The sequence below is a fragment of the Harpia harpyja genome, chromosome 3, assembly GCF_026419915.1.
Source record: "Harpia harpyja isolate bHarHar1 chromosome 3, bHarHar1 primary haplotype, whole genome shotgun sequence".
Classification (NCBI taxonomy): domain Eukaryota; kingdom Metazoa; phylum Chordata; class Aves; order Accipitriformes; family Accipitridae; genus Harpia; species Harpia harpyja.
Window position 1 is genome coordinate 5,739,333 of NC_068942.1, and position 144,179 is coordinate 5,883,511.

A 144,179-nucleotide genomic window follows, 5' to 3' on the forward strand; every position below is an offset into this window, starting at 1 on the left:
GCTTGGTTTTACTGTTCCAGCCTACTGGGAGTGCCTGCTCAGGAAAGAAGTTTGGTACAGAAACGCTATTGGAAGTCTCCATCGACCAGAGGGTCAGACTCTGCTCTCACAAAATCTCTAGAGATGTTGGAGAGAGACCCAGCGCTAATGCAGCCCTTCCAAGTGTGCAAATGTCTCAAAATGGTGCATGCTCTAACGTTCACTGTGGAAGGAAGATTTTCAAATGTGTGATGTTTGATAAGGCTGCCTGTCTTATACCTGTGACTGGTTTTGATGGTGAGAACAAGCTGGAGTTTGATGTACCAGCATGTGAGAAGCCATTCAGAGGATGAGCATGAGGATGAGCCACTACCACTGGGAAGATTCAGGCAGTCCCCTTTCCTTCCTATACCAGGATTTAGTATCTCCACCACCATCAGGATAGAGAGACTACACAGGTAGGAAGTTCCCTTGCATATCTGCTGCTGGGGTCACTAGAAACTTCCTATTTCCCAGGCCAAGGTGGAGAAACTCAAGGCTTTTGATGTTAACCGCCCTCAGCAGTCACTCAGATGTGAACTGCGAAGCACCATAGCAGTGACCAGGAGCTGTGAGCGACTAGAGCTGCTGCGCTGCCTCCGTCCCCATCAGCACTGGGCCACTGTGACACAGGGAGGATGGAGATGTTCGGGGATTTATTTTAAGCCATCTTTCTGCAGCTTTGCAGGGTCTTCTTGGGGAGGGGAGGCACAGGATGGAGGCAAGGTGCAAACTGAGACCCAACTTTTCATTAGGCTAAACCAGCTGTGTTAAGATGGGTTTGAACGGCGGCAGAAATGGGTGCATGCTACCAAGAACCCTTTGACACTTGCAGCATGCTGCAGATGCGCAAAGCACGTGGTAGTGGCATGCAAAAAGATTATTATAATAGAAGCAGCGTCATCTGCTGCCTGGTCCGGTTGTGCTGCAGCATTTCCTAGGTGCCTCGTTAGGTGGGGAGTAGCCCTGATTACTGAACACTGCTTGTTTGTAAAGTGACAAGTCGGGCTAATTAGCTGTGTGGGTGGAGTATTGGTTTCAGGCTCATCAGGAGGGCATCCTCATCCCTTCCTCAATTATACGCATCCAGCAGCGTGTTGGTGGGTGCTTCTTCTCTAGAGCTTATGGACAGAAAAGCCAGGCTAAATGGGGCACTGAGAGAATCTTTTTTTAGCCCGTCACACTGGGACTGTGAATTGCAGCAGCGCAACTGGCACTTTTGCAGGGCGTAAGGAACGCTTCTTTCTCACCCTGCGGGATATGTGATGAGAGTGGGCGTGCAGCAGTGATCAAGTCACCGAGTTAAGTAGCAGGCCTGTCTGACTGATTTACAAATACCAGTGTTCTTTATTTACACAGACATGTAAACAACGGAAGGTAAACAACACCGCCCAGCTCGGTCTAACAAACAGGCTGCTGCTGTTTCACTTCAGGACCTGAGGTGTTTTAGACATTTCACAGAAACTGTATTGACAGCAAACACAGGAAGGCTACGAGGTTACCTTGACTCTTTCTTCTTTGCACGGGAATCAAATGCACGGTGTGGCAGCGTGAGGGAACGGTACCACTGAGGCCACAAAACAAGCGTTTGCAAAGAACCCACCAAGAGCTTGCCTTGAGGTCGGATATGGCTGGAGTTAGCAATAGTTTTGAGTAGTATCGCTGCAACTAGTCTGTACTCTGACAGCGCTTTCCACCCAAGGATCTGAAAGCACTTTGCAAACAGACCACAAATCTTTGCTGCATCCTTTGCAAATTATTGCCAGTTTACACGCAAGGAAACGGAGGGCCTTCAGATAGCAACTTTCCCAGAGCTCAGGTTTTACTAGTCTCGTTTCCCAACCTTGTGCTTTAAATATAGCACCATTCTTCCTTCCCAGAAGTATATTGCTTCTTGACGATTTAGGACAAGCTTTCGAATTCAAAGTGACGCTCGAAGCACCGCAGGTAGAACAGCAGCGGACGGTCCCAGTCGCTACCAGAAGCTGTTTCGCTTCAACAACGCCTCTGCTGAAAGAGGAGCCAGCTACTGTGCGATACATTGCACCTATCCCCACGCTTTTTCAAGTTTGTCCAAAAACAGAATTAAGGGTAACGTTAGCTGCAAAAGAAAAACTATTTGAAAACAACTGTGCTGATCTGCTGTCTTGCAAATTTAACTGCAACAGTAAGCCATACACACACTGTGTTTTACTCAGTCAAAATATTTCAAATAGAAATGTTACGCTAAACTTGTAAGACAGAAAAATACCTAGTGGAGCAACGAAGAATTCAGGAAGTTTGCTGCTTTGTGCCAAGGAACAAATTTCCTTATAGGTTAGCAGCAAAAGCATCAGCTAGGGCTTGAACGGGATTTGATTCTCAGCTGTAAATTCACATTTTGGTTCCACACACATTTCCTGGAAAAAAAACCAGCCTGACAGGTGTTGGGTTTGTTGTTTGTTGTTTTTTCTATTGCAGAGTGATCACCATGACTTGAACCCAAAACTGGTTTCAGCCTTTCTATCTGTTTCTAATGTGAATAGCAAGTTAGACAGGCTCAGCTCATATGCTAGGTCAAACTCAAGCATGTAAGAATTGCTGCTAAAAAAGCAGCCGGGAAGGTGGATTTGAGCACAGTATTTAAATGCTCAGCTGCCTTCTCTTGTGTACATTATGCTTCAAGTAGTTTTACTTCTTCTACCCTCCCAGTAAGAACTACAGTGATGCACTATCTTCAGTTATCATAGGAAAGGAGATTAATGACCACAACCGTAAAATACACCATTTACAGCTGCCAGTACAACAGCAGGTAAAATAAAGACGGAGAAGGAGGCCCGTTTTTCTTAAATAGGCTTTTCTGCAATCCTTTCAATCCCCCAGGTGAAAAGGAAACTTAAGAAATTCTCCTTAAATAAAAGCTATGTACAAATTGCACACATTACAAATGGAGCACTGAGATCAGTTACAGAAAATAAGATGTACAGTCTTCACTGATAACATCTCTCTTGCTATAAACAGCGATAAACAGCATATGCTTTCTTCAGATGTCAGAACCCAGCAAGACTGCAATATTATGTACACAGGGCTTGTTTGCCTTCTGCCTCCCACAGCAGAGTCCCTCCAAACTCTGTTTTCGCTTCAGAAAGCTGTGCAGCGACGTTCCTGCGCACCGCGTCTCTCCTGCTCGGCAGATCACAAGAGAGCTGTCATTGCTGTCTGGCTTATTGGTTTTAGGCAGTCTCTGGGCGTTGAGTAACCCTCGCTCCCGAGGGCGGTGGGCTGAGGTTTCTGGTAGTCCGTGCTGTAGCTCACGGAGGTCAGAACACCGTTAACTTTGGGTTTGTCGTAGTTTATGACACTCTGGGGCGTCTGATAGTCTCCGTTCCTGTTATCGGTCTTACATGAACTAGAGAAGCTGCCGGCAGAAAGGGAGTGTTTCTGAGATGAGACAACAGGTACGTTGTAGCCGTTTTCAGAGGGGTAATTATTTTCTCTTGTTACGTGCCGCTCTATGATGGGGGTGGCATATTCGGGCTCTTGGCTGGTCAGGGGCAGAGCGTATTCGTGCCGGTTAGCTCTGTGCGGACAGTGGTAGTGATTTTCGAACTCTGAACTCCCCCTTCTTCCCTCGTCTTTGGTGTCCATGGGTCGAAAAGTAGATCCTTTCCGTGTTACCGTCCCAGTCCCGATCATGAGAGGCTGCTGATAATCTAAAAGGAAGCATGAACTGCTCAATAAGGCATAGATTGGTTATTTTATGTATGTAATACTTATGCATAGATAGGTATTTCATGTTGAAAAATGGCTCGGTTATTGTATCAAACGCGTGGTTATCAGGGGTGTGAGGAAACCTTTCCCCAATGCTGGTCCTGTAACCTCCTTCAGTGAGCAAGCGTTGCAGAAGGTTGCTCTTCCACGGAGGAACTCCAACCTGCCACCTCTTTTCCTACTGCCTCCCTCCCTTTCCCCACCTACCCACCCAAATGAATTAACATCATTTCTGGAGTACACTCAAAAGCCCTAAAAAAAGAGAGAAGTCGACAAAATATTAGCAACAAACTGGACAAAGGACATTGCACGAAGATCCACAAAGGAGAAGTTCTCTAAAACAAGTGTTCCACTTTTGGAATAATTAAAATGCCTGGAGGATTCTTAACGAGCCTGACCAAGCGCTGGCTTTATTTAAAAGGCATCTCGCAGTAGCTGAGTGACAGGAAGGATGAAGTTAGGCGGAACAGCAGCCAAGAGAGTCAAGGGAAGTGTGAAACGCGCTAAGCCAGCTCAGCACTGCTGCGGGCGCGCGAGGGGGGACGAGCCGTGGGAGGAGAAGCGGGACCGGCGCTGCCGGGGGAACCGGGCGGTCCTCCCGGTCAAGGGGGACAGAGCTGGGGATGGGCAAACGGCCCGAGCAGGAGCAAGGAGCCAGATGGAGGAAACGCGGCCTCAAGAAGCGTGGTGGTTGCACCTCTAGTCGAGGCAGATGCCAGGCTGCCGTGTAAGAAGGAGATCTGGACTAAAAGGGTTTTCAAAGAAATCCAGTAAAACTATTATGAGAAAATTCAGCGTTCTAGCTTTCTCACTTTGGTGCTAGTGACAATCTCTTACGGATGCATACGGTGGCCTGAACAGCTCTAGTAAATGACACTGCTAAAGTATCATGTTTTGATGCAGGCGCGAAGAAGTTAGCTCAGTTTCTGTTCTGGCATCGTGGTTCATCTGACATGAGCGTCGAATTCGATCCCATATGTCCTGTGAATCTTTTTGGCAGTTCCTGGCTACGTCCCAAACTTCAGCATGTAGGGTGAAGGTGTTATGATATTTCACTAAGTAAGTGGTGCAGCTCTCCCCAGCGTCGCTGCCGCCATCCCCAACAATCTCCCTCGCCCAGGATGAAGCATCTCGACTTGCTCCTGGTTGCCTTTGGGAACCAGCAGGCAGCTGGGGATTCGAGGGGAGGGAATTTCATGTAGCATGTTAAGCTATATGCAAGTTGCGTGCTCTCTGCGATTAAATTCTTAAATGGCACATTTCTGGGCTGCGTTAAGATTTTTATTTTGTGTTTCTTATTTTTAAGGAGACTGTAGGTGAAATGCTAAGGCTGGGGAGCTGCCTGGCCGGGCTGAGAGTTAAGACTTCCCACAAACATGGCAGGAGTGGAGGACAGAGAGAGCAGAGGCTCCCCAGACATGGCCAGGGGGGCCAGATAACTGTGATTTGTGAGCAACCTTTATTCACTCCCTTTCCTTCATGAAATAAAACTGCTTTATAGGTCTCTGCATATTTATATTGAAAGTTTCTGAAAAGGATTGAAACCATCTTTGAAAGATATCCAGGGTAGCACCATATGGAATTACAGTAACCATCCATTTGTTTTTTAAATGTGTTTGCCAAATGCACTGGAGAAATTCTAAGGAATTTCCAAGGTCTGGAGGCTGGAAACGGCAAATTAATCTTTCTGGAAGATTGCTGATCACTGATCCCATGAAATGGCTGGTCTCACTAGCCTCTCCAGACAGACTAAACTAGGCAGGGATAAGATGTGCTAAGAGGATGAATTAAAAAACCATCCCTTTGGGATGCAAATAGTACTGATGCGGGGATTTGCTCTATCCAAACAGTGACCTGGAGCCAAGGTAGCACAGGAGAGAAGCACTGTGGTTGTTTTTTTCCTTCTATCTCATCTACCTGCTTCCACTTCAGGGGGCCTCGTCTCCAAAATAGTTCGGGCACCAGGAAAGCTGCACAGCGATCTCAGCACAACTTCCAGCTGGGCGTGAAATCCCACCACAAACCAACTAAGCAATTTTTCTATTTGCTCAGCAGCAGGGGGCATTATGTTTTGTTCCATTTCCAGAGACATTTGTGTTTAAATCAAAACACGAAAATTAGTCAGCAAAGCCAAACTGTCCTATCCTAGGCACATTCTTGCAGTGCATCCATGCCTGAGTGCCTTCCACAGTTACCTTCAGCTCGTAACTATTGCGGAGTCAGGAAATCCTTCCCAACAACTCCAAGAAAAAATTTCCAATATAGCAGTCTTTTTTCCCCTAATAGATTTAGCTGCTTCACTGTACGTCTGGGATGAACACAGATAAATCTGTTCCTGGGCTTCAGCTTGCATGAGAGCTGGAGCTTGTAGCATTGCCGGCCCATCCCTCTCCCTGTTACCTGCTCTGCGTGCAGAGCAAAATGAATCCATCGCATGTTACCTGCCATGTCACTGGTGACCAGATCTAGTTTTTGAGGTGTCTCCTTCTCATTATTATAGCTGATGGTAAATTCAGTTGACTGATGTCTGGTGAAGGGCTGCTTGATTTGTTTCCAACAACCTATGATAAAGATATAAAAATAGAAGGCTTAGCAGCAAGTTAAATACTCACAATCAGAAGACTTACCAGAAAGTTTAACTTTTGGTGTACTCATTGCTGTCAATATATTAACAGCAGCTTGTTAACAAGCTTTTCTTGTTAAAAAACAAGACTAAAATGGGCTGTTTGTAAAAAAAAAGCCCCCTAAATTTGGAGGGTGAAAGGGAAAAAGTGAATCATCAACTGGGATTTCCAAGTGAAAACAAAACTTTATAGAGGATTTTCTTGGCAAGAAGGGCTCAAACACTGTAGGTGTCTGCAGTGATGCCTTAAAGTGTATCAGAAAAATACCAGCTTTAAATCAGTTACATGTTTTGCCATTGCGTATGTGGCAAAAATAATGTTTAAAATTTCTTTTTTTCAGTAGACTAGTATGGCTTCCATTTCCTTGATATCTGAGCACCTGCACTCGTCAATTAGTTTGTTCTCACAACATCCTTGTCAGACAGAAAAGAAAAAATCCACAGTGTCAGGCACTTGCCTGGAGCCTGCGACAGGAGGTCTGTGGAGAGTTGGGTTCAGCTCCCAGCTTTCTAAGTCCCAAGCCTGGGTCACGAGGGCTTAGGAGCTTGATTTATGAAGCACGCACGCAATGATGAACTGACTGGGTAAGAGGCTATCTCCCATTTCTTGGGATTTGTCCTCATTAGCAAGTGAGAAAGGATTATGATGTGACCTTGAAAAATCATATTAGCAAATATGATGTTAAGTACAAATTAATTTTCTAATGAGGGCAAGCTGCAGTGGGTAACAGCATTCCTTTCACTGACGTCAGCATCTGCTGAGGGATGAAATTTCGGAGCTGAGCTATTGCAAGGCACTTGTCAAGAGACATGTGAATTGCTTAGTGGTTTCTTTTTTTATGGAAAGCCGCAATTCAGAAGGATATTCCTCTATAGAGTTGGTTGGCCAGGAAAAACAGCTAAACCCCAACTTCCAATCTGACGGGAGACCGCACTCTAGAAAGCATTCTTGAGTAAGACAAAGAATACACTTCACCGGGGTTTTGCAGGCATCTCCTAAAGCAGAGTCCTCAAGCCAATCCCCTATATTCAGATTTTACACACAAAGTACAATTCAGTATTGTTAGGCTTTACAAATACAGTCCCAACCAGGCAGGGCAGCGAGATGGAAATATTAAAGCCATAAAAAATTATTAGCCCTTGCTCTCTTAGAGAAAGGCAATCCCCTCTGCTGTGGGGAAGAGAAAAGGAAAGCAGCCGTTTTCTGCAAAATAGGTATTTTGGAGGAGGGAAGGAAAGGGAGGGCACCTGGGAGCACTCTTACATGCTAATTTATGCACTCTGTATAACAGATCTTTTGCTAATTGCCTTTCTGTCATAGAAACCAAATTATATTGTTTCTTTGGGCACTGTGCTAGGATGACACGAGTGGAACTATCGTTTGCCGTTTCCCTTGTATGAAGAGGTGAATTTGAAAGAGGAAACGTGGATGCTATTTCATAAACATTTCATGCTTAGTTGCATAAACCCCTTCCTGTCGGCTCAATGGACAGGACAGGACAAGGTGCATGATTCTCCACTAACCTGATTTCTGAGCACCGGATAATCCGTAAGAAAGTCCTTTGGCTTCTCGCCTGCAGGGAGAAGAAAGCATTTATAAACATCTGCACTCACAGCATTTCAGCTTCATGCCTTAGCTCCAGCAGAGAGAGCCTTTGTCTTTAGCAGCTGAGGACGACGCTTCACTTTGAGTTCTTAGAGGCTGGTGTTTACTAGAACGTAAGGTATGCAAACCAGCGTTTTGCCGTTTCGTTTTTCCCCATCTATATGCAAGTTGTGAGTGCTGGTGTTCAAATTTCTTGTGTCTGGCGCTCATCGATTTGATGTGTCCATGTCTATATGTGTCACCCTAGGTTATGTTTTGTGTCTGCTCTTCTGAATTCTTTGGCTAGTTTATACGTTTACTGGGAGTCTGGGGCAGAGCTGGGTACCGCTAGCGATGGAGCAACATCACCAGAGCATTGCTTATACTTCCAAATACCCATGGGCTGACAGAAGCATTTCCAGGCTCTGGAAGTGCAGGTTCATACCAATGGACATCTAGCAAGAATCAGTTAGCAGTGCTGCTTCCATTGTGAAATGAAGTGTCTTGGGTTTAGCTGCTTACCAGTGTATGTGTGCAACTCCTTACACCTGGGCTCTGCTTTCAGCCTGCTAGGTTAAGTGCTCTGACTTACAGGACTGGGAAGCAGAAACACAACAGGAGGGAAATAAAAGCGAATGATCCAGATAGATAGCTCAAATCCTCCCTTCACCGAATCTTTACTTGGTTTGGTGTGGAAACTATTCTGTCTTCGATTGCTTTACACCTTAGTATTTGTGGGTATATGTAGGCTGAAGAGAACAGCTAGTTATATTGGACTGTAAATTGGGGTGTGCAGTTCTGACCTGCTCTACCTTCATTTTTGTCCGGCTAGGGGAGACGTACAGTAAGAAATACAATTTACAGAGACACGACTTGAGGTCTACTTAAAAGGAAGACTGCCGACCAGGATCAATTTCTAGCTCCCTGGTAAAGAGGCTCTGAAAGAGGCCACGTAGTTGGACGTGCTAGCTAGGTAGCCACAAATGCCTCCTATGACAAAAGCCAGTATCTTACTTGCGTAGGGCTGCACAGATACAAATTCCAGAGAACAGGAACAGACACAGCACGATGAGGACAGGGACAATTATAGCTGTAAGCTTTAAGCCTGCATGAGAAAAAAAAAAAGGATAAAAGTTTAAAAGGCAAATTACTCTGAAGCTGGTAATTTTTACTACAGAGAATACAGCAAAAGGCAGATAATCTTGCAGGAATGCTCCTTGTAAGAGAGCATGAAAATGTAGGACTATAAAACTGCAAGACCATTCCTCAGCCATACTTGGTTGCCATGTACCTATGTGGAACAGTGTTGAGATGAAAGAGTTACATATACTTTCTCAAGGCTGACACTTGACTTAACTGCTATATGCTTACTTACAAAGAGCACTTCCTTCTTATTGCCTTATTTTTAGGTAACTTTTAAAAAGCCACTTACTCACTCTGTTTTCAGTTGCTTATAAAACTGCCAAATGAGGCTGCAATTTTACATGCCAAGTATCTGGCTCACACTGAACCGGTTGAAACATTTCAGTCAAAATAGTTCAAAGGTTTCCAGGAGTGGAGCTAGGGAAAAACCTGCTTAGCCCCTGGTAAATTCTAACACAACATGGTTTAGTGCAGGGATTTGAAAATTAGCAGTGGGGTGGCTCTTGTGTCAGGAGTGCACCATTTGCTATTCCTACAGACACTTACCAGGCTGTGAGAATAAGGTAGTACACGTGTCCACAGGGTATTTACAATTTAGCAGATGAAATCTCAGTAGATTTCATTTTCAGTGAACATGGATACAATTTACCCATACCGCTGCACAGATGAACTGAGCTTGCTCTTGGCAAGAGCAATGCAGTTTTAGAGGAGCTTTTTTTCTTACAGTGATTGCTTCTTATAACCAGGTTTTTTTTTTACAGAGACATTCCTACAACTATCAGCTACCTAATGGGTAGCAGCATTTGGTGTAGTGGGTCTGGTAATTCCTGCCTGGCTATGCGTCCACTAAACATTCGGTATAAGCAACAAATTTTGTTTGTTTGCTTTTTAAGATCTAAGAAGTTGGCTCCACAACATTGAAGGATGAAGACTGCAAATTCAGGGAGAAGTATGCAAACGAAGGTTGTCTGAGCCCCCATGAACACAGGCATTATGGAGAAGTGTTTAGTTACGCAACCGTGCACTACTGTATGCTGCTTAGAGCTGGGGACCTGCTCTGGGAGGAGTCATGGTTGTGTAGAGAGAAGGTAATTTTTGTGAGACCACTGCCTCACGTATTACAAAAATTATAAAATATAGGAAGAGGGTGAGGAAGAGCTCCTCCAAAATATGCTGATGAGTGCTCAGTATAGTCCCTTGAGCCACCTACCAAGCATGGCAAATAAAGCAATATGACAGGGAAACCAAAGCCTGATGTTTCTCACATCAAGGAAAACTAAGGCTTTCCATCTCTTTCTGTGCCTTAAGACAGAAAGAACCTATGCTCCTCCCTCTTCTCTCCATCGTTAACCTTTAATCAAGTCTGAAGGGAAAATAAAAGTTTTGGTTTGTGAGAGAGCTTAAAGTTCCCTCAGGCTGGGCTGAAGACATGATGCATCCTAGAGAAAGTGCAGTGCTAGGTAGCATTACCCAAGTTAGTTTCTTCCGATGGGATGGGCTCCGTAACAGTCCTGTCTTCCTTTCCAAGGGAGGTTTCCGTGCTCTGACTCGGTTTCTGCCACATTGAATGCGTAAATGAACTATTAGCTGCAAAAGAGAAGGGAGCATCAGTGGCACTGTGGTAGCACAGGGGCTTTGGAAGCACCGTGCCCGGGGAGTGCTGCTTACCCCATACCTTGCATTATTCGACAACCCATCAGCTCAAGCTTCAGTGCTATTCTTTGGTTCCAAGTTTGAGGGATAATTCGCACGTAGCGGGCCACTATCGGAGGGATGAAGTTATTGCGTACTATGTCACCGGAGTTGGAGTTGCCTTGGAATACCTGCAATGAAACGTAAGCACGTTGTTTGCTCCGTTTTAAAAGTCTCTTTCTTCAAAGTACTCCTGATATCCAACTTCAAACTTTGTCATTATCCTAAAACTAAAATATATTGATAATCTGGGATGCAGCCACAAGATTTCTGGAATTGAGACCTCCAGAAAGAAATAATCTTTTTAGTTCTGACAGATATCACATTTTGCTGTTAGCTCAGAGAAGAAAGATTATCACTCTGTTTCAATGCTGTGTAATTTCTAGTTAATGTATGCTGGTATAATGATATCATTTTTGATTTAATAGCACTGCAGCACCCTTACTTGGGCAACAGGGGATAAAAACGTAAAAAGAAAAAATTGAAGTGAAATATTTCTAGATATTTTAGTAAAATGGTCAGTTTTCTGTATCAAGCTTGAGGAGTGATTATTAACTACATGGTTGTGTCTCCTTTTCTGTATTTCCCAGAATCAGTTCAGCCCGTGTGCAGAACAGTAGTCCTTGCAAAATTAGTTCTCGGAGATGCTTCAGCATGATCTAGGAGAACTTAAAAGCCCGATGAGGTAGGGAAGTGAGCTCAGTATATCTTAGATAAAATGCTAGGCCACATGGGGTTTTGATGGGACAGGTTTTGTCATGCACCTTAGCTGAAACTAAGATCATATATAATAATTTAGTAAGATTATTTGTATATAACAAGTCATTGTGGAAAACTGCAAACCCACAGATTTTAAACAGCCTTCACAGCTCAGCCACTACTAGGTTGATTTGTCACTTGTTGGGCCAACACCCCCCCAGTTTAACATTTGAAAAATATTAAACCAGTTAACGTTGCGCAGTGAAATTCCTTGCCATACAAGATAAGAAAATCGGAGCTAGTAGGAAATCTCTCTACAGCTCTACCAAGTTTTTAAAAACTGCCGTCAGGACTGAGGACCGGGTAGAGCCTTATCCTGGGCCAAGCTGAGCTCCCTCAGAAATGATGAGTGAAGGTCTGACTTTGAACGCTGGGGGAGCAGGGAGGGGGGCTTTGGGGTTTCTTTTTTCTGTTTGAAAGGAAACATGAGGTTTTCAGGGGAAAATGTTGTCAGACAAACCTGTGCAGCACATCCTTTGTCTGCAGGAACTAGCTGCACTGCTTTCATCTGTTACTTGTTAAAGTCACTCAGAGTCTGTGAAAGCTGTTGTGCGGACAGGTATTTTGGTGTAAGAGCATTTATTTTACGTTCAGTTAAAATCCTAACAGACGTAGGCTGTGCCCACTTGTGTCAGCAAGGGGCAGGGAGCGGTGCAGTCCCTGGTGACCGTAAGAGAGCCCGAGCAGAAGCTGGGTCCACAGGCACAGCTCCACCAGCAGCACTGTGCTTTTACCCGAGTCGGTTGTTTCGCTTGTTGGGGGGGTGGGTTGACCATCCCGCTGCATCTGAAGCCGAATCTCAGCTTTGCTGGTGCCGTACCGACCAACGCTTCTGCACTGGTACAGCGTTCCTAGCACGGGCAAGCGCTGAGCTGAGCTAAGGCTTGCCCAAACAGCCTGTTGTACAGCTTTAATTACACCCTGTTTTTTTTTAAAAGAAGGATACAGACATACACATGCCTCCCTGTGTGTGTCTCACAACTTCAGCAAGCCCTGGATAACTTCCTTGTTTCTACAAGCTCGCTATCTACTCCATGGCCGTAAATTACCCTGGTGAAGACAACCCAAGTCTAGACAAGTCTGAAACTCCTAATCTTTCCTGACAGTGAAAGCCTGCCCTTCAATGTCAAGGCAGTGAACGCATTTTTGCTCTGTGTTTTCCTACCCCTCCCACTTTCCCTTACCTTTTCTTCATTGCTCAGAATCCCTTTGTAAGTTCTCCATTTCGAGTTGTTATTTTTGTAGTTCATTGTAAATGTCTTCACGTAAAAGTTGAAATTCATCACCGTGGATCCAGAACCAGTGGTCTTAATCCCTTTTAACAAAATGCAAAATACGTTTTCATTTGTTAGGTGTCTGTTTTAAAGGAACATTTTCAAATGCAAACACAGAAGCCAAAACAATTTGGAGAACTTTGCCTTCAAGGTCTTAATTTATTTTTCAAACTATGTTGGAATTGAGTTTAAAAGTTGGGTGAAGAATGGAAATCAGTTTTAAATTGTGAATTTAGAGCAATGGAATTTTTAACAGAGCCCAAATTAATGACTCCAAAAACGGTAATTGCTTTTTGATATTATGGTCCATATCAGCAGTCTTTACATCTTTAGCAACAACTGTAATTTACGTTTTTACAACTAAACCAGGAGTTGGAAACAGGCGTTTCTTTCACCTGGGCCATTGTTTCAAAGGCTATGACTTTAATGTTTCTTATTGATTCCAGAACTGCATCATGAATAGATCCTAAGCAATCGTTTATCATCCATCCAGACTCTACTGGTCCCTGTGTAAATATTTTGTTCTGAGCCTAACAGCATGTTTACAGACCAGGCATGCATGACAGTTGAGTTCAATCCTGTATCCCTATAGGAAGACCAGTCTTGTGAATAGCCATGATTTTTTAAATAGGAAAATAATATTCCTCAATGCAGAACATTTCATTACATTTAATGAAAGGAACATTGCATTAGTGCGTTATTAGCTTTTCAGCTGCATTCAGTTTCTTCTCCAGCTGAAACCCCAGCTTCTAATAACCAAAGTGACATACCTGTTATTCTCTTCTTCTCTCCCAGGTCTATCTCCAACCATTCACGATTGCTGCTGTGGTTAGAGGCCCAAGCCAATCCTGGGACTTGAAGCCAAGCCTTGTCGGGAGACCACTGGAATACTTGCCCAAATTCGTTGGTCTCCTCCCAGTAGGAAGATGCAGTAACCTGGCTCTTGGAGAGGAATCCCTCTTCCAGACTGAGAGATTTGTTGCAGCCTAGGAGTCCCCACACAGACAGGCAGAAGGAGTTATTTTGTGTTTTCACAGCATATTTTTATATTAGGCTAGCAACATATGAAGACCACCCACAGCAGCAAAGTCAGATGTTGTTTAATCTAGTGCTAGCCTGACGCTATCCATTAGCTGTGGTGTTTGCCAGTCAATTTGTAGTGGATGATCCAGTACCAGAGTGCTGCGGTCCCTCTCCTTTACCAATTTAACTCCTACATACATGACACCTTCTGACTACATCTGCTATTTTTGCCATTTTGTTTTTTAATCCCTGCAGTTTTGTCTCATTCCTGTGAAGACTTCTTATATTTTTAAATTTTCCTTCTGAAACATAATATTTATGGTTTGAGATTGGCATTAACTAATTTTGCTGTACAAAACATTTCTCGGATGAAGGCACTGTACTGAAAGGAACACTTTACTGTAAATATTTCATGATTCTCACCTGCAATTGGGGCTAGGAAAGTTACTCATTACAGAAGCTCCTTGATACTGCTGCCAAGAGGTGATATCACGAAGATAATAGCTGCAGGTAAGTATTACAAACTCCACCAAAGAACCCGCAAAATTTCTGCACATCAAGGTTCTTCAGAGAAAACAGGCCGGCGGAATAAGGTTTCAATGAAGTTAAAAATAATTCCCTGGCAGTTTCAAAGGCCTATACATGCCTTACAATTTTCAGTGGAATAGTAAATGATTTTATCTCAGATGACTGAAATATAATTCAAATGAACGAGCACGAACTTTTCCCCCCTCTTTGCTATGTTTTATGCAAATGAACAGCTTGACAGATTAAAGAAGCTTTTGCGTCTTGGAAAGTCATAAACAAAAACTCGTTCTGTATCAGTGCAATGTAAATATATTTTCATTCCTCCTATGTTTTCGTTCTCTTCTTGTATAACGAAGATGGAATTTATAAATGTCTGCAGAAAAACTGCTTTCATTTTCTGCCGCCTAAAGTACATAAAAATGGGATTATCTGATTGCCATTTTTCACATGCTGGCACCAGAAATGTAACAGCAGAATACTATTTCTGTTTCTCGTCTATGTGCATATGACCTATTCCTATTCTGTGATTTTTTTCTAGCTCACTTCACATTCCTTCAATTTTTTTATTCACTTGCCAATTTTAAAAAATTGCTGTCCTAAAATATCCTTCCTAGACACAGCCTGACATTCTCCTGATTACTTTTCAAAACTTATACAGAAAATACTTAAATAAAAAGGTAAAATTTGAATAGCTAAAAATAAAGCCATTATTCTTACCATTTGACGTAAATATAAACCGCTTATCTGACAGCGAACCACTGCAAGAAAAGAAAAAGGTAATTCAGCCTTTCAGGCGGCGGTCAGGGCAATGCCGAGGTACAGTTTCAGAATCACTCTTTATCTGCCAAAGTATCTCTGGCCAGATAGCCACTTACTTTGCTGGCTGGTTACTGACCCGAGTAAAAGCACTCCTGCACATCTCTCACCGTGACTGAATTCAGGTCAGTTTTTAATGGTTTTGAGCATTTTTTATGCTTTAAAATGACTCCCCGTCCCATCAGCCTGTTACTCCTGCTGCATGCTTCTGCTTTTCTCCTCTGCACAGGCTCTGTACCTCTGCGGGAAAGCTTTCCCCTTCTGCTCCTCCTCAGACCAGCAACATAAGAGCATTCCAAAGAGCCAGGATCGGGAAAGCTAACCGGGGCTGGCTCTACCGGCGGTGCACTGCTCCGGCACCGGGCCCAGGTCTCTTCTCACCTACAGTAGCTTAAATTAGACCAAGGGCACTGAAACCCATGACTTCCTATTAGTCTAAGTCCGCATCTAGTTTGAAGAAAATCCAGCCTTACGCATCGTGACAGAGTTACGCGTGATGGTGACTAAACCATGCCAACTCTCGCCGTTCCTACTTGGGCTGCAGGTGTATCATAGCCAGACTGAATGAAAACTACTCCTTGTTTTAACCTGGGTGGGAACCAGTTCTGTTAGAACCACCACCAACACCTCCCATCAGGAATGGTTCTTTTTGCTCCATTAACATCTATGGCTCCCCTTTTCTTCCTCCTTCTGACACGGGCTGCTTTGCTTCAGGAGAAAAACCTTTTCTTGGGCCACTCCATACAACCCTGCACAATGCAGGACAAGATAAAATCACCACTGTAAGGGAAAGCTGAGCTTTCCTTGGCCTCCCATGGAGCCGCTTTCTGAGATGATTGCCCCTGAGGTTTCATTCCAGAAGTGATGACTCTGCCTAATGAAAATAAAAGCCTGGGTTTTAACGTGAAATTAGTTTGGATTTCTTGAAAATCTGACCCTTTCAACGCCGCTGCTGCGATTAGCTGCACGCATCACTTGCCCCTTTTCAAAAGCCTTGGCCGGCGTGACTGAGTGGTAAAACAGCTTCTGCACTTAAGCGTCAAGACAGCTCCCCTCCAGGCTGCCCTTTGTTGTTGGCCAGGAAAATTTCCCCCGTGGGCTAACAGCGGTGCGCATGGCTGTATGTTTCGAGAGCACCGAAAACGGGGAATAGGAAAGTGGTCCCACGTCAAGGGCAATAAAAACACTGCTTCTTTTTGTCACTGAGGGAAAACTAATAACTACAGGCAAACGAAGCCCTTCAGAGATGACGGAGAGCACTGGGAGGGAGCTGATTTATTTGGGCATGTAGGCGGTAGAGTAGCTGGAAGGAGAAACTCAAGCCCGCCTTCCCTCCCACACCTTCCCCCCCTGGGCAATCCTCAGGGGCGATCAGATGTGCTCTGCTTGCTTCAAACCAGTTCGACATTGCAGCCAAAACAATTTTTTGCTTTCTTAGTGAATACAAAGCAATCCGTTTCAAGAGAAAAGAAGAAAATAAAAACCCATGGTGATCAGTAAAACCTACCCTAAACAGAAATCACAGCGTTCCTCGAATACTTATTTATGAGATAACGCTTTGTAATAAAAAAGCCACCCAGATCCCTTTCAAACAGAGGGCTGCAATTTTAGCAAAGAAAGGGAGGAGGTTAGCATTTCTAAGGTCTATAAAGCTATGAAATCAAGCTGAAATATTTCTGCTATAATTCTGCAAGTCACTGAAGAGGACAAACTAATTCAGTAAGTGGTAATTCATCAGTTTCCTAATGTGACAGGTGGCATTCATCACACAAATTTCACTTTGTCCTTTAAGGGATGGCATCGCCCTGTGCTCCTCATTTTCCTGACAACCTTCAGGATCCTGTCTAGCCAACAGTACTGGTGGCGGGACTGCAGGGGAGACCTGTGCCGGTAGCTCTGCCAAAAAAGGATGCTGCTTCCCGTAATAAATTTCTGTTAGCATCAAATACTTCTTTTTTTTCAGAGTTGGTCTCAAGCAAGCTTTTTATAAGCGGTGCAGGTTAACCCCAAATCTCATCTTTCACAATTCACAAGCGTGCGGTCTCTTGCATTTTCAAAAAGACAAATGATTTCACATGCACAGACATACAGTCACAGGCCAGGTCACATTACAAAGTTAAACCCCCATATATTTGTACTGGGGTATCAGAACTGCCCAATAAATCCAGCCACTTGATCTCCATTACAGCATTTGCGGGTGCAGGTCCACGCATGGATCATGAGAACTGAAAAACTCACAGATGCTGGAGCGTAACAAGCGCACTGAAAAATGGAGTCAGGCGGGCCAAGGTCAGCTCTTGCGGGCTGGTGAGCGAGCAAGCCGTAACTCCACCGTCACGTTACAACGCAAATATTTAACAGCTCAATGCACTCCAGCAGCAGCTTTTGATGAGGTCAGTTTTGGCTCAAGTCACTAAATAATTTAAACCTTTAATACTGAAATCCACTGTAAATGAGAATTTAAAAACTTGAGTAAGCTTTTATGTAAGGGCGTCTAAAAAGCTCTTAAAGCACTGCTGTCCAAGCACCAATTTTTTCTCACCAGCACTGGCTGCTCCACAGGAATTTCTTGCAGCACGTAGGTACCCCGAGGACAGGGAAGCCATACAGCTTTGGAAATACCTCTCATAAAAGCCTTTATAAAGCATGAAATGCATTGGTTCATCTTCTTAGTAAATAGGCCCACTGTTTCTAGGAACGCTTTTTCATGTTTTGAAATAAAAGGATTTCCCTGCATCCTCCAATTTCCCTCTCCTGGGATAATGGGCTCACACCAGCAGTTCATCTGCGCCCGGGATTGTCCCAGCTGCCAGGAGCAGCAGAAGCATCGCGGGAAGCGCTGTGCTCACACTCCCGTTTTTCTCAAAATCTGTGCCATCTAGTTTGCAGGCGTCCCACCCAGAATGAGCCCGCTTACCTATGGCTCCCTGTATAATCTGTAGAAAGCGACGGTTGTCTCCTCGGAGCAATTCAGTCCCTTTGAGATGTGCATCATGCTGGAGGAGTGCCTCCGTCTGTCCCAGTATGCAGGAGAGCTAAGGGGGCTGCACTCCTCTCTCAGGGGCCTCACATTAAATGGGCTAAATTCGAGCCCTGGAGTCTGGCTTCAGCCTGGAAGTGCACGTTTCGGCTCTCCTTCAAGTAAATGGGAGCTCCCCCACTTGATGTAATAGAGACAAGTTTGCATCTCTGGGTATTTCCATTACTCACGTGAAAGGTATAGGATATTTTGTGAATGGCAACATTAAAAGGACGCTCAGCAGTTAAGATGATGCATTAATTATGCAAACAGTGTTTTCCCCCAGCACATGTACGTACATTTGCTGTCTTATACACTTCATTCGTTGCCCACTAGCTCTTGTACTGTGAAAAAAATACAAATGGGAATCCCAGCTGCCTTTCATTATAACATTTCATGCGCTACTGTCTGAGTTACTCCTTCTGGGATTCTCAAGGATCGCGAACATACAAATGCATGTAAATGGTTCTGTAACATCTTTCAATAAGGCACAAAATATTTAATTTAGGGTTTCACTAAGCTGGCATGTGTGATGGAAAGAATTTGTATTATTTGTTTTATGGAGGGGCTTTGTGCCTGAGCTGAGCTCTCAGTCCTGCTTTGCTTGCAACAAGTTTATATTAATTTTCTTTGGCAATTACCTTTCAAGAAAAATAGAAAATATTTAGGCTTTACGGGCCTTCGGCTGGTGGTCTACATGCTACACAGCTTTGTATACTCCAGTGCCATTATATATAAAGCATTTCAATCTCTGCTGAAATTTAAGCACAGCAACAGACCAAATGGATGTTGGGTTTTTTTTTTCATGAATGAAACCATGACTGTAAAATTGTCAGGAGGGTGTGAGAAATCATGGGACAAACAGGAAAAGAGTATAAAAAAGACATATTCCCTTAGCTCTCATAGGCTATGGGACTGAGGAGATTTCCCTTCCTACAAAAAAAAAAGCCTCATGTAAAATCCAGATAACATTTGAAAATTAAAAAATATAAACCAGCAGGAATGACAGAGGCAGTTGCTGGAAGGGCTTACTGTGCTGGATAGAGATTAGAGGATTTATTTCTACTTCAACAACAGTACAATTAAAAGTCAGAAGATAAGTGGTAAATATAACACCCTTGCTATAAATATCCTAAAAAGAGAAAAACTCTGAACATGTCAAAAGCACAGTGTTTGAGAAGTTGTTCATGAAATCCCCTATGGCTTAATGGCACTTTTTATTTATTCATTCTTCCTAGCTTTTTTTTTAAACTTTAACATGAATTTATCATGATTTATTAGCACATCGATTAAAGGTGTTTGTTGCAGAACATCGTACTTTCATGTATCTTCTAACAAAGGAATTTGCAAATATGTTTTGGAAGGAATAGAAGGAGAAAAAAAAAAAAAGAAAATACCGTCCTACATGGTATAGCCACTGAAAACCTGGAACATTTTCCTATATCCAATGCCAACACCATTTTAATAAAGCCGTAGAAACAAAGCCCCTAGACTCACACCTAACACCTTTTCCTCCCCCAAAAAGCATCCCCACCTGCTTCTGCTGATCTGGGCAGCGCACTGTGCCCGGGGCTTTGCTCCCGGAGCCAGCCCCGCCAGCGGTACTCGCTGCAGCCGTACTCACTCGTGCGAGGGGGTACTCACTGGTGCGAGGGGGGTACTCACTGGTGCGAGGGGGTACTCACTCGTGCGAGGGGACGCCGTTGGCCATGACGCCTTCGTAGCGGCTGATGCCCTTCTGCTGGGTGACGCTGATCTGACCGCCCAGCTCGTCCGCGATTACGCCTGCATGTATCGCCGACTTGCACAGCAGCGAGGTCTGAAAGGCAGAAAGCCGTCAGAAGCCAAAGCTCAGAGGATCAATCTGACAAACTGCTAATGCTTTCGCTTCCAAGCCACTAGTATACAGGTGTTACAGCTCATAAAATCCGGCAAAGGCTCAAGAGGAATAAGAGGCAGGGGAGAGAGAAAGAGCAGTGATCTTTGAAAAAAAATGCATTTCCGAAAGTCACTTTTTTTTCAAATGACAAAGCAAATAATCTGCTTCTGAGAAGGTGCTGTAAGATTTTAACCTAATAAGTATTGTGTCACTCCTCAGGAAAACAAAGTCAAAGGCAAGGCGACTCTTCTTTGCAAAGAGAAAACAATAATTACTTGATAGACTTGCCTGAAGGCAGACCTGTCTATTACTGTGCCTTAGGATTTGAGTCATGGCATACATTAGGAGATTTGGCTATGTGTTGACTAGCTGCTGCTGGGTTTTAAGTAGAACCCCTTTGCCAGTATTGGATAACGCTGAAAAATACAGGCAGGACAACTTGGGTGCCAAATAAGTGGCAATAACGTACCACTGGGCTAGGGCAGAGCCGAGAAAGGCCGGCGGAAGGGTGCAAAGGAGACATTCCCAGGGGCTGCTGGCAGAGATTGGTCTCCTTCACACCGACCCAGTTTGGGCTACTGCCACCCGGCAAGCTGGGGTGCCGGGCTGTCCCCTCCGGGGAGGGCTGGGGACACAAAGGCAGCAGGTCTCCAGGGGACCCCCGCGGGTTCTTCCCATCAGAAAAGCTGAATCCCCCTTTAAGGTGGAGGGAAAATTTCTTTCAAAAATTCCTCAGCGCAGATAAGATCTGCATGAGGTCATGCCATGTGATGCTTTTCTTTCCTAACCACCCGAAGGAAGGGGAGGAATAACTCCAGCTAATGAGAATGTACTATGGCATTTCTTTGTTTCTTCAGCTCTGCCACTTTCCAGGCTGGAGCGGTGTGCTCAAATAACTGGATGAACAGGTTAAACTTGAACACTGACTTTTTGGAAACTCAGCAACTGCTATATTTGTGATAGGGTGGGATTTTACTTCAGTGGTATGATTAAACTTACTCCACTGTGAGAGGTGTAAAGATTTCACAGGCATGATGGGAGGAGAGCACTGTGTGATGTGAACTGTGGATAAATGCAACCACTCAGGGAACTTCTTCGCTTTAGAGAACGAGCAGTTAAGACAACCCAAGAGGTTGGTGGTTATCAGTGGGATGTCATTAGGCAGTGTATAATATTTATTTCGTCTCAGAGCAGATTGCTGGGATACTGCAGGCATAATCTTAAAGAAAACCTGCATGTTACTGAAATGTGTCTTTTTTCCTACAAGAGATAACTGTAGAAAAGAAACACGCATGGACTCCAAACAAGTAAAAGCTGAAGTAGTAGGAATATTTAGTACATCCGTGAGCGCTGCCTCAAGAGGGACAAACCCTATGCAGGGTTTTTCCATAAAGCTAGAAACCACAAGTCAGTAGGTGTATTTGACAATTGGTGGACTTTATTCTCACCTAATTGATTGGTCTGTTTGAAAAGTGTCTCCATGTGCTTATATACTGATAACATACTCATCTACTGATAAAAAAAGGTATTATCTAACACAGCTGGGTAGAATTACTGACAAAAGTCAAACAGCAAAAGTTGAAACCAAGTTGTGCTACGCTTCTCTCTTCTGTCTTTATAAATTTCCCCTCATTATCCTGTGTACTTACATCTCTGTATCCTTCTCCGACATTCCCAGAGATGTCACCTGCTATATCTCTGCAGCCAGCAGGACAGTATCTGCTGTAGTGAGAGAAGAGAAGCTTGTTTAAAATATGAACTGTAGTGATGATACACAAACTCGTACAAAAGAAATGCTCTCAAACCAAGAAACGTTTTAGCAGTAAGTTCTGGCTGATGGTCTGCTAGTGAGTCGAGGAGGTAAATAAACAGGCCCTTGAGTTTGTGAGTGGACTGCACACAGCAGCACACAAAGAACCAGAAAAGCAGTTTTGCAAGGGCATTTCTGTTTAATTCTCTTGTTCTAGAAATGCTACCACACAAGTTTTCAGCACAGCCCAGATAAGCCTACATGCACATCCAGACAGCAGCCAGAAGAGCACGATTTATTACCATTTCAAATCCTATCACAAAGTTCAAGGAACCAAGAAATTATATCTTGTCCTCCGATAATCTTGTATCAGCTAGGACGTGATCTGCTCTCAGGAGAAGCACTGGAATTTGAGGCTACTTTGAATTTCAAAGTGGAATCTCTTTTTACATATACCATGTATAGGTATGCCCTAACGAGAATTGTTGAGAGCTCTATAACTCCATTCCCGCACTTTTCCGGGCCACAGACTTCCATCCCTTAGACTATTACAGCATTGGAGCTCAAACAAATTCACTTCTCCAGAAAACCAAGACTGTACCTGCCTTATATGACATTTTCTAACATGGGACCAGAAGACAGTTACAGCAAAGCAAGCCAGAGCGCAGAGAGCTGCAAACCCTCTTTACCTGTATTCAGCCTTTGTGTAGTGGTTTGCTCGTTCCAAACATGTGATTAGATCTGTGAAAAGTTTACAAATGTCAATCCCCATTGCAGGTTGTAGAAATACAGACAAATATTTGGCTGAACATGAAATTACATTTAAAGACCTCTCCGTATAATACTTGAACAATTTTATTAGATAGAAAGGAACAGCTATGGTTTTCCCTCATTCTTTTCATCTCCCTCTTCTACTCTTCTTATGTCTTACACCTTCAACAAAGTTGCACAGACCCCCAGAATATTAAATGTAGGAATCAAATCTTAATCTCTCCTATCCCTTCATCCTATCACTGTGTGGTAGATGCTGGAGCCCAGAATACAGTGGAGCTTCAAGGAAAAGGTACTAATTTTCTTGTTCACTGGGTCTGTATTGCAAATTGTCTCGGTAAGATTTCAGCAGCTATTATATCTGGTTAATATTACAACTGCTTCTTGCACACATGCTATTAAAAATATCATGGTTCATGCTAATCTGGAAATATTTAGGACCAAACATTTGGGCTAAAGTCTGAGTGTGTAAAGAAGGTAATGAAATAGGGGGGACCACACCACTAATCCTTTAGTACTTTTGGATTTCACTTTACCTGGATGATCACTGCTGGCGTAGGACAACAGAAAACCTCGTCCTGACACGTGGGATCCACTCTCAAAGTGAATAGTCGCTTCATTGCTATCCAGAATGATTTCTTTGGGGACGGGCATCACGTTACCACAGTATGGCCCTACAGACAGAACAAAGATGATTTCAAAAGTTTAGATGACATAGTTAGGCTGGAATATTCTCATGATTAGCGAATAGTTTCATAACACGCTCATTCTCCTTCAGTACCAATCCAAATGTTGACAAAAGGGTTTTGGCTTCAGTCCTTTACGGGTACGAGCTCCAAAGTTACCCTGACAAGGAGTGGCCAGGATCCAATTGTCTCTCCATGGCAGCAAGTCTAGCATCCACGTCTCTCATCACATAATCCTTAAGAGAATGATTAATGTCCTTCAGCCTTTGAAGTACAGCATGCTTACAACCAGCAGTAACTCATTAGAGAAAAAAACAGAACATTCAAAGGCAATCCAAGGGATCTACACAGGGCCCCCCAGATAAACTCTCCAGACACGTACAGCTCATGCTGCTGTAGCACAGCAGCCGTTTCAAGACAGATTAAGATCACAAACAGGGTACCTGGTTTTCAAGGAGCCGTGTGCCACAAGCCAAATTGTACTACAGGGCAGTACCACTTTAGTCAGAAAATTTCTTAATTTATTTTCCTTTTAAAAACATCATCAGACCATTAAAGTATACGGTTCAAGTCTCTAGAGTTTTAAACAAAAAAGAGAGGGAGGGAAAGGGGAAGATGAAGGGGGTGGGACAGGGAGACAAGAGCCTTGCACTTACATTGAATTAGATAAGAGTTTTATAGCTACCAACTGCAGTGTCTTGGAACAGTCTTTGGGACACTCCTTTCTTGTGACAGCAGGCCTGCCCAGAACTCTTAATAATTACATTTGCCTCTTCAGAAGTCAGTTCCCCAGGGGAGCTTTCTTCTGAGATTGCCACAGTCTTTGCTCTTGCCTTCTGTCACCACACCTGGGTGCAAACACTTACCCATGGCTGCCCTCAGGCACAGATGCCACAGAAAATCCAAAGCAGTTTGGGCACACTTTTTTGAATTTATGAGGACGTTTACAATATAAACTGCTAAGAAGACATTTTTGTAAAATGGCAAACAGATTTTTTTCCCAAGAGAAAAAACAAGCAAGACCCTTTATAAGCCCCCAGCCCATCTGTTCTGTTGAGGAGAATGACAGCTTTTGTGTCCTAAAGCAAGTCCTTGGGATGAAAAATGGTCACTTTGATTTTTCCTAGACAACCTCATTTTATTGGAGGTGGCTACTTTAGGGCAACTTGGAACTGACATCTGAGATAGATACAAGAAATTACAGTCACAGCACGACACAAATTTGATGAGTTGTACCCTTCCTAGCAGGCTCCTAAGAGCTTCTTCATTCTGCTTGACACTCTTGGGGTGGTCTTTCCCAAATGCTTCATTGGTCTTATAACATCTATAAGATCAGCCTATAGAGTAGCCCAATTGGAACCCAAACCAGCCAGTTGTCAGCAGAATGGGACAAAGCAAAGGAGAAACTCTGTCTTTTGGCTTATAAAAATCATACGGCAAAGCCAGGCAGGCAGAGAAACAAGCGACGAGTGTGACATTTCCCTGGAGTATTCGTGTGTTGAAAATGACTCATGACTTAGTCAGAGAAAACAATGTCTATAAAAAGGGTTAAACAAATTGCTTAGGAAATGAACTTATCAAAAAGACAGCATCTGACACTGTGTCATACCAGACAACTGCACGAGTGATTTATTTGAGAAGGTCTTTTGTGTCAGATTGCAGTGGGAGAAGTAAAGTGCTAACTTAGATATTTTTCTTTCAAGAGAGAGAAGGGGGAAGAAGACAGGGAGGCATTGCATTTCTTCAAAATAAAACACCTGAGAAAGCTTTAGTCCTTTTCTTCTCTCAGGGACTGTCTCTACATATTTTCTCACAAGCGCTCTTTGGCTTTCTCCCTCGCAGCGATTGGCAGTGACCTATCTACACTGTAGGTATAATTTAGATGGCTGATTCACTCAACCACACACTGGCTGGATCTGGGCTATGTGTCTCCTCCAGTAGCAAGTCTACATACGTTCCAGATAATTATACAAACAAATCACACATGTCATAAGCAAAAAAACAATAAAATAAAATAAAAAAGTCTAGACACAGAGAGTTGTATAATGCAAACGAAAGCCAAAAATTCAGAAACAATCAGCTTAAGACATCAGCATGTAACGCCTAAAGACAAGTGCCTACTGTTAAGTAATAAATCCAAGAAGGGTTACCAGGCTATGGTTATCTTCTGCCAAGAACAGTTCTGGTGTACCGGGAGACTCCCACGGGTAGCTCAAAACTAAGGGGGCTTAGGATTAATTCCTTAAAGGATATAGAAGCAAGAAAGAGTATACACTGAAGGAAGGAAAATTTTCCAAAAGTTTGTCAGTTTTCTGCATAGATTTGGGGGGCAGGGAGGGAAACCCACATATATTAATATTACAGAACATTCACTTGTTCTTCTGTTGCAAACTGAGAAAGCCTTGCAAAATATTTCAACAAGTTTCTTCTCAATAATTCAGGTAATACCATATCAGCACTATACTGCCAGGTCTTCGGACTTGCCTGAGATCCAGCAGAGTTTATTTCTGTGCTATCAAATACAGAAATGAGTGCTAAGAGTTAGGGTTTAGAAAAAAGTATAAGCATTATCTCACCCCTCTATTGCTGTTATTAGAGAAACCGATCAGATACCGGTTTGGCTTAAAGGTCCTTTACTCCCTGAAAGAACTAGAGCCATGTGCAGCCTGGCTTTAGGAAAAGCTCTTATTCCACTCTTTTCAGTGCTTATTGTGTTTGAAATGACCCGTGCAAGCACCTTTCTGATTTAATTTACCCAATAATATTGTTTTAGGTTTAACAGCACCTCTCTCTATTTTGCCAAGTTTTTGCAGAGTGGCCTTTTTAACATCGAATTCTCATTTTCCCCCTAATCAATTTATTTTACATTGGCGGTCTTCCAAGAAATTCCCCAGGGGGACAACTAGCGATGCTTAGAAAACAAAACCGATTAAGGGTCAAGACAATTCTTTGGGTTCAGTTTTGACTGATCAGAGAACTTTATGCTTTCATCTGTTTTCTAATTTTCTTGAGAAGAATAATGTCTTTGTTTTTAACCACATGTACTCTTTCCTATGCACTTCCATACAGCAGTCCTCCATTTCCTTTAATGTTGTAAAGCCAGAGAAAGGATAGTCTCCCTGGCTCCCTGTATTTCATCTTGTGACGTGTCTGAATTAGATGCACTTTCTATATAACACAGTAACACCTAGTAGATTTGCTCTCCATTGACTTACCTATTACCTTGAATACAGATACTGTGAGATTTTATAGACATTAGAAGATTAAACCAATCAGCATCTGTAGACATTAGACTTCATCTGAAAACTGTATTTACTAGTCCGTATTTTCCACTTGCAATTGAGGTGACAAAAATACTACTTTATCATCTACTTTTAAAACTCATATGTGCTCCCAGTCTTCTCTGTCCATTCCACCTAGGATTTATTGATTTCCCCAGGCTATCTATATGAATACTGTACAACCATAGCAGAGAGGAGGGATGATGGAGAAAGCCTTGGTTTGTGTCTGGCATGAAAACAAGAAACTTGCTTACAGGGCCCTGTTAACTTTTACTGCAGCATTTGGACTTGACTCTGGACAAATACTTAATTCCTAAACCTGGGACTAAGCCAAAAGTTTTTTAAGATCCCTTTTGAGAACTGCCAGATCACGATATCAGTTTTTCATCTTCTAATGTTAGTTGTGAGGTGGGTTGTTTTGCATATTCGGCTTGAAAAATGAGTCATGAATGCTGATCTCCTTGTTTCCTGTTAAAGAGACTCGGCTGGAGCTCTGCTGGGGTAGGTAGGCAGGATTATTTGGTTTGTTTACTAAGAACAAAGAAAAGAGTTTGATTTAATAAACAGATGTCTTACATGTCATGAAACTGAGTAGGTGTTCTCCATATTTCAGTATTATTACATCTAGATGCCAAGGCCTTTTCTTCTTTCAGTGTCTCATTAATGAGTTGACCCAACTGTGGTTCCGTCTGTTCGCTCCAGATTCTTTAATATATATATATATTTTTTTAATTCTGCAGGAGAGCTATTAGGGGCCTAGGAATTTCAAATGTACCTAATTTAATATTCTCTATTATTAAACTAACATTTAATGCCTTTCATCCAGAACTTCTGATCTGTTGGTATGGTTTAGGTGGCTTAAATCAAATACTTTTAGTTTGGAATCACTGTCTCCAAGCAGTATTAACATCCTGTAAGATACATGGTAAATTGTCTTGTGGATATCCTTTGGCTGGCTCCTCTGGAGACTGAAGAGACTATTTTATGTGTTGTTTATTTTTTAAATGTTAGCAATAGTCTACTGCTTTTGTCTTTTTCATAATAGTGTTGTTTTGCAAATCTGATGATCTTTACAGCATTGTCTGGTTTTATGAGGTCTAGTTTACTTCTACTGTCAACCAGGCTCTGGCATATTTCCTGAGACTGCTTTGTTGAATTATGTTCCTTTATTTTTTCTACTTCCCTTAAGAAGCGCTGTGCCTAGAGGACTCTCTTCTCTCACACCAGCTGGCAATGCCTACATGCCATTTGTTTCTGTAGTTCTTAATACTTTCTGCCTCTTCTGTAAGGCTTTACTTCCTTTTAAAAGCAATTATTTCCCTCTTTAGCTATCGCATGTCTGGTTCACTATGCTCATTCTGCTTTCAAATTCCTCAAATTCATTTGAAACTTGCAGTTTGACATTCGCAGAGGTCTTTAAGAAACTTGGTTCGTTTAGATATCAACTTATGATGTCCTCTGTTCAACAGGGAATCTTCTCCCTTTCTTTCTGTCTTTACTTGCAGACTAAGGCATGGCTGATGAGCAAGGTGTAGCAACGATCCCAGGGATCTGCCTCTCCAAGATTATAATTTCCTAACGCATTTGTTTGGGAAAACAATGTTTTAAATTGTGATCCTTATAGTCAGTAGCCTTTTCTCAAATAAAGCAATTTGGAAGTACCTCAGCAGCTGGGGAAGAACAGGAGATGTGATGAACATGGATTACACTTGTTTCACTTCAGAGCTAAAAACTCAGCCAGAGTGCAAGTCTTTCACAAACAGCTCACAAAACCAGCAAGGATCTGTTGTATGAAAACATCTGCATTCTTGAAATTCATCTCCATCCCACATTCACACAAATGCTTCAACTTTCATAAGCAGTAACTCTTCCTCTCTGGAGAGGAGAGGGGAGAGAGGGGAGAGAGGGGAGAGAGGGGAGATCTTCGCTCCAACCCTGCCATGCACATGCACAGGGATAACCAGCGTCACCCTGCAAGGATGTGCCAGGAGATGAAAAGTGCTGCTCTATGTCCTTCTTTGCAGGACGTGGGGAAGGTGGTGTTTAATACTCAGTAGATGTGAGTTGACAGAGCAGTCAGGATGAGACAGGCCGGTTATTCAACATTTAACTCTGTGCAACACAGTCTGACCTCAGGCTGAGTGGTAAGCATTTCTCGTTTTAGGAAAAAAGCAAACATAACTTTCAGTTAACGTTTCCAAAGGGTTGCCAAAGACTGCGATAAAGGAAATAAAAAGGCATCCAAGTAGAGTCAGGCTGGAGAAGTAATTACAATTTTAAAAGGGAGGGTCTGGGCCACCTGCACAGGCTGTAGGTCTGCTTGCTTGACCTTAGGTGAGATCTCCCACTTCTAACGTGGCTGTGGTTTTTAGCCAAACCCAAAGGCAGAAGCACAGCAACAGTTAGGAATCATTAGTAAAGAACTGTAGCTGTTTAACAAAAACCACAGAAAAATACACAGTACACTGTGCAGCTAAGAGGAAAAAAGAGTTCATTTGATAAAACAAATGCAGACGTTCTCTGTCGCATACATCTTTCCAAAGCTGAAACCTCAGGATATTGCAACCACTCAGGCGAAACCCAACTGTTAGAAGAGTTTTGACTGTTAAGAAACTGCTCAACTTGATCTTCAGCGAGAACTTGTCTGGGCATTTCCCTGGATTTCCTGAAATACCAGAAACAATACTGTAATAACAAGTTTCCTTTGAGGGGCGAAAAAGAAGCCTGGACACACCCTTTATTCAAGCAAGGCATCTATTACAATACATAATAAGGCAAGACTGGTTTGATGAATCCCCTCAAGTCATAATGACAGGTAGGAGGCATCCGAAGGCACTTGGTTCTCCTGCACACCCGCACACACACACGTGTGCACACACACACACGTGCGCACACTCTCTCAGCAGCCATCAGACACTCACACATCAGTAAATGCTCAATTTGTCTAACAACCCTTAGTGACTGGGTGCAGGGAGAAGAAAGCGTTTTCAGTAATTTCTCTCTTTCACACTAGTTACCGGCTGTAAATTATGCAAGAACAAGATAACTGCAGTAACTCTCCAAATTATTACTAGTCACTCAGCAGATCTGACATCCACCCCAGAGGAACACGTCAACCTCCTACTGACTACAAGTGAATGGAGAAGTAAGTAGGCACTTATGTCTTCTTTATTCTATCTCTCCAGTCAAGACTGGTGATCATCTCACAAAAATAAGGGAAAAAAATACTAAGCCATTAGTTGGGGAAAGAGAGGGAAAAAAGCAAGAAAAAAGGGTCAAAAGAGGTATAGAATTCTGATAAAGACATGAAAAGAAGCTACCTAAAAGCAGTTCCTGTCTAACTTCTAAAACATTTGTTACACCTTCACAAGTAGTGCAAGTTTTGTTCTTGAGAACTACAGGGCCCACATGGTTAATCTTGTTTTCACATATCCCTTTAACTAATTAAAAAAGCAGAAGATCTTACTCAGAGCTCAGTATTTTTAATATGCTCAGATAATGTAATTAAGAAGAAAAGCATTTCAGTAAAGGTTGCACCTTGTCTATATTGCGAGATCATACTTCATACTAATTTTTATTCTAGATTCCTTTTGTGGGACAAACCCCCCCCATATTTTCATCCAGTGCAAAACTATGCCTTTGAAATAGAACATGATCATCTATTTATTTCTCCTAGAGACAACACATGCAAAGCTGTGCTAATATTTAAAGGTTTGTCAGACAAAGGTGACTCAGTTTCACCAAAACTGGTGCTAGACTACCTTTGCTGACTTATGATTAAAATTTTCACATCTAAGTCTGGATACAAAGGTAACAGTTTGAAAGAAAAGGCTTGCTACAGGTTCTTTCCTCCAGTGAACACTGATGAAAAAAGTCTGCAGAGTAATAACCCAGAGATACAGTGTTCAGCCACTTTGTCTCCAGTTTTAGAGCTTCATTAAAATAATTTAGTTATGATCTTTCGATTGCAATCTTGGAGAAATATAAATGCAATGGCTGCCTTCACAGGTCCATCAAAGCTGAGAAGTATCAAAGGTGAGAAGAACTGTACTGTCACGTTTGTGTCCCAGTTAAGCGGGAAGGCTTCAGTAGATTGGCATACACGACACCACTACGTGCTTTCTAGGAAGGAATTAGATTCATAGTACTCTTCTGTCAGTCTACAAAATTTGAGGAATGCCCTGAACTTAAATAAAACTTGCATTTAAGTGGTCTAATCTGTAGTCACTGACTTGCAAAAGTGAAGAAACCAATGTTATGGCTAACATAAATCAATTAATCCATTCATTTGTATATAACAGCTTCCCCTTACTGCATGGAACATAAATACCCCAAACATGAATTGAGTTACTCCTTGCTATCTTGCATGAATCCCAGCAGAAGGTTGTAACGATGAATGAATCACAGTTAAATGTAAAGACAACACGTGGGAGAAATCTGAAAGGAAAACAATACTTTGTCATCTGAAGATTTGTTTACACTGATTTTATATTTACGCACATAATCTAGTGTTTTGCCTCTGACCAATTTTCTAAGCTTCGCATACACTCCTCAACAGAAGTTTGTACGCATACCGACATTCACTCTGTTGTATTCTGTAGAGTTGAGGAGATCAGCATGGTATTTAAAACATATTTCTCTTTGGACCTTATTGTCTTATAATTGCAAACTTCTTAAATAAAAAGCAAAGGCTGCTCGACTAATTTGAAACATGAGTAACATTCATACTGTCAACTTTCATACTTAGCTTTTTAGGTTTTCCTTTTTAAACCCAGGTCAAATACAGAAAACATGTGAAGGTTAGTTTTTAATTGCTCAGATGTTTTCAATGCCTGCAAAATCTTTTGAACGCCTGCAAAATCTTTTCAACTCTCCATCATTCTGTGAAAGAATTTCAGTGCCAAAGGTCAGTATCTTCTTGGCCAAAGGGAAGATGTTGACCTGCCTGTAGATGTTCACGAAGAGGGGAGGGTTGCGAAGGGGAGATCTGGGCTCAGAAACAGCTACTTAAAAAGACGCTTAACAGACTGAATGGACTTAGCAACGCTTACTCACAGAGCTTCTTTTGCTTACATAAATGTGTATTAAAACCCAGAACTATAGTAAAACTATTGAACAGCAATGGCTGCCTTCACAGGTCCATCAAAGCTGAGAAGTATCAAAGGTGAGAAGAATGGTGTTGTCACGTTTGTGTCCCAGTTGAGCAGAGAGGCTCAACTGACTCAGAGAAGCTCTAATCTCATCTGTGAGTTCCTGTGTCTTTTAAAACACAAGTGATATCGAGAATTTATGCATGTAGCACTATTTCCACACTGTGGTTCTGCACGGATTTACCTGAACGTAGAGCAGAGACTCTGTAGGTATGCTAGTGGGAAAGTCTGCAGTGAGCTGCAGACCACAAAAACCATTACAGATGGTATGTCTGCCTAAGCTATAAAACTTGTTTAATCAGATATGAGCAAAATCTGCTAACTGTGCAGTTCGTTACTGAGAATGCAAATTATAGTCCACATGTATCAGACATTACCAATCAGGTTTGAAAATGGGTGTGGGAATACTTTAAAGAAATTCATTATATGGATTTGATTGCATAATACACAGGTATTCTGTGTTTACAGGCTGAATAACTGCAGGACTGAACTATGTTAAGATGTCTTCATGCTGACATGTAAGGAGCCAGAATTCCAATCAACATCCAAGCTTCATTTTTCACTTCAGAAAACAATGTATTGATTTATCCTTGTTTCCTAGAAAAGCCTTTGATTAGAAATGTCAAGATAGCATCAATAAAAATTATTCAAAGATATGACAATGCAATACTAAACACCTATCTCTTACTGCCAAGTACAGACAGACTGCTTCAGGTAAACACAACTCATTACTTACAGTTCTGCAATGAAGTAAACAGCATAAAAAATCCCAGCACACACGAACAGAGATGTTCCTTATGCCTCAAATCAAGCTCTGTGCAAGGCTTAGATATCAACATGTCACTGCCCACTCTTAGTGAAGGCTGTTTTAGAATGTAATACCTCCCCCGTGAGAACAATAATTACCTTTACCTTCGTTTGTGAGCAAGGCTTTAATACCGTGTTTGATCTTGTCTTACCAGATGAGTGATAGGCCTATCATGCTCATGAATGAAAGGCAATCATCCCTCCTTACTACTAAGATATCTTATGAGTCCTCATCTTAGGAGAACCACACGTTTTACTGAGCGAAGCAATGAGCTCGGTGAGGTGGAGAACCTGCAGAGGCTCTGTGTAGGTCATCTCTTTATCGTCTTTTCCCATTGAATCCATTCTGCTTGTTAAGTCCAGTACAGCACATTCAGCCTCAGCTGACTGAAGGGCTACAGCCCACTCCCAGCAGGCAAAATTTTATGAACTGTTGATTCCTGAGTTTATTATTCCTGCATTGTGGAACTCCTTGCAGCTCTGAATTTAAATTGGAGTTCTGAAAAAGGGCGCACTGACTTGAAAATCAGTTTGACTCTTCTAGAAAGAGCAGATCAAAAGTTTCAGCGACAACTGGTTGGGAAAACCGATTTGAGCAAGGCCTCAGGTTCTCCCTGGGGAGGATCCTGTTGTCATTACGATTGTTTTAAGTGCACGGCTATAGCAGATTACTCACTTATCTTCCCGTGCAAATCTCTTACAGGAGCGCAGACCGGCTGCATGCATTTAATATCTGCAAGTATTAAAGCCTGTACATTAGCAAAGGTTATCAGTGACTAACAGCCAGCGATAATAAAGGTTATCTCCTCTCTGAGCCCTGAACTGCCTAGGAAATAGAGACATGCAGGATCACCGACTCCAACTTCCCATCTTGCCTCTGTCCAGTTCGTGAGCCAGCTCTTCCCCTACCCGAGAAGCGTACAGGGCTGATGCAGACCCCCGCGCTTGCTGTACCAAAGCCGTGATAGTACAGCTCCGCAGGGCTGAGGGCAGAGCCCTCGGGGTGGACGTGCCAGCGCCGGGCACAAGCCCCCGTGGCCCCGGCGGCCCCTCCGCGGCGCGGCGCGGCGTGGCACGGCACGGCAGCACCCCCAGCCTCGGCAGAACAGCACACGGGGTGAGGGGCGACGGCCTCCCTGCCCACAACGACACGCTCGGACGTGGAAAGGACGAAGGCCGGCATTTCTTGCATTTTGCTGCGCCGGCTTTTACTCACACTTTTACCAGTTCGTGCATCGACCACGGCCTTATCTTTTACGTACCATGCAACGTTGAAGAGCTCTGGATGGTAAGGTAGCTGGATTCGCATTTCTGTGATTCGATATCCAGGTCTCCAATCTTTAAGATCAGGCGTTTTCCCGGAGGCACTTGGATTTTCTTTTCACAAAGAGTGTAGTTTGGGTATGTCCCAGGATAGTTCTTGGATGCCAGGGTCCCGCTGTCTTGATACATCACCGTGTGCCCACATCCATCCCCTGCAGCAGGAGAAGAAACAAGGAAGAGAAACAGAATGTAATCCTCACTAAAAAACGTGTAAGAAAATACTGACCACATAATCATGTCTCACGTGCACTTCCACCTTTATAAAAAAGTATTTTGTAATACTCCACCTCAGTTATGCTGTTGTTGGAACATAGGCAACTAAAATAAATACAGTCATATTTCTTTTGTAAAGCAATAGAAAGGAGGGTTGGAAAGACTCATGAACGAAGTTGTATTTGACAGTCCTGTACGGAGCCTCTCCGGCTTTCTGCTTTACAGCCAAACCCTACCGAAACCCTGAAGATGCAATTCCACATGTACTAGATAGGATCCTTCCTTAAATAGTTTTCTCCCGATCATCATTCCACATTTTATTTCCATAGAAACAGCCGTCAGAGAGAGGGTAACTGAACCATACGTGAAAGCACAGACATGATTTAACTACATACTATCACAGACCTGACTCATCTTACTTTCCTGTTGGTTTTCTTGCGCCGCTTGCACAATACAAAAAGCACAGGGGATAAGGCAAAGACACAAGAGGGGCTTCAGAAGCGGGATGCGCATCGTTCACGGTACGCAGGCTACTTCACGGTAGCACGCCCGGAGATGTAAGTGCTGCTGCCTCCTTGCTCGAGGGGTGAGGGTAGGCGCCCACAAAGCGCGTTTTCGTGGCACTGGGTAGGAGCTCAGCTCAGCTCCGGAGCCTTTCCTTGGTGGAGAGGCATCTGAGGAGCAGCTGCAGCAGAACAGATGACAACAGGAAAAGGCGCATGGAAATACATGGGGGGATGTGGGGACTGACATGGAAAACAGGAAGCATCCACAGAGGGGAAGGAAGCAGGTATCAGATAAGAGACCTTGACTACTAAAGGAAGCAATTTTTACTGAACTATTTAAAAGTGTCCCAGTAACTTAAAATTTATATATTAAAGCTTAAGCCATTTCATTCTGCTGAATCTTCCAAATAATGGAATCCATTCCAACAGTGGAACCAGTGCCATATGTATGTGCATATAACAGGCAGTCCTCAGTTTTTGGTCAGTTAAGGCACAGGCACTCTTTACATAGGAGTCTTGTGTACTGTTATCCGTTATCACTGCAAAACCGAAGCTAGTCCTAGAAGTGTTAATAAAACAAAGAATCCCGCAGAGCTGGGAATTCACAATGTTCACTTTAACTACCCCAAATTTTACTTTTGGGGATGTTTTGGTTAAACTGTTTTGGTCTGTGCATTTTAATTACTCTCTGAATTTCCTTCCACAATCACTAGGAGAAACACACTTAAGGTTTGATAAGATTATTTAAAAATGAACAACTAGAAATGAAGTGTTGATAAAGAAACGTGCCATACCGGGGATTGGGGGGAAAGTGGCATGCTGTGCAAAGATAAGCTCCAAGCTATCAAACTTTGACTTGTTACTATATAATTACACCGCCATTTCATCCAACTCACTCAACCGCTTTTTCACAAGCAACAGCATTTATTTTGAAGCTTTATCATTATTACTAGCTTTGTTGCCTACTATTTAATTTTGTCGCAAGTTCATGCTTGGAATAGAGGTGAATAGGAGACATAGATCCAAAATCATATCACCGTAAAACATATTAAATATGTTTTTTCAGATCTCCTTGTTCACATGCTTTAAAAAACATCTGTTGTTCAAGTTTTCTATCCAAGCACTATTGATTTCAGAATGCATAGGAAAATACTCAAGATGAAAGGCAAACTGGCCTCTTGGGCAAATTGTCTTTTAATGGAAACTTTCTGCAGCAGGAATAAAAATATAAGAAGCAATACAGTACGTGAGCTATCAACTTTCTGAAACCAGAGAGGGGTCTGCAGAGGTCCAGGCAGTGTAAAACCAGATCACTTCCAGCAGGACACAGGACAGCCTTGCTGCCTGTGTAGCTGACTGCTGTGTAGTAAAAAAGAACTGCCTGTGGCCTTTAATTTAAACTACATGTTTTTAACTGTAAGCATTTACTTTAGCTGGACTGATGAAAATAAAGTAACTACAATCTGGAGCTTGGTTTGCAACTTATCCTAATTGGGAAAGAAAAGGGAAAACAAAGGGAAAAGTTACATAACCACAACAAAATGTCATGGGGATGGACTCCTTGAAATGAAAAGTCTAGTGTTCACATAGCCTTCATCTCGCTGGGCTATGTTCTGGCTTGTGTCACCTCGGTACAATGCCAAGGATCCTTTGTGGTACCAAACTCTCCTCAAAAAAATGAAAAGACATTGCTATCATGGCAAGACCCTGACAACTGTCCAGGTCAGAGAGTATTGTATTTCTGCAGAAAGTGTACGGGCAAAACTGTGCACCAGAGACGACAGCCTGCCATCCTCCTCTGTCAAGGTTATACGAGGTCTTGTTCCCAGGGAAACTCCTTTTTTTAAAATCTGCCTTTGAGTCAGCGTTGAAACGTATTAACACCAGAACATCTTTTGAGCTAAGAAAGCATAAATGCTATTTTCCCACTTTTCACTGGTGGAGCATCGTCATTCAAACACTCCTAATGAGAGGCAAGCACAGCATTATCCTGGACCTGCAACGTCCCTTGCTGCGTCTGTTCTGCCTGCCTGCCTCAGAGGAAAAGGTCATGACAAAAGCTTGTTTGCTGCAAGAACCAAAGCTATGTCCAAAAAGTCAGACCAAGTCCTAGTAACTATTGCTTCTTACAGGGAATCCTGACTGGAGCTCTAAATTTTTAGTTTCTCAGCAAGATTACCAGAGCAAAGAAAAATCTTACACTGAGATTTGCCGGAAAATGCATCCTAGGGAAGGAGTCTGAATGTATAGAGGGAAGGTAGAATAAAACTCAGGATCTGATAGTTCATTCAAAGAGAGATTTAATGACTAAATGTAGTAAAAAACTTATAACCCGACTGTATACCAAGGGCTCAGAAATGGAGGCAAATTGCAAGGAATTCAGAACATATCCCTGTTCACATTTTCAAATGAACAATGGGAACAATACTACCATCACTTCTGTTCTTATCATTATTTTCCACGTGAAATTTTGATTTTCAGTAGAAATGTATTGGCCAAACCTCAAATACATTGACTTTAAAACACAACTGCTTGTCCTTATGAAAACTATGGTTTAAATACCTGACGTCGCACTCTTTTCTATAGGCACAGCTCTTCTGGCTGGAAATATGTGTATTCAACCGGTCAGTTCGACACAGGATTTCTTGCTAACACTAAATTTTCACTTAGCGTTACTTCTGAGAACTGTTTTCTATCTTCCCATTCGGCAAGAAGCCAGCAGCCTTGCCTCAGACATCCAGGTTTCATCACTTCTCACTGGACGAGAGCAAAGCAAAATATTTAAGCACGAGGTATTCAGCAGCCAGAAAGTCTAAACATGCTTAGATTTAATGATCTTTCTCCTCAGCACCAGGAGTTACTAAAAGCACATCAAACATGCTTTGTAAACCGAGTTCCCATGGGCATTTGAATCAAGATCAAGATCGTGGTCTCTGGATGGCGGGCGCCCGCCTGTTGGCCTACACACAGGTTGTACCAAAGATCACACAGCGTTGGAATTAAGGCTGTTTACCACAGATAAAAATAGTCTCCTACGGCAGACAATGGAAATAACTCCCCAAGAAGCGAGAACCACGACCAACACCTTCTGCCGCAGCAGCGGGCACACCGCTTGCACCTTGCCCTCTCTCACAGGGCGCTGGCCGAGAGCAGTGCTGGCACGTAAAACCAAACCCGGGACCCCGCCAGAAGACACCGGTGCGTGTCCCTGCGGAGAGGGCGAGAGGAGGTGCCAGGTGGCTGGCAGGTAGCACCATTTCCCATCCTCAGACACGTGCACGATGGATGTGCGTGGGAAAAGGTGAAGGAGTATCTCCAAGCAGCTGCATCTGGGCTGGGTCTGACCACGGCTGCTGGCTCCTGGGCAGGAGGGCCTCCTCCAGGATCTAACCTGCCCAGGAAGGATGTAGGTGATGAAATCGATGCCCACGAACAAGCTGCAGCCCCACACCGTGAGCTGCCCTGAACACAACCCCTGACAGATACTGTGGCTTTAGCAAAACGGTCGTGGTCCCAGAAGCAGCAGAGTTAGAGATCTCCAAAAACGATGCTGGTTCTTTCAGGTACCCTCCTGCTACCCAAAATCACCTGGCTAGGCTGACCCTCTCCTCCCGTCTCTTCCCAAGCCCAGTGTATGAGCCGAGCCCTGGCCTCTCTCTCCTCTGCAACCTGGGCTTTTCCACCCCCTGCTGACGTGCACGAGTGGATGTGCACAGCACCTTCATCCAAGCACTCGGCACATCGCCCTCTGAGTTAGGGAAGAGGCTACGGTTTTTTCAAATAACTGCTATAAGAAATTTCCATGTGCTGCACCTTTCACGAAACATGTTTATACCACCAACTACAAAACGGTTACATAGCATGATATCAAAGTGCATTTTCAAACGCATTGCTACAATATCCTGGCAGCAAACAGCTGCCTTTTTGATCCTTCTGATTCACCCTCACTAAGCAATTAATAATGGACTTGGACTTACTCCAGTGCTAAATACGTGTTATACCTAGGCATGCTCATGCACACAGCCAGCGGCTCCCTGCCCTCTTCCACCCTGCTGCACGAGCCCCGTCAGGCACCAGCATCTCTCTCTTGGCCTCTCTGGCTACAGACTCCCGCTATCTGCTGCCCCTAGGCTGCCAATCTCTTCCCACCAGGACAAAGACCGCCAAAACAACTTTATTTCCCTCTCCGCCTCATCTCTCCCAGTTTGACATCCTTTTGCATGCCCGTCTTCACGGGGGTGCTTGGGACAAGGTGTGCTCCCCCGCTATCCCGCGTGGAGGCCAGGGTGCAGGGCCGGTGGGGGACTGCCGGCCTGTCCGCCTTCCTTCCCACTCCTTCCCTTGAGAGGCGAGAGCAGAAAACTGATTTTGTATACTTAAAGCTTGGATTCAGCCAAAAATCAGCATTTTCTGAAGAGCCACAGCTGCAAATGGACACAGCCAAAGCAAAGAAAACGCCTCCGAGTCAAGGGTAAGGCTTTGCGAGCTCTGACGAGAAGCCCCATGAGGAGAAATGAGATTCGTCTCATCTTCCACGTTGCTTTCCCTGAAGTAATAACTCCAGCTTATTAAAAGATACCATAATAACTGAGTCAAGAAGGAGTTCTGTGCCCATGTTTGAAAGAGGATTCAAGTTATGCATAAGAACAGATAAGTATCTAAAAAAGAAATCAACTCTTTCCAGTTAAACCTGTGCCCTCCCTGCTCATGTGGGATAGGAGAAAAGATCAGGGAAAATGCAAGTTTTTTTGCCAGATGCCATCCAAATCTACTGGTGTGGTCCAAAAATACATTAGGTTTACATACAGCTACTCTGACCTCCATCACTAACAGTCATGCACGCTGCAAACACAAATGGGTTTGTACCTTTGCTGCTTTGTGAGGTGATGGAGTAAAATCCAGAGTTAAGCTCTTCATCTCTAACCTCTCGGCTGCCAAACGTGGGTCAAGAGCATCAGCTCTTTACTGCGCCATTATAACGGAAGAGAAAGACCACCACGCGACCGGGACCTAAACCCCTCACTTCTCCAGCGAGTGATGGAAGATGTCAGACCTCTGTGCTTTTCCTGGCAGTGGGCTCAGGCAGGTAACAAAAACGAAGGGCAACATCACGGGCCTGAGGCATTGCTAGGCAGGCAAATACCCCCAGTCCTCCTCCCCAGTGGTGCGAGGACCCAGAGCTGCAGGCATCGTGGGGGGTGGCAGGGTGGGGGGGTAACCACACATTTGGGGATTTCACAAACCACCAATTTCAGGGCAGATGCCATTTGCACCAGTGGAGCAGCTGGCTGAGCCCTGCATCTAACGAAATATATAAATCCCCAGCAGTTTTTTCGGAAGTCCAGCTTTACATTCTTCACAATATTTTGTGGATACAGCAAAACCAATTTTCAAATAATGAAAGAAACCACTGAGAATTAAGTCAAGTCTATAATCATCTGAAAAAAACAGTGACTGCAATATTCCATGGCCTTTAAATTAGTATTAACATCTTTTCAAGGGAAGAAGTCCCCCACTTCGCAGTACGCCCTACTGCAAAAGGAAAAACAAATAGCGTGTAAACTTTTCTTTGAATTGCGTTTTAATTTGTTTGACTCCATTAGGTTCCCAGGAAACATTTTAACCCCTGTGCTGCTGCAGTCCCACAGGACACCCATTCTGCTGCCCAAGCTAACCAAGCAGTAGCTGGGAGGAGGGCCGAGAGCAGGAAGGGAAGGTAGAGCAGCAGAAGAAACAAAGGAACATTGTGAAGTGCTGATTTCGTTGCCCAAATTATTTACTTACCGACTTCAAAGGGATGCAAAAGGAGAAGGAGGTCAAACAAACCACAGCGTGTTTTTCCCTCCCCTTCACAGACATTACTTACTGTAATGTCCCTCTTAAAGCAGGAATGAGAAAGCAGCAAATGATCTCAAATTGGTTCCGCAGTGGTTCCATAAATCACAAATTCCCACCACGCGCCCAGCTGCGATCTCATCCCCAGCCATTTGGGCTGTGACTGGGGGCTGGCTTTCCTCAGGGTTTTCCCTGCAGTCAGCCTCAGGAGGTGCTCTGCCTCAAGCATATAGGAAGTTATTTTGGTAACCAGTTGGATCGCCATCATCAAGTATAGAAAAAAATCCCTGACAACCATTCTAAGTGCCTTATCTAGCAAAGTAGCTTACAACCGTACTGCCATTTTTCAAAGTTAAAGAGTTTTTTAGCAATTGCAGGCACAGCCATATGCCAGTAGCTGGGGAACTCTTTCCAGCTGTGCTGACCTACACGGCAGTGACTTTGCTGGATTGCCACAACCACCCCGGGCAGCCTTTACTACCCCAAAAACCTCTCGCCTTTGCAGAAGTTTCCAAAGACAAAAACCTAGCGAGATCTGAGATTTTATTTATTTAGCTGCTAAAATGTCAAAAGAAAGCAGAAATCTGCTTATAAGCAACTTCTTCCATCAATAGGAAGCCATGTTCCACTGAAGAGAGAACTTTACACTCAGCATTCAGGTTTGCAACCTTGACAAGTAGTAGAGTAGGTCTTACTTAAGCTAATACAAATGTGAACCAGAAACTCACACACTGAAACTCTTCCAGTTTCACTGTATCCATAAAGCCTTGATTAATTTTGCTGCTTAATCAAATAACATTCTGGAGAGCAACCATGTCATCTGCATATACATCTTAGGGACTCGTGTCAGGATGAAACCTAACGCTACCTGGCTACATTTACGCATGAGACCTCAGTGACAAGACAATTCAAATTACCGTAGAAATCACAGTGCCAAAAGGAGAGAACAGCAGCTACAGCCGGTAGTCCCTATGAATTATTTATGAGGAAACAGGATTAGAAATTGCTGCATTCTGTAAAGAAGAAGGTTCTGCAACACGTAAGGGATAAGGTTTACACAAAAAAGCTATGCATCATTCTTTTCTTGCTTTGTTTCTATTCAATACGTAAATAGTAGAAAACTAGGTTTGCCTTTGCTTTTCAGGATCACTATCTGGTTCCATCACAATCTGTGAAATACAGACAGTACCAGAGTACATGTCAAAAATAAGTATGTTTTAGTCATTGCTTCCAGGACTTAGGCAGTATACCCAAATGTACTCCTCCAGAGAAGCGAGTTTTAGCACTGGAATTTGCTTTTCAGCACTCTAAATACAGCACTCTCGAGCTTGTGGGTGTGAGAAAACTTCTATGCCTTTTTAACTGCTGCAACAAAAGGGATTTGTAATTTAAAATTTATTTATTTATTTCCTGCATAGCTGCATTTCATATTTGTCAATGCTTTTCTTTTATGGATGTGGTGTATTGCTGCGATCGACCACCTCAACGTTTTATTGGTCTGTGTGTTTTTCAAAATAGGTATGAGAACGGAGCTACACGTGTATGGAAATTTCAAAGGAATCTTAAGTGCAGGGTCCCATTTTTGCAAAAGGGAAGTTGATTTTTTGTTTTCTGACAAATACCTGCCTACTTTAAGATACACGTCCACATTACGCACCTCAAATGCAGAGAAGGCGCCGAGAAATTCATTCCCAAGCACTTGTTGTAACTGCATGCTCAGAAGGAACCTTGAAGGACTGTAAATAAATGGGAAGATGGTCATGCTCCTCCACCAGCCCCCCACGCAGAGTAACTCAGGACCCTGGTGAAGCTTCAGTGCTATAAAGTTTACGGGGAACAAATATCCTACAGACAGAGGTTTCTTCCCTGTCCCACTGCCCACAGCATCCCAGCGATGTGGCAGGGACGTGGGACCACAGCGGGAGACGGACCCCCCTCCCACGCTGGCCTGGGCTCCCCCCGGGCTGGGGGGACAATGTGCCATTAGGGCATCTCCTCGGATTCTGCTGATTCGGGGCAAACACACAGTTGGATTTTTATTAAGGGTTTTTCAAGCGAAGTAGGAAATGCTAATCTTAACTGAGAGACATATCATATATATGCAAATTGTTTGCTCTACTTTCTCCATCTGTTTTTTTCCCCAGGTTTTTCTCTTTGCTATGCTTTACTGGAGATTAACTTCCAGTATATTGCACCGAATTTGGACTGTGTGGGAAACATATGCTGCAAGCTCAGGGCCAGACTCGAATATTGGGTTGCACAGGAATAGGAATATTCACAGCAGTGCTAAGGACTGACAAACCCACAGGGACAAGAAATTCAGAGACACCAGGGTAAGGAGAGGCTGAAGCAGAGCTGTTCCAGTTACAGTAGCAGGTGGGAAGGCAAGATTTCAAAACAGCTTTAATTTGGGTAAGAGGAAATGGCTGAACATGATGGAATGAAACCACCACCACCCCTTTTTTTAACATGTAATTCCCTTGTTAGTGTGATACAAGTCAAGCAAGACTGACGGTTATCAGTGTTGAAGGGTGGTCTTTTTTCTTTAAAACAAACCTGTCCCGGCTTACTTGAAAAATCACATGGTCACCTTTTTTGCCTGTATGCCTAGGTGGAATATGTGATTTGTTAGTAAGAAAGGACAACAGAAAGCACGCCACTTTTCTCAAAGCAAATTTTACAACACCCCTCTGCCCCCCCATTACCCCAAGGTATAAAATAACAAATATTTCAAGAGAAAATTAATTGGTTTGTGATGGAAACAATAATTGCCATTTATTAGCAAGACGCAATTGTCTGTTTTGCCTTTTGACTCAGTCAACTCAAATTCTAGGAAACCAGCTATTTTCTTCATGGTTATTGCGCTCTAACAACAAGTGGTTCCTTACAATTCCAGTAGAAATGGAAGTAAAAATTAACTGAACTAAGATGAAGATACAGCTGAAGACCTACATCAGGCTTCCGACCTGGAGCACTGAAAGCAAGAAATGCCTTTTTTCAGTATTCTCACGTGACCAGCCTGCCTGATACTCGTCATCAAGGTATTAAGCAGAGCGGTATGCTCAGAGGCTCTGTGAACCAGGAAATCTTGTGATCTCTCTGGTTCATTGTGGTTACATATAGTTGCTGTGAAAGATATTTTAAATTTAAAAAATAGAAAGGAAATCAGCCACAACGTTACTTAAGTACTATAGCGTTGGTTGTGGTGCTCTATATGATCCACAGCATCATTTCTGTGTCTTCCGTGAACACATTAATATGAAACTGCATAAAAGTTATTTGCAAATGAATGTGAAAAATAGTGCAAAAGAAAATGTTTTATGCCACCCTGTGTACACCACTTATACTGAAACTCCATAATTTCATTTTGTTTGACTGGATCTTTTGATTAGCAGTAGTACCAAACAATCATGCTCTCAAGTTTTGAAACAGGGTACAGCAGAAAGGTCTGAACAGTTTTTCACTCATCTCAAGAGTGAATAAGTCAGTGTAACTGCTCAATTTATTTTGATAGAATATTATTTTGCTTTCCACCTAGAGAACACAGGGACTGACTTCCATCTAAAAAAATAGCAGATTCATTTTCGAAACACAAGCATTAGCGCTTGTTGAAAATCAGTATGTTCTCAGATACCTGTTCTAACGGCTACGAGTTTAACTACATCTCTTCTGTCTGTGACAAAATACTAATAGATCAGCAAGCACCAAGTCCTTCTTGGGTTTGAAAATGCTGTCACTTACAACTACCCGAGTACTCATCACACATGGCACAACACTTCATATTACAGCTTATGTATTGAAATTCTGGTTTAAAGCCTTCAGCTCCCCGGCATTTCAACTTCAATGCTCCCATACCGTGCTGACACGAGAAACGTGGGATGATACAAACCCCTGGCCTTGGGAACAAGCAGAGACAACAGGGACGGCAACAGCTCCAGTGTTAGCCACGGACGTTGCTGTCAAAGCCTCCCAGCCAAGGGGGCTCCACAGGATCCTTGAATTTATTTTACAGGTTAAAATTTTTTTTTTTTTTCATACCCAGAGGACAAAATGGACTTTTTTATGGTACAAGCCCATTTTACAAAGGAGGCGTAGCTGACTATCAAGTCAAAGCAACCCACCAACACAGAACTGGTGTGGCACCAGAGCAAAATACAAGTAGTTTCGGGCAGATGCCGCACATCTCCTTTCTGCGCAGTTACCACAGCTGCAAAAACAAGGCTCAGGCACGTAACAAAGCCATTCTGTTCAGACGGGTGAAGAAATCCACCTATGTTTCCAGTGTTTTGAGGTCTCTCCTACCACACCATGAAGAAAAGTTTTGTTTGATTTCCAACAGGACACACAGGCCTTTGTATAGCATGAGGGATCGCATCCAGAATTCCCCATGTGTTTTTGTAATTTGAAATAAAACAAATAAACACAATTTTTATTCAGTAGACATGAACATCTGGAAGATGACATCAACATGACTTCAACTTTAATGTCAAAGTGTTAGACTGAAATCCAATATCATTGAACAATTTGTGGTGGAGGTGCCAGAAACGAACATCACAGATTAAAACTGTGATGGAAACAAGGTTTCTGCAGCAGCTGAGGGAAGAAACAACGTTTTAGAGCTTTACTGAATGCCTGATGAACATTGTTGTCATTACAGTAGCAGTTTGAGCCTAAATTTGTGATACTAAATATCAAAATGAAGATCCCGGTCTCTGGGGCGGCCTTGGGTCTGGGTTTCCAGCCTTGCCCTGCTCTGCTTTCTCCATTTATTCTCCTGTCCCTCTTCCTGGCGCTCAAAACCACCTTTGCTGAAGCTCTTTGGAGGTGGGCGAAGAGAGGACGGCCTGGGCACGCTCGTCCTTCCCTCTGCCCGCGTGGAGCTGCCGCAGAGGCAGCTGCTGCCACCAGACAGCAACCCATCCCATCGAGGGAATGGGAATAATGAGTAAGGTCACACTGGGACTGCAAATCCCGCACAGGGAGAACGGGAAAGTGCCACCACCACCAAACTAAGCCTCCACATCTCGGAAGGAAACTCCTGAGAGGCAAGTGCTGGCTACGTCGGAAGAAGAGACGGGGAGAGAGGGATTGAAAGACCAAAACGTTTCCTCCTCATAACACTCTCAGCTCCCAGGCTTAATTATACAGGATCAACAATCCTAACCATAACTACTGGCAGCCTCTCTACGTGCAAGCATCCAGCCAACCTCAAAAATGTGGCTTTAGCACTCACATGATTTTCACAGGCAAGAATCTGTTTAATTAGATAGTTTGTAATTTATTCTGAAAGCAAAAATGAAGATATCTGTATACTCTTAAAACAAGTCAAACCACTACCCTTTTTTATTTAAACATCACTACTAGATTGTCCCAGTTTGAAGTTTCCTACTCCCAGTTGTAATACTAATTAAACCTTTTGGGGAAGTTGTGTGCTCATTCTTATGCGCTGCTATTAACTTTTTTTTATTGCAGATAGTTGGGATCCAACACCATTCCACTAAATCCGGTCAGAAGGATTTTATTTTGATTTTGTCTGGCTTGTTTTATTCTTAGCAGATGGTGCAAACCCATGTGTTGATGAGTACATGCCACAGGAGAGCATCTGATATGATACAGCCGGCCCCAAACTACAGCGGTGTCTCTGCTGAGGACTTCAGTGCCTGCCACCACTCAGGACCACACTTCTCAGCATGGTGTGTTAGCTCAGATGGGCTTTCAAAACTATACTACTTCTGGTACCCAAAATGGCTTTGAGAAGATACTTTAGGCATCTCTACAGCAGCGTAAGCATCCTCAAAGTTGGTGTTTTTCAAACTAATTATTACTGTGCTACACATGTAGCTGAAGTGGACTAAAGGTGACATGGTTTTGATAAATACAAATGATTGTATTTTTGCATATGCAAATCAACAAATAATTTGCATGAAATATGATTCAACAGCCACGCATGTTACGTGCGTGTGCAGGTAACAACTTTCCCAGGGCATCTTTTTCTCCCTCCTTTTCTCCTTTTTCTCCCTCCTTTGTCAGTGAGACTCTCTGTGGCCTCCCTGTCTCTGATTCTGCTTGAAATGTGTCCCCTGATAACCTAAAGAGAAGTACATATAAAGGGCTTAGAGCTATTTATAGCAAAGCCTGTGTGCCTGAAAACATTGCAGTTTTCATGTGGTGGGTACACGCATTGCTTATGAACTGCAGCCGGAAAACCGTTGCCTCCCTCTTTAGCGATTCCAGTCAGCATTCACAAGGCAAGATAGAGCCAAGGAAGGAAGCAGACATAAGGACAAAACGCAAACAAACTGAAAATTTACCAATCACTTATATTCAGAAACCAGGGAGGGGGTGGTGGTGGTTTACAAGATAGATTCATCTCTATCTGCACTTCAAACTGCTGGAAATGGGCATGCAAAGTGGATTAGCACGATCACACCAATATTCTTCAGTACGGGTTTTGTACAAGCCCCTGAGAACAAGCATAATCTCTCATAATTACTGCATATGCCGTTGTCACATTAAATAACAGCCTTGCCTCAAAATGTTTAAAAGTCTACTAACCTTCAATTCTTCCAACTGGGTATTGGGCACAACTCAACAGACCCAGGAATACTGCAAGCAAAGTTCACGTTCGGATGCTGATCTGCAAATCCCACATGAACTTGTTTCATTGCTGCGCTTCATTTGAAGTGATTCACATTTCATTTACCTTACAGCAAGAGCAATGGCTTAAATTTTGTTCTTAATAGGGCAAAATCCCCATTCCTCTTATGCCTTCCTACAAGCAACCAACACTCAGGTCAGTTTTAAGTCCTACTGGCCAGAAACATAATAGAAGATGACTCAAAACTCTGAGAAGACAGACTCAGATTCAACTCTGATTTCTGCTGCCCACAATTACATGGTTCAAGGTCTTGCTCAATGAGACCAGAAGAAAAAACAGGGAACGGTGAAAGGCAAAGATAATGTGTTCTGGTTTGCCTCCCTTCTGCCTTGGGTTTGAGCCACTGGATGGAGATTTTGAGAAGAAATACCAGGTCAGGCACAGCTGTGTGAGGTTGGCAGGCAGGGAACAAGGTATGTTTTGCAGTTGTCGGCAAAGAACTGGCAACCAAAACCACAAAAGAAGTTAAGATCAGCATACACCAGAATAAAAAGGGAAAAGAAGAACCTTTTATTATAAATCCCAAAGCTATTTATTACTCATAGACAGTCATAGATGTGATATTTGTCCCCAGGTGAGACTCACTAAGCTTATAAATATGTTTTAATTAAAATCAGTTCCCTAAACTCTCAGCCTTTCCTATCATCATTCTATGAACAACAACATTCCATGCTTCATAGAGGTCCTCGGACAACACACACACTTAACACTTTTAAGAGCAGAAAAAGAGCTGACACCTGGGCTTTGCAGTCACACTCAGATACAAGCCATGCTATGAAGTAACCAAGCCACAGTAAACAAAGGAGCCTTTCCTGAACTTAAAACTTAAATAGGAGAACAGAAGCTACAAGAGCAACTTCACCCTTGTTCTGTAGTATCCCTCAGGAAAAAATGAAGAGGAAGATGAGCTGGTCATGAAAAAAGCAGGTTGCACAGCCAGCTCATAAGAAGCCAGAAAAATGTACTACTTTATTTTTAAAAACGAGTATTTTTAAATCAATATATTTAAACCAGCACATCTTTCTTTGAACCAGCTGGTGGGAGACACCAGTGGTGACAAGACACGGAATTAGCTGAAACTCAAGCCTGATTCACTCTGGCACTTCTCGTGCTCCATTACAACTTTTAAATCAAGTCAAGAAGCTTGTGTAACAGGAAGTTGGTATCCACTTATCCGTATCTCCTTTCTCCACTGGTTCGCCTTCAGAACACTTCGCCCCTAATTTATGGGGTAGTATCAATAAACAAACAAATAGAATAACTGCCCCCTGAGGAGAAAGGAAAGACAGGGGTCAAAACCTCTCCTGCTTTCTAGACACTGGACAGACTATCTTGTAAATTTGAGTTTGGTCCAAAGGGAACCAGGCAAAACATTACTTGTGTTTCCATGCTGCTGGTTTGATAGTAGAAACATTTTTGACATGAATACAACGTAAGTGGGTTTACCAATTAATTTGGGAATACAGACAAGGGGTAGGATTCATACTTAGTGCATAGCATCACTATATGCACTAAAACCTCCAGAAATCCCAGCAAACTTATATTTCTAACTGACCCTCCAAATGACTTTCTCCTCGATATCATCATGTGCGAGACGAACATCGGCGAAAGAGGAAAGAAATAAAAAATGCCGCCAAAACATTGATGAAAAGAGGGGATTGAGGGAATATTTTTTTCTTTGCTACATACATGTTCCCTGGAGCATATCAAGTTGGAGTCTCAAAACAGGGAAACATGCTGAGGACAGAATAGCAAAGCTGGCATGAAGCTGGCAAGTGGAAAGGCGACACAAGTCATACCAAATCCTCCCTTCTGTGGAGATCCGTATCAGATATCTCCATTAATAGGAAGTTATGGGAAAACCAGGTATAAATCAGCCAAAGTTCTTCATACCACAGCCTGGATGCAACGCTAATGCACAGCACCGGGTTCTGGAATTTGCAGCCAAGCTGGAACATTAATACGGGGACTATTAATTTAGCTGAATGTGTTGCAAGGCTCATTACGACGCTTAATTTCCAGCATTAACTATTTTACCAGTAGCTGTCAGTGAACTCTTCTAAGATGGATGCATCAGGCCATGCAACGCCACAGCCAAAAGGTTGCAACTCCTCGGTAGGAGAGGTCAGCTGTACTTGTAATTTACACAGGAAGCCCAACCGTGTGGCGTAAAGAGAATAGTAGCTGGACCCGCATTTTAGCAAACTGCCGTCATCACAAAAGGACTTGCAAGGTCCCCTCGAGATCCCTACGAAACTTTGTCCCGGCAGAAGTAAAGGCATTTCTCTTTTTCAGCCAGGCAGTAAGGCGAGCAGACCTGCCTGTATCCGGCTGTGGGACGAGGGGCTGCCGGCCCCGGCCCCGGCCGGAGCAGAGGAGGTGCTGCCGGGGGCCGAGCGCCGGCCGCCGCGCCCGGGGCTCCCGCCGGGGCTGATGAACCGGGCGGCAGCGGGAGCCGGGCGGAGCCGTTCCCTGCCTCCCTCCCGCGACCCGCCGGAGACTCCTCTCTCCGCTTATTTGTTTAAAGTCCTAATTAACGACAAGATCGAGAAAGCCGTAGTATACATTTACCGTAAGGCCGGTTACCACTTTAATCTCGCAGCTACTCAGACACGGGGATAAACCCGGCGAGGATTAACCAGGTCAACTATATACAGCCCGGAGAGCAGCTCAGGCTACGCTCCCGCAGAGCAACAAGGCGAGGGCGGCGGGGATCGCCCAGCGCCCCACCGCTCGCCCCCAGCGTGGGCTGGACCCCCACCCCACCCGCGGAGGGGCCGCGCATGCCGGACCCCCTCCCCCGGACTCACCCAGCTTCTCCGCCCGCAGCCAGAGCGGGGCCGAGGCTCCCAGCAGCAGCGAGAGCAGCAACGAGGGGGCGGCCCGCGCCCCCCCGGCGGGGCCCACGGCTCCGGCTCTCGGCGGGGCGGGCATGGCACAACTTCCCCACTTCCCTCCTGCTCCTTTCTCTTTCTCTTCCTCTCCTCCTCCTCCTCCTCCTCCTCCTCGCCGGGGCGGCTCCGGGACCAGCTCTCGCTCCGGCGGAGGGGGGCGGCCACCCCCCGGCATCCCTCTCCCCCCGCAGGTGTTTGACGGAGGCGGAGAAGGGGCCGTGCGGGGCTGCCCCTGGCCCCCGCCGGCGGCCGGGCTGCAGCTCTGCCGCCTCCCCGGCCCGGGGCTGGGGGTGGAGAAAGGAAACGGGAGAAAGGGAAGCGCCACTATTCCCATTGGGCTGCAGCGCGGGGTGTCTCCTCCTCCTCCTCCTCCTCCTCCTCCTCCTCCTGCCGTGGGCCGAGGGGCCGGCTCGGCCCCGCCGCCCCCTCCCCTCCGCTCCCCGGGTGCTGCTTCTCCCACCCACCGCTGCTCTGGGGATGCTGGACCGGGGGAACGGGGGGCTCCCCCCAAACCCGCGCAGCCCCGAGCATCGCCTGCGAGCCCCCGAAGTCGGCAGGCCGTATCTATGTACATATGTTGACACGCACGCGTGCGTACATAGGTATTTTGAAGCAAACGGGATTATTTTGCCGTTTGCAGGCTAATTCCCAGGCGGCGCTCTCGCTGCCACGGATGGGGGGGGCTGCGCGGGGGGACGGGGGACACGAGTGGGGACGGGGCAAAGGGGAGCTTCCAGCCCCTGCAGCACAGCTGGGGTCGTGCGGGGGTTTCGCGCTCCCGTAACCTGCTCCCGCGGTGGTATCTCCACGCAGGGGTGCATTACGGCCGCAGTGCCAGCAGCCGCAGGAGACTCGCAGATTAAACGGGCCCCAGCGGCTGGCCTTTTAAAAGTGTGCCGGAGAACTCAAAGTCTGGCTCTGTCCTGGCTTTTCGGGGATGGGTTGCTGCGAAGCGGGTAGATTCACACTGCCGGCAGGTCAGAAATGCTGTGCCGCTGTGCTAAACTGAAGCACGCAATTAACCTGCGTGTCCTAGAGGCAACTGATAATTGTTATATTTTATAGTATTTTAGAAAAAGTCAAGTTTAGTAAACCTTTATTCTAATCGAGCTCTTGTTTGTAAGTGTTAATGCCTGGGTTTTAACTTTTCAGACACCGTATGTGATCAGGCATATTTTTTTACCATGTACCCAGTACATTATACTCGTGGTATATGTATTTAACACAGGTTTTTAGTATTTGAGACTCACCCCTTCTTTGCAAAGGAGAGTTTGAAATCTAGACTACAACATTAGACCTGGCGTAAGGCAGAACATTCGTTACTGCAGCAGTTTAGCAGTCAGACTAATCCTCGCCGGACCTTGTCAGCATCCTTCTGGCTGAAGGAGGTTGTGGTGGGTCACTCGCTTCAGGACTCTGAAGGCTGAGAGACTTTTAAAGAGGACTATGTCCATGGGAATAAAAGTGGCCTGTTCCTGTATTTGTCTCACAGATCGTCAGGAACAAATCCATACGAATGAGGGTGATTATGGAGGGGAAGGGGCGAGAAACTCAAACTCTGCAACGGCCTCAAGACTGGACTTAAAAAGAACATAGAATTGGTGAAAACATTGCGGTCATAGAAAATAGCTTCTCCAATACCAAATACTGGTTCAAAACCTACAAATGAGACCCAAAGTAAACAAAAACATGACGGAGCAAAATAAATAGGACAATATACATATTGCAAAACATGTATCACCTTTGAAAGAGCTGCAGTTCTTGAAAAGCAACATAACAGCATAAGAGCATGCATTGTTTTGTACCAGTCTCGGTGGGCAATTAAAACCAGCCAGTCATACATGGGTTGGTACTGGGAATTGTACTGATTTGCATTCCATCAACTGAGATCTAGAATATATTTTTAATAATAGGGCCAGGTTTTAGCTGTATTTGTTAAGGGTCATCACAAATATCGGCAGAAAAGTCCTGCAAGTCAATCCCAAGTAATCTTACGGAGGCAGTGTTGCAATAAACTGGGTCTGGCGATCTTGGGCAATTTAATGTTCAAAAACCTCTGCCGTGGTGCTTGCAGATAGTGGTGTTAGTGCTGAGCTCTCCAGAGAACTTGGGTGCTGGTAATTGGTACAGGCAAGTTAGCAGCCTTGGAAGGCCAAAATGGTTTTTGCCTGTCACATACCTTTTGGAGGCTCATGAAGATGAGGAAGGTGGGTTGGCAGACACTGGGAAAGGAAGCTTTCTCCTTTTCCTGGGCGTTGGAGGCTTAGCAATGCCCTCTGGGACAGATAGCTAGAGAATAATTCCCTTCACAGTTATTTTTATTCCCATGATTTGTAGTAAAATGATAAGTCATGCCCTTGAGACTGGGGCTGTAAAATATCTGGGAGTGGTACTTGTTTTCCTTTCATGATTGATGAAGGTGTTTACTGTACAGGAGAGCACTGGTGGAAGGAAGGGCAGGCAGACTGCCTTTTCAAAATTCTCACCACCCTGGGCTCAGCAGGAGCTGGTTGCTTGTCCGAGGCCACGCGTTTCCCTTTGCAAACGTGTATAATGTTCGGGTGGAAACTCGGCACCTCTTCCAGAAGATGTTGGAAGCACAGCTTTCCTATTGACTTCAGTAGGATAATGAATAACGCAATCAGTGCAGTAGCTTCTGTATTATTTATTTTGCTATTAAATTCACATTACTTTATCATGCCCTCTCCCTGCCAGTTTTCAACAGGCTGTAGGCAAGGAACTTACTGTCAGCTTCCAAGATTAAATAATCATTACGATGAATGAAGTAGTCTATAGCTCTCAAAGCTGTTATTCAAGGACTTGTGTAACCCCTGTCACATTGCTACATTGGTTCCTGTGTACTTTTCCAAATTTCCCTTTGTAAGGAGGAGAATTAAAACCAGCTTTTAAATAAATACAGTTTTAAAGGCAAGGCTTTGAGTCAAGGCAAAAGATTAATTCAGAAAGAAGGCGTACATAGAGCCTGACTAATAACTTGTGGGGATGTCACACAATGGGAGCTTCACAACATGAAAACTCCATGGCAGACCACTTCTGACAGCTTAATGTGGATGATTTTGGCCACTAGCACTGACTTAATTTGGAAGAGACAGGATTCACCCAGGGACACAGACAGACTACTTTTCAGCATGAGCACGTGCTCTTCCTTTACAGTCAGATTTCCAAGCATACGAGTTAGGAGTATTTTGTGTGTTTAATGCAAATGGTACTAACTGAGTCACCTACAACTAGATAATGTATCTCATCTAGTATTCATTATATGGATAACTTTACTGTGCAGCCACCTGCAAATGAGAAATTATGGTTTTACTCTACGGATGTCTGGCCTCAGGATGAACAGCAAGATAGGACTTCAGGACAAAATCCGCTCAAAACACTTTAGAAGGCGGTTGGTCAGTATGGCAGGGACATACCCAGGTTTCATTTATAGACTTGTACAGTCTATAGCTTCATGGATTTACCTTCTTACCTATACTTGTTATATACTGTTACATACTTGTATACAACATACACTGAAAGAGCGTCTTCTAAGCAGACCTAAAGCATCTAATGAGTCCTTGCATGCCTTGTGTGATGTTAAGCGGGTAGTTTGTCTGGGGCAAGGGGCAGAGGAGGAAGGAAAAACACGTTGTAGAGTTTACCTAAGCTTATCTTGCAAGCTTGACACTGTATACATACTTTCTTTCAAAAGATCTTTGTTTTGTACATGTTCTAGGGGAAAAAAAAAAAGCCAAAAACCTGATTTATACAAAGAGATTTAAGTTTCATCTTATTGGAGTAGCCTTGCTTTTGCGCAACTAACAGGAAAGTTCCTGCTCTTCCTAAGTTGTAAGCACTTTCTTTGCTGACTGTATAGAAGAAGGGGGAGGAATCAGAAGGCACAGTGAGGTGGAGAGGACCTGAGGTCACGAATTACAAAGCGCAAGAACAATTCTAGACATTGAGAGGTATGTTAATCTCATCATTTACCAGAAGGGTAGCTTGCAGATTGAGAGGCCTTTTAACGGTCTTTATACATGGGCCAGGTTTTGCATTTTCATTCGTGCAAAGCAAATAGTATAATGGATTTACAGGGTAAAGCTGAGAACGAAATGGTCCAGTTGCTGATCTCTGTGTATTCAGGTACTGCATTCTGCCAGAAGTGTACGTGGTGGTTGTATAAAAAATCAGAAAATAAAACATATAAAGTAAAAGCCTGAGACGCATCTAGATTCAACATTCTGTATATGTAGAGTATTTAATGGACCTAGTATACCATGCTGTGTTTGTATCATTGGAAGGCTAAGGCCGTGCCCACAGAGCAGCAAAGACGTTTCAGGCTGTGTAACACCACCCTCTATTAAGGTCTGCATATCATTAAACCAGCTGGAGATGGGCTGACCTCCAGGACTCCTCTGGGCTTCTGGATATTCACCTAACTACTGCTGAAAAAAGGTCGTCTCCATTTATAGCAGACTGCGGGACTGGGCTCTCCTCATCAGAGCCAGCCTTGGTTCTAGTGAGGCTCACGTTAGCAACCTCCATCCTTGCTTACTGTAAGCATCCCTCTCCAGGTGTGAAAATACGCAGGAGTGAAGGAGTTAGTAAAAATAACGTTTCCACTTTTCAAGGAGTTCTGAGCAAGTAGCTAAGGGGATATCATGACTGCTTCATTACTTTAAGGGAAACATGAGGCAAAAAATCAGACAGAAAAAAAAATTCAGACAGAAGAAACAGTTTAACTTGCACTGGCACAGGTCGCTGCCCACACCCATGCAGATGAGCTGGAACCATATTACGGGCATTATGCAATTACACTGGTAGCAAAAATCACCAGGGGGGAGAGACCATAAATATTCTTAGACCTTAGGAACATGAAGGAAGAAATTGCAGGCAATAAATTTGGGTAATAATCTCTGGGAGCGAAAGCCAAACTGTAGCATGCTTCAAGACTTTTGTCTTTTATTTTCAGCAGCAGCGAACGATAGGTCTTGCCTGGGTGGAAGTGGTAGCAGGGCCCTTACCAGCACTGGTAGGGGTATGCCTGTGGGATAATTGGATGCTAAGAGGATACGCAGACTCATTCACTACAACAGCAGCAGTTGGGTGTAACTCTAATGAGAACCATATAGGGGATGAATGTGCACTTTTCATCACTTTAATTACTGCAACCTATCCAATCATGTCACCTATTATGATGTAATTATGAGATCAAGCTGAAGACTAATCATTTGTCCCACTGCCACATATTGTGCAGTTTCTCACAGCTGCTTGGTAGTCTTAGGTCATAATTTTTCTTACTTCCAAGTGAAATGAAATAAAGTTGCTAATCATCCTGATTTTGAAGACAATCAACCAACCAGACGTGCCACGCTGCCGTCTTAAATTCTGTCAAGAAATATGGGGCAGAATGTTCCTTTTCATTTAAACATATTGTTTTAGGGCTGCCTTGAAAAATATTATGATCTAGAGATTCACGACACTCTTTGTCAACACAGAGCCTACTATTTTATAACTTACTAGTTGGCAGCATCGTTGATCAATTTGTCAGTGACAAAGCTCTCATTGTTTTTTATAGGTGTTCTAAAGAGTTGTCCTGTTTCTGTAAGGTATTAACCCTCATGCATTTAGAAAATAACAACTTTTTCCCCTTAATACATAAGTAGTAGGTAATTCTTAACTGTAAATTTTTTTTTTTTTTGAGGGGCAGTTCACAGCTGAATTTGTGTGGTCTGCTTTTTTTCCATAAGAAACAAGTAGTCTTAATCATTTACTCATGTTTATGAGGCTGCATCCAAGTAGGAGCTAAGAAATTACTTGTGCAAAATATGAAGCAATCCTGTGGTCACTTCCAGGAATAACCAATTATGTTTGAATCACATGCCTTTTCAATAAAGACAGCAATCAGTCTAGTTATGTTCTTCCAAAAAAAGTGTGGAGTAATGGAAGGTGAATGTGAGTAAGCAGAGTTTACCTATTTCTAATATAGCGAGTGTGGCACTTATTCTCATGTATACTAGAGATAGCCGTTTACGTACTGTTTTGTTAATCACTATACCCCTGGCTATATGAGTAAGAGCTTAGAGAGCTGAAAGCAAATACAAGTATGAGCTGATGACTGCCTGATTTAACAGAAATCATCCAATTTACACCAGATCTAGCCCTTCTTCCTAATTTCAAGTGTTTATGCCACATTGCAGTTTTCTTGCAGGATGCAAGACGAACTCAGGCAGAAAGCCTCAGGGCTTGAAAAGTAAGTCCAGAGATGGCCTTCTTTCCCTTCATTTGATTTCTTTGGAGAGAGAGGGATGGCAATCATGCTTATTAATTTAGTAATTAGTGATGTGGGGGACTGTGCTCCCTCCGCCCTCCCCGTGCTCACTTCGGGCCCTATGGAAGTCTGCACTCCTCAGGGCTTCACAGAAGTAAGCCAGTTATGCATAGTGGAAGCATGGCTCATAAATCTGCAATAATCATTACGTATGGAGAAAAAGCTTCTTGTGCAACTTTTCCACATAGCATTGGGGCATTACACCAATGAATTACAAGGTCAAATTCTTGTAATTCATAACTGTCACAGCTGTGGCTTACAACTGTATATATAGTTTAAGGGTTCACTGTTAATTGCTTTTAAGGCCAGGCATTTGATCAGTAAAAAACTGATCAAATGTCATCTGTGTTTGTAAAGACCCTTGTGCCTTTTTAAAAATAGTTTCAAAAAAATATGGGCTTGAGTTTGAATATTTTCTCATATTTTAATTACAGTATTCGTTGTATTATTGTGCCTGTTTATGAAATAAAATATTTAGAGCCTACCTTAGGTTCCTTGTCAAAGATAATTGGATAACAAAAAGTAAACGTAGCAGGTTGGTGAATATTCGAATCAGTTTTATTCATCACTCATGCTTGGAGATTGTGTGGCTGGGTTTTGGTAGCAGGGTAGGGGCTGCAGGGATGACTCCTGTGAGAAGCTTCTAGAAGCTTCCCCAGCTCCAAGTTGGACCCGCCGCTGGCCATGGCTGAGCCAATCAGCGGCGGGGGTAACGCCTCTGGGATGACATATTTAAGAGGGGAAACCTGCAGCAGGGGAGGAGATTGGAATGTGAGAGAAGCCCCTGTGCAGACAGCAAGGTCAGTGAGGAACGAGGGGGACGAGGGGATGCCCCCGCAGCCCGTGGTGAGGCGGCAGGCTGTCCCCCCCAGCCCGTGGAGGGGAGCAGATGCCCACCTGCAGCCCGGGGAGAGAGGAGCCCACGCCGGAGCAGGGGGATGGATGCCCCCCAGGATGGCTGCCACTCCATGGGAAAGCCCGTGCTGGAGCAGCCTGTGGGAAGGACTCACGTTGGAGAAGTTTGTGAAGGACTGTCTCCCGTGGGAGGGACCCCACGACGGAGCAGAGGAAGAGTGAGGAGTCCTGCCCCTGAGGAGGAAGGAGCGGCAGAGACAACGTGTGAGGAACTGACCCCAACCCACATTCCCCATCCCCCTGCAAATTGGGAGTGGAGTTGAGTCTGGGAAGGAAGGAGGGGTTGGGGGAAGGTGTTCTAAAGTTTGGTTTTACTTCTCATTATCCTTGTTTCGATTTGATTTGTAGTAAATTGAATTGATTTTGTTTCTCCCCCAAGTTGAGCCTGTCTTTTGCCCGTGACCAAAGGTGGTGAGTGATCCCTCCCTGTCCTCTTCTCAACCCATGAGCTTTTCTTCATATTTTCCCCTCATCCCACCAGGGCTGGGGGGGAGGAGTGAGCAAGCGGCTTTGTGGTGCTTTGTTACCATCTGGGCTTAAACCACGACACCTCATAACATAACAAATGATAAATAATTGAGAATTTTTACCACTTAAGGTTAGGTTTGTGTGGACAGTATGATTTCTCAAATATTCCTTCCCAAAGTAAGAAACTTTGGCATCCTTCTGTCTGCTTCTTTTCATTAAAGATACTGTATTCTTAGCTATGGTTGTTCTTGGCCCCAGGGTTCACACACAGTCCTAAAGGCCTTTTTCAAAATGTGATATATGTAGTTGAGACCTAGTTAGGTCTGCCTCCTCTACTTAAATTCAGCCTGCATTTTAATTGTTTGCCTTCTATCCAGTACAGCATTTGTCCACCAAAATCGGATGTGATTTACCCTCCTTCCCTTGAGCATGATGGTGTTTTAGGTGCAGGGTGGCAGAGTTGGGCTGACTGCCTATGTGGATTCAGCCCAGGAATTCGCCTCCCACGGGCTGCTCACCTGCTGATAGCAGACTCTGGGGCCACGGCCAGGCTTTCACTGGGTGAGCGGCTCTGCTGCCTAATCTTCATTTCTAGCTCTTGCTGTCTGGGCATGCTGAGTTCCCACTCTAAAGGCTCTGCAGTAGATGTGTTTTCTTACCTGTTTTGTACACATTTGTCCACAGCGGCTTAAAAGTTTTGAGTGAACCCTTCGTGGCTTCATCTGAAGACATTCCTCCAGTGGATGAACAGTGCTGAGCATCTAGGAACAAGAAAACCTTCAGCTGGCATGACCAACCCTGGCAGAGAGTATCTGTGTGTGGCTAAAACCTCTGCAACAATCCCCGCTACCCAGCCACAGTTCCTCATGTGCCCAGAGAAACAGGCAGCTTCACAGAGGAGATGCCATGGGGCGGCTCAGCTTAGTGCGGCACAAAAGGATGCAGGATGCACACCCAGAATCCCAGATGGTGAGCACGGTGCTAGTATGGTCACCCACAGCTAAGGCTGTGCTGGTGGCTGCTCAAACCAGGGCAAAACTAACCCTGGTAATAATTACCTGGTATAATTCTGCAGTGGAAACGTATAGTCCTTGTCTCTAGAGAGGACCTGAGTCCCTGCAGCTTCTGACTTTCTCACGCAGCACCCTGCTCATCCAGGAATTATGAGGACTCAGCACTTTTTCAGGGGTTGCCATAATCTTTTAGGCTCAGACTTCTGCTGTCTACGTTTGAATACTGTATCATTTATGTATTTTTAGGTATTTGACCCACTCTTTCAAAAAAGATGAGCATGCTATATTAATCAATCATCAGGATTCATGTTAGCACTGTTGAACTGTTTTCTGACTGACTTTGTAGTTTTACTTGGAAAAGAGAGAGATCAAATGGATTTTTATTCATTCTCATGGCATTATCTAATCCCTCTCCCACACTCCCGCCAATATGCCCTCCTTACTAGAGATCTAGAGAGGCAGAACCTATTCTCTAAATGAGCAGAGGCAGGAAGCCCAGCTTCCTCTTAGTTACAAACCACTGTTCGAGCATGTGTAGGTCATCCCACATTGCTTTCCACTGGTTGCAGAGGCTGGCTTTGGTGGACCATGAACCTTCACTTACTTCCTCTCATCTTAAACCCAGTAATTTTTCTTGATGTTCCTTGCCGTACGTTAGTGTCCCAGGGATTTCATTGTTGTTGTTTTGATCTGTGGAATTACATTAATGCAATAAACTAGCAAACACTGAAGCAAAAGAAACCAAACCAGCATGACAGAGATACCACAGTCAGAAAATAGTGATAACATTTGCAGACAGGCATTCTGCCAAGTGAAGGCTAACTTGTTGCTACAAAAAAGAGATATTTATAGCTAATTTGTTTTACTGGTCTTACAGAAATACACATATAGACAATTTCTCATATGTATTATCTTTATCTGAAAAACATGCAAAAAAGCAGTAAACTGTTTTGATTGGCATAGACATTGAAGTGTATGTGTCTAGGCACTCTTTCTGGACCTGGAAACTCTACCGAAGGAAGCATTACTACTTAGTAGTCCTGCTTGGGCAGAATCTCTGCCTTCAGCTTAGTTCTTGGGCCTAATCTAAAGCCCCTTGAAGTTACTGGGGGAGCCTGTGTTGACAGCAGCACCAAGTGCTCCTTTGGGCCTGTACTTTCCAAATTCTGATGCTGTAATATTTCAAGATACTGGTGTACCCATAGCTCTCCTTTCTGCTCAACTTCTGCAGCTTGCGGAGCAATGGAAGAAAGCATGTGCCTGCATCTCAGCTGTTCAACCTTCACTTAGATTGCTGTTAAGATGGGTATCCACCAGTAACTGGACTGCGAACACAAATGCCTGGGGAGGTTGAAGAATATGGTCTCTTCTGCACTCTCTGCTGTGGATTACTGCAAAAGGGGCACATTAGCCTTTTTCACAGAATACTCTTTCTCTGTTTTGTAATTTAGTCCATATCCCAAACATTGCTGGAAAAGAAAAAAAATACAGAAGGATCTTCTCGGAAATAGTTATTGCAGTTATTGTTTTAAAATAAGAAATACTATTATATCTGTTGTGATGTAGAGATTTTTCTCTTTCTAGTGCATTCCTTTCTTCTTTGAGCTCCACTGAGTCCTTTCAGCATTAGAAGAGGGGTGTGTGCACTTGTGTTTGTGCATGTAAGTAATACTGGAAAAATCATATACTTTTCATAAGCCGATTTATATCTTTAATCTTGGGAGCATAAACATATGAACCAGTATGACATCCCTTGTTTAATGCTTCTCCTGTTTTAGCATGCTTTACCTTGAGGTAGTGTGTGTCATTACAGCTTAAGCATGTCATTGTTTTGCAAATCTTTTGGGACTCCAGATGTGCTCGCAATTAAAGGCCAACTCTTATTATTTGTATGATCATAATGCAGAGAGAGGTCACTGCTCCGTTGTGCAAGATCACATTCAAACACACCGGGAGCAGCAGACCCTGCTCCCCAGGCTTCTCTCTGTTAAGGGACAATGATGTATCCTCAGACCTAAATTTAGTTAACAATAGCAGCTGTTAGAGCGAAGGTTCAAACCAGCCCGGTCAAAGGGTCCCTTTCTTGGCCTTACTTCCCCTCTTCCTGGTGCTCACCTGATGTTGCGTTGAGCCAATTCAACTTGCTGAGCTAGCAGAACATTTTCTGGTGAACAAGGTGAAAGGCTTTCCGCTGTGTTGGGGACCTGAATTAGCTCAGTAGAGAATCAGAAAAGCACCCGAGCTGGTGCAAGGGGGAATGACCACACTGCTAGGGCAGGGCAGGGGAAACTGAGGTCTGGGAACATGGCAGGGAAGGGGCAGGGAAAGGGAGGAGGGAAATGTCAGGGCTGCTGGTTTTCACAGAGTGATAAATCCTCTCAGCCTTGGTGTGCACCCTCACTGTTAGTGTTCAGGTGTAGCTCCGTGTGCCCCCCCCGACTTGCTCTGGCATCTGCCTGACTTCTCGGTGAAGAAAACTTCCTCAGGAAGGAAACTCCCTTCAGCTCAAGGAAATTTCCTCAGCAAAAGAAAAGGAAAAGCTGGCTCAATACCCAAACAACTGCTCTGCTGTGGGTCTGACAGCACGTCAGTGCCAGCACGAGGGGCAGCACACGCGGCTGGGGGCAGATAATACGTAGGCTGTTTTAAAGCATTGTAATAAATTTAAAATCAGTACATCCAAATTCAAGTGACTGCTGTTGCAGTCAACGGAGATGTCAGGCTCGGTTCGGTGGCCTAAACAGAGGCACCTCCTGCCTTTTGAGATGCTCGGACAATCCCTCTGGCTCTCAGCTGCTGGTCCGGCTGCTTGGCCTCCCCGGGCTCCCCCCACCTGCCCACAGCCCAGGACCCCACGGCAGCTGTTGGTATTCCAGAGGGGTTTGAAACCTTTAGGGGATAAAATCTGAAGAGTTGACGGGGCTGCCTGTGGTGTTGGCACGCCTTCGTGAGTCGAGACGAAATGTCAGCTTTCCCACAGCATATACCTTTTCACATGTTAACATAGGTGAAAATGACGTGCTGGGTTACCATCCCCAGGATTTCTCATGTCAGTAGTCCCAGCTAACTGTGGTCTTCCCAGGAGATGTTTCCCTGTCCCTCAAACAAGAATGGACCAGACATATCTCCAGCTGTTTGCAACAACCCTGTGTTCGTCTGTTGAAGGATCAAAAACATTTTAGAGAACTTGTTTGAAATTATTTTTCTTTTTTTTTTTTTTTTTCCTACTGTGAGCATCTTTGCTCTTCCTTCCGTGAAGAAAAGGAACTAACTACTTGTTCCTGTGGAGCTGCAGCAGTGCCTATACCCAGGGGCATTGCTCAGCCGAGGAAAGGATGACAGGAACTTTTGAGGAAGAGGGACTGAAAGTCTAGATATTTACCAAAAGCTTAGCAGACAGTGCATCCAAACAGCACTCCAGCAACACACTTTCAGAAGCAGGTGATTGAAATGGTCAAATCCAGCCCCTGCTAACTCTTGTATCCATGGTGGGCCCTGTTGCTTCTCCAGCTGTCAGAAACTGCATGCAGATGGGCTCTTCTGGATTACTGGATGAGCAATTTCTTTTTACAAAACTACTGGGAGATGAAATGTTCAGGTATTTTGGAATACCATGGAAACCAGGAGGTGTTAGAGGTAAAGCCTTTTATGGGAGATGTTTGCGCAGGCTGAGCATCTGACTGTTCTGAAGATCTCTACAAAGATCATGTAATTTATACTACTGCTTCTGCTCCTTTTGTCTTTTTCTCCTAATCTTGGCTTTATATCTTATACACTGATCTACATGCTCAGAGCAATAAGTCACTCCCTCTGCAGTATGCAATCTTCTTTCCTTCTCTAAAAACCCTTGCACATCTTTTCCGTGCAGTCTTCTTCAGACATGCAGCATCAGACCATTTTACACTTACACTGTTGACCTGTCTGCTACTTGTGTATGTTGAAATCTAGTTTTCCTCAAATTTCAGACTGCATATTTGATAAGTAACAATCAGAAGATACCTAATAGATAATACAGTTGAACAAATCACTAGAGCTTTGCAAATACCTTGCCAATCTATCCTCTTTAAAGCAATACAAAAAGCAGTGCAAGCTTTATCTACTTAACAGCAGGTTTTTATTGTCACTTTGTGCTAGCTCTCTTTCTCCCCTGATGTCATATAGGATGATTACACAAACATAGCTTAGTAAGCCCTGATTTTTTTTTTTCAAATTTGAATTTTTTTAGCAGCATATTTGTAGATCCATGTTACCCTTTAGCATTCCTTATATTTTCTCTCCTGGCCTAGCTTTCACATCTCTTGCTATTGTTAATCTCCACAGCTCAAATTTGCCTAGTCTGAAATCCATCATTGTACATCATTTAATGTGACATTTCTCCAGTCATCATTGCTGCAGATCAATAGAAACAAATCCCTGTCTCCTGACTACTTTAGCTAAGTATCTCATGCATGACTGTCTTTCCAATTTGATCCAGTTTAACAGTCTGCTTCTCCGCCCTCCCCAGCCCCACTTCTCTAATCTTCAGAGATAGATATAAATCTTGAGCCAGACTCCAGGGGGTTTTTCTTGTACGGTCTTCCCTCTGTTTGTGCAAAGCGCTCCCTGACCGACTGGCTGCTATTGCCAGACAAACAGCTGCCTTAGCAGTTGCACTAACAAATAAAAGAGGAGGGAGGCAGGGGCGGTGGAGGGAAGCTTTTTGCCCTTAAGGTCCTTTTTCACTTACTTTACTGAGAAATTCAAAAGCTAATGAGGGCCCAATGCTGGAGGGAAAACAGGAATAATCTGCGATCTTTGGAAAAGAGTGAAAATCCGTCACCACCAGTGAGTGCTTCACATCAGCATATCTTTTCAAGGCTACCCCCACAAGACAAAGGGGTTAGAAACTGATAAGTAAAAGCTGAGATTTTCCTTTTCATTGCTCTGCCCTGTAGGCTGGCTGCAGGATTGACAGTCTCTCCTTTCTCACCTCTCCCAACTTTCCATCCATCAAGACAGGACTCATGAATGTGGTCTAACTTCAAGGAATTCTTAGTGCTATGTAACTGGACACAAACAGTCCAGATTAGACAGAGGCATCTGGGAGCTTTGGCTGTCCCCCTCCTTGCCTCCTCAGCCATCCTCTTTTCTGTTTTTGCTGTCCTTCCAATTGCTGCTGTGTGCTGTGGTTTTGTGAAACTACGTTCAGATGAGTTTAAATGGCAACTGATGGTCAAGTGTTCGATTTGATGAGATTTTAGGTGCCTGACTCGCACATGGGAGCAGATTAAAATTAAATTGCTGGAGTGGCTATTACCTTGAGCTGCTTGGCCTACCTTTTTGATGGAGGTTGCTGCCACTGGGGCAGGGATGATGGCATGGCTCCTGGACTGGGTCAGCCAGGAGCTGCCCTGTAATTTGAGAGCTTTTGCTCTGGAGTAGTAAAAGAACCTGAAGCTGGCATCAGTTTATGTTAATGTGTCGGGCTGTAATCTTTGGCAGCCCAGGAGATGCTTCCTAACTGTTCTCTCTGGCTGCAGGGGTAACCCCTTGTGTCTGTGCACTGGGGTGTATGGTGGAGGAAGCTGCCAACCTGACTTTGAGCCAACCCATTTTAGCCTTCTGCTGCTATAAGTTCAGCAGAGCCCTAAAGCTCTGTGTCTTAGATCATTAGTCTGCTTATATTGTACCATTCATGTATACATACGCACAATCATGTGCATGCTCACATACAGGAAAGATTTGCCTTTATGGATCATGATAATTTCTGGTATAAAGAAAAAGTTACTTGCTTTACTGACAGTAATAATGTGCATTTTTCTCCTCAAGTTATGATAGCCCATACTCATTACTATCGGGGCTGATCATTTGTCTCTATATATTTCTATTGCTCTCAAAGGAGTTTGAAAGATGAATCCATAGTTTGTGAGATGCTCTGATATATACTGCTGTTCAGGTAGGGAATTGTAATAGAGTTTGCTTTTCTCTGTTACTCACTACACTGTTATTTTTCTCCTCATTCATGGTGTTCTCACTTGCAGATCCTCTCCCTGTGCTGGTCTTTGGGATGAAGGAAATTATGTTCTGTAAGTAGGTCTGTAATATAAAGGACAAGGTTTATTAATATCTCACAGAATTTGGATCCCTAGTTCTGTGCCAGGATGCAGTTTTATGGAAGAGATGCACTTAAAAATAACACTTAATGCTCCATCATTTACAGATTTTACAAACCCTCCTTTTAAAGTTCGGTTTATAAAGCCCATAAATACTGTCTTCCTGAAGAGTTCCTGAAATTCAGGTGAAAAATCCAAAGACGCAGGTGACTGGTAGTATTTTTTCGGCCAATGTGTTAGAAGGAACATAAGAAAGGAGACATTTCAGTGCTTTTTTTTTTCCTTTGAAGGTCCTGGTTTATGGGATGTTACAGTGACACCTGGTGGAAAACAGTGTTGGAAGTCGAAGGAAAATTTCTGCATCGTAAAACAAGTTGTTAATTTGATAATGTCTTTAATGTTATTATCTTATCAACTATCTATTTTGCGGTAATGGTTAGAGCCCATTTGTGCAAGGTATGCATGTACTACACATATATGAGCATGCAAATGCTCACTTACAGGAATTATCAGCATCAGTTACAAAGTTGCGTGTATTTGATAGTAACCAAATTTCCTTGCCCTAAAAGCCAAATGCCAACATTTTTATATGGCTGCCGACTTCTTCAGGCTTTCAGATGCACCTTGATTATATTCCTCACCAGGTTCTTAACTTGATCCCTCCTTCTCCCTTCCCACTGCTCCTCTCTATACATCCCCAAACAAGACCTAAGCCATCCTAACAATCAATTAGTTCCTAAAAAAACCCCAAACTAAAACAAAGTATTGAATAATTAAATGCAATTAAATGAATTTTTTTTTAAAGGTTGAACTTAGACATATTCATTTACCTGGGCTACATCTAGGCTAGTAATTTAAATCCATGCCAGGCAGCATTCTTAATCCTGAGTGATCACATAGATCAACTATTAAACTGTTAGAGTTGTCCCTGACTGGTTTTGGTCCACACCAACACTAACCCAGATAATATCCAGGAACAGTTTGGGATATAGTAAAAGCTAGGAGCCATTCCCCATAGGTATTTCAGTTGTGCCTATCCTCTTTTGGAGTATGAGTACCTGGGGGTGCTGGCTGACAGCCGGCTGAATATGAGCCAGCAGTGTGCCCAGGTGGCCAAGAAGGCCAACGGCATCCTGGCCTGTATCAGGAACAGTGTGGCCAGCAGGAGCAGGGAAGGGATCGGTCCCCTGTATTCGGCACTGGTGAGGCCGCACCTCGAGTCCTGTGTTCAGTTTTGGGCCCCTCACTGCAGGAAAGACATGGAGGTGCTGGAGCGTGTCCAGAGAAGGGCAACCAAGCTGGTGAGGGGCCTGGAGCACAAGTCTTATGAGGAGCGGCTGAGGGAGCTGGGGTTGTTTAGTCTGGAGAAAAGGAGGCTGAGAGGAGACCTTATCGCTCTCTACAACTACCTGAAGGGGGGTTGTAGCGAGGTGGGTGCTGGTCTCTTCTATCAAGTAACTAGTGATAGGACGAGAGGAAATGGCCTCAAGTTGCACCAGGGGAGGTTTAGGTTGGATATTAGAAAAAATTTCTTTACTGAAAGGGTTGTCAGGCATTGGAACAGGCTGCCCAGGGAAGTGGTGGAGTCACCATCCCTGGAGGTGTTCAAAGACGTGGCACTTCAGGACATGGTTTAGTGGGCATGGTGGTGTTGGGTCAATGGTTGGACTCAATGATCTTAAAGGTCTTTTCCAACCTAAACAATTCTATGATTCTATGATTCTATGAGTGATTTTTAAAGTGTGGATGTGGGTTATCCCATGCCACCTGCTAGGGTATGGGTGTGGGTACATTTAATTTACTGGTACAGATCTACTAGCCCTAGAGACCAAATCCTGAGGGTCCTAAATCTCCTAAAGGTCTATCCAAAGCACAAAGTGCTCTGCCTCAGGAAGAAATTGCAGCCTACATCTGCTGTTACCAGCTTCCTCTTCAGTTTTGCTGCTCATGTGAGCTCTGACAAAGCTTCTTCAGCCAAGATGAGCTGGATTAGCAAAGAGCTACTATTTAAGCAGTCAGACTAAACTGGCTTATTTTGGCTGGAGCTAAGGAGTTCCCTCTTGAGCAGCTTTGCTGTTGGGCTGGAGCAGGGACAGCATCCTTCTGAAGTGGAGAAGTGACAAGAAAATGGGGCAGTAACCCCCTCACCTCTGTAGCTGAAAGCCCTTAGCTGAAAGCTAAGCTAACCTTAGACGAGTCTTACTCTCATCTAGGAGTTCCCTTGAGTAGTGATGAGGAGGCAGAGATAATGCACAAGGAAATCCCCAGATGCTTCCCGGGACAAATGGAAGAAAAGGAAGGAGCCTGCTCCACAAAGCCTTTCCTTCCTCTGACCACCTTCAAGCCATGTGCTTGGCAATATCCATCAGTTTTCTCCAGCCTGGCTTATCTTTTCCTCCTGCCTCGGTGCTTTTAGCTCCTTTCACCTACCAGGCATGGGAGGGCTGTGCTGCAGCCCGAATCGGAGAAAACAGCATCAGGTTAATGCTAACCAATTCACTTCTGTTGTTGCTAGGTTAGCGTTAATGAGATTCTTAGCCTGGTTTATTGCATGACTGCACGAATGTTTGCTTGGCAAGTGAGTGGGGCTTGGGAAGGTGTGGTGGAAAAGTGGGTCCCCTCTTTAAGCAGCAATGACAGGACACGTCAGTTTAAACTGATCATCAAAATGCTATATGTTATTTATAAAATAACACATTTTATTTATAATGCATAATACACATGCACAAAAATGACATAACATGTATTCATATATACATACATATATGTAAGCTGGATTGATTTCCTACTGCAGTTCACAGAATGACTCTGTGGGTAGCTCTGCCAGTACAACAGAGATGTGCCACAGACTGGGAGCTGGATGTATCTTAAGCTTGAATTCCCACTGACCTCTTAAATGTGAGTCTCCAACTTCATGTAGGACTCTTCACCTCTCTTTAAATCAGATATACAATTTATCCATCAGCTTCAGTTTTATTCCATGATATGGGCACAAACTTACCAGTACAACTGTGCCCACTCATGTAGAGACCCCCTGGCAGATTGGCTTTTGTTAGTTTATGTCTACATTGCATCAGAAGGCAGACAGGGGTCTGGTTTGAGTAGTATTTTGGTGTGGGAATGGAACATTTGGAAACAGTCATTAAAATAGAAAATTAACGTTTTTGTACTGACTGATATGAACTGTAGTGTTCTAACAAGGTTATTCATCATCACAAACAAATTTTCTTAATTGTATCCACTTGAAAATATTTAGAAATAGCTTAATCATAGTAGAAATGAAGATTAGGCCAGTTTTATCTCACTCTTTCCCTGTTTCCATGTTGCTTGGAGCACCTGATTAAAGACATTGCACTCAGTTTCCTCTTTACTTTAATGATATTTACGTAAGGAGATATGCTGACTTTCATTGGTCAACTCTTTTGTTTCAGTAGTTTAAAAAGAAACTATGAAATATATGTTGTGCAATTTCAAGACAAGTGCTCTGGGAAGCTGAAAAGTTGTTGAAGGAGTGGAGTGTAAACAAGAATTTAAAAAATATTTAATAACCTGAAATGCAGAAATTTCATGGTCATGTCTCCATCATCTAGACTAAAAGGAGTTCATATTGCCATGTCAAGGAAAGAATCAGATTGACAGGTGAAATTTTTTAAGTTATGAGGAACACTTGCGTGTGGGATCTCCTGCTAAACAAACTTGCTGCTTTTTATTGTGTGTGGATTTCTGCAGTGCACTGTACTTTCTCAAAAAATTGTCAGAACTTATGTACAAGTAACCTGGTAACTCTTGAAAAACTGTACTTAATCTTTTGAAACATAGATGGTTATTAGCACTGTAAGAATTTTCTGTTACATATCAGCTTTTTCAAAATTATTTTAAAAAATGTATCTGAGTAAAAGCAGAGTTTCAGAACTAATTTTTAACATTTGAATTTGTGGAACTTGGTAAGGAAGAAGTCCCATTAACCAGATTGCATGGGTTTTCATTTCATACTTACTTTGTATACTTACGTTCCAGCAGCTCCTGAACTACTATAAATGCTGAAGACCCTGGGGGGTGGAGGACAGAAAACTTTGTTCTTTCAGTTTATTCACTTTACTTATCAGTTTCTGTCTAGTCTATGACTTTTCTTATATAAACCTAGGAAAACTGTAAATTCACAAGAAATTGTCTGGGAAACTGTGGCTCGCCCAATTATCTTAAACTAGTTTCAGCTTCTTTTTCAAGTCATCTATGCTTTAAATTGTGGATATTTCTTTAAGTATTGAAGTAAGTGGTTGGATCCTTAATCTTATGCTTTCTTAGTGTTCCTTTGAGTAGTTGAGTGGAATTTATTATTTTTCTTTCTACCGATGCATGACAAAGATAAGCAAAACCTCTCAAATCCAAACAATAGTTCTGCATTAGGCTTTCAGGAGTTACCTCCTTGTTTCTATTTGCCTGAAACGTTGATATTGTTTAGAAGACCATGTACCTTTGGCCTGTAAAAAGGACATTTTGTGCCTTGGGGCTAACTCTGGAAACCTACTGCAGAGGACTATCACCTGCTCCATTTCATTTCATACATTTGTCTGACAGTGCGTTTAAAACTATTTCTAGTTTTGCACACTTTGAATGATGTGAAAAACCAGGCACCTTAGCTCAAGAGCACTTTTGACAGGAGAGGAGGGGCGGTCACCATATGGCTGCTTAAAACCCCTTCAAAAGGAGGCCAGACAAAAGGCATTTAGCTTGAAGGAAGGTCTTTCTACTCCCAAGAGGTCAAAGCCACTTGGCTTTGTCATTTGTGCCCAACATACTTATGAAGCATTTGTGATTGACTCAGTGAACCAGAATCAGGAGATGAGACCCAAATTCCTACTTGAGATAATTTAATTAACACCAACTGATTCTGCCAATGTCTTTGTTTGATCGTACTCTGAAATTAGTCTCAAGTGAGAAGCTATTGCTGTGTCAACAATAAATTTCTTCAAATGAGGAAACGTTAAACAAAGAAAATTTGTTTTACAAGAAACCAACGCTTTAATATATCTTAATCAAAGAATTTTGGAGAAACATTTTGACTCTTTGTAAAAATGTATGTGTTTCTTTTATAGGAAGAAGAACTTGGAATTACTAACCTTTGCAATGTTAGTGACATCACTGGAGCAGTGAGTAATGGTTTACTTTGTTAATTACTGACATTTTATGTTACTGCTATTTCAATAAAATGGGTACAATGATCACATTGTCAAAGACTTCACATAAATGTGCACAGCTGCCTGTCTGGCGTAAGTCAGTAGGTTGTGTGCTTAGATTTGGCTCAAATTATTAAAGACACAACTATCTTTTTTGTTTAAAGAAAATGTGTAAAGGATGTGGGTCTCTGCTGTGAGTCATGTTCACATTTGTGATCTACAAAGTTCATAATCACTCATTTTTGAGAAAATGAGTCAAAACTAGTGTTCCCTCCAAAATGCAAATCATTAAGACTGCTTTATTCAGCTACCTTTGTACAGTTGTTTATTTTGTTTTCTCAGTGATTTGATGGCAGAAAACTTAAAATGACAGTTGTTGAAAATTTAGAGTTCTATAGGACTTCAAATGGTTGTGTCTGTCGTCGGGGGCTCTTTAGCTTAACATGAGCTTTCCATAGGAGCATTCTTGTGAGGACTTTAGCTGATGTTCTTCTAGTTCAGACTGCAAATGCAATTCAAGTTGGTGGTTATACATACTCTTTGAAGAGCAGTGGAGAATTCAGTCATCAATATTTTCCACAGAGACTAGTGAGAAGCAGCCTCTCAGCACCTGGTATCTAGGAAGGCTGGGCCATTTATGGTGCTGGGACGATAAAAGGCTCTGTTGTCATGACAATACACAGCAACGTTGACTCACCTATTTACGTTACTGTGTATCTTTGCTCAGTGTTATCAAGTCTTACTGTTTTTTTTCATGAGGCTTTGCAATGCTTGATATCAGTCTCCTGCTTCTAAAGTTGTTCCCTTCCAGCTTCCCTTTAAAAAGAAAAACATACATGACCATTAAGAAGTAGATGGGACAGAATAAACAAGAAAAGTCCGACATCAAATGCAAACCACATAATATTTATTACATCTTTGAAAACTCATGGTTTTAAAGTCGATGCTTTGCCCTTTGGAGAGCGGGGGGCTTGCATTGAATGGCTTTCCACTGTGCTTGGCTGTGCTGCATACTGCACATCTGTGACTTCTCCACAGAGAACAAGTGGTAAAATAAAGCTGGGAGAGAGGGAGCACTAGCCACGTACATCATGGCTGGCTGGATGACTCGTTCCCAGAGCAAGACTGAAGGTGGACTGTCTTAGCCAGGGCTCCTTCTGCCCCTGGAGCTGTGCATCAGCCCTTTCCCAAGGCCTATGTAAAGCTGAGCACTCTCCCCAGGTGATAGTCACAGTCTGCTCAGGTGCCCTGAGTCCTTTTACTGCTCTCGTTACACACAAGGCTGTCAAAGTCTTTAACAGAGGTGAACAGGTAGTTGAACACCTACTGTTTTGCACAAACCAATCTCTAAGAATGATTTATTTTTTCTTCTGCTCTATATTGGATTTTACAATGAGAAGGGCACTATACAACATAACTCCCTTACTGTAGTATCCGAGTACCTATAATCTTTGGTGTATTTAATATTTTTGTTACAGAGTTTAACTGCTGTAAATGCCTATTTTATTGCTAAGGAACAAGGATACAAAGAAGCGAAGTGACTTGGTCATGCAGAATGTTTTACCACAGCTGAATATTGAACTATTGTCCTCACCTGTAGCACTGGAGTATCCCTTCTCTTTAAAAATGTGCTTTCAAAGTTCTTTTTAAAGCCACCCTCTGTCTTTGCAGTGCACACAGGGATGTCAGATTTGGAATGCAACGGTGCAAATCAATTGCCTGCTGGAATGTGTGAGTATTGCCTTAGCCTTGGCTCTATAGCACTTATCTCCAGTCCATCAAGTACCTTATCCAATGGCAGATGTGGAAAACCTAACCAGACCAGTGTTTCTGTGAAAGGATGTAATGTCTATATTTCCCCTCAGTACGTGTATAAATTCTCTTTTGGGAAGCCAGTAATTCTTGCTGTGGGAGTTACCTGTAATATCAAAAGTTTTCATTGTGTTTGTCAAAATGTGGGGACTTTCTACAGTTCATTAAGCTCAACTACTCACCCAGATTTTCAGGCAGTGAGAAAGAACTAGTGCTTTTCAGGATTTTACTCTACTGGGGCCTACTGGTTGTATGCAGATGTAAATGAAGCACATGGTCTTTACTAGCTTGATTTCTTGCTTTTACTAAACCAGACGGATGAGAATTAACACTGGTCTGGGACAACTGCCATGATAGTTTTTAAATTGCTCTTCTTTCTGGACATCTTGAACATCTGAAGCTCATTCATCCTTGGCATCATTTTAATGTTGACTTTCTGGTTTTTCAAGTGTGGGTTTTCCTTCTTTCATTATTTGCCAGCGATAAGGTTTTGTAGTGTATTTTCACTGTAAGAAACTTCTAATTAATTGATATTATCTGTTTGAAATACTCTGTGATTATATTTATGTTAATCCTGCATTTTATTAATTTGCTTCTTGGCAGAACAAGACATATACCAGAGCATGTGAGGTAAGTTAAACGCTATCAGATCAATACAAAAAAAGTCACTATTTCAGTGATTACTATGTCCACATAGTGCTAAGAAATACAGTGTAGATACACAAACTTATCAATCCAGGTCTAATTGTTTGTGCTCCCTAAAGCTGAAGAATGAGTTAAGTACCTGAATCCTTTCTTTCTAGCATGGTGGCTAAGGAATCTTTGCATTAAATACTGCTGTGTAGCAAAGAATATTGCTTTAAAGAAAGAAGACTAATCACACCAGTACGGAACACAGTACAGACCTGTTTAAACTGTGTTCTAGGCTCTCACAGGAGTCTTGTTCTATCCAGTTTGTCATTAATGCCATCAAAGATGATCCAGAGAGGGTGCTTTTTTAAGGCTGGTATGACAACAGCTTGGCGAGAAGCAGAAACAAGGAGTGGGAGCTAGAAGACAAAACACACTCTTGACTGGGTAGTGAGTCCAAATGAAGTAAAATGCAATTCAGTAAGGGGCAACATGTTGCCCTTTAGAAAGAAGTCTCACATGGGGAGTGCCTGGTCTGTGCTGCAGATGGACTGGCATTTACAATAATAAGTATGAGGCAACGAAGTGCTGCTAAAGAGACAGTGCCTTTCTGGGGCCCTTTTAGCATTAGCATATAGTGTAGGATGGGATGGGGATGGGATGATTGCAGGATTGTGTTTGGGACTGTTGAGACCTCAGTATAAAGGTTGTACCCAGATGGGGGCAACACACTTCAAGCAGGTGATGGAGGAGTTGGAGGGAATCCCGGGTAGAACACAAACCCACTGGCAAGCTGGAATTTGATTGAAAGGATTGATTTTTTTCATGCTTTTTAATCCGTGAAATTGTGACCATGACAAAGGTTTACAAATATGCTAAATGGTGGTTTTGGAGTTTAGGAACAGTCCAAGAAGTAACCAACTTACTTTTGTAGAAACACAGAATTAGTGTGTGTGTGGGTTGTTGTTGTTGGTTTTTTCTTCTTGTCTGGCCACACAATATGCCAGTTAAATTCACTAACTCTACAAGGGCTTTTGTGGGATTACCTTTCCACTGGATCAGCTGGCTGACTTGACTCCCCACATGGTCAGGCAAGCACCAGGCCACTGCATGCACAGGATCAGGTCATTGCAGTCTGCAGGGGAAAGGAGCGGGTGTAAGAGTGGGACTTTTCCTTTGGCGTTGGCTCAGCTCTGTTGTGTGACTACAACTTGGGACTGAAATCTGGTAGTATTGCTCCTGTTAGATATTACCTTTCACCTAGGAACAGGGGAGTGCCACTGAACTCGGTGGGAATATTCACATGAAAGCACAGCAGAATCTGGCTCATACAGGGGCATATGTATGAGGAGAATATATGAGGATTTCTTGTTCTCAGGCAGAGCAGATGGCAAATTTTCCTCAAAATTTCTAAGACTAGGAGCTTTAGTAGTCCTTTTACCTCAAGCAAAAATTGGATTTATGGTTTGGACAAAGATCAGAAAAAGAAAGAAAAACGCAACAAAAAACAAATAGTCGGAAATGTCTGTGTTAAATGAAGCAGAAGGTACTGTGAATCAGCATGTAATTTGGGGACATTGTCCCCTACAAACTAAACAAATCTTGGTTGTAAACGAAAGCTCCAGTGTATGGTTGATAACTGATGTCTGCCAATACCCGCATCTTTGTCTGCTAACAGTCACGATAAGTCACTTGGAAGTATTTTATTTCTCTGAATGTGAAAACATTGGAAAAAACTTTTAAAGTGCTTGCACTTGGCACTGAATGCCTAGATGTGAGATAATGTATATAGAAATATACTGCTAAGCAAGTTTTAAAATCCGTCTCAGCTGCAACTGTGTTGTCTGAAATAAATAACATGCTTTATCAGTTTCCATAGGGTGCCAGAACTGTATATCCTGGAATCATAGGAAGAGTGATTAAAAAAATTTGCTCACTTAACATAATGAATTACATCTGAATGATCTAAAGGTTAATTATCACTTGAAAGACGGCTGCTGTATGAAGCAAACTTCAAGATTTTATAGGCCGAATTAACCTGCAGAATCAAATGAGCCCAAATAAAATGCCTGTCTAGAAGAGCTCAAACCATCACTTCTCAAAAATTTTGGCTTTCCAGGAGACTCAGTCTTGCATGTAATTTTTAAGCTACTGAGACCCACCTGGAAAATGTTACTACCTCTTCTTAAGCTCTCTACCTATAAAGCAGGGTAACACTCTATCTATGTTCCCCACCTAAGCTGAAGACTCTGCGGAATTTTCTGTTCTTAGGATGTGAGTGTGGAGAACTCACTGCTCTGGGCTATTTGTTATGTGTGCAGCTTGTAGACATGACTGTACCAGAAGGAGTAACTACTAACAAGGAAGTATGAGTTAGGCAGGGCTGCTCTTACAAATTACTAATTTCAACTATTTTGAAAATTCACTGAAAGTACATTAGTAAGAATGTGCCTTATTCATAGGAAATACATGAAGCAGGAAACGGTGAAATCCAACATGTGGAACATATCATTAACAAGTTGAAAACCATTACTTCCTAACTCCGTGGCTGTCACTGAAGTCTATTTCCAACTTTAATGTAGCCCCATATTTGTGCTTTCCACAAAGGGATAGTGTGTAAGGAGGCAAACCCTAATTCAGTGCCCAGTGAATTGGTGGAAAGGCTCTTGGGAAGCTCTTTGGAGTGAGTTTGTGCTACTGCTATTTTTTATGAATGTATGTAATGATTTCCACAGGGTTTGTATGTATTTAAAATGTGTCTGCATAATTCCAGGAGGAAGTTTGCCTTTACACAAAACTAACCAGTGAGTTCTATACCCTACACAGACAGTTTCCTGTAAGTTTTGGTGTAGCAGTGCAGAGGATGCATATGGACTTGAAGCACTAAGTAAGTCTGCAAAGGGTCCTGTGTCCAATCCACAGTCTGATAAATTCAGTTTTAAGATTATAGTCTTGTTCTATTATCTGGATTTCTTTGAAAAAATAGGAATGTCTTGAGTGTTTTGATTCATCAGAAAATTGCCACTCTTCTTTTTTCTTTTAACAAATACAATGACGTTAACTCTACCTTATAGTAAAACTTTTTTTCCCTCCCTTTCATGGACATGAGACTTTTTGAATCCAGTCTCAACTGTTTAAGATGATACTTTGTCGAGCAGCCATCCTTGACCTGTCTGCTATCTTGAAATCATTGCCAAAACCTCCTGCAACTTATATGGGAATGATTGGGCCAGTACAGTGCTATTGAAGTAGGCCCCTTGAAAATCTCTTCAGAAGTCTCCCATACTTTCTTTAGGTTTCTATTCAGCAAAATTTTACTAAGTACCTGTAACTAAAAGTACATTTACACAAGTGCAGAGTTGTAGTCACATTTGCTCACATTGAGCTTGGCCCAGTTCAGGCTTACTTATCAAACTGTCTTTAAAATGTCATGTGATTTGTTCAGCAACATTTTCAATATATTCCTTTGTGTGTTTTTATTGGCTTCACAGCTTTCAGGTGTGTGGGGTCATAGGCTTTTACTCTTAAGACCCAGAGATTGCCATGAAAGGTTTTTTCTTACTGTTGTATTGTATTTTCCCCTCAGATTACTTGAACAAGCCTAGAGCACCATTTGCATCTACTATTGGAAACCACGGTGTCACATTGGGGTGGAAGCCAGCTAACATCTCTGGGGTGAAATATATTATCCACTGGAATTTCAGTCAGCTCCCTGAAGACTGGAGGTACACAGAGGTAAAGAAGGACACTTCCTTTTACTTTGCAAGGAAATAGGTTCTTCTCTGCTCTTCATTTTATTTTAGAAAAATATTGGATAATATGTTGGGCATATGATGAGTTTTACAAAATCATGAGTAGCACAGAGAAGCTGAGAAGTGGGCAATTATTCCCTGTTTCCTCCAACACAGAAATAAGGACCTTGATGGAAACTAGCAGGTAGCAAGTTCAAAACTAGCAAATGAAGGTATTTCCTCACAGAATGTGTAGTTAAAATGTTCAGCTACTTCCTGGCACATGTGGATGTTAAATTACTAAATTTAAACTCCTAAATATTAAAATTACTAAATGGAGTTTGAAAAGTGACTGGACAAGTTAATGGAAGAAAAAATTGAGTTCTACTAAATGCAATCATCGGCATTGTTTCCTGTTGAGCCATGCTTATAAAATGCCAAGACTGAGAGTATTCGGGAGAAATATCACTGTAGGCTTTCTTTTTTTTTTTTTTTTTTAATACCTTTCCCTAGAGAAATTTTTTTGGTTCTTGTCAAAGACGCAATACTTGGCTAGATAGACCTTTGTTCTGACTCAGTACGGTTACTGTCATATTACGTTCTTTTGCATCAACTATACACTTGTTATCTTGCCATCATCTCTTTTAGACCAATTTACAGAGCATGGCAAATTGGTGCCACAAATCAAAGGTGAAGATAATTTGCTAAGCAGGAAGTTCTTCTGAATTAAACATTGGTGAAATAATGGGGAACAATGACTTTAGACCGTAAATATTTTAGGGTAACTAGAAGCCTTTGGATCTTAAACCTGTGGTAAATGTATCAACAGTTTAACCTTTGGATCTTAAACCTGTAGTATATGTATCAACAGTTTAAAATACATTGCCTGTAATATGTTATTATTTTAGGTTTTTTACCTATTCTTCAAATTTACTATTATATTGCATCCATCCTTCCATCCATCTGCTCATTGTTTAGATTTGGTAGTGTGTTCTGAAGAAAAGAGAAGAGAAAAAGTTCTGAAAGGATGGAAAATCAAAGCCTATGCTGAATATAACTCCCAGAATTTCCTCTTATTTAAACTTAGGATGCTGCACTTTTGTATCCTAAAATATGTATGTTGTTGTATGAGACCTCTTTTGCCCTGATAACACCCTACGTAGTAGCTGCCAGATGAAGGAAGAAAAAAATGCGATTGTGTCTGTGCATTAATCTAGGTAGTTTCTGAAACTTCATATACAATCAAAGACCTTCAAGCCTTCACAGAATATGTGTTTTGAGTAGTTTGGATCACTACATCTCAGCTACAGCTCCATTCTCCATCTAGTTCCAGTTACCAGACACGTGCTTTTGGAGTTAATGAATTGCACTGTTAATTGCATCTTTCAGGACTGTATTAGAAACATTTAGGTTTCCTTGTTGTTTCTTTCACAGAAAACATTGATGCTTAATCTTCAGAATGATGTGTATGTCGTCTGTTGGGTAGCTGCAGAAGACCAAACTAAAATACTACAGGCTTTTTTTGTTTGAACTAGGATATTTAGGGCTGCTTCCTGCTTTTAGTTTTAAAAACGTGCACAGAAACGTACATGGTCAAAATTGTGAGGGCACATTGAATACTTTTGTGCATAATTATGCATGTGATTTTGACTGAAATACACACACATTTTCCTATGCACTAAAAAAAGTTAACTGTTGATGAAATTTTATGCTGTCCCTAATCATATTTATTAGTATAAATGAATCAACAGCTAGGAAACCTAAAAATGTACCTAAAAAAATCTCTTAAATGCCATCCCAGAGTCAGTTGTTTCTGTCTCTTGCAGCTCCTACGACAGCTCCTGCCATTAAAGATATTTAGAATTCAAGGCCAAACACTGTTGAAGTTAGCTGGTCTCCACCACTTTTTCCGAATGAATTGATTGTTGGATATAACTTGCTCCTGACCAGTAGGAATCAAGAACTGTTGAGAGCCTCAAGAGGGCATAGCTTTCAGTTCTACTCCACCTTCCCAAACAACACTTAGAGGGACAAAAAGAAAAGATAACCAACATGGCCAAGTGTGCTGTAGCGCTACTTGCCCAGATAGTGCAGGGTATGCCTAATTACCACTTCTGCACAATTATGCTGTTTACTTATGTTCTTGCCAAAAGCAAGGGTACCTTCCTTGAGATAACGGAGTTATTCCAGATGAGTTGGCTGCTTATGTGGAAGTCAGATGGGTAGGAAGGAAAAGCAATTTGATACAGGGCCAGCAGGCTGCATCTTCTTAGCTGCTGTTTTTCATTTTTTTTAAGCTTGTGTGACATGTTTTCAGTATATTCAGGGAATGATAGAGCAGTCCTCTCTAGTCCTTTAAGCACCTGGAAAAATTCCTTAATTTTTTTAAAAACAAAGGCCTGCATTCTGCTTGCACTGGTAAATACAGATCTTCTTTTGAAATGAAATTGAGTTGCTCTTCTGAGTCTGAAACCCCATTTTGAATTTTAATTTAGAAGATTCTGTTGTCCCACCTTTGGGGAATTCAGATTCTGGTTGGTTTTATTTTTATTATAAATTTCCCAGAGCATTATATTTAAATGGGCATTTTCTGAAAGTCAAGCACTTCTGTAGCTGCTGCCCTACTTGATAAAATGTTTCTCAGGCAATCTTTCAAAAGAAACCTGCAAACCAACTTGTCTCTCTGGTTTACCGTAGGTTCAGTATTGTGGCGGTTAATGAGGTTGGTGCTGGACTCCCTGCCAAAGACAACATCGCAACCCCAGAATCCAAAGCTACAAGAGTAGCAGAGTCCTTATCGCTGTCTGTTCCTGGGGACAAAGTCACGTTTGCTGGGCTGCTGTGTACCTGGCAGAAGAGAATAGTATTTTGTCTGTAAACAGTGCATGACAAGGAGTTGTATGCTGAGGAGTCAATAGCATATCAGAGAGTCCTGTTCTTTATCTGTAGACATTATTAGGCTACACAGCATGGTAATAACCTGAGATGCTGGCAGGCCCAAATGAAAAACACTTCAGTGGTCTGAGACAGTGATGGAGAGGACACTTTCCATTTTCTAGATGAGATTTTAACAGCTGACAAACAAATGTATTTCTTCTAATAATATTAAATACTTAACATGAAACTCTTGTCAAAACATCCTCAGTTATCTCATGCCAAATATGTGAAATCATATCAATTTTTGTTGCTCTTTCATGGCTGTATTTCTTTTACTATACTAACTAATTGATAATGAAAGTAATGATGCATTCTAAGTATCACTCAAAGAATTACAGAAATATTAATTAATTGCCAGAGAAAAGTACATATTGAGATAGAGCACAAATGAGAATGAAATCACTGTTACCAAAATGTACCTTTAGAAAAGAAAACAAAAGACGCTCCCTTCCACCTGAAGAAATCCAGTTGTCAAACACCTGGAAGCTCTTCAACTCTAGCAAACACTTTTAAGTCTGTCTCTGAATCGCCAGTCTTCTGTTATTGGTTAGAGAAACTGAACTTACATCTTCTCTGGTGCTTTTTAAAATACAACTTCTTTTTTTTTAATAGCTCAGTGTCACGGTCCACTCGGTGGACTTGTGATGGTTCGTTTGCTACGATCTCGAAAGTGCAAAATTAAGGTGACCAACACCAAAGGGGATAGCAATAATCACACAGTAAAACTTTATTGTATTGCCTGTGAAGAGGCACGCGATAGTTAGAGATGGGTGAAAGAAAGGAGAAAAGTAAAGTTAAGTTTAGAGAGAGGAGAAAGAGAAGTTATAGCTACCACCGCTGATCTCAAGACGTCCTAACGGTCCTGGGTCCAGCTAATGCTGCATCATCGATTGTCGTGGTCCTTGGTGGGGAAGCTTCGAATTTCCATCGTTCAGAAGTCATCTTTTACGCTTAGTAACACACCTTGCTCCACCTCTGCCTCAGGAGTCTCTGCCCTTCTCGAGCGAGGCTATCCCGCAGGCGCAGGGTCAGTGTCCGAGGCGTGGTAAGTCTTGGAGGCGTGTAGCCTTCGACCAGGAGGTGTGTTTTGGTATTATAATGAAGCAAAGTTCGTCTAAAGTTCATGATTTCTTCATCGATGTTATGGCAACAGTTGCAATCCATCCTTTTTGACAGTCTAACGGCTCTAGCCAGGTACCTTCCAGGAGCCTTGTACCGCACATTCCGTTCTTGGGATCGGCCACTGCGCTCCAAGCAGGCCGTTGTCAGGTAACGTACTGTTCATGTTCCTGATGACAATGTTGAGACAATGCTGATTTTTCTGACCGACTCCTACACTCAGACACACTGATATGTCCTTATCTGGAGACTTTGCAGAGGTTTGCTCTAGGGTTGGCTGACCCTGAGCCATAAATATTTGGCCATTTGTGAAATGTCCAGACTGGTACACCTGACTGTGTTCATTAAGTCAAGCCAATTACCAACCGATTAATTTAAGGTAGAAAACAAACAAACAACCCTACCCCCCAAAAAAACCATCTTCTGAGGGTGGGGAACCATCCCACCTCCCCTTACTAGTCACCATGTAAAAAACCAGTTGATTCCCCCTGAATTGCACTGGCATGCGCTTTCTCTCTGTGCTAACGTGAACAGAAGCAATCCTTCCTCATGTATCACGTTCAGAAATGGTGTTACTGCATCAGATGCTGAGCTGTGTAGATCTGAGCCCTGAGAAGAGTCAGGGAAAGAATCTGATCTCTGGGCTAGATTGCAAGAAACGTTGCTGGAAAAGAGATAAGGAAGTGATATTGGCCTCTCGTACTCTGCTCCGGAGATATCATGACCGAAATGACTCGCAGTGAGTGCATCATATGAGTAATACATGCAGGTCAATCTATGCAGATTATCCAGGAATAAATAAAGACAGCATTCGATCACAGTCCTGTGATACCCATATGAGGTAATGATATCTGATAGCAGACAGCTGTTTAAACTAGAGGGAAAAAAAAAGGGGGGAAGGATTGTTTGGAAACTGAAATTAGCCAAATTCAGACTTGAAATAATGCACCACTTTTTAAAATGAAGGTAACTACCATGTGAATCAATTTAGCAGCGGATGTGCTAGATTTTCGGGGATCTGAGGTTCAGAAGCAAGACTAGCTATCTTTCCCAGAGCTATGCATAGCCCAGACAGAAGGTATGGATTTGCTGCAGAGGTTTTGATGTAAGTTACTTAGGCCTGTATAAGCACAAATTCAGCTTACGTGACCAAAGCTCTCCTTCTTGACTTTAAATCTGTGACTTTATTAAAAAAAAAAAAAAAAAATTTATCAACTTTGAAGGAGATCATATTATCCCGTTATCACCTTTATTTGTGAAAACTACTTGTTCCTTGAAAAAATCACTGATCAGCACGATGAAATACATGAAATAAACATACTTGCCTTGCTCTTCCCCAGCTCTGTGGAATAATATTCTAGTTTGACTGGGTTTTTCAAAGAGGCCCAGGGGGGTTAAATATCCCACTTCAGCTTACTTACCCTCACTAGGGACTCACCACTGTTATAGGAAACAAAGGTGTGAAATTCATGTGGTGCATTCTCACCCTGGGTGAGGAGCCAGAGGGCACTGTAATGGTGAATAACTCTGTCCACTTTCAACACTCAAAAAGTTTAAGTCTTAGTCTGTCATTGCTAGTGTAAGAATATATTCATACATGTACGTGTGTGTGTGTGTAAATGCATGTTTATTAATGATGTATCTGAGTTAGCAAAACTCTTCTCTGTGCTGCAGTCATCTATCTTAATTCTGAATTTCTCTGTTTGCTAGTTAAGGAAAAAGCAACATGGCTCTTCCTATCCAGAAACCAGTCTTTAAGAGATACACAGAACATTTCCTTGAAGCTGCCCAGTGCCTGCAAAATGGTGTTATACACCACAACATTACAGGTAAAATCAGATCAGGCTCTCTTCTTTTCTCTCAAGTACTACTTAGACCACTGTGTTCACCAAGGACAGAATGCACCTCACCCAGCCAGAGACAGTATCTAGCCTCCCGTTATAGTCAATGGGGAGAAACAGGAACTTTCAGGACATAATTTGACCTATTTGAAATGACAGGCACTGGGAAGAGATTAATTGTTCTCCTCAGCGCAACTTTTTCTTCACTGAATCTAGGCAGCTACTTCAGAGCTGGAGTTTTACATAGTAGGTATCTAAACTGAGGTAAGATGAAGCCAAAGCAGACGTTTCCCTATGATTAATGACTGTATTTTCTCAACATGAATTTGGGGAAGTGAAGTGGTTCAAACTTAAGACTTAAATAATATGAAGTGTCAAAAGATACTGGCTGAAGAGTATGCTAATGTGTTAGCTAGTCTGGGGCACAGAGCTCTACAATGATGCATTTAGTAGCCTAAGCTACCACACAACCATGTTTTCTCAAATTACTTGCCACTCTAATATTTCTTATCTACACTGGTTCTGTATTTGGTCCTTGGAGACAACGTGGAAATCTGAGTTTATCTACCGAAGTTCACAGAGCCACAAAGATGCCAGAGAATGAATGTTGCTCCTGACTAAATACCCTTTGATAGCACAGGGGTGGCACAGATAATGTCTAGCTTGAATTCTAGAGTGAATGGTGCTTTGTGAGGAGATGCCAGTTGCATGCTTGCCCCAGAGAGGGACAATCGTGTCAGTTGGTTTGCATGTTACATATCCTTTTTTTTGTCTGATTACCTTTCTGAAGGGCAATTGTCTATAATAATGTCACTTACATAGCAAATGGGAAAGCTTCCTTATCAGAAAGAAGACTAGAAATGGAGGAGAAAAAACAGTTAACTTTTCTCAGTGATGTTGGGTTGCAGATTGAAGAATACTTCTTTTTAAGGCAAGTAGAAAAAGTAACTGAAAAAATGAAACATTTCTTATATTATCTGTCTGCACATATCTTTCTATTTTTAGGAATTTCTGTGAATGTCTATCAGCAAGTTGTCTATTTTTCTGAGGGGAATTCAATCTGGGTGAAAGGAGCTGCAAATATGTCTGATGTATCTGACCTAATGCTCTTTTATGCTGGCTGAGGGAATATTACGTCCATCTCAGTAGACTGGCTTTACCAGAGAATATACTTTGTCATGAATGAAAAGGTAGTGCTCTAGGGCTTAATTAATTTCTTATTTCATTTGAACCATTACTGTGATTTATTTTACATGAGAAAATCTGATTTATAGATAGATATGCATGCACAAAATATAATTATAGAAACAGATTTTTTACTTTAATAATATTCATATATTTCAGAGTTTTAAAAAAGAAGAAAGGCTTGAATGTCAGGTCGTATTTAAAGCAAACAGGCTATATGGAACTCTGTCTCCTTGTCTTATTTTTCTCCTTAGGACATAAAAAGCTTTGGTTTTAACTGCTTTGTTTTTGAGACTGACTTCACACCCACCTCATACTGAATCTAAATGACTTTGTTTCTGTTACTTGGTTCTCCATCTAGCCTGTTCAGTTCCTATTCTGCCTCAGGAAGGTGGTCAGATAACTAGTTGGTGATTATAATGCCCTTCATAACTGGCAAAAGATGTTCAAGAGGGAAAGTGTTTCATAACAGTGATGGCAACTCAGATTACAGCTGTTTGAACTTGACGTAAAAATGTAGATGGCAACCCTGCACTTGATTCCCTACTCACAAAACATGAATTACGGTAATAGTCAGACTTTGCATGTACCTTTGTAGTCCTCTAACACACAAAGGACTAGAAAGTTCCCCTAAATGGTTAGGGGGGGATTTTTATTTTTTTTTTTTTTCCAATCCTCTTGCCATGTCTGACTTTTTGCTTACTGCTTAGGGAACAGGAAGCAGGAAAAGCAGTAGTGATAAAAAGATACAAATGAGCTGTAGAACAGCAGACTGATGGCAGGGATTTCTGAATCCATTGCAGGTTAGAGAATTCCCAAGGTATTGCTCCCAGGATCAGAAAATCACTTCCTTCCCTTCCCTGCCAGATCGTTTTCAAAGTACAGTTTGCCTATACCCCCCAAATTGGGCTTTTCCCTTCCCTCCAGCTTAGAGGTAGGAAGTTAGGAGGATGGCTGATAGACAGCTCTTTCAGGGTAAGCTGTCATGGATGCTTTCGTACTTGTGTACAAGAGTTATACTTGGGTGACTGACAGCTCAGGAGCCCAGAAGGACCTAGGATTGTGAGAGAGGTGTTTCATTGTCTGGTTGCCCTGAAGGAATCTCGGGTCAGCTTGTTTGCTCGTTAGCAAACATTCTATGAATGCATCACCAGTTTTTCTTCTTGTTCCCCAGATACACATCTGCCATTTAGAGAAGTGCACAGCAGCTGAAGACATCGCTCCTCTTTATGTGACATCCCCTAGGAAGGTTATAGCTGATCCCTGTAATGGGTAAGTGTCCTCCTTTGAGCACTTGCTGTAAAGCTTCTCTCTAATTTTCTTCACTTCATTAGTCATCTAGGTTCCTGTTTCAAACTCTTGCCTTACCAAAGCAAAAGTGCAATTGGCAACAAATAACAAACTACAAAACAATTGGAACAAGAGTGACACCATGCAGTGTTGTTTTCTGCATTTTCTTCCCTAGGGTGTTAGCAGAGGAGATAAAGTATTTCCAATGCAGAAATTTTGTTTTCAGACATTCAGTGCTTTTATGAATATGAAGCTCTATGCATTTTAAATGTCCATGCTTAACACTTGAGGTATTATGGAAGAATATTCTCCAATAATCTGGCAGCCAAATCCCCAGAAGGTAGAAAGTGATGTGCTTAATTCTCCCAGGATGTATATTAATAACACCAAAAGCATTTTCCTATTGTCTGTGTAAAGACAGGCACACCTCTGAGCTGTTAAAATATTTGTGACTCATCTACAGAGTTGCACTGTAGTTATTTGGGTCTATTTTGCTCCGTGGCTAGCTGTATCTTCTGTCTCCTGGAGGATGGCATATACAGAGCAAACCTTCCACTCTTTCCTGGCACTGCCTCCACAGCTTCACCAGTAGTGAAATCCAGCGCTCTGAGAGACTTCATGATCAGCTTCCAGTCTAAGAGACTTAACTTTCTTCAACAAAACAGAACAGGCCTTTGTGTCAGGTTTTCTTGATGGTTCAGAATTTCACACGCTGCAATCACATGTGCCACTTAATGACATGGAGAGCTTTGTTTATGAGGATAACATGTTTACTGTCACAGATGGCTGGGCAGTTTTCCATGAGGAGGTCTCTCCAGTGGGGAGTTCTAGCTTCAATGAGTATGTTATTGATTGCAGTTTGGCATATCCAGAGTACTTTGGCTTTGGCAACTTGTTTTCCTATGGGGCATCAACCCAGCCTTTTCCTTTACCAACTCCTCCTTGGCTTTTCATGGCGCTATTTGGATTGGACCAAGCTGTGATCAGCTGGAGACCACCTGAACACACTATTGGAAGCAGTAAGTTCAGCTGTTTCTTCCTGAAAGTCCACTCCTTTTCTTTCTAGAGGAATAACTTCCTGGTTTCCCTTTTCCTGATGCTAGGCTTTGGTGACTTCAATAGCAGATCCTGCTGGAAAATGTAGAATTACTTCAGTTTGAAAAATTTAACCCAAGATTTGCCAGTAAAATAGCTAAATTGTCTGGCTAAATTAATACAAGTTCATATTGGTAACTCATTTGTCAACTGCAAGGGATTTTAGGCAAGGCTCCATCTTAAGTGTGGTATGGAGTAGCAGTAATGTTGGTTGCTGATATCACACAGAAAATGCATACCAGAGACGTAATGACTTTTGATCAGTAACTGTGCTATTGTCTCTATCCTTTGTGCTTGTGTCTTTGAACAGCAGAAAATTACCTGGTTGGGGAAAACTTTGGTTCTTCCAACCTCATGGGGGATTGAACCACTATTCTCAGTTGGTCCCAGAGCCAGTGAGTGTAAATTTTTAATTTATCCCTCTCCTAATTCCCCTGATACTGGCATTTTTGAAATGAGTCTCCAACATACAGTTTTCTCAAAGAATGCGTATCATCTGTTACAGCCATCTACTCTGTAATAACATGATTGTTTGCATCTCACAGGTCTATCTGCTTGGCAGAACTGGACCTGTGATGTGGAACTGTCATCTTGGCATCCATCTGAGGAGGAATGGGTTGTCTTATATGAAGTGTCAGTCAGAGCTTTGTCTCCTGCTGGTGAAGGGCCATGGTTGGAGTCATTTAGAGGCACAACTTTAGAAGAAGGTGAGAATTGCTTTGTTGCCGAGGAGAAATGAAGAATACGTTACTCATACAGCTTTCCACCTGGTGAGGTCCAGACTTTGGGCAAAGACTGCAAAATGAGGAGCACAAAAAGGATTGTCTTAGGAACATTGAAGAATACAGGATAAGTAAATTTGCTTTTAGTTAAAGTAGTAAGATTCTCAAACTACAATAATGGTATTATATATTATGTATTTATTATTACTATTTATATATTTTTTCTAATGCAAATACACTACCAAACACATTATTTGATACACTATCAAATGAACAGGCATGAGAGGTATTATTCCTTTCCTGTGCTCTGTAAAGCACTTTCTATGATGAAGTGGTTTGAGCAGTGCCTTGGGGGTTAATGACAGTTTATGTGACAGTGTAGGCTTACTAAAAGCTGAAAATCCTTGGTTTGAGCATAGATAATGGGGGAAATGGATATGTGCACAATGTCTGAGATTTGTAGATCTTTGGAATGTTTTTTGAAACTTAGTTCACCCATAATAACCTATGTCTGAGGGGAAAACAGCTTTCAACTTAAGGCACTGGACTGGCACTTGAGATTAGGGGTGACTTTTGCCTGACTTCGGTAAGGCCAGGTCCAAACCCACAGTGGTTTTTAAGCATCTAATAGGGTTCTAAATTGCCTTATTGTTCTGGATCTAAATGTGCCCTGAATCTCTGAGTTTCTCAAATTATGTTATTTTCATGTCTGTCTTTTTTGTCGATTATTCCTTAGGGCAGGGGCAGATTTAACTGTGCTTCTGTAACTTTCCAGAAGCAGGAAACCCTGCTATTGAAATACAAATATTATACATCAATTGCTTGTTGGTGTGCACAACTGCAGTTTTCTTTCTTTATCAGCTGAAGAAGAACCATATATATTGGCAGTGGGTGCTGAAGGGCTCTGGAAGCAGCGGTTGGATAGCTACGGGCCAGGAGAGCTCCTCTATCATATAAGAAATATTGCAGGTAAATACTAAACAAACTGTATGCTGCTGCTACAGACTTGTCAGCATTTATTAGCTCTCCATAAATTTCATCAACAGAACTGAAAGACAAGAGCTTTCACTGCAGCAGTCTAGACTTGAATGCAGTGCAGCGAAGCAGCTTCACTGAGCCAAGCCTTTGTGTCCATCCTCTTCTACTTTATGGATCAAATTAATGCTTAGTGAAACCCTAGTGACATCATCACAGTTACAGCCGAGCTAAAATCAACTCTCTGAACTAAATAGTTCTGTCTCCAGCATCCCAATATATATCATACATTTATAATCATCAAGGCTATATATGTACTAAATATGTACTATATATGTACATTGTATTCCTATAAGGAAGTAGCTATCTTCATGTTAATTGAGCCTAACTGTTCATTTGTATTGATTTTTAAAAAACTGAAGTGTCTGGCTACTTTTTATTCTTTAAAAAAATACGGGTTTTTATTTACATGTTTGTGAAATGCTTAGTATCTTCCCTTTTTTCTTCAAGACCTCGAGTGGTATAATGACACTCTTTATTGGATTAATTCCATGGGGGAAGTTCAGACCTGGTCATTGAACAAAAGAGAGGGTACCACTGAGAATACTTACGTATCTCATGTCAGAAATGCAAGGATGTTGGCCTTTGACTGGTTGGGTCAGTGCTTGTATGGGGCTGGCAAAACAAATACGGTAGGTATAGTTGCACTTCTTAAAAGGAAAAAACCCTAAAGACAACAAGAAAGACTATAAAACAGTATTTGGGAAGATAATCCTTACTTCTTGCAACTTGACATGCATTTGGACCTTTGCTGTTGTAGTGTAGAACAAGAAGGCCTTTCTTCGCTGGTGTGATTTTCCAGAGTTATACAAAAGTTTGGGCTAAAATGTTCACTAATATTCACTAATGCAGGATGCTGAATTCCAGGTGCAAAACAGGCAAATCAAACATGCTATCAACAGTTTTGTTGGATTCAACATTGTAAAAACAAGTGAAGATAGTGAAAATGGAGGCTGCCAAGTTGATTTCAGCTAAGAAGTAGATGGACTTTATTTTAATCAAATCTGACATGATTTGTTTACAGAGAGATTTTCAAGATTGGCCTCTGTACTGTGATATTTTGCATATCACTACAGATAAAAAAATAATTACCATTGCACTTTGTACACTCTCATATCAGGAACATTGACATGTGAATTATTTAAAAGGTATCTGACTTCAAAACTGCAGTGCTAATTTATGCAGTGCTGTCAAATTATGCCTCTCATTTCTTGTAAGTGCAAAGTGAGAAGCTGTTTTAAAAACTGGAGATAGAAGGCCAGATTTCACACTGCCTTGCACCCTCATTTACACTTGTGAATAGTGAATATGAAGTGGGTGAGAAACTCTGTCAGACAGAAGGCTGCCAAAACTGGGAAAGCAAAGGGAAGAGATATTTCAGCTTTTTCTTTTGTTACTTTCTGGCAAACATTAACTAATAATTTTGCCTTATTCTTCATCTTTATACTTTGAATGCAAAAGGTTTAGGCTTTGAAAGCCTAAGGCTTGCATAAGCTTCTGATAAACGGCTGTGGAAAAATCACTTATGTATACTCAATTGATCATGGCTGATGATTCAGGTGTGATGCTAAAAACAGTTCATTTGTCCCTAGATCTACAGAAAATCACTGCTGGGAGGCCATATGGATGTTGTGGCTTATGTTGTGTTCCTAGTGAAGGATCTAGTAGTGGATTCAGTAAATGGCTATTTGTACTGGGCCACACTGTATTCAGTGGAGAGCACAAGACTGAATGGAGAGGAGTGTCTTATATTACAGGAGCAGCTACAGTTTGCTGGTAAACAGGTGAGTGAATTTTTTATTTTATTTTACTTTTTTTTTTTTTGTTTGCGGGGAGTTGTATTTTAGTGGTTAGATGTTCATGGTTGTCAAAATTGATGTGTTATGACCAGAATGATCAGAAGAATAACATGCCTTTCTTGCAATATTGTTATATCATTTTGAGAACAGGGTAAGAATTAAACCATGTAATAGCTGTACCAAAACTTTGGCCCGTAATTCTAAAGCCAGACCCTTGCAACAAAATGTGATATTAAAGATGTCCTTATGGTTATAATGCTTCTCCTTCCCATACGTGAAAGATACTTGCTTTTCCCAAATGACTTAAGTCTAATGGTCAGTTCTGGCTTTCCCATCAAAATATGGAGCCAGAGCTCCATAGCATCCTGCCTCCTTTGTGATGTTCCCCAGCTCACAGGTCCTGACAGGGCCACTTTGGGGGGTAGACGCTTGCCAGGGACACTGGAGTTGCACTTCAGGCTGCAGAGGGGCTGCTGCACAGACAGGCTTTGCCCGTGCGGGGCAGGGGGGGTGGCAGCTGGTGCCATACTTGCCCTAAAAGTGCAGCTGTCCCCTGCCGCGGTCCAGCACGGCTTGTTGCTGCTGCAGTGCTGGTGAGGGTGCCAGATCTGCCACTGACAGTCCCCATCCTGCCTGATCCCGTCCTTCGCGTGGTGGCAGGAACGGTGAGTCCTGTGCTTTGGGGATCTTCGAGGGTCTCCATCCCCAGCTCGCCCCTTCCCTTCCCCACCTTCTCTTTCTCCCTTGCTCGAGTCAGATGCAGTCCTGGCCCCAGCTTGGCCCCTCTTTCTTTGCTCCAGGCTGCTAGGGAGCTCCAGAAGGCTGAGAAGAGGCTGCTGCAGAGCAGAGCATCTCCTGAGGGAGAAGGGAAGGGGGCTTCTTGAAGATTGAGTAAAGGTTGGGGATAGTATAGGGGAAAAAAAGGGATAGGGGGTTGGTTTTTTAGCTCTGTTAGGGTGGATAATAGGTCCCATGCACGGGTAGGCTGGTAGAGGGGAAATAGAGATGCCGTTCCCACCTATAGCTCACCAAAGCCCCTGCTATATGTGGGAGCCCATTAACTCTCCTTCCCTACCCGGACACTTTTTGATGTGCTCTGAGGTCCTCACAGACAACCTCTGTATCTCTGCTGACCTCTCCCATGCCTTTCTTCTCTACTCACTCCTCTCTGATGTCCTATCAAGTCTCTTAAGGCCTTGGTTCACTGCTGGCTCCTCATAGATCAATGTTGCCTTCCCCAAACCCATCCTGCCTCTGCCACCGTATGGGATTTGCCATGCTAGGGACTTGTACTCATTCTTGCTAGGTGGGATTCAGTGTTGTCTATGCAGCGAAGGAACTCTGAGACTGAATATTCACCTCATGAAAAGATCTGCCAGGGTCTTGGCAGCTGCAGGTGTTATGTCCCTTCCCCTTCCCGTGTAGCTGGGGAGGTCAACTCGGCTATGTTATTTGCTGCAACAGCTTTCTTTAAAACACAGCTCTTGCTAAAAAGAAGCCTTTGTTTTTATTCCATCTGTTGTACAACCTGTGCTCCCATTTTACCTAAAGCCAGGTTCTCTATTAAAGACCCTTTCTAAACTTTAGAGAACTATGTCTCTTGGTTAGCTTTGTAGCATTCCCCAGAACATTTCAATCTCCTTTCCCAAAGGAAAAGAGGCTGGTGTTTCTCTAATGATAAAAAAAGCCAGGCCTGTTTTAGTCTCTGAAAGGCAACTAACATTCGGAAAGGCCAGCTGATCTCACAGGTCTCTGTTACCTTCATGAGGGTTTGGGAAGGAGACAGAAAGCTGGTTCTGGTGTGGCACCTGCTATACTTGTAAACCTAAATACAGAAGAACTGAAAAACTTTTGTCACATGTAGAGAGGAATGTGTGTGCTGCAAAGGGTCACTGTATTTTCCAGTACTAGCCTCACACCCCTCTGTGGAAGCTGGCTGGTGTGGACTGTCTTCATGGGAAGATAGATGCTGTTCAAGCTCAACGGCATGCTTACACTTATCACATCTTCTGGGTGATCTGTTGCAAAGGGCTGACAATTTGGAGTTTATTCTAAGCGGCAAACGTCACCTTCCTTGCCCTTCTCTTTTGATTCACTACCTGTTTCTCTGAATTGCCTCATGCTAAACTCAAATTTCTTGTTCTTGCCTTCAGGAACCTTGGCGGCAATAAGACTGCTTGTCTGCTCCTGTCATTTTTTTTTCCTGCACCTTTCTCTATGTCAGTGATACCAGCCTTCAACCATCCACTTATTCACACCTCCTACAAACAAACCTCCTCTTTTGCTTCTCTGCTGCCCCTAATCTATGCACTGACTTCATGAACTCAGCCTCCTGCTGTGATGCATACAGGAAAAAAGCCAAGTTAAAATATCTAGATTGAGAAGTGACCAGTTATAGCTGACAGGTGTTTAATAAAATAAAACCTAAAATAAACCCATCAGAAAAAAAAGGGCAGTACAACATTCTTTAATGGTGGAATTATTGAGCTGGTTGTTATTGTCCCACATAAAGATGCAACTATACGTTTGCACAAGTACTAATATGTATCTTCCTCGCACAACAGAGTCCTTTGTCCTGAAAAGAATACCTCTTACCTCAGTATTAAAACACAGATGTAATAGTTAATAGCTGTTATCCAACAGTTAGAGCATGTTCTCTACGTAGGTGCTTCTTACTGATATTCACTAGCTCTTTTTCTGATAAAGAATTGCTGTTCAGCTGGTCAGTACAGGATCTTCAGCAGTATATAGCTGTATCCCCTTGAAATCTGAGTGATAGGAATAGAAGAGACTACTGTGGAGATGACATGTTTCCTAAACAAATACAAAGACAGAGCTTTGAAAGTCCAATTTCTTTTGCAGGGACTAGATCCTTTTATGACAATTATTTTATTTTCCAATCAGTTGTTCAGCTTAGCTGGTGCATATTGGCATAGCTTGATTGATTTTGGCAGAGCTATTCTGATTTATTCCAGCTTAGGATCTGGCACAGAATTTCCAAAGCACTTAGTAAGTCGTTTACACTGTAAATATGCCTGGGACAAAAGTGATTTATAGAGGAGCAGCAAAGTGCGTTATATGCCCGAGGGGGCAGGACCCTCTAGGTGTGGTCTCTTAATATTTCTAGTCAAAGGGTATTTCAAGTAGCTAAATTTATGTTGCATCTTATGCTGTTGAGTTACATTGCATAACCACAGCTACATATCGTGTCCAGACTAATACCTCTCATGAAATGGAAAAAGTTTGTCTATTTTTGAAGCATAACAGAAGGGAGGTGTTAAATTACTAACTCCCAATGATGAATAGTACAAATATTTCTTTGCCTTTTATTAATGGGGATACAGGATCAGGATAAAGAAGATGAGCGTCTGTGGGAAAATGTAATTGTTGCAGAAAAAAAGTGGGACAAGGAAAGAGACCCAAACATTTAAAAAAGCAAGGTAGATTCAGGAAGATTTAATTTGTTGTTTAGCATGGGAGGGAGAATAGGTAAATGGGATAAAATATAACATGGTTAATTAAACATGCATTCAGGCACATACTGTAAGATATTTTTAACAGGAAAACCTACAGGAGCAATCATTCAGACCTTGATTTTCTGACATGCAATGTCAACAGAAATATGTCAAGATTGTGATTACATAAGGACCAACAGGCAACTAAGCGATATGGCATTTGCTTTCCTGTCATCATCTTCTGCAGTTTATTAATGAAGAGTTAAAAAAAAAGGCTGCTCCACTTACATCCATAATGGAAATTTAAGCTTATGGAAGAATAGATACAACTAGTGTTTGGATGAGAAGTTCGAGACCTGCTGGAAAACATGTTCAGAGAGGCCCCTAACAAACTTGCAAGCTGTGCTAATGACATGACATAAACTGAACTTGATAACATTTAGCAGACTAATTTGTGGAAGCAAATTCCTTGTTATTCACAGAGCAGTTTATTAGATGTCCGATTTCTATTATTGTTGCATATGGTATTGAATCTGTTGTTTACTGCAAAAGCAAGAAAGCTCTGTTTTGAATATTAGGTCCTATTAAAAATAAACAAAAAATCTTGCATCTACCTTAAAAGAAGATGAAATATTGAAGTAATGAACAGGAAGATTGTTCCATCCTTGCCCTGCCCTGCTCCCCCTGCCCCGCCCTGATACTTTCTTTAATAATAAATGATTTACCAAAATGCAAATTTTGAACAGAAGGCAGATTTAGATTAGATATAAGTTCTTCACTGTGAGGGTAGTAAGGCACTGGAACAGGTTGCCCAGAGAAGCTGTGGCTGCCCCATCCCTGGAAGTGTTCAAGGCCAGGCTGGATGGGGCTTTGAGCAACCTGGTCTAGTGGAAGGTGTCCCTGCCCATGGCAGGGGGGTGGAATTAGGTGATCTTTACGGTCCCTTCCAACCCAAACCATTCTATGATTCCATGAATTTCCTGTTTAACCAAATAAGTCAATAAAAATTTTGCATGTATTTTCCATAAATAATGTAACACATTAAATATTGTATGCATAAAATCAAAGCTAGAAAACAAAGACAAAAGATCTGAAATACTTCTTTCCAAAGGTGATTCCGACTTTCAGACTGGATATCAACCACCTCTTTCAGACAAAGGATGTTAAATTACCAGAGGTGGTGTGGAAATTTTCACAGGTAGTTCCATTAATCACTTGATACACTATTGCCATCATATGTGAAGTACTCAGATACTCCAGGGATGAACATGTGACAGGTGTTCATAAAATGCTATCTAGAAAATCATCAGCTGCTATAATTAGGTGTCCACCAAGGACCTGATCATTTTCTAGTGCTACCTCTTTTTGGGTTAGAATAAACATTCATGGTAGTAATGTTATTTTTGTCATTAAAGAGCTACTCATGATGCTGTCTAGATGACAGTTATGCCTAAGGGCTTTTACCTCAGAAGTGGAGGTGAGTTCAAATTGCCATTTGGACTTTTTTTTCTTAGGTGGTTGGTTTAACTTTGGATCTCACCTGTGGTTTTCTTTACTGGCTTGTGCAAGATAGTCTATGCCTAAACCTATACAGAGCTTCTCTTTGCAAAGAAGGCTAAGTAAATGTGTAGCAGAGGTAAGAAAGTCTGTATTTTCTAGTTTTTGTGATACTCTTTAAAAACAATTTTTGTCCAATGCTGGGCATACTAGTTATTAATTTAACATTAAACAAAAAGAAGAGCTAATGATCACAGCTAGCTGACAGCAAACTACATGTTGAGAAGGTTGTTAACACGGTTTTACAGTGAGAGAAACACATTATGGAAGCTCAACTGAACTGAGGTCATGCTCATCAATTTTTAGACTTAGCTTTAGGAAATAATCACCATTTATTGCCTATTTTATCTTGGCATTTACAACACCTGACAGTTTTCAAGTGCCTAGAGCTGTAACTTTTTCATCTTGCATGGAGCTGAGGACTTGAACTGACACCACTTTCTCACCTGAGCAATCAGTACTCAGCAGGCTTTCCTCTTGATCATCCTGAGCACAAAATAGCTGCATTATTCCTGAAAGGCAAAGTTGAAAAAAAAAAACCCCAAACAAAACCATGTTTATGGGTCAGCTTGAATATATATTAAGACCTGGAGAAAAATGGTAATTTGTTCTGTAACTGCCAAGTACATGATGAGTCGTAGCTCATAAAACTATGTTTTTGTTCCTTTTCATATGGAGAGTGCCATTTTTTTCTTTTTCAAGCATCACATTAAACTTCTTAAACTTAATTGAACAGTATCTGTATTTACATGTCCTCACAATGTTGCAGGCTGTCTTTGTGTGGAATCAGCTGAATTTTCTGACTGTTATTAAACTTCCTATGATTAATGGTAAACATTTACAGAAGCAAAATATGTTGACTAGTTTTAGCTAGAACATGCAGCTCCATTGTGGACCAATTGGCAGACATAAATCATTGTCCCTGCGTGTCAGAATAAAGAGATTAGAAGCGATCCATCCTAATGGACCTGATGGTGTGTCAAAGCTTTTCCAAATTTGTTTTGGATAGCATGTGTCTAAGCTGAAAGACAATTCTGAGATGGCAAAATGATGCCTCTTACGACACATTTAATCTCTTACCCAGAAGATAAATTGGGACCAAAAAAGGCCTGTAAGTTTTGACATAGAAGTAACAAGACAGATTAAATCACCAGTGATCCCAGTGGAGGAAAATGTTAATAGAATTTAATAAATAATGGAAGGTTATCAAGGAAACTAGCAGGGTCAAATTCATCTGGGGACCTGCTCTAGTGAAGTAGAATGAATCTCATGCAGTGAAGTAGACTCCACTGTTTCAGTGGAATTGCTGAGAGAAGGTGGGCTGATTTTTCAATTTTTCTGTATCCATGCGTCAGAATATTAAGCCATTTTATAATTGCTTTCTAATGAAATCAAGGGAATGAAGGCTTTTTTTTGCAGGTGCTCCTGCAATGTGCCACTCTGAAAAAGCGTTCTGCTTTAGAGAACTTAAAGAAAACTTTTTGAACTGTTTTTCTGCCTCCTACATGAGTATTAAGAATTTGAATGATGAGAAACTTATCAATGTGTCAAACATTACATAAATCTCATTCTCTCGACACGTGTGTTTTCAGTTTGCTAATTTCATACATGTTTTCACAGTTGTGGTAATGCCCTCGTCACAGAATTTGCAGCATGGAGTACTTCAGAAATATCTCAGGGTGTACTGGAATACTACAGTGGTCGTCTGTTCTGGATTAATAGTCTTCAGTTCATTGCAACTCAAGAAGTCAATCAGAGCCTTAGCATTCCCTTCTTGCAACCAGCAGAGTTTGCAGCCTTTATCCTTGTTCACACATCACTTAAACTTTTGCCAGGTACATTATTTTCTTTATCTATACCCCTCAATAAAGGTATTCACTGTCAGCCTGTAATTCTTCATTCTTGAAATTCTTTATTCATTTGACAAAAGATAAGAACAACAGCAACTTATTAATAAATATATCAGGTTATACCTGGATAATGTGCAATTTTAAAAGCTGATGTGTATGGCTAAAAAGAATACATGGTGGTATTATTCATTGTTTCTATCTAATGACAGCTTATAGGATTTTCCACAGCACTTTAATCTTTAAGTCAGGTTTGAAAGTCTACCTATTGCTCATATTCTTTAAATTATAATTATTTCTTCCTCTCTCTATGGACAGGATTTTTTTCTTTTACACCAAAAGTGATTCCAGATTCAGTGCCAGGGTCTTCCTCCAGAATTAAAGGAAATTCTTCAAGTTTTCACATCACTTGGAGTCCCTCCAGAAATGTGGAATGGGGAACTGTCTTTTACTGTGTGGCATCAAAAGTTCTACGTGTGAGGATATTCACACAATTACTTCTTATTATCTAAATGTATTACTGCACTACTTGCTGATGTATCTATTTTTAAACAGAAATAGAGTTTTTTTTCTTCTCCAGCATTTACAAATCAGTCAAGCAACCAAACTAAACTGTAAATATAAAGGAAACTGTCCTGTTTCTCCATCACTGAGACCAGCACAGGAGGAACACGGGCTTAGCAATAGCTCTGGGCTAGCTGCTGGGGTGTGAAGTGCCAGGCAAGGAGCTCCCAGTGTTCAAAGATGTGTGAGAGCCTTTCACAGTAACTCTGAGACAGAAGTGTCCTCTGAGCCACCAGTGGGACAGCCTTTGCCTGAATGTGAAATCTAGCCTTCACCCACGCTTAATTTTAGCACATTTGGCAAGCTTTACTTTAAATTCAAAGGGCAGGTTGCTAGCAGATTTCTACACAGTGCTACAGTGCCACAGGAGCTGGTGAAACAACGATTACTCACAGGAAGAGAAGCTTGGTCTTGATTTAGTTGACCAGCTTGGTGAGGGGAATTTTGGAAAACTGAAGGCCTTTAGGAGAGGGGAAAAAAATGTTTTGTTTTATTTTACTCTGCTTTATTTCATTCAGAGCCTTTGGAGAGTGAATGGTGCCTCCCCCCCCAACCCGACGGTGCCATCCTACCGAGTTGTTTGGCTGGAACCATTTGCACTCTTTGATTTTACCAACACTCCATACACATACTGGGGCAAGGCACCAACAACATCTGTATCCCTTCGAGCCCCCCTGAAGGAGGTACTAGTATTTTAAATCCCATTCCTTACCTGTAACAGGTACTGGGACCAGGTCTATGTAAGCAAGTGAAACCCTGGAGAGGAATGAGCAGCTTTCAGGGCTAGTCAGCTGTAGGCAGAGTTGCAAGGACATGTTCCTGAGTATCTTTGGAATTATCTATTGCACACACAAATGCACACAATTGCAGTAATAGAATTTGGAACAGAAAGTGCATGACTGGTTTTTTTCATTCTGTATTTCACTGTCCCCATCCTTCCTGTTCATCTCTTACTCTCTCTGACCCTTTGTGCGGCTCCCTGCCCTTTTTTCTGTCCTCCATCTCTCTGCAGGGCTCCTAATACCTCTTTTTCTTTCTCCAACCTCCTGTGCTTCTCACAGTCTCTGTCTTTCTCTCTCTCGTCATTATTCTTGTCTGTCACTCTGTCTTGCTTGCTGTCCCATCCGTATCTCGCTGTATCTGTCCCTGCTGCTTTTTTCTCCATCTCTGTCCAGATCCCTGTCCCTTTTTAATTCTCTTGCTGTCCCTCTGCCCTGCCTCCTTGCTATCTTTTCTGTCTTTCTGTCCCATTCCCTTTCCCATCCTTTCTAACTGTATCCTCCTGTCCAGCTAGCTGTCCCTTCTCTTTTCTCTCTTCCTCAGTATTTTTTTCTTTCTCCACTTCTCTCTCCCACTGCCCATCACAGTTTTTTTTTCCTCCAATGCTGTCCTGCTCTCTGTCCCTTTTTTCTGTCATTCTGTCATGCTCTCTGTCTGTTTTTTTAATTCCTCCAGCTCTGTCCTGCAGCCCATCACTGTTTTTTACCTCTTCCATCCCTTTGTCCTTCTCCCTGTCCTTGTCTCTCTCTTTCTCTTTGTTCTGCCTCCTGTCCTCTTTTCCTTTCTTGCTCCATCTCTGTCCTTCTCCTTATCTTTCCCCCCATTTCTCTGTCCTGTTCCTTCTTCAGGTTTTTTGTTTTCTGTCACTCCATCTTGCTCCCTGTCAGTTTTTTCACACTCGATCTCTGTCCTGCAGCCCAATGCTTTTTTTCCTTTGCCATCTATCTCTCCTGCTGCCCATCCTAGGCTTTTCCCCCTCCATCTCTGCCCTGCTCCCTATCTTTTATTTTTGTCTGTCTTTCACTTGGTCCTGCCTCCCTGGCCCTTTTCTCTCTCTCTGTATCACCTTGTCTTGCTCACTGTCCCTGTCTCACAATCTGTGTCCTGCTCCTTGTCCTTCTTCCCCCCCCACTCCCCCATCCTTCCTCCTGTCCTTCTTCTTTCTCTTTCTAGCCTTCTGCCCCTGTGCTTCTTTCTCCACCTCTGTCCTACTCCCTGCCCCTTGTTTTCTCTCACTGTCCCTCTGTCCTGCTTCCTCTCCCCATTTTTTCCGTCTTTATTTCTCTGTCCCACTGCCTGTCTCATTTCTTGCTATACCTCCCTGTCCCTCCGGCTCTCCCTTTTTAACTTTCTCTTCTCTGTCCAGCTCCCTGGCCCTTTTTTCTTTTCCTCTGTCTCTGTCCTCTAGCCCATTGCCATTTTTTTTTTCCTTCTTGGTCTCTTTGTACAGGTCTAACCCTTTCTTTATTTCTCAATCCCTTTGTCCTGTTCCTTATCCTTTTTCTCTGTCTGTACGTCCTGTGCCCTGTCACAGTCTTTGTCCCTCCTTTGTTGTTCTTCTCCTTCTCCCCCCATCTCTCTATCCCTCTGTCCTGCTCACCGACCCTATATTTCCTTGCTCCATCTCGCTTTTTCTGGATTTCTCTACCTCTCTGAACTTTTCTTTCAACCTTTCTTCTCCCTTTGCTTCTTGGTCTTCTCCCTTGTCTTATTTTTCTCTTTCTAGTCCTCTGTCCTGCTCCCCATCACTGTATTTTCTTTCTCCATTTCTCTGCCCCACTCCCCATCCCTCTCTTTCTCCACCCCGCTGTGCTGCTCCCCATCCCTCCTTCTCTGTTGTTATTCTTGCATCCCTCGTCGTGTCTCCACCCCTCAGTCCTGCTCCCCATCCCTAATTTTCTATTTACATTTCTCTGTCCTGCTTTCAGTCCCTGTTTTTCCTCTGGCTCCATCTCCCTGTCATTCTCCCTGTTGCTCTTGCTTGCTCTCTATCCCAGTGTCCTTTTCCCCACCCCTCTCTTTTTCTCTGTATTCCATTTTCTTACTCCCTATCCCTCACTTGTTTTCTGTATCACTCTCTCCTTCCTCTTGTCCTTCCTTCCCCATGCTCCCTGTGCCTCTGGCCTGCTGCTTGTCACTGGTTTTTCTTTCTTCCACCCTCTGTCCAGGTTGTGTCATTCTCTTCCTCTCTCTGTTCACTTGTCCTTCCTCCAACCTGTATTTTCCTCTCTCTATTCCTCTGCCCCTAATGCTGTTTCTTCCATCTCTCAGTCCTGCTCCCTGCCCCTTCTTTTTGTCCCACCATCCATCCTGCTTCCTCTCACTGGTTATTCTGCCTTTATCCCTGTCCCCCTGCCTGTCTCATTGTTTCTAGTTATATCCCCCTGTCCAGCCAGCTGTCCCTTTCTTCCTTTCTCTCTTCCCTACTCTGCCCTTACTTTTTCTTCCTCCATCTCTGTCCAGCAGCCCATCATCATTTTTTCCCCTTCTCCAACTCTGTCTTAATCTGCATCTGGTTCCCCCCGCTGCCCCCAGTCCCTCTGTCCTGTTCCTTGTCCTGCTTTTTGTCTCTCCATGTCCCACACTCTATCCCCATCTTTTTCTCTCTCTCCCTCCTTCCTTTTCTCTACATCTCTTTGTCCTGTTGCTCATCAGTATTTTTTCATTCCATTCCTCTGTCCTGTGGCCCGTCCCTTACTTCTCTGTCAATCCCTCTGTCCTGTTGCCTATCATTATTTTTGTCTGCATCCCACTGCCCTGCTTCCCATTCATCTCTTTTGGCTCTACCCTCCTCTCATGCTCACCAGCAGTATTTTTTTCTTTCTCCAGCTCTCTGACCTGCTGCCTGCCTCGCTGTTTTTCTCTCTGTCATTCTTCCCACTTCCCTGTATCTCTCTCTCTGCAACCTTGTGTCCCACGTGCTGTCCCTCTCTGTTTATATCCCACTGTCTGGGTCCCCGTCCCTCTCTTTGCCTCTCTATCCCTCTGTTCTTTTTCCTGTTTTTTCTTTCTCCATTGCTCTGTCCTGCTGCTCATCTCTGTCCAGTTCCCTTTGGGTTTTTTTTCCCCTCTCTTGGTTAATCTGCTTTTCTTCCTGTCCCTATTTTTCGCTCTCTTCATCCCTCTGTCCTGCTCTGTGTTCCCTCCCTCTTACTCCCCCAGTGTCCTGCTCTGTGTTACCCATCCTTCTCCCCATTGATTTCTCCCTCTGGTTCTACCCCTCTGTCCTGCTCCCTATAAGTATTTTTAAATTCTCTGTGTTTCTGTTCTTCTGCCCATTGCTATTTGTTTGTTCTCCATCTCTACTGCTCCCCATCCTCCACTTTCTGTCATTCTTTCCCCTTCTCTGTTGTCCTGCTTTCTAGTAGCTGGTACAGTGTTATGTTTTGGGTTCAGTATGAGAAGAATGTTGATAACACACTGATGTTTTCAGTTGTTGCTAAGTAGTGTTTAGACTAAGTCAAGGATTTTTCAGCTTCTCCTGCCCAGCCAGCAAGAAGGCTGGAGGGGCACAAGGAGTTGGGAGGGGACACAGACAGGGCAGCTGACCCAAACTGGCCAAAGAGACATTGCATACCATGTGATGTCATGTCCAGTATATAAACGGGGGGCAGTTGGCTGGGGGGGGGGGGGGGGGGGGGGCAGATCGCTGCTCGGGAACTAACTGGGGATTTGATCGGTGAGTGGTGAGCAATTGCACTGTGCATTACTTGTTTTGTATACTCCAACTCTTTTACCATTATTATTACCTTCTTTTCGGTCCTATTAAACTGTCTTTATGTCAACCCACGAGTTCTACTTTTTTTTTCCCAGTTCTCTCCCCTATCCCACTGGACCCCCACTGGATTTAATTGCTGTGTTCCCAATCCTTTTTCTGTCTCTCTGGCTCCCTCAGGACATTTCTCCTCTCAGTCACAATGCCTCCGGAGACCTTCCGCGATCTCCACGGCACCTTGTAGCACTTTATCTCCCGTTCTATCACTCTCATTCTGTCACAGCCTTCCTTCTTTCTTTGCTACACAGCGCTCCTTTATCTTTCTCTCTGCCATCGAGGGTGTTTGCGTTCAGTTCCTCTCTCACTCAGTCAGCTGTAGTTTACCTAGCTGCCCTCCTGAGACTCCAAGGTCCTCACTGTGTCTCCAAGCCTTCTTTTCTTACCCTACCCCCTCCTAATTCCTCTACTCTCTGTAACAATGTCTTCTGAGTCCTTTCTTGTACTCCACAGCACTCCTGCAGCACTTTAGCTGCCTTTTGTGGTTTGGTTTAGGCTTTTTTTGTGCTCTTATCTTACTCTTTGCCACTTAGGATGCCTTCATGCAGCCCGCGGCCCCCAGACAACTTCTGTACTTTGTTGAAATCCCCTTCAGCGTTCCTCATTGGTATCTCTGAGGCTGCTTTGGTCTCTCAGGCCCCCTGGGGACCCCTCCGCTCCCTTTGCTGAGCTCTTCTGAGCCATCCTCTATGCCCTAGAGACCTGTTTCAGCTCGGGAGGGCACTTTGCACCCCTCCTTTCCCCTCAGAACCCTTCCTGAGTCCGCATCTGTTACCCTGGCCAGTCCTCCTGTCCCCTCATCCGTTTGGTGCATCTCCATTCGGTCCCCGGTCCCTTGAGGACATCTGTACTTTGTTCAATTCCCTTGTGAGCTCATCGCATCCCCTTTGGTCTCTCTGGCCCCTTTGGGACCTTTTCCGAAGCCATCTTTGTGCTCCAGAGCAGTCTTTTTTTTTTCTGTCTTAGAGTATGGTTCTCTTGGGTACCTGGTAGGGATAGAGTTAATTACGTCTATCGTCAGCTCAGATCTCCTCTTGTGTTTTTCAGAGAAGGCAATAGCCGTCATCTGTTTTTATCGACACATCTCCTGTGGTGTTTTTTGTTGTGTTTTGTGATTTATTTTTGTTCTAGCTACTTAGGTGTTAATTAGGCTGCTTCATACAGTTTCTGATATGCTTCTTGTCTTTCCATGGTTTGTTGGTGTTGGCCTTTAGGACTCATCTAGCTCTGTTAAGGGAGTCAGTCACCATCAAGGTGACTCTGAGTCATCGGTAATTCACAGTAAATAATTTACTTTGCAACCAGAGATATTTTTGAGAAGGGATTCTTAAGGGATCTAGTTCTGCTTTGTCATTCAGTCCTACCCAGAAGGTAGTTCTGGCAGAAGTTAGGTAGTATGTGCAGTCTTTCTAGAAATGCAGCATAACCCCATAGGTTTTGGGTTTTTTTACAGGAAACTAAAGCACATGATTTTTTATAATGATATTGTTATTGCATTTAATGAACTACTTTCTTACACAGCTTAGAAGGACATCTATCTTTTTCTATCTACGCTCCAGAGAAGTTAAGTGTAGTTACCTACCCGGTTACATTGCTGATGTGATAGATGCAGTTGTAGTACAAGAGCAGGTATTGTCGTTGCCAGTAAGGGTCACTTTCTCTTTTTTAGTGCTTTGCGTGCTGTAAACTTAGAGCAGATGAGAAACACACTGCTGCTCCTCTGCCTGCCTTTAAGCCTTGTGGTGGTTCACAGCTCCCCCTTCCCAGCTGGTTGTGGGTAGGGTGGTCCACAGGCTGGCCCCAGGGAGCTCATCCTGCTCCTGGGCTTCTCTGGTGTCAGTGCTGTGCTATTGCTTCAGTCCTTTGCAGCTGTTCAGTTGGCTCTGCTGTTTGAGCAGAAGCGTTCTGACATTTAGGGAAGCGGAGGTGTTTGTTTGAGGTAAGAGCTTCAGGACCAGTTAAAGTTCAACAGCATGTGTAGTAGAAAGTACACTTGTATGCAGCTTTGTTTGTTTGTTTGTTTCAGGTCAGTAATTTTGTCTAGAGTGTTCAGGGCTGGCAAGATGGTTTAATACTATTAATTTTTTTTTTTTATTATTCAATGTGCATAGGGTTTTTCTGGAATTCATGATTTTATTGAAGATGGAACCTTGGTTTTTTTCACCAGTTTTACTGTCTACTGTGTAAATTGCTGATATCATCTCCCTTAATAGGACTGAAGGTGAGATTACCTAGCAGGGGTTAGGGTGAGCATCTCGTATGCATCTGTATATGGAGGTTTAGCATTTCTCAAGAAAGTGGCAGGGACATAAGGCACAGTGTCTTTCAGAGTATGGGACAAATTTATGACGTTTCCTGATTGCTCACAGAGTGCTATGCTGTCCCTAGAACCTTTGCAGCTTGTGGCAGTCCCCTCGTAGATCGTAAGTGTCATGACTTCACTTCTCTTTGGTTTTGCAGATGCTTTGCAGGCTGCTGTTGGACTTGGATGAGCATTTGAGGTGAGCTGGGGTAGTAGCAAGGAGAAGCATGGGGATGGTGATTTCTCACAAATGCAATGGTAGTTTTCTGTCTTTTGGTATCTTAGGTGCCACAAGTGATGACGGCTGCAGCACTCAACACCAGAATCTTGCCTGTTCCTTTTGAGGAGGAGGGTGTTGTGGAAGAGGTCAACCAATATGGTGCTTACTTCTGGCACTGGTTTTGTGCAGATGATGAAGAGGAAACGCAACTGCAGAATATCCCTGTTAGCTGATGTGGTTTTTGTTGAGGGTGGATTCAGACCCTTGGCCCTCTGGAAGCTAAGTTGAGGGACCAGGGACCACTGCCCTACAGCATGTAATTTTGACTTCAGTTGGAAAGAGACTTTCCAAAGTGGAAAATTTCTTTCTCATTTGAAGAAGTTGCATTTTTATGAACTTCCCATCAGACTGGATCTTCAGAGATTATGTACTTGGCAGTAGAAGTCATCAGCAACAAGACTTTTCACTCTCTCTTAAAAAAAAAGAAAAAAAAAGAAAAAAGTCAATTTCCTTCCAAAGACCCAAGTACAGCACAGCTTCCAATAGTTGATGGTATTGCTGCTCTTTGGGTTCTCAGTTGTAACAGTCAAGATACCATGAAAACGTGTTCCTCTGCATGCTTCAGTACAGCTAAAAGCATTAGCAAATCTGCCAGTCCTTTTTGGTAGCCTGAGGTATTGCAGCATTGGGGATTTGATTTTTTTGTTTTTGTTTTTGTTCCCCCCCCCCCCCCAAAAAGTAAAACCATATGGGGATATCTTATCCCAGTGATTTTTCTATCATAAATGACACTTTTTTTTTTAAAGTTAAAATTGTATAATTTACAAATTGGCTTGCATTGTATAAGCTGTAACTGCCAAATAGCCATGCCCTATAATTTATTAGGAGTACTTAAGCAGTTAGGTATTTGTTCTAAATGTTTAAAAAGAGAGGCAACTGAATATTACGGGGCTTTTTCCCAATATTTTGATGGAGTGCTCTGAAGTACTTTATTTCTGTCTTGCTTTCAATGGTGCATTTCCTTGGCAGTTCAGTAGCATCTCTCTTGGGCAGCGCAGCTGGCCAGATGTCCCTCCTCATTATGTAATACACACAAAAATGCCTAGTCAAGTTATGACTGTGTATTTTGGAGACAGATAATCTAATGGTATCAATTCACAGCTATGCAAGTTAATGCAAAAGGAAAACCAAATACTTTTATAGTATAAGCATTTTTATTGGATGTATCTAAACATACACACCTCTTTTTAGTATGAAGTGAATTACTGAGATTTGTTCTTTATTTTTAATTTTACTCTTTAAAGTTTTACACTTCACTTTGAGCTTTATTGACCAAGCAGGCAAGATGTGTAACAGCAGCGCAGGAGCTGTAGCTGTTGCGGTAGATCAGTAAGCACAGATTCTGATTTTAAGTGTTCAAATCCCTCTAGCTTTTAAAGGCTGCGTTGTATTTTGAGTTGACCTGTTTACCTAGAATCCTCCTTTAGCTCAGCTACTACCCCTTATTCTTACTGAATTCCTCTACTTTCTTCTGTGCTGTTTTTTTTAATATGCTGAAATACAATTTGGGATTTTTGCTTTTCAGATGTGGTGGTGTAAGCATCTTGTGATGCTCAGCAGATGGCCCCAACCCAGGTTTACCTGTAAAGCACAGCGATGGTATGGGGTAAGCCCTGTGTATTGAGATGTTTCTTCCGCATGTGCACCTCTTGCCTCTTACTCTGCCCAGCTCAGCTGGAAAGTAAGTTTGCTGCAGAAACTGCTACAGCCCTGTGAGTCTCCTCAGTTTGTCAGCTTGGCCCTGTGTAGAGGCCGCTGAGGTCATCGACTCTGCACGGGACACTGGCACCCTGGAGAGCTTTACTTCCAGTCATTCCTTGCCCCTTGGGCAGCAGCGGTTCTGCCGCTGCTACAGGCAGCTGCTTTCTCAAGGGCGAGGGGCTGGGATGAAAACAGGCTGCTGCACGCTCCAGCCAGATTAAGACGCTCTTCTCTGGGGACCTGGTGCAGGGAAAGCTGAGGTACTTTCTGCACTGCCAATGGCTTGTCTCAAGGGAACCGTGCTCTGGTTTTAGCAGAAAAAGGTGTCGGTCACAGGCAGCCACGTATCACTGTGCACAGCTGTTTGGCTGGTGTCCTGCTTGCTCAAGTAGAGGCGTATTTCTTGCCTTGCGGTCTTGATGCCAAAACAATCAGGGGTTCAAGTTACAAAAGCCTTTTGCCATCAGAGCAAGACGACAGCTAGATTTCTACCAGCACTGTATTTCAGCTGCGTTGCTAGCTGAAAATGGCTTGCAGGCCAGGAGATCTTTAGAGGGGTCTGAATTAAAGAAACTGAGTGTTGAAGTGTTTGTTTTAAGGAGGCGAACTAGGCAGCCAAAGGAACTGAGCTGCTCACCCGACACATTGGCAGAACGGCCCATCCAGCCTACCAAGTATTGCGTGTTGCAGGCAGCGAAGTGCAACTGTGATGCTTGCTGGCAGGGAGCAGCAAGGAGTGCAGAGCTACGCTCCTGTGCAGGGCAAAAATGGAACCTCCAGGGCTCTACGGTCATCTGCTAAGGACATCTAATATACCGACATGCCTCTTTGCTTTCCCTGATTTGTGTCTAATTACTTCGCATGCTGGCGTGCAGGGTGGTAAGTAACACCATGCAGTGTCTCTTATCTAAGTGACAAGGCCTGCACAGGAAGCCTGGTGCGTATGCAGGGTTAGGAGAGCAGATTATTGATAGCACAGAGGTGAGGAAAGGTACAAACACCACAACAACGCCCAAGGATCACCAGCGTATCGCTCATTTGCAGATCAGCCGCTTGCACCTGGTCTGCTCCGATGCCCTGTTCGTGCTTAAACAGAGCTGCCCCTCTCGCACAAAGCAGCTGTCGGCCTCTTCTCGCCCGCCTTCGGGATGTCATCTGCGTCGCCTTATTTTTTTTTACATCTCTTGCCAGCATCTGTTGACTCGCTGCCGTCGCTCCCACAACCCTGACGCCACACGCAGACCCACACAGCAATCCCTGGGGGGCAAACCCCCACCTGTTCTGCTCCTCCTCCCTAGGTAACGGGGGGGGGGACGACATGGACAGGAGCAACCCCCACACTTTTAAAGCAGTCAAACGCAAAGGACAGCAACGCTCCAGCCGCCTCGACGCTTTTTGGTGCGGAGGCGACGAGCGGGGAAAACCATCGCGCATGCGCGGTGCCGCCGGGCGCTCGGCGCCCAAAGCGCGGAACCGCAGCGCCGCCGCCGCCGCCGCTGCTGCTGCTGCCGCCTGGCGGCCCAAGGGCGGAACTGCAGCACCGCCGCCGCTGCCGCCGCACGGTGGCAGCGGTCCGGGCGCGATTCCCTGCGACGGTGGGTGAGGGAGCTGGTCTGTGGGAGGCGAGCCGGGCCGGGGCAGCCCCAGGGAGTTCCGCGGGAGCTGCTGGAAGGGAGGAGGGGAAGGGGGCGGGTGCCGTTAGCGGCCGTGCGGGGAAAGAGGGGGGCCGGCCGGGGGCCGGCTGTGGTAGTCACGGTGGCTGCTGCTCCCTTCTCTCGCCTGGAGGCTGCGCCGAGGACGGGGTTCTCCGTTCCTGCCCGGGGGATGCCGTTGGCTGCACCCGCCCCGGGCTCGCCTCTGCCTGGCCTCGGCGTGGGGACCAAAAGGGACAGGAGCTGCCGTGGCCGAAGCCGGAGAGGCCACCGAAAGGCAAAGAAGAAGAACTGGAAGGCCATCCGGCCGGCAGCTGCCTTCTGCTGCAGGCGAGAGAGAGCCTGCCTCTCCGGGTGAGGAAGGGTCCCTCTTCGTCTTCGGCAGCAGGCCAGGCTGCCAACGTCCACCGCTGTACGCGTCGCCAGCAGCGCCGTACGGCCGCGTCGCGCGTGAGCGAGCAAGGCTATGTGTCTGGGAAGCCTCGTCTCGCAAGAGCTGTAAGACACCCACATGTTCTCTTAGGTGGAGGACAGCCAAGCGGCCCGAGTTACAGAAGAGGAAGGGAGGAGAGATGGAGAAAGAAGCGTCTGAGCTGTCAAATTCTCCCAGCAGCCCCAAGAGCGAGAGCTGTGGTGAGTCCTGGCGCCCTCGGGGCCCTGGCGCCCTTCTTGTGCATCCTGGTCCCTGCCGGTCCCTCCCCTGGCCCCCTCTCTTTCCCACACTGCTGCAAATTTGGGGGTTTTTCCCTCCCCTGTACCTCTCCTCGCTATTCTTGTGTCTTGCTCCCTCTCCCTCTTTTTTTCCCATCCTCTGTCTCTGTCCTGCAGCCCATCGCTTTTTTTTTTCCTTTTCCATCACTTTGCCCCGATCTGCATCTGTCTCTTGTTTCCCCACAATTTCTCTGGCCTGTTCCCTGGCATTCTTTTCCTCTCTGTGCCTGGACACGCCACTCTGTGTCCCTACCTTCCTATCTCTCTTCTACCTTCCTTTTCTTTCTCTCTCTATCCCTTTGTCTTGCCCACTGTCACTGGGTTTTTTTCATTCAGTACCTCACCGTCTCCATCCTCCTTCCTTTTCATCTCTTACCCTCTCTGACCCTTTGTGCTGCTCCCTGCCTTTTTTCCCCATCCTCCAACTCTCTGCAGGGCTCTTAATACCTCTCTTTCTTTCTCCAGCCCCCTGTGCTTCTCACAGTCTGTGTCTTTCTCTCTCTCATTGTCATTATTCTTGTCTGTCACTCTGTCTTGCTTCCTGCCCTTTTGATTCTTGCTATATCCCTTTGTCCTGCTCCCTGCCCATACTCTTTTTTACTCCCTCTCTGTCCTGTTGACCATCCCAGTTTTTTCATTTCCATCCTGCCGCTCTCCTGATCTTTCTTTCTCTGCCATGTTCCCTGTCGCTCTTTCTGTCTCTTTTCCTCTGCCCCTGCTGTATCTTCCCTCTAGATCCCTGTCCCTTTTTACCCCCTCTTGCTGTCCCTCTGCCCTGCTTTGTCTCACTATCTTTTCTGCCTTTCTCTCTCCCATTCCCTCTCCCATCCTTTCTTTCTATACCCCCCTGTCCAGCTAGCTGTCCCTTCTCTCCTTTCTCTCTTCCTCAGTATTTTTTCCTTTCTCCACATCTCTCTCCCACTGCCCATCAGAGTTGTTCTTTTCCTCCAGTGCTGTCCTGCTCTCTGTCCCTTTTGCCTCTCTGCGTGACTAGGTCATGCTGCCTGTGTCTCTTTTTTAATTCCTCTGTCTCCGTCCTGCAGCCCATCACTATTTTTTCCCCTCTTCCTTTTGTCCTTCTCCCTGTCCTTGTCTCTCTTTCCCTTTGTTCTGCCTCCCATCCTTTTTTCCTTTCTTGCTCCATCTCTCTGTCCTGCTCCCTAACCTCCCCTCCCTGTTTCTCTGTCCTTCACATTGCCTTTCCCCCCCATTTCTCTGTCCTGTTCCCTCTTTGGTTTTTTGGTTCTCTGTCACTCTGTCCTGCTCCTTGTTGCTGTTTTTTCTCACTCCATCTCTGTCCTGCAGCCGAGTGCTTTTTGTTCCTTCTCCCTCTATCTGTCCTGCTGCCCATCGTAGGCTTTTTTCCCTTCATCTCTGTCCTGCCTCCCTGTCCCTTTTTTCTATCTCTGTATCACCTTGTCTTGGTCCCTGTCTTTCTTTGACAATCTGTGTCCTGCTCCTTGTCCTTCTCCCTCCCATACCCCGTCCTTCTTCCTGTCTTTCTTTTTTCTCATTCTGTCCTTCTGCCCCAATGCTTCTTTCTCCACCTCTGTCATTCTCCCTGCCCCCCAAGAACTCTCTGAGTTCTGTGACTCTGTCTTTCTTCCAACCTGTATTTTCCTCTCTCTATCCCTCTGCGCCTAATGCTGCTTTCTCCATCTCTCAGTCCTGCTCCCTGCCCCTTCTTTTGTCCCATTGCTCTGTCCTGCTGCCCATCTCTGTCCAGTTCCCTTTGGGTTTTTTTTCTCCTCTCTTGGTTACTTTGCTTTTCTTCCTGTCCCTATTTTTCTCTCTTTTCATCCCTCTGTCCTGCTCTGTGTTGCCTCCCTCTTACTCCCCCAGTGTCCTGCTCTGTGTTGCTGTCATGGTTTAACCCCAGCTGGCAACTCAGCCCCACACAGCTGCTTGCTCACTCCCCCCCAGTGGGATGGGGGAGAAAACTGGAAGGGTAAAAGTGAGAAAACTCATGGGCCAAGATAAAGACAGTTAAATGGTAAAGCAAAAGCCACACGCTCAAGCAAAGCAAAACCAGGAATTCATTCCCCACTTCCCATGGGCAGGCACGTGTTCAGCCATCTCCAGGACAGCAGGGCTCCATCACGTGTAACAGTGACTTGAGAAGACAAACACCATCACTCCGAACGTCCCCCTGCCTCCTCCTTCTTCCCCCAGCTTTATATTACTGAGCATGACGTCCCATGGTCTGGGATATCCCTTGGGTCAGTTGGGGTCAGCTGTCCTGGCTGTGTCCCCTCCCAACCCCTTGTGCCCCCCCAGCCTGCTCGCTGGTGGGGTGGGGTGAGGAGCAGAAAAGCCCTTGGCTCTGGGTAAGCACTGCTCAGCAGGAACGAAAACATCCCTGTGTTATCAACACTGTTTTCAGCACAAATCCAAAACACAGCCCCATACTAGGTACTATGAAGAAAATTAACTCTATCCCAGCCAAAACCAGCACGTTCTCCACCCCTTATTCCATACCATTTACGTCATGCTCAGGTCCCACACAATCCAATACGTCCTCATTAACAAACACCCCCCTTCCCATCCTTTGACAGAATACACAGGTATCATTCTCTTAGTCTATGGACCACCCCTGTAAAATGTCTGTAAAATGCCTGCAAAATGTCTGTTGAGTTAATTTATCCATGACTTTAAGCCTCCATCTTTTACAGTGGTCACTCAGGACAGGAGAGGTGGTGTGTTGCATGGAGTTACTGGGCACCAAACCAGCTCAGGTTGGGTTACTGCTGCACTTGCACTGCTTCTTATAAGGCTTGTCCTCCACTGGTTCAGGTGGTTCCTGCTATAGTAATTCCTATAACATGCAACTTAGATCATGGGTGTGTGAGCCGACACAGGCGGGACGCAGGAACAACCACAAAACCACAGATAAAATGCAAAGGCTAAATTTATTTTCATTACCTAGCGCATCAGGGGATCCCCGAAGCAGCACCCGGGCAGAGGCACACAAGTGGGAATGCAGGCACCGCGGAGCTCAGTCCTTACTAGAGGATCACTGAACCTGCTGTTTGTGCCTATTTTTCAGGGATTTGCGCAGGCGTAGTTTACCACTGTGCTTTGATCTTTCCCACAGCAGGGCAGGAATCTCAAGCATATTCGATGGGGTGCCTCTGAGTCTATCACAGGCCTATGTTATCTAAACACAGATGTTCTACATGTCAAGCACACAGGACTAGTATGAGATGTGTTTTTCAGCACCCCAGCTGCAAGTCACTTGAGCCAATCTTCTGTTATTTTCTGACGTTCCTCCCCTTCTCTCAAGAGACCACTTCCACTGGGGCTGGCAAAACTGGAGGTGTTCATTTGGGCTTACAGGGTATAGCACAGAGAAATTTACAGAGGCATGCAATAAACACATACAGAAAAAAAGAATAAACTTGTCTGTACAATAATGCTTTGAATCGGATGTCCCATTCATCCTGTCGGAATTAAACCACTCAGCCAGCCAGGCATCATCAGTAGATTGTTTCTTTTAATGCATTAAGTCCTGGAGATGTTGAATGTCATCCTCTACACTAGCTGATTTATCAGTTATGTTGGAGCTATACATACCTTAGAAATTGAAGCAGCGTGTATGGTGTTGAAGGAGGAAATAGTCCACCGCCAATCGATTTCGTAACGTTCATCGGTGTACAGCTGTTACTCTGTCGCTCCAGCTCCTTCAGCTAATATTACTTTGGGCTTGATAACCTGATGTGGGGTAATTGCCCACACAGTTTGGAGAGATATGCTTGCATTTTTTCAGGTTGAACTTCAGTTTAATGTTGGGTTCATGACACCACTGACACTGTTCCAATGCTGTCTCCTCTAGATAAGGCCCAGGTGTTCATCAAAGACACCTGAAATACAAGAACTCGAGAGTCTGTTATCAGCAAAGGGTGTAAAATAAGAGGAGAAGTTGGGATACAGAACCATACGGCATTCTCAAGGGTTATTATATACTTCTCAACTAATAGGTTGTGGTCCCACCATGCAATCCATCAGTGTAACCAATTCCATTTCCCCTGTAGTTAATATTTTGGGAGAGATACCATCTAGAAGAATTTCAATCCTCACCATGTTTTGTACTGGAGGTGTTGTAATATGATCGTAGGGTGTTTGATTATGAATATTCCATCTGTTTAACAAAAAAACTGCTTTAGCGAGATGTGAACTCCAGTGTCGTAAAGTTTTAGTACTGGTTAGCTTTTTAAATTGTTCCCTCAGCATCCCATTCATTCTTTCAACCAAGCCATTAGCTTGGGGATGGTAGGCAATGTAGAATATCCAATCTATCCCTAGCCCTTGAGCCCAGTCTTGGACATTATGTCTACTAAAGCGTGTTCCTTGGTCACTTTGGATTTGGTGAGGAGGTCCATACTAATGAATGGGTTGTTCTAGTGCCTCAACTGCGTTACATTGGTTCACGTATTTGGTGGGTTTAGCAAAAAACAGTCCTGACGCTATCCACAGTAGTGAATACATATCGCCACCCCCCTTGACGGGGGCCCATGTAATCAACCTGCCAGGTATTCAAGGCCCACTGATGCCATCTTATCTTTCCCCATGGCCTATGTAATGCCCTTAAATGTAGCTGTATACAAGTAGTACAGTTATGTGCATGTTTTATAAATATGTAATGGCAAAGGGGGTTGACTGTGAGCAATATCCAATGCGTGTGCGGTATAAGATGAACGATGTATGTTCACAAGCTATACGCACATTTATAGCTTGAGCATGTACTTGAGTGGAGGTCGTATTATCTACTTCCCTATTATTTTATGACTCAAGTGGATCATCTTTTCAATGAGCCGAGACATGCCTTACTTTTAAAGGATACCTTTGTACATATTGCCAGATTTGTTGCCATATATCTGCCCCCCATATAGGTTATCTTTGCACGTGCCAATCTTTTTGGGCCCAGCGGGGTAACCACATTGTGACACTTCTGTATACAACCTAACTGTCAGTGTATAAGTCATGTGCCTTCCCTTCCAGGATAGCAAGAGATGCTGCAATCAATTCAGCCCATTGACTAGATGCTTGTACACCTGTTTGCCATAATGTAATTCCTGGTAGTGGAGCATATGCAACTGCTCTCCGTTGTCTTTGTCCAGTTGCCGTCTATGTTGCACTTCTGTTGGTAAACCAGGCATCTATTTTGTGCTCTTCTATTAACTTGTCATAAGGGGGAGCCTCCTTCACAGGAGATGTAGGGATATCTCCAAGGGGAAGAGTATCCCCTAGTGTGGGCATATGATTAAATGGCACAGTTCCTAGAAGGGTGGCGTGTGGAGTGGTGATATGTGGTTTTCCTGGTAGAAATCATTGCTGTAAATAATGTTTCCGTTTCCAATGTGTGGCTGCCTGAGCTACCCCTGCATGGGCCCTAACGGAATCATCAGTAACCCACCCATGAATAGGTATGGGTGTGTGTACAGTCACACTATCTTGGCCCGTGATTCTTTCAGTTTCTCGTAGTGCCCAAACTACAGCTAAAATTTGTTTTTCCGTCGGGTTATAATGTATAGCGGAGCCTTATAATAGCTTGGACCAAAATCTTACAGATTCTTTCTGATTTTTCGGCCCAGTCATCTGCCACAATCCCCGTGAGACTGTATCGTCTAGAATTGTTCCTTCTAATTCAAAAGGAAATTCTTGCCTGGGACTGTATAATTGCGCATGCTCGATCAAAGCATTCCTGCAGGCATCAAAGGCTTCTTGTTGTTGCTTGGTCCACTGCCAAACAACCTTCTTCCTAGTTAATTTCTGCAGAGGGCCTGTTAATACCACCAGATGTGGGACAAAAGTTCTCCAATACGCTAAAAGTCCCCAAAAGGTCTGTAACTGTTTTACTGTGGTTCGTACAGGAAATCGCTGGATTGCTTGTTGTAGCTTATTTGGTATTTCTCTGATCTGTCCATGCCAAGCTGTTCCCCAAAATTGTACAGTAGTACTAGGACTCTATTTTCTTTGGATAATTTGCCCAGCCTCAGTCTTGTAAATGCGCTTTCAGCAATTCAGCAGCTGCTTCAATTTCTTCTTGTGACTCTGCCATAATCAATAGATCATCAATATAATGGTAAACAGTAACGGTACCCACCCATAGTGCTATCATTTGGTGGCAAATGGAGGGAGGGACTGTGTTTGTATCCCTGGAGCAATACTTGGAAAGTATATTGCTTTTGTTGCCAGGTAAAGGTGAGCTGGTCTTGGCTTTCTGAAGCAATGGCTATCAAAAAGGAAGCATTAGCAAGATCTATCACAACTTCCAGTTGTAAATTTTTGCTAATTTTTTTCTATAAGAGTAAATACGTCTAGTACTGTAACTGCAAGTGCAGGGGTGACTTTATTAATTTCTCTATAATCTACAGTCATCCTCCAAGTGCCATCTGGTTTTTCAAACCGGCCAAATAGGATTTTGCCTAATTGCTGAAGTTTCTGTCAAATCTAGACTTTCTACTAGAACAGTTAGGTAAGCAGGTAGCCTTTAATGAAAATAATATGGATGGCAAGTTTTGGCATATATGAAGATCGATATGCAGAGTTAAGAGCACTTTGGCCATGAAAATGTTGCTCACTTGTTAGAGGTGAGGGGATGGTTAAGGCCAGTGAGCAATATAGAGCAGAAGACAAGAAAATGAAACATAAGCAGTTTTCTTTCCATTTCTAGCAGGGCAAAGGTACCAGCCATTTCTCTCTCTGTAGTTTGATAATATTGATAGCTACAGCGAGTTCCTAGATAAAACAGACCTTTGTTTATAAAACCAGCATTACCTGATTAAGAAATGAAAGTTTTTCTTAATGTATCAGTGTGCTGGTTTTGGCTGGGATAGAGTTAATTTTCTTCACAGTAGCTGGTATGGGGCTGTGTTTTGGATTTGTGCTGAAAACAGTGTTGATAACACAGGGATGTTTTAGCTGTTGCTGAGCAGCGCTTACCCAGAGCCAAGGGCTTTTCTGCTCCTCACCCCACCCCACCAGCGAGCAGGCTGGGGGGGCACAAGGAGTTGGGAGGGGACACAGCCGGGACAGCTGACCCCGACTGACCTGAGGGATATCCCAGACCATGGGACGTCATGCTCAGTAATATAAAGCTGGGGGAAGAAGGAGGAGGCAGGGGGACGTTTGGGGTGATGGCATTTGTCTTCCCAAGTCACCGTTAGGTGTGATGGAGCCCTGCTGTCCTGGAGATGGCTGAACACCTGCCTACCGGTGGGACGTGGTCAATGAATTCCTTGGTTTGCTTTGCTTGCATGTGCGGCTTTTGCTTTACCTATTAAGCTGTCTTTATCTCAGCCCACGAGTTTTCTCACTTTTACTCCTCTGATTCTCTTCCCCATCCCACTGTGGGGGAGTGAGTGAGCGGCTGCGTGGGGCTCACTCCATGCAGCTGCCCCCGAGTCCAGCACCTCCCCTGCAGCCTGTCCCATAGCCACCGACTGCCCCCAAACCCTGTCCTCGTGGCAGCAAGCTGGCCCTTTGTCCTGGTTTGGCTGGAATAAAGTTAATTTTCTTCCTAGTAGCTGGTACAGTGCTGTGTTTTGGATTTAGGATGAGAATAATGTTGATAACACACTGATGTTTTGGTTGTTGCTAAGCAGTATTTATACCAAGTCAAGGACTTTTCAGCTTCTCATACTGCCCTGCAAGTGGAGGCTGGGAGTGCACAAGAAGCTGGGAGGGGACACAGCCAGGACAGCTGACCCAAACTGGCCAAAGGGTATTCCATACCATATTACATCATGCCCAGTATATAAACTGGGGGGAGTGGCCAGGGGGCACCACAGCTCAGGGATTGGCTGGGCATCAGTCAGCGGGTGGTAAGCAATTGTATTGTCCATCACTTGTTTTGTGTATTCTATTATTATTAGCAGTAGTACTAGTAGTGTTTTCCCTTCCTTTTCTGTCCTATTAAACTGTCTTTACCTCAACGCATGAGTTTTACTTCCCCCCTGCCCCCATCCCACTGCGGGGGCCCTGGGGGGAGGAGTGAACGAGTGGCTGCATGGTGCTTAGTTGCTGGCTGGGGACACCCTGGAATATGCTTTATTCTCCATAAATGCAGGTGCCATTAGCATCAGTTTGGAGAAAGAGCAGTGTCTCCAGAAGCTCCTGCAGCAGGAGTGGTTCTTGCCTGAGGAGAGCTATAGTAATCACTGTGGGTAACAGTTCTTGTTGCTCTTTCCCTCTCCCAGAGGCAGCACTGAGGACTCAGTTGTCGGTTCCTCTCTGTGGATGTTGTTGACTGTGTCCGGCTCAGGTTTGTATGCATTGCTTTCGGCCTCATTCTTCTCGCGGCGTGGGCAAAAAGGGACAGCTGGACACTTACTGGCTGTGGGCAGGAGCTGCCATGGCTGAAGATGGAGAGGCCAGAAAAAGGTACAACTTCTGAAGAATAAAATGAAGGGGATCCAGCCAGCAGCTGTCTCCAGCTGCAGACAGGAGACAGCCTGCCTCTCCAGGTGAGGAAGGATCCCTCTTAGTGTAGTCCTCAGCAGATCCGATCGCCAGTGTGCACGGCAGGGTCTGTGTGCGTAACCAAAAGCACAGTACGGCCACACAGTGTGTGCACATGTGAGGCTGGGTATCTAGGAAGCCTCATATTGTAAGAGCTGTAAGATGCCAATCTAATCTCTTAGGTGGATGATAGTCAAGCGACCGGAGCTACAGAGGGGGAAGGGAAGGGGAGAGACAGACAGAGAAAGATGGATCTGAACTGTCAAATTCTCCCAGCAGCTCCAAGAGTGGGAGGTACAGTGAGTCCTGGACCCTTGGGGCTGTGTCACCCATCTTCTGCATCCCAGTCCCTCCCTGCCTCCACCTTCTTTCTCTCATTGCTGTCGTTTTTCTTTGCTTCCTGCACCTCTCCCTCTCTTGTTCTCCAAGTCCCCCTCTTTCTCTGTTGTTCTACCCCTCTGTTTTCTTTTTTTCTCTGTGCTTCTGTCCTGTTCCCTGTCCCTCTTTTTTTCATCCTCTGTCTCTGCCCTGCAGCCCATCACTACTTTTGTCTTTCTCCACCTATCTGTCCATCTTCCTATCCCATTTTTTTTGATTCCTCCACGTCTGCCCTTTAGCCCTTCACAATTCCCACCACCCTCACCTCTCTGGCGCTGTGTCTCTATTTTTAAACTCGTCTCTCTCTGCCCTGTATTCTAGATATACTTTTTTAGATTCTCTTTGCTCCAGGTCCCTGTCCCTATGTTTCAATTTCTTGCCTCTCTGTCTCACAGCCCATTTCTGCCTTTATCATTCTCTCTCTATCTGGCTTCTTGTCCCTATTCTTTATTTCTCCACTCTCTCTCCTTTAGATCATTGATGGTTTTGGTATTTCTCAGTCTCTCTCTGTCCTCCTCACTCTACCCTTTTTAAATTCCTCCCTCTCTGCCCTGTGGCCATCACTAATCTTTGGTATTTTCCATCTCTCTGTCTGGTACCTTCTCCCCTTTTATTAGTTCCTCCTTTCTGTCCTGTAGCCCATTGCTATTCCCACCCACTCACCTCCCGTCGCCTCTCTCTCTGTGTCTCCCTTTCCCTATTTTTCAATCCCCCCTCTCTGCCCTGTAGCCGGTTGCTCTTGTAGTGGGTTTACATGGCAAGGTTTTGTTAGCTGGGGGGGGTGGGTTCTCTGAGAAGACACCAGGAGTTGCCCCCACGTTGGGCACAGCCAGCTCCAGCTCCAAGACAGATCTGCTGCTGGTCAAAGCTGAGCCAACCAGCAACGCTGGTAGCACCTCTGTGATATTTAAGAGGGGCTAAAAAAGTGCTGTGCAGAAGCTGTGATAGAGAAAATGTGAGTGTGAAACAGCCCTGCAGACCCCCAGGTCAGTGCAGAAGGAGGGGGAGGAGATGCTCCAGGCGCCGGAGCAGAGATTCCCCTGCAGCCCGTGGGGAAGACCATGGTGAGGCAGGCTGTCCCCCTGCAGCCCAGGGAGGTCCACGGTGGAGCAGATCTCCACCTGCAGCCCGGGGAGGACCCCACGCCGGAGCAGGGGGATGCCCGAAGGAGGCTGTGACCCCGTGGGAAGCCCGCGCTGGAGCAGGCTCCTGGCAGAACCTGCGGATCTGTGGAGAGAGGAGCCCACGCTGGAGCAGGTTTTCTGGCAGGAGCTGTGGCCCCATGGGAGGGATCCCACCCTGGAACAGAAGAAGAGCGTGAAGGAGGAATGAGCAGCAGAGACAACTTGTGATGAACCGACTGCAGCCCCCACTCCCTCTGCGCTGCTCAAGGGAGGAGGCAGAGAACTCAGGAGTGAAGATGAGCCCAGGAATAAAGAGAGGGGTGGGGAGAAGGTGTTTTATAGATTTGTTCTTATTTCTCATTATCCTGCTCTGATTTTGATTGACAATAAATTAAATTAATTTCCCCAAGTCAAGTCTGTTTTGCCTGGGACAGTAACTGGTGAGTGATTTCTTTGTCCTTATCTTGACCCACAAGCTTTTCTGTCGTATGTTCTACCCCCTAGACTTGTTGAGGAAGGGGAGTGATAAAGTGGCTTGGTGGCCACCCAGCAGCCAGCCAAGGTCAACCCACCAGAGTTTCCTTCTATTAGGCTCCCTGTCCCTATTTTTAAATTCTTGCCTATGTTTCTCATATGCCATTGCTTTTGAAACTCTCTTTCTACCTCTCCATCCCTATTTTTTTAATTCTTGCATATGTTTCTTGAACCCAGTTGCTTTTTAATTTTTCTTGCTACCTTTCCCTCCCTCTGTCTCCTTGACCGTATTTTAAGGTCTGTGTTTCTTGTACTCTGTCGCTTTTCAAATTTCCTTCCGATGTCTCCCTCTCTGCAGCTCCACGTACCTACTTTTTGTTCTTGTCTATGATTCTTGTATCCTGTGGCTCTCAGAATTTTCCTTCTGTCTCCCTCTATCCATCTGCCAGTCTCTAATTCTTAACTCTTCCCTCTCTGCCCTGGAACCTGTCACTTTTTACGTTTTCTTTCTACATCTCCCTCTTTCTATCTCCCTGTCCCTATTTGTTAGTTCTTGCCTGTTTCTTGTACCCTGTCGCTTTTTGAAATTTTCTTTCTATGTCTACCTCTATCCAGCTCCCTGTTTCTATTTTTTCGTTCTTGCTATGTTTCTTCTCCCCTATCGCTTTAGAATTTTCCCGTCCCTTGTCCTGTCTCTATCTTGTTGTCCTGCCAGACCCTTCCCCCTCTCTCTCCTGCTTCCTCTCTCTATTATTTATTCCTCCATCTCTCTGTCCCTGATTTTTGCTCAGTCTCTCCACTCTCCTCTCTCTACGCCCTTGTCCTGCTCCTTGCTCACAGCACCCTGTTTTCCAGCTCTCTGTCTCACACCTCTATGTCCCTCTGCCCTTGCCCCTGCTTTCCTCTTCTCTTTTATCCCCCCATCCTGCTGCCTTTGGGCACTGAGCCTTGTAGCCAACTCACTGCCAGGATTTCTTAACGTGCATTAACGAAAAACTTTTCCTGCCTCCCCTGTGCTGTGGATGAACCAGTTTGCAGCCCCCGGGCGCAGAGCTGGTGGCTGCGGGCGGGTGCTGGGAGGGGGTGATGTGCTGTGGGGCTTCGGCAGTGGCCCACTGCTCCCAGTGGGCTCCAGCTGGGGCTGGGGCAGCCCCAGGTGTGGCCAGTGAGGCTGAGGATGGGGCTGGCCCTGCTGTGAAGGGTCTCCAGCTGGGAGAGGGGCTGCCTGGGCACGCCTGCCTGAGGGAGCTGATGAAGAGGAGGGTGAGGGACGAGCAGCCGGCACTGCGGAGGTGGAAGGGGCAGAGGCAGCGAGGGAAGCGTGGGGGCGGTGAGGGTCTCCTGCCGGCACCGGGAGCTGCAGCGAGTTGCATGTCCTCTCCTCTACGTCATGGCCCATCTCTGCCACCCTTCTTTAGATGGCTGCCTGCCTCCCTTCCTCCGTCTCCCTCTCTGCCTGCCCGCCTACCTGTACAGCTCCCCAAAACCTGTTATTCTTCTGCCAATTCTGCCTAGTACCCCATTGCCTTTTAATTTTAAAATATGTCTCCCTCTAACCAGCTCCATCTCCCTGTCTTTTATTTTTTCCACACTTCCTTATACACCATTAGTTTTTAAATTTAATTTCTATGTCTTTCCGTGTCTCCCGGCCCTATTTTTTAAATCCTTCTTCTCTGTCCTGTATCCAGTTGCCTGGGACAGGCTGGGCATCAGTCAGTTGGTGGTGAGTAATTGTTTTCATTTGCATCGCTTGTTTTTCTTGGGTTTTATTTTCCTCTCTCTTTGTTGTTGTTGGTTTTACCTCTTACAACTTAAAAAAAAATTTAATTATTAAACTGTTTTTATAGCAACCCATGAGTTTCTTTCTCACATTTACCCTTCTGATTCCCCCCCCCATCCCACTGTGGGGGAGTGAGTGAGCAGCTGTATGGTGCTTAGTTGCCAGCTGTGGTTAAACCACACTATGTCTACTTTCCTGAAGCTGCCTATTGCTACTTTTTAATTATTTCCTGTCTGTTGTGTACCCTGTCACTTTAAAAATTTTCTTTCTGTGTCTACTTTTATCCAGTTCACTGTCTTTATTTTTTTAATTTTTTCCTCTCTGTCCTGTGCCACGTCACTCTTAAATTTCCTTTCTATTTATCAGTTTTAGTTTGCTGTTGCTATTTTTTTCAATTTTTCCTGCTGTGGTGGGGGAAGTGAACAAGCTGCTGTGTGGTGCTTAGTTGCCAGCTGGGGTTAAACCACAACACCTGTCACTCTTCAGATTTAATTTCTATGCCTACTTTAAGCTATTTACTGTCTTTATTTTTTAATTTTATCCTCTGACCTGTACCATCTTGCTTTTAAAATTTACTTTCTATACCTCTATTTGTATGCTGTCCCTATTTTTTAATTCTTTCCTATAACTAGTTGCTTTTTAAATTTTCTTTCTATATCTAATTTTATCCAGTTGGCTGTCTTTATTTTTTAATTATGTCCTGTCTGTCCTGTACCATGTCACTTTGAAAATTTTCTTTCTCTGTTTTCCTTTATGAAGCTGCCTATCGCTATTGTTTTAATTCTTTCCTCTTGTGTACCCCATTGTCTTTCAAATTTTCTTTCTATTTCTACATTAACCAATTCATTGTCTTTATTTTTTATTTCTTTCCTGTCTGTCATGAACTGCGTTGCTTTTTAAATTTTCCTTCTGTCTACTTTTATGTAGTTGATTGTCCCAATTTTTCAATTTTTCCTTCCATAATTCTTTTACTTTTGATTTTTTTTTTCCCCTAGGTGTACTTTTTATCTCCTTTTCTGTCCCGATTTTTAATTTTTTCCTGTTTGCTGTATCTTGTTGCTTTTAAAATTTCTGTTCCATGTCTACTTTTATCAAGATGTCACTCCCTGTTTCTTAATTCTTTTCTATCTGTCCTGTACCCCGTTGCTTTTAAATTTTCTTTCCTCATCTATTTTTACCCAGTTTGCTGTCTTTATTTTTTAATTCATTCTAGTCTGTCTTGTACCCAGTCACTTTAAAAATTTTCTTTCTAGGTTTCCGTCTACTTAGGGTTTTTGCTATTTTTAATTTTTTTCCTCTCTTAATGTCTTCACTCTTGAATTATTATTTCTATGGTCACTTTCATGTATTTTTCTGTCTCATTTACTTTCTTCCTCTCTCTCCTCTACATTGTGACTCTTAATTTTCTAAGTCTACTTTTATCAAGATGTCTAACCCTATTTTTTTACTTCCTGTCCTGTGTCATGTTGCTTTTAAATTTTTTTTGTGTATCTACTTTTATCCAGTTCGCTGTCTTTATTTTATATTTCATCCTAGTCTGTGCTGTACCCTGTCACTCTTTAAACTTTGTTTTGATGTCTTTGTTTCTTGAGTTTGCTGTTCTGTTTTTTATTTTTTCCTTTATTTTCTTAATCTTGTTGCTTTTTAATTTTTTTTATACATCTGTTTTTGTCTAAGTCCCATCCCTATTTTTTAATTCTTTCTTGTCTTATGGTGTCCTGGTTTTGGCTGGGATAGAGTTAATTTTCCTTTTAGTAGCTGGCATAGTGCTATGGTTTGGATTCAGTATGAGGATAATGTTGATAACACACTGATGTTTTCAGTTGTTGCTAAGTAGTGTTTAGACTAAGTCAAGGGGTTTTCAGCTTCTCATGCCCAGCCAGCGAGAAGGCTGGAGGGGCACAAGGAGTTGGGAGGGGACACAGCCAGGACAGCTGACCCAAACTGGCCAAAGCGATATTCCATGCCATGTGACGTCGTGCCCAGTATATAAACTGGGGGGAGCTGGCTGGGAGGTGCAGATCGCTGCTTGGGAACTAACTGGGCATCAGTCAGTGAGTTGTGAGAAACTGCACTGTGCATCACTTGTTTTGTATATTCCAACTCTATTATTGATATTATCATCATTATGAGTTTCTTCCTTTCTGTCCTATTAAACTGTCTTTATCTCAACCCACGAGTTTTACCTTTTCCCTTCTGATTTTCTCCCCTGTCCCACTGGGTGGGGGGGGAAGTGAGTGAGCAGCTGCATGGTGCTTAGTTGCTGGCTGGGGTTAAACCATGACAGTTGGGTATGCTCTCAATTTTTAGATTTCTTTTTTTTTTGTCTCCATTTTTTTAGTTTGTTGTCCCTAGTTTTTAATTTTTTCCTCCTTTAATGCCTCCATTTTTAAATTTCTTTTCTATGTCTACTTTTATCTAGTTTTCTGTCCCTATGTTTAAAATTTTTCTTCCTCTGCCTTGTACCCTCTTGATTTTTAAATTTTCTTTCTATGTCTACTTTTATCAAGCTCTCTGTCCCTATTTTTTAATTCTTTCTTGTTTGTCATGTACCCTGTTGCTTTGTAAGTTCTTTGTGTCTTTTTTTTTTCTTGGTTCATCTGGAGGCTTTAGAGGGTCTCCTTGGCACGCTTTGAGCTCTGGAGTGCCATTTGTACCCCTCTCAGTTTGTCAGAACATCTCCTCTTCCTCAGAGCAGTCTTTTTGTCCTCTCCTCCATCTCGTTTGCCTCCAGTGGGTCAGTGTCCCCCTCGTGACATCTGTTCAGATCCCCTCCCGAGTACCTCATTGCTTCACCAATCCTGTGTTGGTCTCTCTGTCCACATTCCCCCCACCCCCAGAGCCCCCTCATTCCCATCACGACACCTCCTGAGGCTGTCCTCCTGCCCCACGGCACCCTTTGAGCTCTGCAGCCCTCTCTGTACCTCTCTTATTCAGGCAGAACGCTTCCTCAGGCTTCTTGTCCGCTGCCATCTCGGATGTCTCCATTCAGTTGCTCACCCCCTGAGGACATCTGTACGTGGCTGGGATGCCTTCTCAAGTTCTGCGTTGTGTCCCAGAGCCGCCTGCTGTGTCTTTCACTCTCAGCTCCCTTCTTCTCCCATCATCGTGCCTCCTGGGGCCATCCTTGTGCCCCACGGCCCTCTTTTGGCTCTGTAGCACGCTTTGCGCCCTTCTCCCTCCCTGGGAACTTTTCCTGATGCCATCTTGTTGTCCCAAAAGTGGCGTTCGGTACCTGGCGTGCAATAAGCCAATCTTACACACAGAGCTGAGATATTTAATTCATGTCTGTGCAGAGAAGATTGGTAGTTCCACAAAGCTAGCACACCACACCAAAGAATTACACCATATTTATCCTGTTACCCGATTAGTAAAAATCCACCTAAATTTACTCTCGTTGGTTAGTAATCACCATCCCTTCTGTTATTGGTTATTTTTAAATTAGTGTTGCTTGCTATGTAAACTGGAAGACATGCTCCTTATAGGTGGGGGGGCAGCAAGTCTTTTTGGTCTTGAATTGAGTCAGTGGTCGCAATATTCCCCTGCCACCTTTACCTTTTCCCCAGTTCATGCTGCTTTGGCAATCATCTGGCTTTCAGGCTTTCTGGAGCGGGATGTTTCCTTTTTATCAGTCTTCAGTTCCTCTTCAAGGGTATAGTGGTTAGCAAAGCATGCATTGTTTACACAAAGTAACCAGGCCTAAATGATGGTCATCCTAAATCAAGCAGTGTCACTATGACCTAGGCATTAACCAACATATGGCTTTACTAAGTCTATATTTTAGCTAAAAGCAGATTTCAAAATCGTATTGTACAACTATTAAACAGCATTTCAGCATAAAATACTCTTAATGCTAAACTATATGAATTTATTACCCGGACTACAATGTTTCATCTCCAGAACACTCTTGTTGTCTCCTATGTTACCTCTGTTCAGTCCCTGGTCCCCTAAGGACATCTGTAGTCTGTTCAAATCCCCTCTGGACTTCATCATCATGTCCTTGAGCCTTCTTTTGTCTGTCCCTCTTGGAACCCCTCTGCTACTGTCACAATATCTCCCAAGGTCTTAGATGTTCCCAGCAGCACACTTTTAGCTCTGCAAGCCCCATTTGGACTTGTTGTGTTGCAATTGCAACTCTCCTAAGATCTCTGTTCCCAAAAGAGAGCATTCTTTTTTTTCTCTGTGCCGTCTAGGATGCCTCCCGAGACCTTCCTTGTGCTCCACAGCATTTTGGTAGCACTTTAGCTCCTTTTCAATCTCTCTTACCCCTCTGAGCCTCTCATGACCGTTCTGCTCCCAGTCCCCATGCCTACTGAGACCTTCTTTGTGTACCGCAGCCCTGGTTTAGCTCTGTAGTGGACTTTGATCTTCTCTCGTTCCCTCAGAGACCTGTCCTTGGGTTTGGTTTGGATCAGAGCGCTCTTACAGTCCTCTCTGCCATCTAGGGTGCCTCCATTTGGTCCCCAGCCTCCCTGTATTCTCTTCAAATCCCCTCAAGACTTCCTCCTTGTGTCCCTGAGCCGCCTTTGATGTCTTTGGCCCAATTGGGACCCCTCTAATGGTGTCACAATGCCTATTGATGCATTCAAGGTTGCCCATAGCACGCTTTTATCTTTGTAGCAGACCTCACATCCCTCTCGTTCCCTCGGAGGACTTCCTGAGTCCATATCTGTGACCCAGCCCAGTCATTCTGGCCTCTCTTCCATCTAGCCGTGCCTCTATTTGTTCTCTGGCCCTCTGATGACACATTTACTCGTATCAGATTCCCTCTGGATTTAATTGCTGTGTCACAATCCTTTTTCTGTCTCTCTGGCTCCTTCAGGACATTGCTTCTCCCAGTGATGATGTCTCCCAAGCCCTTCCTTGTGCTCCACATCCATCTTGTATCACTTTAGGTGGGGGTATCTTTGAGCCATAGAGCACTCATTTGTTCCTCTATGCTATCTAGGATTCCCAGCCACCCGAGACCATCTGTACTCTGCTCAGATGATCATGCGAGTTCCTCCTTGTTGTCCCTAAGCCGCCTTTTGTCCATCAGCCCCCCTTGACACCCCTCTCCTCACAGTCACGATGCCTCCTGAGAACTTCCTCAATCTCCACGGCACCTTGTAGCACTTTATCTCCCATTCTATCACTCTCGTTCTGTCACAGCCTTCCTTCTTTCTTTGCTACACAGCGCTCCTTTATCTTTCTCTCTGCCATCGAGGGTGTTCGCGTTCAGTTCCTCTCTCACTCAGTCAGCTGTAGTTTACCTAGCTGCCCTCCTGAGACTCCAAGGTCCTCACTGTGTCTCCAAGCCTTCTTTTCTTACCCTACCCCCTCCTAATTCCTCTACTCTCTGTAACAATGTCTTCTGAGTCCTTTCTTGTACTCCACAGCACTCCTGCAGCACTTTAGCTGCCTTTTGTGGTTTGGTTTAGGCTTTTTTTGTGCTCTTATCTTACTCTTTGCCACTTAGGATGCCTTCATGCAGCCCGCGGCCCCCAGACAACTTCTGTACTTTGTTGAAATCCCCTTCAGCGTTCCTCATTGGTATCTCTGAGGCTGCTTTGGTCTCTCAGGCCCCCTGGGGACCCCTCCGCTCCCTTTGCTGAGCTCTTCTGAGCCATCCTCTATGCCCTAGAGACCTCTTTCAGCTCGGGAGGGCACTTTGCACCCCTCCTTTCCCCTCAGAACCCTTCCTGAGTCCGCATCTGTTACCCTGGCCAGTCCTCCTGTCCCCTCATCCGTTTGGTGCATCTCCATTCGGTCCCCGGTCCCTTGAGGACATCTGTACTTTGTTCAATTCCCTTGTGAGCTCATCGCATCCCCTTTGGTCTCTCTGGCCCCTTTGGGACCTTTTCCGAAGCCATCTTTGTGCTCCAGAGCAGTCTTTTTTTTTTCTGTCTTAGAGTATGGTTCTCTTGGGTACCTGGTAGGGATAGAGTTAATTACGTCTATCATCAGCTCAGATCTCCTCTTGTGTTTTTCAGAGAAGGCAATAGCCGTCATCTGTTTTTATCGACACATCTCCTGTGGTGTTTTTTGTTGTGTTTTGTGATTTATTTTTGTTCTAGCTACTTAGGTGTTAATTAGGCTGCTTCATACAGTTTCTGATATGCTTCTTGTCTTTCCATGGTTTGTTGGTGTTGGCCTTTAGGACTCATCTAGCTCTGTTAAGGGAGTCAGTCACCATCAAGGTGACTCTGAGTCATCGGTAATTCACAGTAAATAATTTACTTTGCAACCAGAGATATTTTTGAGAAGGGATTCTTAAGGGATCTAGTTCTGCTTTGTCATTCAGTCCTACCCAGAAGGTAGTTCTGGCAGAAGTTAGGTAGTATGTGCAGTCTTTCTAGAAATGCAGCATAACCCCATAGGTTTTGGGTTTTTTTACAGGAAACTAAAGCACATGACTTTTTATAATGATATTGTTATTGCATTTAATGAACTACTTTCTTACACAGCTTAGAAGGACATCTATCTTTTTCTATCTACGCTCCAGAGAAGTTAAGTGTAGTTACCTACCCGGTTACATTGCTGATGTGATAGATGCAGTTGTAGTACAAGAGCAGGTATTGTCATTCCCAGTAAGGGTTGCTTTCTCTGTTCAGTGCTTTGCATGCTGTAACTGGAGGCAGATGAGAACACGTGCTGCTGTTCCTCCATCCACCTTTAAGCCTTGTGGTGGTTCACCCCTCCCCTTTCCCAGGACATTGTGGGAAGGGTGTGTTGTGGTTTAACCCCAGCCAGCAACTAAGCACCACGCAGCTGCTCACTCACTTCCCCCCACCCAGTGGGATGGGGGAGAGAATCGGAAGGGAAAAGGTAAAACTCATGGGTTGAGATAAAGACAGTTTAATAGGACAGAAAGGAAGAAACTCATAATGATAACAATAATGAAATGACTGGAATATACAAAACAAGTGATGCACAGTGCAATTTCTCACAACTCGCTGACCGATGCCCAGTTAGTTCCCGAGCAGCGATCTGCCACCCCCAGGTCAACTCCCCCAGTTTATATACTGGGCATGATATCACGTGGTATGGAATATTCCTTTGACCGGTTTGGGTCAGCTGTCCTGGCTGTGTCCCCTCCCAACTTCTTGTGCCCCTCCAGCCTTCTTGCTGGCTGGGCATGAGAAGCTGAAAACCCCTTGACTTAGTCTAAACACTACTTAGCAACAACTGAAAACATCAGTGTGTTGTCAACATTATTCTTATACTGAATCCAAACCATAGCACTATACCAGCTACTAGAAGGAAAATTAACTCTATCCCAGCCAAAACCAGGACAGTGTCCACCCCGTATTCTATACCATTTACATCATGCTTAGGTCCCATACTTTCCAATACATACTAATCAATCACCATCAACTTTTCCATCCTTACATACATATGTTTATACAGAAACACAGATATCCTTCCCTTAACCTATGGGGCTGTAAAATGTTTGTTGAGTTCATTTATTCCCTGATTTCAGGCTCTATCTGTCATACCAGCCTTACTGGGCAGGAGGGATGGTGCAAAGTCTGCTCAGTTGGCAGAGCAGGATCAGGCTTCAGTGCAGTGTGGCGAGCAGGTGACATTGGGTGCAGCCGGACGATGGTGTGTAATGTTGGATTGTTGCATGCTGAAGTCAGTTGTGGTTCTGTCGCTACTGTGCTTTGCTCAGTTTTATCAAAGTTCATTCTTGCTTGACCTAATTGATTCTTACTGTAATACCATTGATATAGCATCTAACAATTATAGTAATGATAACATACAGTGGCAGGGTTATATAGCAACTAACATCATACAATTTAATTCATTGGCTATTCTTACCCAAAATCAAATCCCCTTGAGGCACACATCAGACTTCCCCATCCTTTTGCATCACCCACCAAGTGCACCCAGGTCCTTGAGCAAAAGCAATCCCATGAATGGGTTTGCCTTTGCCTGATGCAGGAGTAACCTGGACTGTCTTCCCTAATGTATTTTTTTTATGTGCACTACAGGGACTTTATCCCTGTCTACAGCATGTAAAAGTTACGATTGGGTGGGGCCACCCTGATCAGCAGATCCTCTGGTGTTGATTAACCAGGTGGCTTTTGCTAAATATGTATCCCCATGTTTGAAGGTCCCACCCCCCATCGCTCTCAATGTAGTCTTTAACAGTCCGTTGTATCATTAGATTTTCTCGGAGGCTGGTTCATGATAGGGGATGTGATCTACCCACTTACAATACTATGCTCTTTGGCCCAGATGCCTATGAGGTTGTTTCAGAAAGGAGTCCTGTTGTCTGACTCAATTCTTTCTAGGGTGCCGTGTTGCCATAAGACTTGTTTTTCAAGGCCCGGGACAGCGTTCCAGGTGGTGGCGTGGGGCATGGGATGTGTTTCCAGCCATTTGGTGGTTGTTTGCACCATTGTAAGCACATGGTGCTTGCCTTGGCAGGTTTGTGGGAGTGCAATGTAGTCAATCTGCCAGGCTTCCCCAGACTGATATTTCAGCCATCGTCCTCCATACCACAGGGGCTTTAACTGCTTGGCTTGCTTAATTGCAGCACAGGTTTCACATTCATGGATAACCTGTGCAATGGTATCCATGGTCAAGTCCACGCCTCGATCACGAGCCCATCTATATGTTGCATCTCTTCCCTGATAGCCTGAGGTGTCACGGGACCACTGAGCTGTAAATAATTCACCCTTATGTTGCCAGCCCAAATCCACCTGACCCATTTCAATCTTAGCAGCCCGATCCATGTGCTGGTTGTTTTGATGTTCTTAGTGGCCCGACTCGTGGGTATGTGAGCATCTACATGACCTACTTTTACAACCAGATTCTCTAGCTGGACACCAGTAGCTTGCCACAGTGCGGCAGCCCAGATGAGTTTATCTCTGCGCTGCCTGTTGCTCTGCTTCCATTGCTCCAACCACCCCCACAGGGCGTTTGCCACCATCCATGAGTCAGTATAGAGACAGAGCACTGGCTACTCTTCTTTTTCAGCAATATCTAATGCTAGCTGGATGGCTTTCACCTCTGCAAACTGACTCGATTCACCTTCTCCTTCAGTGGTTTCTGTGACTTCTTGTATAGGACTCCATACAGCAGCCTTCCACCTCCGATGTTTTCCCACAATGTGACAGGACCCATCAGTGAACAGGGCATATTGCCTCTCATTTTCTGACAGTTTATTATACAGTGGGGCCTCTTCAGCATGCGTCACCTCCTCCTCTGGTGATATTCTGAAATCTTGGCCTTCTGGCCCATCCGTGATCACTTCCAAAATTCCTGGGCGACTGGGGTCTCCTATGCGAGCCTGTTGTGTGACCAGTGCGACCCACTTACTCCACGTGGCACCAGTTGCACGTTGTGTAGAGGAGGCCCTCCCTTTGTACGTTCATCCCAGCACCGGCAGTCGGGGTGTTAGGAGGAGCTGTGCTGCAGTACCAACCACTTCCGAGGCAGCTCAAACTCCTTCATAAGCTGCCAATATCTCTTTTTCAGTTGGAGTCTAGCGAGCCTCGGATCCTCTGTATCCCTGACTCCAAAACCCGGGGGTTGGCCTCGGGTCTCCCTGGTGCTTTTTGCCAGAGGCTTCAGGTAAGGCCATTCTCCCCAGCTGTGGTATAAAGCACATTTTTAACATTTCGTCCTGCCTGGACTGGCCAGAGGGCTACTGCATGAACAATTTCCCATTTAATTTGTTCAAAGGCTTGTTGTTGCTCAGGGCCCTGTTTAAAATCATTCTTCTTCCAGGTCACTTGATAGAGAGGGCTTACAATCAGACTGTAATTTGGAATATGCATTCTCTAAAAGCCCACAACACCGAAGAAAGCTTGTGTTTCGTTTTTATTAGTTGGTGAAGACATAGCTGCTATTTTGTTGATCACATCCATTGGGATATGATGATGCCCATCTTGCCATTTTATTCCTAAAAGCTGGATCTCCTGTGCAGGTCCCTTGACCTTATTTCACTTTATAGCAAAACCGGCCTTCAGAAGGATTTGGATTATTTTCTTCCCTTTCTCAAAAACTTCTTCTGCTGTGTTGCCCCATACGATGATGTCATCAATGTATTGCAGGTGTTCTGGAGCTTCACCCTTCTCCAGTGCAGTCTGGATCAGTCCATGGCAAATGGTGGGGCTGTGTTTCCACCCCTGGGGCAGTTGATTCCAGGTGTATTGGATGTCCCTCCAAGTGAAAGCAAACTGTGGTCTGCACTCTGCTGCCAAAGGGATTGAGAAAAATGCATTAGCGATGTCAGTTGTGGTGTACCACTTGGCTGCCTTTGACTCCAGTTCCTACTGAAGTTCTAGCATGTCCCGCACGACAGCACTCAGCGGTGGCGTGATTTCATTCAGGCCACAATAGTCTACTGTTAGTCTCCACCCTCCATTAGGTTTTCGCACTGGCCATATGGGACTATTAAAGGGTGAGCGAGTTTTGCTGATCACCCCTTGGCTCTCCAGTTGACAAATCAGCTTATGGATGGGAATCAGGGAGTCTCGGTGCGATATTGCTGCCGGTGCACCGTTGTGGTAGCAATTGGCACTTGTTGGTCTTCAACCCTCAGCAACCCCCCAGTCGAAGGGTCCTTCAAGAGACCAGGCAAGGTGGACAGCTGTTTAATTCCCTCTGTCTCCAAGACACCTATACCAAAGACCCACCGGTACCCTTTCGGGTCCTTGAAATACCCCCTCCTGAGGTAGTCTATGCCAAGGATGCACGGGGTGTTTTGATGGGGTGTTTCTGCCACTCATTCCCCATTAGATTTACTTCAGCTTCCAATACAGCTAGCTATCGGGATCCCCCTGTCACTCCAGAAATCCAGATGGGTTCTGACCCTTTATAACTTGATGGCATTAGGGTACGCTGTGCACTGGTGTCCACTAGAGCCTTGTACTCCTGTGGGTCTGACATGCCAGGCCATCGAATCCACACAGTCCAATAAACCTGGTTATCTCCTTCCTCCACCTGGCTGGAGGCAGGGCCCCTCTAATCCTGGTCAGAGTATTCATTACTCACTTTTTGTAAACATGAATCACAAGTCCCTTCAAGAGGATCAGAAGTGAGATCAGCCCTTCTATTCTGCCTGGGGAATCACCTCACTGGAAACTGGAGCAGCATGTTTCCAAGAAGAATCCCCTTTTGTGATCGTTTTTCCTTGCAACTCACGTACCTGTGCCTCTAAGGTTGAGGTAGGTTTTCCATCCCACTTCCTTATGTCCTCTCCGTGGTCACACCCGTAAAACCACAGGGAACCCCGTGGTGTGTACCTTCTGTATCCTCTCTCTTGGGCAGGGGAAGGCTCACTCCTAATAGCTGAGATACGGGCCCGCACAGGTGGGGAGTAGGACATATCCTCTTGGAATTGCTAGAACTCCTGGGCCAGCTTCTCCACAGCCAAGATGCAGGCTTTTACGGAGGAAGAGAGATTTTCTTCATATTGCCGGAGTTGGCAAGCCACTTCATCCACTGTCAGTGCCTCTTCGTCTTTCCAGGTCGATATTGCCAGTGAGTTGGCATATGATGATGGTGCACTCTGTACAAACTTCCGTGACGTGGGTCATGTGCATTGGACTTTGTCTGGATCTTTGGGTAATTTTGCATTGTCTGGGTCATAATAAATCATCTCTAGCATGGCTAATTCCCTGGGATATTGGACACCTCTCTCCATGGTGGTCCACTTGCCTGTTTGACATACAACATTTTCCTTGAAGGGGTACCTTTCCTTCATGCTTGACAGGAGTTGCCTCCAGAGGCTGAGGGCTTGTGTCCCTTTTCCAATTGCCTTGTCAATGCCACCTTCCCTGGCAAGTGATCCCAGCTGCTTGGCTTCCCTGCCTTCTAATTCCAGGCTGCTAGCCCCATTTTCCCAGCATCAGAGCAGACAGTTGATAATGTCCTCACTTGGATGACAGCTGAAATCTTTTTGCATACCCTGCAGCTCACTCAGGGATAGAGATCGGGTGATTATCTCTGGTTCTGCCTCTTCCTCCTGTTCTTGTGATGACCCTGGTTCATCTTCATCCTTTGCTAAGCGAACTGATTTTTTTGTGTATTTTTTTTCTTCTCTATGGGGGCAACTGATACTGGTACGGGTTGGTTCGCTGGTTCAGCTGCAGCGCCTGTCACTGGGGTTGGAGTGGCCGCAGTGCTTATTGCCTTGATGTTAGATCCAGAGACCTTCTCTTCCCCTTGAGGGTACTGAATAGTGTTGAACTGGGCTCAATAGGCATGGGCCAGGCCCCAGCATGTTGTGGTAATTTGTGTCTCCCTGGAATTGTCAGGGTGACAGCATACTTTTTCCAAATGTTCTACTAGTTTTTCAGGATTCTGCACTTGTTCAAGGATGAAGTTCCAAAATGCTGGAGGTGCGCACCGCCCTAGGCATTTGCCCATACTACCCCACGCACCCTGTCACTCGTAATTATCCAGCATGGGGGCAGATCTGTGGGTGATCTTCTTAAATAGTTGTTTAACCCTAAACAAGACCTGAACCACATCCAGGAACTTGCTAGTTCCTAGCATGTGGACCATGCTGGTTTCAACATCCCAAAGGTATTCAAATTTTTCAAAATTCTCAAATGCTATTGTAATTAGGCTGGAGGAGAAGGGAAGGGGGAAGAAAGGCGTCTCACCCATCGATTGGCTCTCTGAGGAGGAAAGGTAAAGCGTGTAATTATTAATAGTTTCCCATAGATGGCTCCCAAGGTATAGAGGTGATGATAATGCTGGGTACAAATCCCAGATTAGTCCCATGACTGATAATTTTATCATACCATAAGCCAGTATTACACAATACATCAAAGCAAAAACCTTAATCCACCTCCCACGGATGATAAGCACAGCACAGGGACTGTATACTGTAAGTGAGGTGATACATAACAGAACTCTAAAAACAAGTGCCACAACTCTAAGAGCCCATAAATAGATATTGTGACCAGCAACTATTAAACTAATATAACGAATGCTTGTAACAAATTCATTTTAACATGCTCTGGTCAGATCTGTTGTTATCTCAACCGTTTGTGACCCACGTTGGGTGCCAAAATAGACTGTTGTGGTTTAACCCCAGCCAGCAGCTAAGCACCACGCAGCCACTTGCTCACTTCCCCCCCACCCAGTGGGAGACAATAAGAAGGAAAAAGGTAAAACTCGTGGGTTAAGATAAGAACAGTTTAATAGAACAGAAAGGAAGAAACTCATAATGATAATAACAACAATAAAATGACAATAATAATAAAAGGATTGGAATATACAAAGTAAGTGATACACAATGTAATTGCTCACCACTTGCTGACTGATGCCCAGTTAGCTCCTGAGCAGTGATTCCCCCCAGGCCAAGTCCCCTCCTTTACATACTGGACATGACATCACATGGTATTGAATACCCCGTTGGCCAGTTTGGGTCAGCTGCCCCGGCTGTGTCCCCTCCCAATTTCTTGTGCCCCTCCAGCCTTCTTGCTGGCTGGGCACAAGAAGCCAAAAAACCCTTGACTTAGTCTAAACACTACTTAGCAACAACTGAAAACATCAGTGTGTTATCAGCATTCTTCTCATACTGAATCCAAACCATAGCACTGTACCAGCTACTAGGAAGAAAATTAACTCTATCCCAGCTGAAACCAGGACAGGGTGGTAGGCAGTGCCCAGGGTATATGAGCCACAGCCTCTGCTCAGGTTGCTTATTCTGCTCCTGGGCTTCTCTGGCGTCAGTGCTCTGTTGTTTGTTCAGTTGATTGCAGCTTTTGAGCTGGCTAAGCTATTTGGAACCTCTCTTCCTTAGAGCTTTGTTTGTCAGGTAGTCTGAGTTGCTCAATGGTACTGTGTCCTGTCTTTTTGAGCTTTGTGGGTTTTTCATATTTTCTGGTCTTTGGTTAGAATTCTTTTTGGGAAGGTTTCTTTTGTTTATTTTTGCAGGTAAAGTCAGGTGGTCTTTTGGCATCCAGATCCCTGTAGCTCACTCTCCTCTCTTTTTGCCAGATCTCCTCACCAGCAGTTTCCCAGGATGGGAGCAGCAGAGCAGGGAGTGGAGCTCCAGGACGTCCAGGGAGGTAGTGTCAGGCTTCCTCTTGTCTTTGCAGGGCTGACCCTGAGGAAGTCCAGTATGTGGGTCAATTGTGCAAGTATATATTATGTGTGTGCACTAATCCCTTTCAGAGCATGTCAGAGGGTAAGGGTTTTGTTTTGTTTGGTGTAATGTTGTTCTATTTTGTGTATTTGTTGAACATGTGAGTTTTGTGTGGGAGGAAGCCAGCTATCTGACTGATTCTGGGATAAGGTAGGGTACTTGTATGTTGTTAGTTCATGTCTTATTTGCCAGATGTTTTGAACTAAGTGTATCTGACTTTCCTAGCGATTCATGAAGGTTTGGGGCACCTCAATAGCAGGCGCTGTTGCCGAAAGGGAAAGCAGGGCCATAGCAGAGTTTTCTGTTTGTGGGGACAGGCTCTGTCATCTCCTGCACGAAATTATTCTGTTATGTAACCATTGGGATGGCAGCTTTCTTTAGATTTCTTGAAGAACAAGAGGAGGATGGAGCAGGTTATCGGTGCATAATCGTTTTCTCTTCCTTTGGCAGTACAGGTACCCAAGGGCTAGCCCACCCTCAAAGAACAGCATGAGGATATCTGCGTTGACTGTCAGCAAAGGAAAAAAGCTTCTTTTGGACACCGAGGTGATGAAGCAGAGTCTTTATTTGTTCTGTTTGACTTTCATCACAGGGGGACGTGGTCATGGAGAGGTTGTGGCTCAGACATGCAAAACGCGGTTGTGGATGGGAGAGCTGTCTATTGCATTTGAGTCTGCGAGGGATATCACAGACACCACTGGACAGGCATTAGAACCTGGTGCTTAGGTCAGACCAATCTGGCAGAACCATCCTGCCATCTGAAGTAACGCATACTTCTGTACCGAGATTTTAATAGCTCAGTCTGCATCACCTTTGGCTTTTTCTCACAGAGCTCGTACGCTGGCAAGAAGCGGCTCTCATCAAGCACTTGTGTCTGAGGGGTCTCCATTAGATTTTTGGGACCGTCAAGTCATATTCAGCATGTGTCTGCACTCAGGTCTCCTGTAACTACTATGCAGTTTTGGCTTAAGGCTTTATAGCGCAATGTTATCTAATAGTAGCGTTCTGTATGTGAGCAGTTTCTGGCAGCCCAGTCTCATGTCCCATTTATGTTGGCGCTCTTATTCGAGCTTGCTGTCTACTGAGGAGTTCTCTATACTGCTGTTCGTAGTCATTTAAGAGTTATTGATCCATAAAGGAAGAGTCGGTTACACCAGTCATGGTCATTTGCTACCTGTACTTCTTTTGGAATTTGTGGGGCTGAGTTCTTGAGCTCTATCGGCCTCTACGTATATTTGAATAATCTGGCAGTAACTGTAATTTTTGTGTCAGTGCATGGTTTGACTTATTCTTGCAGTTCAAGTAATAGGTCTAGGCTAAGCAGAACAGTTAAGCAAGGCGCAACAGCAAAAGCGAGAGGACAGTGTTGCAGGCTGTGGTGGGGTGTGAGGTTGGTTGCTTGGGTTTTGTGCTTTTGGGATCTCTGTGTTGCCCGAGTATGTAAGTTAGTCAAAAATATTTGCTAATCCGTTTTGCATGGCAGGTGCTCTCTTTCAGAAAGCAGTATATAACATCTGTGTGCCTCTCTGCATTTTTCCTAGGCGGGCCTGGCATCTTAAGTTACGGTTCCCGAGACGTCAGGGTTGGACCGACTACAGAAGTGGGCACCTGATGCGGCCACTGACCCTGGAGGTATGGCACGGGAGGGGAGCGGAGCTATGTGAGGCTGCTGGGGGAAAGAGTGAATCTGGGATGTGGCTGTTGGGGTGGGGGAAAGAAGAGGGATGAGTGTATACTGCTTAGGGGTATTACTGTTTTTCTTGAACTTGCTGATGTAACTGACTCAGTATGGCAGACTAGAGTGTAAAGCAGAGATCAACAAGCTTAGTGGAGTGAAGAAGTCAGAATGGGGACGGTTTACTGTTTGTTAGGGGATTTGTCAGCATCTGGTTGACTTGGTCTTATTTTGTTGCTAGACGTGTACAGGAGGGAGCCGGATGCTAAAGGGAGATGGCAAGGAGAGCACCAGAAGAAGGTTGGTTGGCACACAGCCGTGTCAGTGTCTCTTCCACCACCCTGTGTGTGGGTGTCCCCCCACCCTGTGTCTGGGGGGAGTGTCTGCCCCCCCCCGCCCCATGTCCTTTCATTAAATTAAGCTGCTGAAGTACTAGAAGACAGAGAGCGATGTCTGTAAAGTAACCTGTCTTTTAAATGGCAAGGGAAATGCCTAACACGTTGTTTTCCCTCTCCTTAGCTCTTGTGTCCATCCGGAATAAGGAACACGCAACTTATCCTGCCCTGTCAGGTCATTCAGAAAAATGCTCTTTTGGCAGCTGTTCAGCAAGCCTCCCTTTGTTACTTGGTCCAGCCTCTCCATACCCTGGACATAAAGGTTAGTAGCATCTTCTTCCTCATATTGCACTAGTAATAATGGGGTTTGTCAGACTTAGCCCAAAGAGGGTATCTGTTAATTCTGCTTGTAATCAACTGGATGGCAGGCCTGCGCAACACTTGGAACAGCATCACTGATGACTGCGGGAACTGCAGTGATTGTGTATTAGCATATGACATAAAAATAAATGGTGTCACATCAGTGATTTATTTAAAGTCTATTAGTTGGGTAAGTGATGAAGCATAGCTAAAAATATGCCTCAAGAGAGGACTGAAAGAGGTTGGAGATGAATTGGATTCAAAAGGTACAGGCGAAATTTTATAGCCTGTGGTATGCAGTAAGGCTAGCAATCACAACCTGACGTTGAAATATGCATTCTTCTGGGATGGAGAAACCATCAGTACCTGCCACTGTGATTTGTCCTGTCTTCTGAAAACAGAAGTATGGTCAACACTATTTGCATTGGGAAGCATTCATGTCAGCCTGATGACATAATGTTGGTTCAAAAGCTACCTGCCAGGGTCACCAAGCCATTACTGTTGCCCATCTTATATTTGGCTTTTTTTTTTTTTTCATTCTGTGTTTAATATATGGTGCTCAGGAGATTCCCTTGCTTCATACATGCTACATACATACATACATGCCCTTGCTTCATACATACATACATACATGTTGTAGGGCTCTGTGTTGCATTTTCTTACACAGCTGTTGTGTCTCTTCCAGAGCCAGCTGGATTACAGTGATGAGTTAAGTGACCTCATATGCAATTTTCAATTCATAAGCAAATAGAGACTCTTTAGGGCTTGTCTTGCCTTCTCTGTGCTTATATTGGCATCTCTTTCCATGTTCCTTAGAACATCCTATCCATCCCCCCTCAGCCCCCTCTTGCATCCCCAATGCTCCCTATGCTCAGTTCCTTGCCACCAAGCAGTATCCTCAGCTCATTCCTGTCTATGGGAAGTGCCCGTGTTTTGGTTTTGGGTTAGCTGGGCAAGAAGCACTGTGTTTTGCGGCAGGTTCGTAGCTGTGCCTGTGCTGACTGCCTGGCTGTCATGCTGGGAGCCCAGCTGGCCGCTGCCTCCTGGGAGCTAAGCAGGCCAAGAAACATGGCTAGGGATCAAACTCTCCTCGCTTTTTGTCTGAGCAGGGAGTTCTCCTCACTAGATGAATGCTGATTTTGCAAAACTGGAAGGAGCTTTATACCCTTGAGACCTCTGTTCTTATGTCAAATGTATTTAAAATCAGTCAGAGCGCTCAAAACTTGTTAGACATGTGTTGAACCAGCTAAGGGAATGAGGCTAAAACACTTCCTGTGTGACATCACTTTTTTTTCTGAGTTTAAAAATAAAATAGACGTTATCATGACTCCCTGGTGTCTCATTTTGGGTCACTCAGAGCTGCAGAGTGGGGAGGGGAGGGAAAGACATCTCATGCAGCTGTGACTTGCAAACTTCTGAGCATGAATCGTTGTTCTTAGAGCAGTGTCCTATACCCTTTCTTTCCTCACACCGGAGGTGAATGTAAGGGAGGTCCTAGGGCCAACGCTCATCCCAGAGACCGTCAGCTGCACCAGAACAAACTTGTTTCACCACTACATGGTTTGCATCCTGTCCCAACACGAGCAGGACACTGATTCCGCACCATACAGCGGAGATCCATTGGCCCAAACAAAATTATATCCTGACAGCTTATCCAGAAAAATGCTTAGTATCATGCGGTCAGAGCTGCCTGCTTGCTGCTGAGCAGGAACCCTTTGCACCACTGACCTCACGCAACTTTTGGCAGCACACGGGCCGTGTCCCGGGGAGCTGCTGCACTCTGCAGCCACTTGGTGGGCACCCAGATGTTGGCAGCTGGATGGCCAGCTGTGCAACCTCCCAGGACTGGCCATGGTCTAGTTCATCCCAGAGACTGGTTTCCATTCCCTCTCACAGAGAAGTCTGCGATTCCCCATCTTTATTTTTAATCAGATCCTGCAGCACTGAAATCATCAGTGGAACTGAGCAACCTTGGTTTGTTTCCCAAATCGATCCTCTGCGCTGCCACATAAAGCGCTAGTAGTGTGTGTCTGCTGATAACCATGAGTAGTCTTACTCTGGAAATAGCTCTTCATCCCCCAGTTGAAAAGGATTGATCTTCCAAACAGTTGGAGCTCTTGCTGTCTAAATGCTGAATGGTTTCTTTTCCACAGAATGGCAGCAACTGTATTTTTCATTTTCCGGTGTCTCCTCTCCTCTGTAAATCATTTAATGGCTGCTGCATCCACACACAGAGGACAATTAATGCAACCAACAGAGGCAGTGATAAGGAGGTCATGCATCTGTTATTCTAGATTAACATGTAAAACTGGAAGAGATCTTGTATAACCTCATTACATGGGAAAGGGAGATGGTTGCAGGATGTCACAGGCTGTGTCTGCACGGAGGGACCCACCACTGCCGTGGGTGGCACTGGTTGCCCACCCGACACAGGCCAAGGCCCGCGGCGTCTCCCTTCAGGCCATGTGAAGGAGAGCTGGTTGCGTGATGCCGAAGGAGCCCTGTGCTCTGCAACACCCGCCGCGGTCTGGTTGGTTGATAGCCAAGACCCGTGGGCTGTGCCATGAAGGGCACGGGCTTAACCAACCCAGTCTCACCGTGCCCTCATGCAGTCCAGCCTGTTTGATACTGGTCTAGGACCTTCGGAGTGGCAAACTCCCGTGTATTTGCAATCTCAGTGCCAAACTTTTCTATACTGACTTTGTTTATAGGCTGAAATATTTCTCAGGAATGAAGACACTGCTCATGTCTGCCCATTTACTTCTAAGGCAATTGCTGACCACTGTTTTTATAATACACGTTGTACATTCACTGTGCTCAGCCAAGCAGGAAGAATTGTCCTCTGGGAAATAAGTCCATTTTCTACTACAACAGAGCAAAGGTGTTCTTTGGTAGATCCATCTGCAAGCTGGCACTAACCCAAGCCAAGCTAGTACTTAGTTAGGAGGAATTCAACTCTCAAAACATGGCACTTTTTTCCCATTTTGGTCTTTTCTTTTCCCACTATACACAAAAGACAATAGCTCTCCTTGATTTGCAGGGGAATTAGTATGCTTCGTAGCTCCCCTGGACTTCAAAGTGCCTGTGTCACTTTTGAAATGTGACTTCAAGAGCTTGGAAAAGTACCGCTTGTTCCTACTTGAAACTTAGGATTATTTTTATATAAATATGCAGAAATTTCTGAGGTTCCTTCATACCAGGAGACACTGGGACTTAAATAGGTGTTGTGGGGGGATGAGTGTAGTTTTTTGCATTCATGGGGAGGCAAACTGATTTTCCAGACAAGTGATCTAAATACACAATTATTTGTACATATTTGAAAATGTGAATATCTGGGAATATTCATATTTTATTTGCAGCTGAGTGAACGTCAAGAATGTTGTCTGATTTATAAATCGGGTGCTGCTTCTTAGTCCGCTGCTGCTACAGTTTCATTATGCCTATGCTCAATGAGAAATGGTTTTTTTCTGTGACTTTCAATGATCCCAGTGAATTATTATATCATAAAACTGGGGTAAATGAAAGCATACAGAATTGCAAATCTGCATTGATTTAATAGGAAGAGCTGCCAGTCTTTATAAGAGCAAGCACAGAATTGATATTCATGATATTTTAGGAAGGAAATGTAAGTCTAACAAGTCGGAGCAGTTCAGCAAGTGGAAGAAATTCAGTGTCTGGGAGTGAAACAGAGGATCAGCTGCTGCAAAAAACCACACCGGCCACTTCATTTTCTCCTGGGCGTTCTCCAGGTTTAGTCTGTACCATTAAAAGGTATTTGTTACAGACCAGCCAAGCCCCCTCCACTGGTTAGGGGTCAGTCTGGCACACCTGTCAATCCTGAGCACTACCTGCTTTACATTGCCCTGGGCCTCCGCCGTGACAAAACGTAGAGATGGGCTCTCGACCGTAAGAGCACGTGCCCAGACGCCCTGTTTCTTGGTGTGAACTGGTGGTCTGAGCGTTATGGTTGTCTCGCCATGCCCTGTCGATGGGACTCTGGCTTCACGTCAAACCCCATGGAGATAACCTGTAAATTAAAGGAGGACATCCAGATACCTCACGGGAGTTTCTAAGCATCAGTGAGCTTACGGTTGAAAACATTGCAAAATTATGACAAATAATAAGTGGGCCAGGATAAGGCCATTAAATATGACTTTGCTCCTCCTGTAGAACAGAGCTTGGTCTTGGTGCTTGTATGCCCACTTACTAGCTCCTTGGAGCAATTTTCTGGCTTTTACATGGGGTATTGTGTACTAACAGGGTACTGGCAAGACACAGTTAGAGCAATTTTTTACATTATTCAGTGCTGATCAGCTGGAAGTCAAGCACTGAAAACTCTGTGCTAATTGTGAACAACCTGCGGTTGGAAGGTACAAATAAAAAGGCAGTCAACATGTCTAGCTTAGCCCAGGCAGCCTCACGGTTCCTGTTACTACCTTAACGCCAGTATGAGGAGGTGCTTTTTTTTTTTTTTTAATTTGTCACTATTTCTTTCATCATTTATTTCACTTGGACTGAAATTAAAAATATGTAGACTAGGAGACTTTCCCCAGAGCTCATCTCATCTCTGGTAGCTGATCCACAAGATCCAGTGTATTTGTACCTGTTATACATAAGGAATGAGTAAAATGAATGTTGTTGGAGAAGCTGTGTCTAACCTAAAGAAGTTATTTGACTGGTTCAGAAAGAGGTTGTCACTTTACCTTTTGAGAGGTGACTCTTCTCAGCTCCTACACTTTTTTCCCTTGTCCAGCCTCCAGAAGCTTTTGTTTCCATTCAGCTGGAGAAGCAGGGACCCCGAGATAGGATGCCAAACACTTTCGCTCAGAAGAGAGAAGCGCTGGGCAGCAGGCTGCAAAACCCCGTAAGCGCGTCAGGAGGCTCCTCAATGTTTTTGAGAGGGACTGTCGGGTTTTGGCACGCATTGAGTTAGCATCGTACTTACTCTGTGGTTACTTTAGGGAGAAAGGCGAGCCGGTGGCAGGTGTGGAAACCCCGGCTGGGACGTGGCCAGGGTGCGCGGGTCAGGCGTGGGGCTGCAGGTGGTGGCCCGGGTCCACCGGCAGCGGTGGGAGACTCAAGTGAACCTTCTTCCACTGCGCCGTGGTCTCCCACGGGCACGGCTGCAAGGCTCGTGACAGAGAGGTGCGTGGAGAACAGCAGCAGTCTGCAGGCACGTGGCTAGCTAAAGGTTGGGGACGCTAATGGGCATTGCTCCTAAACCGTTTCCAGCCTAGGTAAGGAGATAAATTCTGGCTATAGTTATGCTGATAGGTGCAGAACTGTTCCGGGCTTTTGCATATGAAGCACCCAACAGTGGTCCTAGATAGAGATGAGCACTATGCGAGGAAGGGTCCTTTAATAAATACTTCTAGTAGTTTTATTATTATTTTTTTTAATTTTAGAAGAAGACGTAAGAGTCATAAGAAATAATAATTGTAAAGATACCATGTTGGGTGTAGCTTTTGCGTTTTGCAAAATTCCTCTTTATTCAGCATCCAGATAAAGGTGAGAACATGGATCCTGTATCAAACTGTTTGTGATTCTGTATCTTGCGTTGAATACGTTACAGGTTAGGCACGGCCTATAAGAACTTACCAGGCAGTAAAAAGCAAACTTCTTCTACGCAAACCCGTAATGGTTATTCTGCCTTTTAAATAGTCAGCGTAAATTATTTAGTTTAACGTACTCATAAGCTTCTTGCCAGCTCAGTAGGCTATATGAGTGTATGAGGAAATAACTGCTAGCTGCAAACTCTTTTGGGAAATATTACAGAATTTGTGAACAAAATTATATGAAACAGATTTGAATAAAATAATTCTGAATTTATTTACAAGACTGCCTTAACTGTCTACTGGGTCTGGCATACTGGTTGAAATCTTGATTGATGTTTAACCTCCTTAAAATTTTGGAATTTCATAGTTTAGATATTTGTAATACTGTACGTAATCTGGAGGGGTTTTAAAAATTATGTTAATAGAAAATGTTACAAGTGTTTTGGCTTTTAGATTCACAGTACATGTAAGTCCTACAGGATACTAAGAAGAAAATACTGTGTCATTATAGGATGAACTTCTGAAACTCGTGAGGCATTATTATTGAATATTGCCATAAGTAAGTATATCTGATATAGACGTTTACTATATGTCTAATATATGTTTAATATAGATGTAGTACAGACGTTTCCATACAAACACATCATGTTTTAAACATAACTTTTGCTCTGAGGGCATCTTTTCATGTGGGTAACATGAACTTACGGACTTTCTATTCAGAATATTATGAATATACCTGTAAACCATTTTGCAAGCTGAGGAAAAGAACATTTTCAGCGGTTTAGTGGGATAACATTACAGGCAGTACAAGCCATGTTGCTGGATGAGTAGGAAATATGCCACTTGGTTTCTTTATGAGGAGAAAGGATTGATGACGGGATGCTAAGTAGAGGCACACAACACCAACGCTTTTTTGGTATTCCAGCAGAAATACCAGATAAACATCATTGACATGAATGATAAATTGTAGTGCAAATAATGTGCAGTCGATCAGAGAACAAATGAGTGGGATGTGCTATCCTGTGAATTCAATCCAGTTTGTAAGACCACTTGAGAGAAACCAGAGGTTCAAACAGAGTTGGACTTGATTTTATTTTTTTTTTTAAACCTGTGTTCTTATGTCAATGTTCAGTATTTTATGGTTTTTATTCCCAGATAAGTTTATGTTTCTGGGATCTTTGTCTTGCATGCAGTATCATGAGATTGAGCACACATGCCAATAAAGAAGGGGTGGGGTGGGGAAGGAAATGGGCTATCACTAGTCTACTTTCACTGAGAAAGAGACCATACTTGATATACCACCCTAGACGAGTTTACGCGCTACTTTTCTACTGGAGTGCGTAGCCTGTTGCGAAGCCACCTAAGGGCTGTATGTTCCGGATCCACTCTGTCAAAAGACTGGGCAAGAAGCTGGCATGTGGCCAGCACCCAGGTCTGTCTTCTCCTCATATGTATGCCCAGGTACGCAGAGGTACGTCCGAGCAGCCTTGGGAAAGAGCATGGCGAGGAGCAAACTGCAAGTAGGGCAGCTGTTTCAGTAAGCCATGTTTTGCAAATGACGTAGATTTGTGTTACGCTGCAGATGCAGACTGCCTTTAACCCAGGTACAGCTTATCGAGGGTGTACGTAAGGCCAGACCGATGGGTCTGGAGGCAGCTTGCGGCCAGGGGTTGGAGTGGAGTTTCAGCACAGCTCAGTGATGATGAAATCTGACTCAGGGTCACACTAATTCCCAGTTCTGCAGTTAACTCGTCATCTTGTTTAGCTCCTTCCTGCTTCTGCTTCCTTATTGTAATGTGAGTATCAACAGCTACCACAAAGCGGCTGCTGTATTGCTTTGTGGATGTTTCTAAAGCATTGTAAAGACATCTGTGTGACGAAAAGCATTAAATCTAAAATTTACCTTGGTTCTTAAATGCCACTTTCACAATTTTTGTTGTGCTGGTTGTTACAGTACAGAGGAATCATAGCTTGTAAATTTTGCTGTAGAAGATGTCGAAGATGTCCATACAGAAAGAGATTAAGTTCAGCAAACATAGAGCTTATCTGGACAGAATACACCCTGCATGACACTATATATTTTAATTATACCTTTTTTAGGCTGAATCAACCTGTGTCCCAGCGTCCCCTGAGATCTCAGCTCA

The 144,179-nt window shown here is 43.8% G+C and overlaps 2 protein-coding genes and 1 long non-coding RNA gene across 3 annotated transcripts; 2 read left to right on the forward strand and 1 right to left on the reverse strand.

Moving 5' to 3' along the window:
• Positions 1-1,342: 1,342 nt before the first annotated feature.
• DCBLD1 (discoidin, CUB and LCCL domain containing 1) lies at positions 1,343-50,284 on the reverse strand. Its single transcript, XM_052781233.1, has 15 exons — positions 49,900-50,284; positions 33,817-34,029; positions 23,167-23,304; positions 22,549-22,600; positions 21,759-21,831; positions 19,916-20,049; positions 15,113-15,153; positions 13,615-13,830; positions 12,755-12,885; positions 10,795-10,942; positions 10,590-10,706; positions 8,991-9,081; positions 7,916-7,965; positions 6,210-6,329; positions 1,343-3,710 (listed from the first exon to the last, which is right to left on the reverse strand). The coding sequence occupies exons 1-15, from the start codon at positions 50,156-50,158 to the stop codon at positions 3,193-3,195; spliced, it is 2,301 nt and encodes a 766-aa protein (XP_052637193.1). The 5' UTR covers positions 50,159-50,284; the 3' UTR covers positions 1,343-3,192.
• An 18,174-nt stretch (positions 50,285-68,458) lies between these two features.
• On the forward strand, positions 68,459-103,905 carry ROS1 (ROS proto-oncogene 1, receptor tyrosine kinase). The gene is given in 25 exon segments (XM_052781570.1): positions 68,459-68,581; positions 69,899-69,952; positions 71,651-71,710; positions 72,395-72,421; positions 75,248-75,308; positions 76,008-76,156; positions 77,370-77,523; positions 77,979-78,177; positions 78,847-78,934; positions 81,924-81,960; positions 81,963-82,037; positions 83,055-83,239; positions 84,409-84,506; positions 85,031-85,166; positions 85,168-85,543; positions 86,165-86,326; positions 87,203-87,310; positions 87,827-88,008; positions 88,969-89,160; positions 94,145-94,266; positions 95,808-96,022; positions 96,353-96,517; positions 97,120-97,153; positions 97,155-97,281; positions 103,738-103,905. Coding segments are annotated over 25 exon segments (3,297 nt in total).
• A 3,415-nt stretch (positions 103,906-107,320) lies between these two features.
• On the forward strand, positions 107,321-117,870 carry LOC128139182 (uncharacterized). The gene is made up of 3 exons (XR_008234267.1): positions 107,321-107,439; positions 107,609-107,718; positions 115,995-117,870. It is a non-coding gene; the product is annotated as an uncharacterized LOC128139182 (long non-coding RNA).
• Positions 117,871-144,179: the final 26,309 nt, after the last annotated feature.

What these genes read in the sequence shown, in the direction of transcription:
- DCBLD1 (XM_052781233.1), bottom strand. Translation starts at nt 50,158, where the DNA reads ATGCCGGGGGGTGGCCGCCCCCCTCCGCCGGAGCGAGAGCTGGTCCCG. An exon ending in TCGGAGAAGGATACAGAGAT is followed by an intron (nt 20,050 to 21,758) that starts GTAAGTACACAG and finishes TCTGCCTTTCAG; the next exon opens with ACCTCGCTGCTGTGCAAGTC. An exon ending in ATCGGAAGAAACTAACTTGG is followed by an intron (nt 9,082 to 10,589) that starts GTAATGCTACCT and finishes TTTCTCATGCAG; the next exon opens with GCTTAAAGCTTACAGCTATA.